The following is a 132,651-nucleotide window of genomic DNA, read 5'->3' as shown; positions in this document are numbered from 1 at the left end:
TGCAAATTAAAACCATTATGAGATATCACCTCACACCAGTAAAGATCGCCACCATTCAAAAGACAAACAACAACACATGTTGGCGAGGTTGTGGAGAAAGGGGAACCCTCCTACACTGCTGGTGGGAATGTAAATTAGTTCAACCATTGTGGAAAGTAGTATGGAGGCTCCTCAAAATGCTCAAAATAGAAATACCATTTGACCCAGGAAGTCTACTTCTAGGAATTTACCTAAGAATGCAGCAGCCCAGTTTGAAAAAGACAGATGCACTGCTATGTTTATCACAGCACTATTTACAATAGCCAAGAAATGGAAGCAACCTAAGTATCCATCAGTAGATGAATGGATAAAGAAGAGATGGTACATATACACAATAGAATATTATTCAGCCATAAGAAGAAAACAAATCCTACCATTTGCAGCAACATGGATGGAGCTAGAGAGTATTATGCTCAGTGAAATAAGCCCAGCAGAGAAAGACAAGTACCAAATGATTTCACTCATCTGTGGAGTATAAGAACAAAGGAAAAACTGATGGAACAAAACAGCAATAGAATCACAGAACCCAAGAAAGGACTAAGTGACCAAAGATAAAGGGACTTGGGAAGATGGGTGAGAAGGGAGGGAGAATGAGATGAAGAAGAAAGGGGGCCTTACGATTAGCATGTATAATGTGGGGGGGAGCACAGGGAGGGCTGTGCAACACAAAGAAGACAAGTAGTGATTTTACAGCATCTCACTACACTGATGGACAGTGACTAATAGGGCATGTGGGGGGGACTTGGTGAAGGGGGGAGGCTAGTAAACGTAATGTTCCTCATGTAATTGTAGATTAATGATACCAAAATAAAAAATAAATAAAATATATGAAATAAAATAATAACCAATAATAAACCTGCAACATGTAAACAACATATATTTTATGAAAAAAACTCTATTGTCAAAAAATGAATAGCCTTGTTTTATACTTTTGTAAATCTCTTTAATGACTCGCTGAATAAAAGTTGGATTTTCACACACACACACACACACACAAAAATTAGGATGGAAATATAAATTGGCATAGCCACTGTGCAAAGCAGCATGAAGTTACTAAAAAAATTAAAAATAGAATGACCTATCAATCCCAGTTCTGGATATTTACTGAAGAAAACAAAATTGCTAACATGTAAAGATATATGCACCCCCATGTTTACTCCAGCATAAGTAATGCTGGAGACAAGACATAGAAACAACCTAAGTGCCCATCATTGGTTGAATTGATAAAGAAAATGTGGTGTGTGTGTGTGTGTGTGTGTGTGTGTGTGTGTGTGTGTGTGTGTGTGTGTGTGTGTGGACCTTAATGGTATTATGCTAAGTGAAATAAGTCAGAAAAAGACAACATATGACTTCACTTATATGGGGAACCCAAAAATATAACAAACTCATAGATAGTTTGCCAGAGGCATGGGAATGTAATGTATAGCATGGTGACAATAGTTAATGATACTATATTGTATATTTGAAAGTTACTAAGAACGTAAGTCTTAAAAGTTCTCATTACAAGAAAAAAAATTGTAACTGTGTAGTGATGGATGTTAACTAGACTTATGGTGGTAATCATTTGGCAATATATACATATATTGAATCACTGTGGTGCACCCCTGAAACTAATATATGTTATATGTCAATTATTTATCAAGGAAAGAAAGAAAGAGAAGATTCTGATACTGAGGACCCCAACATGAGGTTCTGTTTCAGTTGGTCTGAGATGTCCCTCTACCACCACCAACATAGCTTCTAAATCTCCCCAGGTGGTTCCAATGTATAGCCAGAGTTAAAAGCCACTAATGTCAGAATCATTTTCTGTTCTTGTAGGCTAAATCAGATTTTATAACCTCATGAAATTAACAAACTTTCAAGTAATTATATCTCAAATATTTCAGGATTCTAGTCTTATAAAAGTAAAATGCTTATTTAGAATGATAGAATAAAAGAATTAAAAGAAAAAAATGAAATCAAGAAAACAATTCCACTTATCAAAATGAATAAAATACTTAGGGATAAATTTAACAAAAGAAAGGCAAAACGTATACTCTGAAAACTATAAAACTTTGTTAAAAGAAATTAAAGGTGTAAATAAATGGAAAGATATCTTGTATTCATGGATCCAGTGACTATATATACTGTTGATATGACTATACAAACACTAATCTGCAGATTCAATGCAATCCCTATCAAAATCCAAGCTGGCTAGTTTGAAGAAACTGACAAATTGATCCTAAAATGTAAGTGACAATGTAAGGGACCCAGAAAAGTCAAAGCAATTTTGAAAAAAACAAAGGTGTAAGACTCAAGCTTTGATTCTTTAAGTTATTACGAAACTTCAGAAATGAAAACACTGTGATTCTTGCATAAGGATAGATATACAAGTTAATGAAATAGAACTCAGTTCAGGACTAAACCCTTACATTTTAGTTAATTGATTTTTGACAAGGGTGAAAGACAAATGGGGGAAAGAATAGGCCTTTCAACAAATGGTGCTGGCACACCTGCATATCCACATGCAAAGAAATGAATTTGGATGACTTATAGTACACACACAAAAATTAACTCAGTATGGATTATAGACCTAAATGTCAGAGTTTAAGCTATAAAACTCTAAGAAGAAAGCATAGTTGTAAATCTTCATGACCTTGGGTTAGGCAAAACCTTCTTAGACATGACATCAAAACCATAAGAAACAAAACAAAATACATAAATTTGACATCATGAAAATCAAAAACTTTTGTGCTGCAAATGATATCACCAAGGAAGTGAAATGATGATGCACAGGAGAAAATATGTGCAATGATCTAATAACGGACTTGTTTCTATAATATATAAACAACTCTTACAACTAAATGAAAAGAGACAGATCATCAAAATGGACAAAGAATTTAAATAGACATTTCTCCAAAAGATATATAAATGCACTATAAAATGAAAAGATGCTGAGTATCTTTAATCGTTAGGGAAATGTAATTCAAAACCATAATGAGATACAACTTTCACAACCACTAGGATGGTTATAATGAAGAAGACAGACAATAACAAGTGTGGGCGAGGATGTAAAGAAATTGGGACCCTCATACACAGTTGGTACAGATGTAAAATTGTGCAACCACTTTGGAAAACTGTTTGGTATACCCTTAAGACATTAAACATGGAATTAGCATATAATGGCTAAGACAGTTAAAAACCCATACAATGAAATATTATTCAGCCATATATAGAAATGAATACATGGATGACCATTGAAAACATTACACTGAGTGAAAGAAGCTAGACACGGAAGGCCACGTATTTGATGATTCCATTTATATGAAATACCCGGAATAGGAAAATCCATAGTGACAGAAAATACACTAGTGATTGCCAGAGGCTTAGGAGAATGGGAAATTACTGAAAATGCATGTACAGTTTCTTTGGGGTGAGGATGAAAATGTTCTGGAAATAGATAGCGGTGATGATTGCATAGCTTTGTGACTATAGTGAAAACTAGTGAATTGTACATTTTAAATGAATTAATTATATGGTGTGGGGAAGTTGGAGTTCCTATGGTCAGGATCCTCACTGAACTTAAATCACCTGATGATGTAACTGGCCTGTTGCTAGGCTACCACTTCCACACCTTTAGGCAATAAGCTATTACTGAACTCTATAGAGAGTTCAGGCCCAGTGCTCTGGGTGGAGGCAGAGACACTAATGCTCAACCTACTGCCAGGAGAACAAGACGGGTAATAAACGCTTTCACCCCAAAGAACATTTTGATGTCAATTTCTTTAGTCACACTGAATCCACAGCAAACTTGTATGGGGCTGAAACCCATTGGCAAGACAATTGGTGAAGTCTGCAGGGTTCACTGTTGATCAAGGAAAAAGACAGGCTCCCCTTATGGGAGGGGTGCTTCAGCGGGCTGCCCCTCTGAATGGGGAGATAGTGGATTGTCCCCCAATGGGTATGTGGTCTGAGGTGGCTTGCCCCCTAGAGGACTGGGCCCCATTCCAGAACTGGAGGCAAGTGGAGGTGATACCTGAGGCAGTAGGGATAGTGTACTTGGTACACTAAGTAGGTCTTTTAAGAGACAGAGTGGCAGTGAGGCAGTGGGGACTGTGGGTTGGCTGCGAATTAAAAATGTCTAAAGAAGAGAAGGACATGCTCCTGAAAAAGACCCAAGAAATGGCAGCACAGGAATGCGAGCTGCAAACTTCTGTGGATTTCCTGAAGAAGGAAATGGCATTGATGAGGGAGGAGGCAGCACAAGAATGCCAGCAGCAAGGTGCCATTGAAGAGGTAAAAGATTCCTAACAGAATGACATGGCAGCACTGACAGGTGCTCTGAAGAAGGAAAAGGCCATCAAGGAAAAAGATGAACTCCTGAGGGAAGCACAGGTGGAGGTGGCATGAGAACACCAGTTGTGAAGCATTGAGGTGAAGGTAAGAGAGCTTTTGAAGACTGAGCTAGCATTGCTGCGAGGCACAGTAGAAAAGGTAAAGGTTGTAGCAGAGGAGGCACTCGGGGGATGGGAGAGAAAGGTGCTATCAGCCCTGGAAATGCAGGAGCTGGGGAAGGATGAAGGGGTGGTGCCAGAGGCACTGTCTCCTCCTGTATTGAAAGCACACCCAGTGGTTATAAAGAAAATAAAGACCCAGAAGCTGAAAGTTCCCCAGGGAGAGGAGAAGCACCCCCACCTCCCCAGGTTGTGGAGCACTCTATGCTCCACCCCTATACTCAGGCTGAGCTGGTGGATTTGGGCTCCCAGTTTAGGCAGAAGCCCTCTGAGTCAATATCAGCTTGGCTCCTGTGTCTGTGGGACTTAGGAGTGGATGGAATTGTTCTGTCGGGATCAGAGATAGGAAAGCTGTCTTCCCTGATAGTGCAGCCAGCCTTGAGGCAGCGATTACAAAATGCATATCAGACCCCAGTTAGTCACTCCCTCCTCAATTGACTTATGGCTGCACTTTGTGCTGTGTGACCCAATCAGGGTGATCCACCATCCTCTCCTCTTAGATGGCAGACATATGCTGAGCTCCAACAGGTGTTATGAGAGCTAGGCATAAGAAAAGCCATCTACAGTCCAGAGAATGTTGGCCCAGATGAAGAGATTTTCACTACTGGGATGAGAAATACTGTGCTTCAAATGGCTCCCACATCCCTCTTTGTGTCTCTAGTGGCCATTCTTTCCCATCACTCAGGGCATCCCATAAGTGAGGTGACACGTACAGTAGCAGACTTAGGAGAGGCTGAAGCAATGAGAACATGAGAAGAAATAAGGTGTGCGACTCACAAGAAGAATTTAAAGGGCCCCATGAAGGTTATGAGGACCCAGATGTGGGTTGATTTAATATGGGCAGGAGCAGATGGAAGGAAATTATATGGGAAGTCAAATAAGATCTTCCTACAGCTATGGCAACAACTGAAACCAGAGCAGCAGTTCCAGACATTAAGACCAAAGAGGCAGAGGTCAGAGACAAGGCCCCAAGACTAGCCTGTGTGATTTCAAGACTTCCTGCTGGAGAGCGAACCAACCTCACTCAAGCCCCCACAGGAAGATGATTGGGAAACACAGTTTGACAGAGAGGAAGGTCGAGGTATCTGCCCTGAGGGACCAGGACGGGACTGGAGGCCACATGTTGAAATAGCTATCCATTAGTCCCAAGTAAACATACAACATGTCCTGGCTCTGGTGGACACAGGAGTTGAATGTTCACTGATTCATGGTAACCCTGAGTGGTTACCCAGGACCCCCACTATCATAGACGGATAGAGGGGTAAGGCTATCAGAATAAAACAAGGCAAAATCCCTTTGGGAATACGGTGTATATCCCCAAAGTAGTATATTGTATATATATCTCCTATCCCTGAATATATTTGGGGGATTGATATCCTGCAGGGCCTATGGTTGCAGATCATTGCAGGTGAGTTCAGACTGAGAGTATGTGTGATGAAGGAAGTTCTGAGGGGACATGTTAGGCACCTGCCCATAGCTTTGCCTGTGCCTCAGCAGGTGACTAATACCAAACAATACAAACTGCCTGGAGGGCATAAAGAGATTGGAGAAACTCTCCAGGAGCTGGAAAAGGTAGGTATTATGAAGCCCACCCATAGTCTTTTCAATTCCCCAGTGTGGCCAGTAAAAAAGCTGAATGGCTCCTGGCATATGACTGCGGATTACAGAGAACTGAATAAAGTCATACCCCCTATGCATGCTGCTGCCCCCTCTATTGCAGGCCTGATGGATACCCTCAGACATGAACTAGGAACATACCATTATGTGATAGATCTTGCTGATGCCTTCTTTTCCATGTACTTTGAGCAGGAAAGTCAGGAACAGTTTGCCTTCACGTGGGAAGGACAGTAATGGACTTTCACCATCCTTCCACAGGAATGCCTCAACAGCCCCACCATCTGTCATGCACTTATAGCCCAGGACTTGGCCACATGGGAGAACTGCCAACAGTGCAGCTGTACCATTATACTGATGATGTCATACTCACTTCTGATTCTCTTTCAGATCTAGACGGTGCAGCACCAAGACTGCTGCAACATTTACAGGAGAAAGGATGGGCTGTGAATAGCACCAAGGTTCAGGGATCTAGTTTGTCTGTCAAATTCTTGGACGTTGTCTTGTTGGGTAAGACCAAAGTTATACCAGAAGCAGTTACAGATAAAGTCCAGGCCTTTCCTACCCTTACAACTGTAGCATTGCTACAGGAGTTTCTGGGTTTTCTAGGTTACTGGAGAGTACTTATTCTGTACTTGGCACAAATTCTGAAGTCCTTATACCAGTTGGTATGAAAGGGCGTCGGGGTGGGACTGGGATGAGACATGTGCACCTGCCTTTACTACTATGGGAAGTCAAGGCTGTGCATGCCTTGAGTGTGATAGACCCATCAATGTCCTGAGAGCTGGACGTTCATGTGACTGAAGATGGCTATGGCTGGGGTCTCTGGCAGCGGCTTGAATGATCTCGCCAACCTATTGGATTCTGATCACAACTCTGGAAAGGGGCAGAGATATGTACACTTTGATAGAAAAACAATGTGCTGCCATGTGTTGTGCCTTGCTGGCTACAGAATCCATTGCTAGAATGGCCCCAATAAAGGTAATAACCACCTATCCCATCTTGGGATGGGTACAAGACTGGACCCAAAACCCAAGGAGTGGTGTGACACAAATGCTCACTCTGGCCAAATGGGGCGCTTACCTACAGGAGCATAGTGCCCTCTCTAGTAGCCCCTTGAGTGAAGAACTCCAACGCTTATTGGGGCCAGTGACATATACTAGTGAAAATCAGGAAGAACTTGCTTTTGAATCATTAGTAGCAGAGAGTTCCTATCAAGAGGGAAGAGCCCCTATACCCAAAGACGCATGGTACACAGCTCCAGCCATGGGCAGCCCCAAAAATGGAGGGCCATAACTTTCCATCCTAAGTCTGAGACAATAAGGATGGAAGATAGTGAGGGGAAGAGCAGTCAGTGGGCAGAGTTGCAGGCTGTGTGGCTTGTGATCACCCAGGAACCCTCCCCTATAGTTGTCTGCACTGACAGCTGGGCCTTCTATTGGGGCTTGACCCTGTGGCTACCAACCTGGTACCATACCAACTGGCTGGTTGGTCACCAACTCCTTTGGGGGCAAGAATTGTGGCAAGACTTATGGGCCTGTGGTCAGACTAAAATAATTATACCATGTGACAGGTCATTTGCTACTGGCATCCCCAGGAAATGATGAAGCAGATGAATTGGCCCAGATATGTTGGTTAGAAGGAAAGCCTGCCTCTGATGTATCTCAATGGTTACATTAGCGTTTCTTGCATGTGGGGCAAAAGACAATGTGGGCTGTAGCCCGTTGGTGGGGCTTGCCTTTGACCTTTGAAGTAGTTAGTAAAGCCTGGCAGAGTTTCGTGTGCAACATGGGACAATAGCTAAGGGGCCCATACTCCTCGTCAGGTGGCAGATAGACTATATTGGGCCTCTACCTGTGTCAGAAGGATATCGGTATGCTATGACTTTTGTGGACACAGCTACTGGACTTCTGGTTGTTTTCCTACCTGTTGTGAAGACCAGCAGATGACCAAAAGAGGTCTGGAGTGTCTCTTTGTTGCCTATGGCTGACCACAGGTAATTTAGAGTAAACAGGGCACCCATTTTACTGGACATACACTGCAAGAATGGGTACAACAGCTGGGAATCAAATGGAAGTTTCCTGGATCATACAATCCTACTGCAGTAGGCATGATAGAGAGGCACAGTGGCTTGTTAAAATCCAGACTAAAATCAGATATCAATTGTCTGCAGGGATGGTCAGTCCCATTATGGACCGTGCTATGGTGTTTGAATGAGAGACCCCAAAAGGGAGCTCTGAACCCTATAGACATGTTAACACATATGGCTGCCTCCCCTATATAACTGCAAGTACAAACCAAGGAAGAATCACTGAAGCCAAGGTTTGGCCACCAGAACATCTTGCTGCAAGCACCAACTGCACTAAACCCTGGAGACTCCATTGAGTGAACATGGCCTTGGACCTTTCGACACATGGACCAACGATGGCTGGCTTTCCTGGCATGTTGGGGACAAGGCCTGGAAGCTGGTCTCCTGTATATTCCTGGAATAACAGCAGAGTGGCCACCAAAGGTCGCAGTAGTATATCCTGAACAGCTATTAGGTAGGAGCATCTTATTGGGGAATTTTGTTTTATCATCATGGCCAGTACATGCACCTCCAGTAGCACTATATATATAGACTCTTCAGTAACCCCCATGGGGAAAGGAGTAAAAGTTTAATATACTAGACCTGGAAAGGACCCCTTCCTGCTACAGTCCTATCACAGGACCACTCTCTTGCATGCATCCTACTTGATGGACAAGATTTGCCTATGTTGGTGTCATTAAAACATGTGTCTTATTGCCCCTAAGGTCTTTGTGGATTGGTAACTTCCTCTGGATTGAGGGTTATTATAATTTTTGTTATTAGGAATCTCCTCTGGCTTGAGGATTATTATAATTTCTGTTACCAGTATCAAAATCTTGTTCTATCTTAATTTTTGTTATTATCTCTAAGTTGTTGTTATCCTCTGTTGCTGTTGTGGAATCTGGTTATCGTACCCCAGCTTTCTCACACAGGGACCATTGCAGAAGATTGAGAGCACGTAGATTGTAAGGCCAGAATTCTGAATGGGTGGAGTGTAGGGAAGTTGGGGTTCCTATGGCTAGGATCCTCAATGAACTTAAACCACCTGGCCTGTTGCTATGCTACTGCTTCCTCACCTTTAGGCAATAAGCTATTACTGCACTGTTTAGAGAACTCACGCCCAGTGCTCTGGGTGGAGGCAGAGATGCTAGTGCTTGACCTACTGCTGGGAGAACAAGCTGGGTAATATACCCTTTCACCCCAAAGAACATTTTGCTGTCAATTTCTTTGGTCACATTAAATCCATAGCAAACTTGTCCAGGGCTGAAACCCATTGGCAATACATATGGTATGTGAATTATGTCAATAATGCTGTTAAAAAATAAAGGTCATGTTTTCCCTGATAATCACAACTAAAAGCTTTCATCATTCAATAAAGGAAACATTTATATGGCAGGATTGATGCAAATTATCAATATTTACAGATTTTTGTTGATGACAGTGTAAGCAATAACTCTGTTCTGAAAAAATGGCCAAAGCATGCTATGAGGCCAATGGCAAAGGAGCTTTCAAACTTCTAAGAAATAGGGATCCAAAGTAAAAAGTTTTCCATGTCTTACCTTTCTAAATTCTCACTTCCCCTTTAACATAAATTTTCTTCTCTAGAGCATTATATAATCTTTCAAATATGTCACAAGCATACTAAATTTTCTATTAATCCAATTAAAATTTCACAATTTCACTTTAAAAAATTATTTATATTCCATAGTTGATTGGTATTTATCATTCTGTTGAAGATCCCCAATAACCCCAAATCTTGATACCCAGTCTTTCAAAGAGAATTTTTAAGAATATTTAATCCAAATTTGTAGCCATTGAAGGACATCATACCAAACTAAGTGTCACACAAAACTATGACTTCATAAGCCTGTTTTGCCATAGTAAAGAGGTATTTTCTTTTAGCATGCATTGCTATTAGGATTAATGAAGTGGCTGGATTCATGCTACCTGTAATTGCAGTATGTGACAGAGCCATGACCAGTGGAGTGCCAGAAACTAAGCTAGAAGGATAGATTCTTCATATTCTTTAGTTATTTGTTTAAAAAATATTTTTTTTTTTTGCTTAGGAATGATTGGATGGATGATGGATGGCTGGATCAATATTCCTCGTGTACGTGTCCTATGCAATGGCAATATACAAACGCCTGGATCTGGGGGCCGCGAGGGAAGAAAAATCAGTCTTCTATCGTATCTTTTAGATGAGTTTTCCTTTATTTCATTCATTATTACATGTATTATTAAATTCTTCCATTAAAGAAGCTATGCTAAGCAGGTAACCAAATTCTTATTCCCAAAAAAGCCACTGTATAATTGAGATGATTTATGCAACTGGAAGGGATAATTCATCAGAGAACAAAATCTACATATCCTGTCGAAACCCACTCATTTCCAGTGATCTCAGATGCTCAAGCAAGATAGAGAATTTCCACGCCCACGGCTCCCGAGACGCCAGCAGGAGACAGACTCCACCAGCTAGAAGGCGGGGAGCTCCACACGTACGGAACCTGAAGTCCCAGAATCCCCCGGGAACTCCAAATCCCAGAAAGCCGCAGGGCGAATCCATCCCGAGTCCCAAGTCGGCTGACTACGGACGCGACCAAGTTAGGAAAGTGGGTGGGATGCTGCTGCAGCATTTGTCCCTTGCTGTTTTCCCTGTAGGGAAAGGGCTTTTTACGGAATTTAGTTACCTGAAGTTTGGCATTCTCTCAATCAAAGCTTCAACGAAAGTCTCCTTCAGGGCCATTTGCTGTGGTGGCCAGCATCTCCCATCCGCCCTCCCTGCCTTTTCCTTACCCCCCGTAAGAGTGGTTCAGCCGGGCACCGAGGCTCCTGGAGCTGGATCGATGGTCGCACCCGCCCTCACCCGGAATGTGGGCCTTTGGAACGAGTGAGGTGGGAGGGACCAAGGTGGAGAGGCGTGCTGCGCCCCGCAGCGGGAGGAGCCGCGCTGTTCCGGCTGTCCGTGGGGGCGACCCTCTGGTCCGCGCCGCGGGCGGGAAGGGCAGGTAGGCGAGCAGGCACCGCGGCTCTGGGCGTGACTCGGGCAGCGGAGCCCCTTGCGAGCCTGGCGCGCCCCCCGCACTCGCGGCCTCCGGCTCTGCGACGGGGGAGTAAGGAGATGCCGACCCAGAGGGACAGCAGTACCATGTCTCATCCAGTCGCAGGCGGCTGCAGCGGGGACCATGCTCACCAGGTCCGGGTGAAAGCCTACTACCGCGGGTGAGTTTCCCGGTGTAGCGGTGGAGGTGGAAGGGCAGGCGAAAGGCCAGCCGACTTGGCCTGGAGGAGGGGAGGGCGAGGGGCTGAAGATGTGGACGGGTTGGTCTGGGCTGGAGACTGGGGGCTCCGATGGGTGACCCAGTGGTCGGAGGGAGGTGCGTGGGGTGTGGGGCTGGGGCGTCCCCAAGATGTGGTGCCGGGTGCCCTGGAGTCGCGCGGCTTGGAGTCCAGCGGAGGATCCGAGGGAGGAGCCTGGGAGTAGAGTAGGTCCACCTGGTGGGTTCGAGAGACTCGCCTGCTAAGACATTTATAAGGTCTTTACGTCGTTAAGTCTGGATGTATTTGTGATGAGAGTTGATTCCGAGTGATACGTCCGTTACTACGTAAGTTTGCCACAGGCTTTAAAGACAGGACTGTGAATTTGCTGGTCCTTTTGACTACCAGAAGGCCGAAAGTCGCAGGTTCTCTTAAGTCAGGTTTAACTACATCGCCTAGAGGAGTTCACAAAGTGTTATCTGGGCTATAGTCAGGCTGCCAGTATATTAGACATGTTATTTAACTTGATGGGTTTTCAGGGATGTGCATTCGGGACTTAACGTTTCGCCAAGATTAGGTTATGTATGTGTCAATTAAAATGTTGTGAACGATTTTCCTATCAGTTGCTTCAAGGATCCTCAGATAGGGTGAAATATGGTAAGGTGAGAAGAGGAGGAGCCTAGGCACAGTTTTATAATCTGTGATCTTTACTCTTATTACCTAAATTATAACTCTGGAAATACCAGAAATAATCTAGTCCTAAGACTGTTGTATTAAGTCATATTTTACAGTCAGTGACCTTAAGTATCCCCCTTCCCTTGAATTCAGTTGTGGTTTAAAATTTCTTTGAGATGGCTATATTTTGAAGCATTAGAAATTTGACAGGTTAGTGTGAACAGAAAAATTTGAAAGGTAACAGAAAACCTGGCTGTTTTGGTCTGTCTTAGAGCTGGTCCAAGCAGAAGTAAATTGCTTTAGAAAACTCAAGCACTAGGAGGTTGAAATTGCAGTGCATACTTTTACATTCCTGAGAGGATCAGTGAAGATAGCAGACTTTCAAAATGCCACTCTTGTTTTGCTTTCAAAGAAAATATAAGCCGCTAAATATCTTACCGATTTGATGTAAGGACTTACTAGTTTGCTCTCAGAAAGTCGCTGACATCTTATTAGCTTGACTGTATTCAGAAGCAGTTTGCAGGAGTTATTTTGGACAATGTCAGTGTTTTTGCTTAAATTGATCAAGGAGGTCTTGGTTTTAAAATACCAAGAAGTGTGTATATGCTTTTTTAAAAGACCGTAGTTGTTTCAGGAGCTGTTTTGATTTGAGGATGGTCAGCTGGAAACTGCACTTGTGGGAAAAAACTTTGCTTCCTTTACCTTACCTTTAATATGATTGATGAGTTATTTCACTTTAGAATGTGTTCTATTTTATAAAGTTGATAGTTCCATGAGTTGTTAGATGCAGAGAAATCAGTGCTTCTTCCTTTTTTTGTTAGTTTGACAAATGTAAAGAGGCCAGTTAGGAAATTAAAACCATTATAAGCTCCTTTTAAAAGAAATCAAAGTTGACTGTCCTTTAGGAGGGGAGGTTTTATTTTTTCTTGGCTTATTGCTCCAATTACTTTTAAAAAAGAAAATAAGTACATAAAACTCTTTTAGTGCTTGACTAAAGCCCCCAAAACATTGAAGTTAGCATTTTCATTGTTTTTTAAAACCTAGGAAGTTTTGCTAAGGAATGAAAGAATCAACCCTTGCCCTTTAGTGCTTTTTTTTCAATGAAAGCTTTCGAATAATGTCTTCATTTCAAGCCTCATTTAGAGACATCAGTGCTCTCTAAATTATGCCAATTTTTGTCCTCTGAAATTAGATCTGTTAAGATATATTAACACTAGTCCAAACTGATGGTTATATTAGTCAGCTGCTCATTACTAACGATGAAACTAATGAGTCACCAGTGAGCGTAGTTAATAAACAAGTTGCTAACTAGAACACCTGATTTTTTAAATTAAGGTGTCATTGATATACAATCTTATGAAGGTTTCACATGAGCAACATTGTAGTTACAACATTCACCCTTATTATAAAGTACCCCCCAACCCCACTGCAGTCAGTCATCAGCGTACCAAGATGCTATAGAGTCACTACTTGTCTTCTCCATAGACCACCTGATTCTAAAATAGAAGATCTTTTATATTAAGAAATGTAAAGATAACCTACATTTGAAAAAGCTTCTTTTTCCTCAGATTTTCTGAATGGTCATTATCAGAGAGCTTCCCCTTAAGACCTTCTAACAATATTTCTTTCCAGTGAATGTTGAATCTTGGAATAGCCAAAACTTTTTATGTGAATAGATTGCCTTCTTTCAAAGAGTGTAATATTCTCATTCTGTTAAATTTGTTCTTAGTGCAAATCTGATGTCTCTCTGATAGACTCTTAGGTTTTTTCTAGTTTTTAAGCAGAACCTTAACTGCTCTGAGAATCTGATTTTATTGGAGACCACCTAAGAGTCCCTGTCTCACAGCCTATACCCCTCTTTCCTCACGAGAGCTCGTCAGTGACTGGCCTTCCTTCTCCAGTCATTACCTAGTGGTGTCAGTTTTGAGGAAGACAAACAGGTTTTGTTAGTAATAGATTGCCGTTGTGTGTGCTTATACTTATATAAAGTTACCTGATATTATGGGATAGAATTTAACAAGGAAATATCTGGACTGCTTATTTCTTTATATTGAAATCTATGGGAAATTATGCAAAAAGCTCTTAAAAATACTTTTTAAACCACTATTCTTGAGCAGTTATAACAATCCAGATGATTCTTTCTGTGCACATCTACAAATAAAAAGAAATTGTTAACTTCTTGTGTATTTGGAGTGTGTAGCTGGTTCAGTGAAGAAGTAAGTATGCAGCATTTTTCTCACTGTGAACAAGTCTTGGCAAGACTTGTTTTTTAAAGTATTGCAAAATAATTTTAGCAATATACTCTAGTAATTGTTCTAAGGAAATAAAAACAGTGATTTGAGAGTTGGGGGAATGTTTATTGGTCCTGGAGCTTCGGCATAGCACCCTAACCATTGGGCAATGGATCCATAGCTTTACTAGAGAGAAAGGACATGGTGGCCTGGTGCCAAAAACCAAAACTACCCTCTCAGAAATTTGAATTAGATAATAGGAGATAAATTGTTTGTTAGCAGTGAGGTCTGAAGCATAAGAGTTGAGGGAGAGGCTGAGGAGGCCAGGACCATGTGCAAACTGAAGGTTTGAGGAAGCAGAGGAGAAAGAAGCAGCTCTACAGAAAAATTCTCCTTGGAGGTGCCAGCTTTCTAATACAACTCCCAACCCTCTGTTTATGGTAACTTCAGTGTTTGTTTCTTTTATGGTTGAATTTAGCCTAATTAAAACCTGAATTTTAAAAATCCCAATCTTGCTTAGGATTTCACATACTACCAAAGTTTGTTTAAACACAATTTAATAAATACTGTTGAACACCTACTCTAAGCTAGGCACGTGGTGCTAGGATGGACCCAGAGTGTATAGCGGTGGATAGGACAAGGTTTTGCCCTGTGGAGGAGCTAAGAGACTAGGAGGAGGAAAGACATAGTTAATAAAAGGGTGTGTGTTTATGTGTAAGGTACTTGCAGGGATGGATACTGGAGAGGAATTTGGGGTGAGGGGAGCCTCCCCAGAGGATGAAATGTCTGAGGCTTTTAAAGGATGAACAGGTTCTCTTGGTGGATGGTGATGGGGTCAGGGGAGGGTTATTCCAGGCATGGCACAACTGCATGATGTTTGGGGAATTAGTCAGTTTAGTTGTTATTATATTCATTCCTTATATGAAATGTCTGAGGCTTTTAAAGGATGAACAGGTTCTCTTGGTGGATGGTGATGGGGTTCAGGGGAGGGTTATTCCAGGCATGGCACAACTGCATGATGTTTGGGGAATTAGTCAGTTTAGTTGTTATTATATTCATTCCTTATTAGAATATAAAGTGTGAAATGGAGCTAATAAGGTTCACAGGCAGTAGGTGGTAAAGATTGTTGAATATCATACTGGGGGCATCAGATTTTTTCTCACTGGTGAAGGTTTTAAGTAAGAGAGATACATGGTAAGATTTTCATTTTAGAAAGATCATTGTTGGAGCCAGTATGGGAAATGAGTTGGTGAAGGATGAAACTAATTTGGAGGCTTTGCAGGTAGTCCAGGTGAGAGAGTCTGAGGAGAAGGAAAAGAAGACATGGACTCAGTGGCAATTGTAGGGGGCAGAATCAGTATGAATTAAAGATTGCCTGTCTGGAAGAGAGAGACAGTGCCTGACAACTCATAGGTTTCTTATTTGGGAGAGACTAGGGAATATAGAAGGAAGAGATTTGTGAGAGAAGGGAATTCATTACCTGGAACAAATAACCTAATTTGGAGCTCAGGCTGCTCTGGGGGCATCCAAGTGAAATATCTGGAATTAACTAAACAAATCATTTGTTGTGTGCTTTGCTCTATGTCCTAAGCACTAGGCATGACAGCTCACCTATGTAGAAATGTGTCTGAGAATGATGATAAAAATGCCACCAGTGGCCAAATACAGATCACAAAGTCAAGGCATTAAAGCTAAATTTTAAAAATACAGAAATACGTAAAGTAGAAAGTTCTCCCTGTAGCCTCTTACACATCCTAGGGGTAGCCATTGTTAACAGTTTGGGATATGCTACATCATATCAGTGTGTATAGATATGTGTACACATACACACACACCCTTTTCTTTTTCCAATAAATAGATATTTCCACACGTTTCTTCAACTTTATTTCATTTATGGTTATCTTTCCATGTCAGAATAGACAGATAAATAGATACGTATATGCAGATAGGTAGAGAAGACAGTTACAGTAATGCACCTCTTCTTTATAATTAGTACCTAGAGTTCCATATTATTGTAATACCATACTTTAATCTTTTTTTTAATCGAACATACACAGTTGCTTTCATGAAATCACTATTTCAAATCATCCTTGTATTTAATATATATTTTGCAAACATGGTCAAAGCTCTGCCTATTTTAAAGCCTGATATTTGTTCTCCAAAAACATCAGTTTACATTCCCTGTAACAGTGTACATACAAATGAAACATTTTCCCTATGCTCCCATTGCATGTTAATGATCTTTTAAATTTTTGCCAGTAGGATTGGCAAAAAAATGCTAATTTTTTTTGCAACTATCTTTTTATACATTATTGATTTGAATTTCCTCTGTGGATTGTTCATGTCCTTTGCTCATTTTTTCTCTTGGATTCTTTTTCCTTTTTTAATTAATTTGTCTGAAGGGACCCTGACATTTTATCTGTTAAAAAAAGGTGCCAGTCAGTGTTTCTCTAACTTGTTGCTTGTCTGGAGTCTTTAATTTTTATGTAATTCTCTCCTTTTTTTCTTTATGGTTTCTGGGTTTCCTTTCTTCTGTAGATGTGTGTCTCATCTAAAAATATTCATTTTTTCTGCTGTTATGCAACTCTTAAGTGATTATCTTTTCAATGAATCTGGTATTTGGGGGTTTAGTTATTTTTGGTGTACCGATACAACTAAAATTTTTTCAAAATGTATTCTAATACCATTATTGAATAGGTTGTTCTTTTACCACTGATTTGAAATGACAACTTTGTTATGTTCTAAATATCTTAGATATGCATAAGTACCTTGTTTCATTGATTTTGGGGGAGAAGTCTAATTTGCACATGCCACCATTGGTTTAATTATTACAATAGAGGTAATTTTAATATATGTTATGAAAAGGCCCATTTTATTAGCTTTCTCTTTCTGAGTTTTCTTAGCCATCTTCTGCATTTTTTCTTACAGGTGAATTTTTGAAAGTTTTTTTGGTTCCAGAAAATAAATCTTACTGGCATTTTGATTTGGAATTATACTGAATTTACAGATTAGTTTGAGAACTGCTAGTTTTATAATATTGAGGCTTGCTTTGCAAGTATGTGGAATTTCTTCCTTGTTTTTCAGTAGGATTCCTGTGTCATACATCTTCCACAGTTCCTGGGGAGTTTATTCTTAGATACTTTATAATTTTGCTGTTTATATGAATGGGATTTTTTATTCTCAGATGCTTATTATATACCATCTATTTTTGTATGTTTAAGTTGAACTGGCCACCTTATTCTAGTAATATCTTAGTTTACTGACTTAGAACTTAGAGGTACGTAGTATCATCTGCGAATAACAGTTTTACTTTTTTTAGGTTTTCCAGACAGTGCTCAATTTTGGCAGTGATCTTTTATCTTAATGAAATATGATCAGTAGAAAAATTTCATCAATTATCTTTAGAGACATCTAGCCTCCTTTTTTCCCTTTGAAGTACGTTGAAGAGCATAGAAACTTTTAATTTTTTAATTTTTTAATTTATTAAGGTATTATTGGTATACATTCTTATGAATGTTTCACATAAAAAACAGTGTGGTTACTACATTCATCCATATTATTAAGTTCCCACCATACCCCATTGCAGTCACTCTCCATCAGTGTAGTAAGATGCCACAGATTCGCTATTTGCCTTCTATGTGCTACACTGTCTTCCCTGTGACCCCCCCCCCCCCCCCGCCCCACTGTGTGTACTAATAACCCTCAGTCCCCTTCTCCCTCTCTCCCCACGCGCCCTCCCACACCTCTCTCCTTTGGTAACTGCTAGTCCCTTCTTGGAGTCTGAGCATAGAAACTTTTATAACATACTTACATGTTCGAAGAATTGTGTTTTGAACTTATTTTTATTTAATCTTTACAACATTCATAGGTAAATATCATTATCTCCATTTTATAGATGAAAACATTGAAGCTTAGTAAGCTACAATACAAAGCTAAGTCTTACCCTTCAACGAACTTTCTTTTCCCTTTTACTGTATTGGTGGTGCTTTTTAAGATTACTTTTTTGCTTTATTGTCAAATTCCTATTTCATAGTTCTTTTTGAGTTAATTTGCTCTCTTTCATTATTAAAAATGTAAGTTGCATTATAGCCTTTTTTTTGTAAATTAACAATTAAGGAATGATATTTTGAAATTATACAAATGTACTATTTCCCCCAAACATTTCTCATCCACTGGTTTTACCATACATGGATGATCCCATCTAAAACCAGTATCATGGTGATTACAAATAAACCTTTTTTCCTGATTATGCTACATTTAATTTAGGAGAAAAGCTCATACTGAGTTAGGGGAAGGGCTGAATATGGCTCTTTTCAGGTTTATTTTTAAAGCAGTTATTCCTAAGGAAAAACTTTAGATTCTCTATTTTAGAACATAGTAACATAGTGAATGCTTAAAGCAGTTTATCTTCTGTAGCCCAATAGCAAAATTAAAAGCACTGTTTTCCCTTTTAAAAAAAAAAATCAACCAAAATTTGCCATTTGGGGAATTTTTGTGGTGAAGCAGTCTATATTCTATTGAAGGCCAGTGGTAACATAATTTATGCTAACACTGAAGTTAAACCCAGAAAAAAAAATATGTCATGCATAATTTGTTTATACCTTTAGAATGTAGTATCTTTATTTCACAGCTCATTTTTAGCTTTGGCACTAAAATAAGGATCTGGTGATTGTGGAGTGGATGAACATGGTGCTTTCTCAATTACTTAGTGAAGTGTTTATGTAAAACTCCCTTAAATGTTTTAAGTTCCTGGAACTTAAGGAGTGGCAGTTGATAAAGCATGACTGCTTCATTGACTCTCCTTAGAATGTGTGTACTTAAGTTTTTAAGGATTATGCAGATGTTTTAAAAACATTTGTGTCTTCTGATATTTTAGCTCTTGAAAAATAAGATTTCTGAAAAATGCTTATTGTTTACAAGCATGCTTATTTACATATGTGGTAATTTTAACTCCATGTAGACCTTAATAAGGGACTCATGTTTTGATGATGTCTAATCATACTAATTTTTTCCCCTTGCATTCAAAAAAGATAATGTCACTCTTGTTCTTTGCCTGAGAAATTCCACTGGAGACTTCTCTTCTAATTTAATTCTCAGATACATTCTCTCAATCCTTACTTACCTCCTTATACTACTAACTTTGAGGGTATTTTGAAAGAAAAATTGCTTTAAGATAACAGGTTCTCTTTTAACATTATTAGAAGGAACTATTTTGTTTTTAAAAAATTTTTTTAATATTTAAAGCAATACATTTATAAAAGTCATTTTAAGTGTTTTATATTTTATTTATTTTTATTTTACTAGAAGGTAAATTTTATAATAAAACCACACCTTTACATGGTAGAAAAATTAATAATCTATACCATTCAGAAGGTTTTAAGTTAAGAAGTACATTTTCTTTTCATTGTAACCTCTCTCCAGTCCCCAGTTTCACCACCCACAGTTAACTACTTTTAAAATTTTGTTCTGTTTTAGTATGGGTATTCATCAGTATGAAAGATGCAGAATTTAGCAGTTGTTCATTGCCTCCTCTCCTATTTTTACTTCCTCTTGTGGTTACATTTATAACTTAAATAATACATCTCCAACTTTTCTTTTTTCTTTTTAATTGGGATAAAACAATTAAATTTACCATGTTAACCATTTTCAAGTGTACATTTCAGAAGTATTAATTATATTCATATTGTGCAGCAAACTCCAGAACTTTTTCCTTTTGCAAAACTGAAACGCTATACCTATTGAACAGTTACTTTCCATTGCCCCTCCCAACCCTTGGCAACCACCATTCTACTTTCTGTGAATTTGGCTACTTTAGATGCCTCATATAAATGGAATCACTTATATGACTGGCCTGTTTCACCTGCTTAGTGTCTTTAAGGATCATCCATGTTGTAACGTGTGTCAGAATTTCCTTCCTTTTAAAGGCTGAATAGTATTCCTTTGTGTATATGTATGTGTGTGTGTGCACACAGACACACTCCCCACATTTTGTTTATCCATTCGTCTGTTGAAGGCCACTTGGATTGCTTCCACCTTTTGGCTATTGTGAATAATGCTGCTGTAAACATGGGTGTACAGCCTGCTTTCAGTTCTTTTAGGTGTATACCCAGAAGTGAAATTGCTGGATCATATGGAAATTTTATTTTAGATTTTTTGAGGAACCTCCATACTGTTTTCTATAGCTGCTGCACCATTTTACTTTTCCACCAGCAGTGCACATGACTCCTGTTTCTCCACCTCCCTGTCAGTACTTGTTATTCTCTGTGTTTTTGATAGTAGCCATCCTCATGTGTGTGAGGTAATCTTTCATTATGGTTTTGATGTGCATTTCCCTAATGATTAGTGATGCTGAACACCTTTTTATAAGCTTGTTTGCCATTTGTATATCTTCTTTGAAGAAATATCTGTTCGATTCATTTGCCTGTTTTTTTATTCAGGTTTTTCCCTCATTCCCTGTTTTTATTTTTAAATTACTAGTTTTAGATAGAGTATTGACTCTGCACTAGGAAAGAGACTTTTTAAAATTTATTTCTTTCCCTTATCTCCACATGTTGATTTTTCTTAGTAGTTTTTACATTGTAAAAGTTCATAACATTCTGTTTTTTAACTCATAAATTTTTCTTTAAAGTAATTTTAAAAAGCATTTGTAATGAGTGCTTATGTAAGTGTTATGTACTTGAAGAGCCAAGTAGATGCTTAGAGAAGGAAAAGTAATCTTTCTTTTTTGGTATCATTAATATACAATTACATGAGTAACAGTATGGTTACTAGACTCCCCAATTATCAAGTCCTCACCACATACCCCATTACAGTCACTGTCCATCAGCATAGTAAGATGCTATAGAGTCACTACTTGTGTTCTCTGTGTTATACTGCCTTCCCGGTGCCCTACCCGCCCCCCGCCCCCGCTACAGGAAAAGTAATCTTGTGTCAATAAAATGTCTCTCTTTTAAAGGTTCCTCTTAACTTTGTTGTTTGGTGCTGGGATTTTTTTTTTTTTTGGTCAGTTTTAATCCATCTGGTTTAAATACAAAGGATTTTCTCATACTTTCTGGTCTTCTAGTGACTTTTTTGTTTTCTGAGACTGATAATTTGTCATTTCAGTTTTCTGTCATTTCCTTGGGCCTTTAGGATATATAGATGTGTGTTCCCTCTGCCATATTAAACAGAAAGCATATATATGTATTACTTTTAGAAGGCTGGATTATTTTTATCTCTGTAATGAGATTTCACGAATATATAAAGTTTTTTAAATTTACTAAACATATAGAGTGCTCTATGCTAGGCATTATTTGAAGTATAAATTTTAACTCAATCTATTAAATCCTTATAATGCTGTGTGAGAAATTAATATTCCCATTATACAGATGAGGAAATTGAGCCACATAGAAGTTAAGTAACTCACCTAAGGTTATATAGCTGGTAAGTGATAGAGTCTGGATTCAAACCTAAGCATCCTATCTTTACCTCTCTGGTCTTGACCATTATTACTGTGACTTCCTAATATATACCATTCCTGCATCCTGGAGTGTTGTTTATTTTTACATTTCTCCATCCTTTCTTTAGAGTCCAACATGTAACACCTACATTTACTCAACATATATTAATTGAATGTCCACTCTGGGCCAACACTGCTTTGGGTACTGGTGATACAACAATAGCAAAACAAAGTGTCTACCGTCATAGATTTTACATTTACAGGGGAGGGGAGGGCAGGGGAGGCATTTATCATACATGGTATACACAAAATCTGTATAATATATGTGATGGCAATGTATTTTCTCTGAAAATTAAAAAAAAAATAGCTTCATGTACTAAAGTAGACTTATCTCCAAAACAAGTATTACATATTTCATTAGCCAATCTCTTAAAAGTGATATTGACTGCTTGTATCCACTATGTTTTTGTCAAAAATATCATCTGGTAACAGCTATGCATTGGGTGGATACTGCTGTGGAAAGTGGTGTCTCAGATTAGCACGTAGGAGGTTTATTCAGGAGTGCTCTTGGGATTGACAGCTAAGGAAGAGAAAGGAAGGGAGGGCAGCAAGTTTAGGAAAAAATCAAGATACCCTGGAGTCTCAACAGAAACCTCCGTTGACCCTCTGGGAAGTTCTAAAGATGAATTGACACTTCAGCTTTCCTCAGCCACGTTTTGGACATTTCTTCCCCCACATTGGGTCAGTCATTGGTTGTGGGATGTGGTGTGCCCCTAGGGGAGCAGTCAGATCTCTGAAGGAGCCTGACAGCGTGGTTGTCTACTGGTAGCACCCCCAGCAGCTGGTATAATAAATGCTCTATTGTTAAGGAGGGGTTGCCTGGGTTGGGGGAGGTCAGTCACAGCAGCCACAGTGAGTGTCGTTAGGAGAATTGGATTTGAATTCATATTCTATGTCCTAACCATGAGATTGGCAAATATTTCTTTGTGCTTTGCTTTTTAAATCTGTAAAGTCAGATTAGTATGGCTAATTTGATGGTTATTGTGAAGATTAAATAAGATAAAGTTTGTTTAAACACCGGGAGCCTACTAAGTTTTCTATAAATGTTTATAGACTAAGAAAGCATAAACAGTGATACTTCCTTGTCAGAAGTGCATTTTGTGGAATCTGGGTTTCTCCTAGAAAATATTTTCCTTCATTCAGTTAACAAATATTTAGTTCCTATTATGTTAATAGTTGAGTGAAAATATTTAAAAATCCCCCCAAAGTTTTGTCCTCCAGTTGAGTATAATTTAGTTGAAGAGGTGTTGTCACTATATAATGAGCCAAATAACAAAATGTAACATAAAGATAGACGTTGGACAGGCTTAGAAGTTCAGACCACTGGGCTTATGTGGTTGAAAAAGGTTTAATAGAAGTTGATGTTGAATTGGCTGGTAAAGATTGATACCCCACCTCCCTCCAAAAAATGGGCCTTAAACTGAGAAAACATCAAGATCAAAACTTGTATCATCAAGGTCTTATGTATGGGGCTTATAAGCAAATGACATGTCTGTAGTAGAGTATTTGTGTTGGGAATGGTGGGATAGAAATTAGGACCAGATTATTACAAGTCTTAAAGTAGCACAGAGAACTGGAAATACAGATTTAGGAAACCCCTATATGAAGATAATAGTTAAAACATTGAATGTGGGTTAGGTTTCAGAGAGAGAGATGAAGAATGAATATGAGGGAGGGTGTAAAAGAATGTGTGATTGAAGACAAAAGGAGACTTAAGTGTTCAGCAGGGTAGAAAGAGCTAGGGGAGCATACTGTTCTGGGAGCCCAGGCAGAAGGGTTCTAAGAGGCAGGGGCAGAAAACTCTGAGACACTTAGAGAACGATTTTCAAGAAAAGGCCATTCAATTTCCATGCTTGGCTCTCTGCTTACCTTCTATAGCCCACTGCAGTCTTAAATTTTTTTGCAGATGACTAAAATTTTTAATTCCTGTTTCCGACTCTGTGTTCTAACTACCCATGTCTGTTCACGTTCCTAACACAGTGTCATTTCCTTCCTTTCTTCAACAAATATTTATCAAGCACCCATTTTTTGCTAGGCACTGTGTTGATCTCTAGGAATATAATGAACAAAACAAAATCCCTCCTTTCGCCAAGCCTGTATTTTAGCTGGGGTAGATGGTGGACTAATGAACATTGTTTTATCTGTTGAGTGATAGAAGAGGTAGGTCCAGGAGATAGCCAGGACCACTTCACACAAGACATTGTAGGCCCAGTTAGGTAGGGACTTTTCATTTTATTCTGCATGAGGGGGGAAAGGTATTTGAAGGGTTTAAAACAGAAAAAAGACATGAACTACATTAATTTTGTGTAACTTTCTTAGAGCTGAGCCTGACACATACAGAGATAACTATATTGTTTGTTAAACTGTAGTTATTCAGTCTAGTCATCTTATTTTTGGAAGGATGACTGTGGCTAGCTACTGTGTGGTAATTAGACCATAGGGAGCCTTCTCATGGCTCCTTGGAGGAAAATCCCATGCCTCTGCTCTGAAACGTTGCAGTTTATAGTGAAGAGCTGCTAGGTAGATGTATTTAAATATTATTGCTTCTCAAACGCTAATACAAAAAGTAAATACACATTTATGTTTATTCCTATGCTTTTTGCTATCTACCTGATGAATCATAAAAATATGAATCACGTTTTAAAACCAGTTTTGGCAAATGGGATTTTCTTTGGAAAAAGGTGAAAATGAAGTTTGGGATCTAAAATTATGCCATACAAAGAGTGGTTGACAGTCTCATGTGTGGTTAATCTGGGGAAGTCAGGGCTGAGGAAGGAGATTGGGCAGCTCTGTGTCAAATTATTAAAGGACCATCTTTTGGATGACAAGTAGACTTTTTGGGGTGGGGAGATCTGGGACTAGTGATGGGAATAGATTTCAGCTAAATATAAGGTAGAAATTTATCAATAATAGAACTATTCATCAGTGGAGTACAGTGCCTCATGAAAGAGTGAGCTTTTGATGACTAACATTGAAACAAAAGCAGGACTGCCATGTGTCTGGGCTTCCTGAATGAGGAAGGGAGATTGAACTAAGATTTCCCGCAAATCCACTATTTTTATTTTTAAGTATCTCTTAACACTGATACTTTCTTTTTTTACTTTACAAAGATAGTTTACTGAAAGCAACCCATGTTGACACAGACACAAAACAGCAGAAGTCCATCAAATTGTCAGATGGGCAATTATTAATATATAGAGAGCAGTGTTATTTTTAATCATTGTCAAACTTAAAAATCCTTTTCTTTTTCAGGGATATCATGATAACCCATTTTGAACCTTCAATCTCCTTTGAGGGCCTTTGTAATGAGGTTCGAGACATGTGTTCTTTTGACAATGAGCAGCTTTTCACCATGAAATGGATCGATGAGGAAGGTGAGTAGTAAAGAGGGGACTGCCTGTATAAGCATTTGATTTAAGATACTATTCTGTCATTTGTTTTTAAAATACAATAAAAGTCCTAATTAAGGGGGAAGGAATATTAGAAATTTGATGTTATTCTTATTTTTCTTTCGGTATTTAAGTTAAAAGAGTAGCAAAGAATACAATCTTTGTTTTACCCTTTTTATCCCCAAATCAAGTGAAATTAATGTGACTTCCCCCCCACAACAAGGTAAACATCTCATTAAATAATGTTGTTTTACTTTAATTTTGAATATAAGTGGTCTTATATTTTAAGAGATTGCCTTCAATAATTTGACAGTATTTTTTACTCAATATTCCTTTTAAATATAATGTTATGGAATAAAAATAACTGTGACAACCATTACTTCATAGGTGGTTGCAGAAATTCAATATTAGTAACTTGTACTCAGAATACATTTATTAAATATCTGTGTGCTGGGGATAGATATTTTCTATCCTCAAACTCATAGTCTCATAGGGAGATGGATACGTGAATAACAAATGTGGAAGTTGAATGTAAAATGCATATGGACCTTGGAATGTGTAAGAAGCAGCATATACATATGCCTGAAATATCTGTGATGTTTAAACTAAACCTATAACAAAGAGTAAAAGTTTTTGAGTGGAGAAGGTGATGGGAAAACCTTCATTTACAGTAAAGAATAAGATATAAAAAGGCATGGAGGTATGAAGAATGTGGTGTGTGAGGAAGAGCTGTAATTCACTAAATCCAAAGTGTGGGGCATGGTGAAGTATGAACTTGGATGTGATCCTTGCTGCTCAAAGTATGGTCTGTGGAACTTACTAGGAAAGGGCACACCCAGGCCCCATCACAGACTACTGAACCAGAATCTATATTTTATTAGGGTCTACAGGTGAGATGCATGAATATTAAAGTTTGAGAAACATAATACTAGATCCTGGAAGGCTTTGCAACCCACATTAGACTTTATTTTACATGATGGAATGTCATTCAAGAATAGTTAAAAGAAGCCCTAAATCTGCTAATTTTGTATAATGGTTTTCCATTAATTGTAATATGGTCATTCCATTAATTGTAATGGTTTTCCATTAGTTGTAAAATGTAATAAAATGTAAACAGAATTTCATTATAAGGAATGTCATTATATGTAGCTCAATATTTGGGGCCATTTCTGTGTTCCATGATGTGAAGAGCCCTGGAAAGATGCTATCCCAGCACTAAGCTATAGTAAATTCAAATCCAGTTTCAACTTTAAAAGACACTTGAAAATTTTCTCTAAGATAACCCATGTTCACTGTTTGGGGGGAAAAAAAGAGTACTGCAGATGTTTAGGAAATTTGAAAAGAGGTCTTGCATTTGCACTTTCTCTCCTTTTCTCCTTCACTAATCCCTGTCCTAAGAGAAGAAACCACTGGTAACAAGTATATATCCTTCTAGAGTCTATGTATGTATTAACATTCTTTTCTATACATTATTTATAAGCACACTTTTCTTACATGAAAAGAATTAATTACAAAGCAATATTTCCCTTTTACATTGTGTATTGGATATTTCTTCATTTCAGTGTGTATCAGATTGCATTACCTTTTTGTTAACACTGCATAGTATTCCATATTGTAGATCTTCATGATTTATTTAATCCCTTGCTGATGGACATTTGGACTCCTTCCAGTTATTTGCTATTGTAAGGAATATATAATGAACATTTTTTTTTTTACTGAATAATTTTTCAGTGTTTATTTTCTTAAATCAAGGGTATTCTCTTATATAGCTAAATTACAACATAAGGAAACAATATTTATGTAATACTTTGTTAGCCATTATAATGAACATTTTTATGTGTAATTTTGTGCTATTGTACAGGATTTGCAGAATTGTAAATTTCGGTAGCTAGTGACAATTTGCTATCAGAAAAAATTAAACCAATATATGGCATGACTACACTGAATGAGAACATCCCTTTACACTTGCCTTCACCAACCTCACATATGAATATTTAACATCTTTTTTTTAACCAAAGTGAAATGCTAGGTTGGTATTTTGAATTTTATGTTATTTAAGACTGAGTATCATCATCTATTCAACCACTTTTTTGATTTCTATCACAAGGTTTGTTTAAATATTATTAATAGTAAATGATGTGGCTATCTCACATGTATCTTCATCCTGAAAATGAGACTATAAAATTTAGCACAGTGCATAGACTATAGTTAGCATCAGTAAACTGATCCTTATCATGAAACAATGTTATTCTCGTTTTAATCCTGTCATTTCATGCCATTTATTTGTTTTTCTTTTTTTTTACATTTTACATCTCTGTATTTTTTTTTTTTTACAGTTTGACTCTTTTTTAAATTTTGGTATCATTAATATACAATTACATGAGCAACATTGTGGTTACTAGATTCCCCCCATTATCATGTCCCTACCACATACACCATTACAGTCGCTGTCCATCAGCAGAGTAAGATGCTAAGGAATCACTACTTGTCTTCTCTGTGCTATACTGCCTTCCTCGTGCCACCCCACTACATTATGTGTGCTAATCGTAATGCCCCTTTTCTCCCTTATCCCTCCCTTCCCACTCACCCTCCCTAGTCCCTTTCCCTTTGGTAACTCTTAGTCCATTCTTCGGTTCTGTGAGTCTGCTGCTGTTTTGTTCCTTCAGTTTTTGCTTTGTTCTTATACTCCACAGATGAGTGAAATCACTTGATACCTGCCTGGCTATTTCACTGAGCATAATACCCTCTAGCTCCATCCATGTTGTTGCAAATGGTAGGATTTGTTTTCTTCTTATGGCTAAATAATATTCCATTGTGTATATGTACCACATCTTCTTTATCCATTCATCTACTGATGGACACTTAGGTTGCTTCCATTTCTTGGCTATTGTAAATAGTGCTGCAATAAACATAGGGGTGTATATGTCTTTTTAAAACTGGGCACCTGCATTCTTAGGGTAAATTCCTAGGAGTGGAATTCCAGGGTCAAATGGTATTTCTATTTTTAGTTTTTTGAGGAACCTCTATATGCATTCCACAATGGTTGAACTAATTTACCTTCCCACCAGCAGTGTAGGAGGGTTCCCCTTTCTCCACATCCTCACCAACATTCGTTGTTTGTCTTTTGGATGGTGGCCATCCTAACTGGTGTGAGGTGATATCCCAATGTGGTTTTATTTTGCATTTCTCTTATGATTAGCTATGTGGAGCATCTTTTCATATGTCTGTTGGCCATCTGAACTTCTTTCGAGAACTGTCTGTTTAGCTCCTCTGCCCATTTTTTAATTGGATTATTTGCTTTTTATTTGTTGAGGTGTGTGAGCTCTTTGTATATTTTGGATGTCAACCCCTTATTGGATATGTCATTTGTGAATATATTCTCCCATACAGTAGGATGCCTTTTTGTTCTACTGATGGTGTCCTTTGCTGTACAGAAGCTTTTCAGCTTGATATAGTCCCACTTGTTCATTTTTGCTTCTGTTTCCCTTGCCCATGGAGATATGTTCATGAGAAAGCTGCTCATGTTTATATTCAACAGAGTTTTGCCTATGTTTTCTTCTAAGAGTTTTATGGTTTCATGACTTGTATTCAGGTCTTTGGTCCATTTTGAGTTTACTTTTGTGTACAGAGTTAGACGTGATCCAGTTTCATTCTCTTACATGTAGCTTTCCCGTTTTGCCAACACCAGCTGTTGAAGAGGCTGTCATTTCCCCACTGTATATTCATGGCTCCTTTATCATATATTAATTGACCATATATGCTTGGGTTTATATCTGGACTCTATTCTGTTTCACTGGTCTGTGGGTCTGTCTTGTGCCAGTACCAAATTGTCTTGATTACTGTGGCTTTGTAGTAGAGCTTGAAGTTGGGAAACGAGATAACCTCGCTTGATTCTTCCTTCTCAGGATTGCTTTGGCTATTCGGGGTCTTTGGTAGTTCCATATGAATTTTAGAACTATTTGTTCCTGTTCGTTGAAGAATGCTGTTGGTATTTTGATAGGAATTGCATTGAATCTGTAGATTGCTTTAGGCAGGATGGCCATTTTGGCCATATTAATTCTTCCTGCCCAAGAGCATGGGATGAATTTCCATTTATTGGTATCCTCTTTAATTTCTCTTAAGAGTGCCTTATAGTTTTCAGAGTATAGGTCTTTCACTTCCTTGGTTAAGTTTATTCCTAAGTATTTTGTTCTTTCTGATGCAATTGTGAATGGAATTGTTTTCCTGATTTCTCTTTCTGATGGTTCATCATTAGAATATAGGAACTCAACAGATTTCTGTGTATTTTGTATCCTGCAACTTTGCTGAATTCACATATTAATTCTAGTAGTTTTGTAGTGGATTCTTCAGGGTTTTTCATGTACAATTTAATGTCATCTGCAATCAGTGAAAGTTCAACCTCTTCCTTACCAATCTGGATGCCTTTTGTTTCTTTGTGTTGTCTGATTGCCATGGTTAGAACTTCCAGTACTATGTTGAATGAAAGTGGGGATAGTGGGCATCCTTGTCTTGTTCCCGTTCTTAGGGGAAAAGCTTTCAGCCTCTCGCTGTTAAGTATAATGTTGGCTGTGGGTTTGTCGTATATGGCATTTATTATGTTGAGGTACTTGCCCTCTATACCCATTTTGTTGAGAGTTTTTATCATGAATGGATGTTGAATTTTGTCAAATGCTTTTTCAGCATCTGTAGTGATGATCATGTGGTTTTTGTCCTTTTTGTTGATGTGGTGGATGATGATGATGGATTTTCGAATGTTGTACCATCCTTGCATCCCCGGGATGAATCCCACTTGATCATGGTGTATGACCTTCTTGATGTTCTTGATGTAGTTTTGCATTCAGTTTGTTAATATTTTGTTGAGTATTTTTGCATCTATGTTCATCAGGGATATTGGTCTGTAATTTTCTTTTTTTGTGGTATCTTTGCCTGGTTTTAGAGTGATGCTGGCTTATAGAATGAATCTGGAAGTATTCCCTTCTCTTCTGTATTTTGGAAAACTTTAAGGATAAATGGGTATTATGTCTTCTCTAAATGTCTGATAAAATTCAGTGGTGAATCCAGCCAGTTTGGAGGATTTGTTCTTGGGTAGTTTTTTGATTACCAATTCAATTTCATTGCTGGGAATTAGTCTGTTTAGATTTTCTGTTTCTTTTTGGGTCATTCTTGGAAGGTTGTATTTTTCTAGAAAGTTGTCCATTTCTTCTAGGTTATCCAGTTTGCTAGCATGTAGATTTTCATAGTATTCTCTAATAATCATTTGTATTTCAGTGGTGTCCATCATGATTTTTCCTTTCTCATTTCTGATTATGTTTATACGTACAGATTTTCTTTTTCCCTTAATAAGTCTGGCTAGGGGTTTGTCTATTTTGTTTATTTTCTCAAAGAACCAGCTTTTGGTTTCATTAATTTTTTCTATTGTTTTATTCTTCTCAATTTTATTTATTTCTTCTCTGATCTTTAGTATTTCCCTCCTTCTACTGACTTTGGGCCTCATTTGTTCTTTCTTTTTCAGTTTCAATAATTGTCAATTTAGACTATTCATTTGGGATTGTTCTTCCTTCTTCAGATAGGCCTGAATTCCTATATACTTTCCTCTTAGAACTGCCTTCGCTGCGTCCCACAGAAGTTGGGGCTTTGTGCTGTTGTTGTCATTTGTCTCCATATATTGCTTGATCTCTGTTTTAATTTGGTCATTGGCCCGTTGATTATTTAGGAGCATGTTGTTAAGCCTCCTTGTATTTCTGAGCCTTTTTGTTTTCTTTGTACAGTTTATTTGTAGTTTTATACCTTTGTGATCTGAGAAGTTGGTTGGTACAATTTCAGTGTTTTGTAAATGACTGAGGCTCTTTTTGTGGCCTAGTATGTAGTCTATTCTGGAAACTGTTCCATGTGCACTTGAGAAGAATGTGTATCCTGTTTCTTTTGGGTGTAGAGTTCTGTAGATGTATGTTAGGTCCTTCTGTTCTAATGTGTGTTCAGTGCCTCTGTGTCCTTACTTATTTTCCATTTGGTGGATCTGTCCTTTGGAGTGAGTGGTGTGTTGAAGTCTCCTAAAATGAATGCATTGCATTCTATTTCCTCCTTTAATTCTGTTAGTATTTGTTTCACTTATGTAGGTGCTCCTGTGTTGGGTGCATAGATATTTATAATGGTTATGTCCTCTTGTTGGACTGACCCCTTTATCATTATGTAATGTCCTTCTTTGTCTCTTGTTACTTTCTTTGTTTTGAAGTCTATTTTGTCTGATTACAAGTACTATTATAACACCTGCTTTTTTGTCCCTATTGTTTGCATGAAATATCTTTTTTCATCCCTTTACTTTCAGTCTGTGTGTATCTTTGGGTTTGAAGTGAGTCTCTTTAGGCTGCATTTAGATGAGTCTTGCCTTTTTATCCATTCTATTACTCTGTGTCTTTTGATTGGTGCATTCAGTCCATTTACATTTTGGGTGATTATCAGTAGATTGTACCTACTACCATTGCAGGCTTTGGATTCATGGTTACCAAATGTTCAAGGGCAGCTTCTTTACTATCTAACTGCCTAACTTAACTCACTTATTACGCTATTATAAACACAGCCTGATGATTCTTTATTTCTCTCCCTTCTTTTTCTTCCTCCTCCACTCTTTATATGTTAGGTGTTTTATTCTGTACTTTTAGTGTTTCCCTTAGAAGTCTGATGATTGCCTGATATGTTTTCCTTTGTAGGTGATCTTTTTTCTCTCTCTGGCTGCTTTTAATACTCTGTCCTTGTCTTTGATCTTTGCCATTTTAATTATTATATGTCTTGGTGTTGTCCTTCTTGGGTCCCTTGTGTTCATGGTCTGAGGGACTATTTCCTTCCCTATATTGGGGAAGTTTTCAGCAATTATTTCTTCAAAGATACTTTATGTCCCTTTTTCTCTCTCCCCTTCTTCTGGTATAATTCGCATTATAGAGATAATGCGAATATTGTTTGGTTTGGATTGGTCACACAGTTCTCTTAATATTCTTTCATTCCTGGAGATCCTTTTATCTCTCTCTGCCTCAGCTTCTCTGTATTTCTGTTCTCTGATTTCTATTCCATTAACAGTCTCTTCCTCCTCATCCAGTCTGCTCATAAACTCTTCCATTGTTTGTTTCATTTCTGTTATCTCCCTCCTGAATTCATCCCTTAGCTCTTGAATATTTCTCTGTGGCTCCATCAGCATGCTTATGATGTTTATATTGAATTCTTTTTCAGGAAGATTGGTGATTTAAGTCTCACCAAGCTCTCTCTCTGGTGTTTGAGGGATTTTGGTCTGAACAAGTTTCTTCTGCCTTTTCATGGCAATGGGAGTGGTCACCCTCCAGTGGCATGTGTGTCAGCTGAGAGAACAAAGTGCCTTCCTGCTTGCTGGTTGCCTTGCCTCTCTCCTCTGTCTGTGCCAGTTAACAGCACACAGGGAGCAGCCTCTGGGTTAATCCCCTAAGCTGCTGTGGGTGGCGCAGCCCTCGAGATGGCCTAGGGCAATGGCAGGTGTTGCAGACCAGCAGCGCATGTTCTGATGTAAGAGCAAAGCCCCTTTGTCCCTTCTGATCTCTGTGCCCATCTCCGCTGTCTATACCAGTCAACCACGTGCAGGGAGCAGGCTCTGGGTTAATCCTCTCAGCTGCCATGGGCGGGGCGGCCCTTGGGATGGCCTAGGGCACTGGCAGGGGTCACAGGCCAGTGGTGTGTGTTCTGCAGTGAGAACAGAGCCCCTTCGTGCTTCCCAGACTCTTCGCCCGTCTCCGCTGTCTATGCCGTCAACCAAGCACAGGAAGCAACCTCTGGGTTAATCCCCTGAGCTGCCGTGGGCAGGGCGGCCCTCGGGATGTCCTGGGGCACTTGCAGGGGTCACAGGCAAGCAGCACATGTTCTGCCGTGAGAACAAAGCCCCTTTGTCCCTCCTAGACTCTGTGCTGGTCTCTGCTGTCTGTGCTGGTCAACCATGAGCAGGCAGCAGCCTCTCAGCCTGGGCTGGTTAGCCATGTGCAGGGAAAAATCTCTGTGCTAAGCTGTGTAATTGTTTTAGGTGGGGCTGCTCACTGGTTTTCTGCAGCAATGGCAAGTCAGCCATTTTGCTTGCAGTGTTGGAGGGGGAAGTAACAGCAGGCTGCTTATCACTGGGATGGGGTTCAGAGCTGCATTGCCACCCAGGGGGTTAGGGCTCCTGAAGTTCCTTAAAGCCTCCTGGGCTGAGTGTGCCAGGACGATTTTGTCCACCTGTTAAGCCCTTGCCCCTTTAAGACTTTTAAAGTGCCCGCTTTCTTTTGTCCCAGGGCAGCCAGCTGTGGGAACCTGTTTGCAGTCTCAATCTCGGACCTTTCTTTTTCACTCCTCCAATATCCAGTGCACCATGCAATGTGTGTGTGTGCTTCAGGGGTAGACCACCAGGGATGGTTATTTAGCAGTCCTGTGCTTCCACTCCCTCCCCACTCTGACTCCCTTCCTCCCACCGGTGAGCTGGGATGGGGGGAATGTTTGGATCCTGCCAGGTCACAGCTTTGTATCCTACCCTTTTCTGTGAGATGTTGGGCTCTTGCAGATGTAGCCTGGCTTGTGTACTGTATCTTCCAGTCACTCTTTTAGCAGTAGTTGTATTCACTGTATTTTCAAAATATATATGGTTTTGGGGGTAGATTTCTGCCACTCTACTCATGCTGTCATCTTGAGAAATGCTCCAAAATAAATTCTTCGCATTTTTTTTGTTATTTGGGTTTTTTCCCTAATCAGTGCTTTTCAAACCATACTGTACATAAGAATCACTAGATAATGCATTTTATTAAAACAAATTGTTTTAGATATAATCCATTAAAAATTTGTGTAATATCTTTTGTACTTTTTATGGGCATTGCCTGGAGGAGTCTGTTCCCAGATTGTCACATGGTTCCCTCATACTTGTCATTCAGGGCTTAACTAAAATGTCATTTTCCAAGAAACCTCTTACCCCTATTCACTTTGTATCTTAATCTTATGGTAGAATGTAAGCTTTATGAGAACAGAGTTCTTGGCTTTCATCATGGAGTACCAGTACCTAGCACAGTACTCAATGATAGTATGCTTAGAAATATTTGTGAATTGTACGAAAGGCTAGTAGTAGCTAGCCTTTCCACAATATAGTGTTATGTCACTTTTTGGAGATTTAAGCTTTGGGAGTTGTGGTTTATTCTATTTTTTAAGACAATAGAATATTTTAATTAACTGATTTGCATAGAAAATTAAATTATCCGATGAAACTGTCTTATCTTTTTTTTTTTAAAAGAGAAAAATACGTTTTATCATGTATTTAAGACCTAAATATGAAATGCAAAATATACTTTTAAGGGAAACTATGGAATTGTTTATGATGAGGATTGAAGGAATTTTGTTTTTTTAAAAAGATCTAAGAGGCAAATACTCTAAAAATATAAATCTTAATACTTTACAATTAAAATTTCTCAATGACAAAATAACCCATAATTAAATTAATTAAATAGATTAATCACATATTTTGAAAAGCATAATTGCAGAACATATAGTGAACAAAAGATTTTCACCCAGAAGATGTGTGAAGAACTCCCACAACTCTTAAAGATAAAGCAATTCATGGAAGAAGAAAACAGAGGGGTCTATGAACATATGAAAAGATGCACAACATCAGTGCTAGTTAAAATAATGCAAATTCAAACAGCAAAAATGAGATTTTGTTTCAGAAACATTGGGTTACAAAGAATCATAAGCCTGTTTCAGGTTTGGGACATGCTGCAGGAAAACAAGAATTCATATACTGCTGGTAAAAATGTACAATTTGTACAGCCTCTGCAGAAAGCATTTTGGCATTATCCTGCAATCTAGCTATTCCATTACCAAATGTGCTGTAGAAACTGTCCATCATGTGCAAATAGAGACGTGTATAAGGATGTAGAGCCCTTTCTGAAATTAAGGAACATTGGAAACATAAATGTTCATCAAGCTTGAACTGGTTAAAATATTTATACACACTCATCAAAATATCATAAATCTGAATATTTGGAGAGAATTCTGACATACGACTGCCTGAGCAGAGGTTCTGTCAACTTGCTGAAACTGATCCTACAGTAGTGGGAACAAAAAAAGCCTGAGTTCAGATTGCCAGAAATATGAGAGTTCCTAGCATTTTGAGGTAACCAAGCAAATTTTATTAAAGAGAATTACAAACACTGATATAAATTATTTTTCAAATAATGTAAAATAACTTCATGTGTTACCACACCATTAGGCTCTGAAATGGTTGAAGAAATGAAATTTCCTCCCATATAACTGAGTCTTCTGTCTCAAAGTTGTTATGTGCTTCTGCTGACATAATCCTTTTATGTTCAAAATATACTTTTAATTGTATTCTACCTATCTGCCTGTTAGTTTATTCTTTGAATGCTTGTTCAAGAAGTTGCTTGTTTTGATCATATTCTGTAAGAAGGGTGAGAGGTATCAAGAAACAGCTTAAAGTCAGTTTGTGCTTCTTTATAAGAATTTGGAACAGAATGGTCAATAGAAGTTTTCCAAAAGGTTAAACAAATAAAAAAATCTCATTTTTCTCTCTCTCTGTCCCTCATTACTCCCTCTTTTCTCCCTCACCCTTCTGGATCTGAAAGATTCTGTCTTGATTCAGGGTTTCTTACTTTCTCAAATTGTTGTTGATTATATTTTCTTATCAATCAGATCATCTCTTCTCTTTGAGAAGTAATACTATTATATAGGTTTCTGTTCATTGAGATTAATATATCCAATTAGGAAAAGGCTTCATTAATTTGTGTGTTATGATATATTGATATCATTTTACTCCCTTGAAAATATATCTAAAAAACTTGATAGAGTTTCAGTGTCCTTAAATCTCTTTGCTTATTCATTTACTGCTTATATTTTAGGGCATGTTATTTCAACAAAAAACTGATATTATCAAGTATTTTTTTTTTTTGAGAGGGCATCTCTCATATTTATTGATCAAATGGTTGTTAACAACAATAAAATTCAGTATAGGGGGGTCAACGCTCAATGTACAATCATTAATCCATCTCAAGTCTAATTCTCGTCAGTCTCCAATCTTCTGAAGCATAACGAACAAGTTCTTACATGGTGAATGAATTCTTACATAGTGAACAAATTCTTACATGTTGAACAGTACAAGGGCATTCATCACAGAAACTTTCGGTTTTGATCACGCATTATGACCTATAAACAATCAGGTCAAATATGAATATTCGTTTGATTTTTGTACTTGATTTATATGTTGATCCCACATTTCTCCCTTTATTATTATTTTTATTTTTATTTTTAATAAAATGCTGAAGTGGTAGGTAGATGCAAGATAAAGGTAGAAAACATAGTTTAGTGCTGTAAGAGGGCAAATGTAGATGATCAGATGATCAGGTGTGTGCCTATGGACTAAGTATTAATCCAGGCTAGACAGGGGCAGCAAAACATCCACGGATGCAGAAGATTTCTCTCAAAGCAGGGGGGGTGAGGTTCTGAGCCTCACCTCTGTTGATCTGTCTTATATTTTTATAATGCAGTTCAATTCATAGTTCTTTCTAAATAGCTATAAAGTATCCTAATTTTGGGGGGAAAACTACAAAACTGTAGTCTTTGCATCATTCAAGTGAAAGGTTTGAAGTTGACATTAGGGTCTGTTGATTCCCATGTGATCCTTTCCCTGGTTAATTCTAATACCAGTCTTTTCTTAATTTTAGATATACAGAGCCAGTAGTAATTATTTTTAAATTCCTTGCAATTAGTTGTCAGTTGTAATTTTGTCACCTTTATTTTTAGCCATGTAGGCATTCGGGTATGCTTCTCAGAAGAGAAAAGTTTCTCTAGGATCAGTGAAAGACAGGACTATAATTTGATTTCTCTGGCTTTTGACAAACTCTGGTCTAGAAGCTAAACATTTAATTATGGGACTTTATATTACAGCAAGTAAAGATGATAAGCTTATTTCACTTCTTTAAACAGATGTATGACAACCACCCTTTTTCTTTGTGTTCAAAACCAGTTTTACTGATTTGTTTTGATGTGCTTGTGGAAAAACTGGCTTGCTTAATCTAACTAAACATTTCGGAATGAATAGTAATTTTGTAGCAGTCACATCCCTCTCTTTCTCATGTGCTGTGAGAGAGAGTGTTGGGCATAGAATGATAAATGTGACCTTTTAATTAATTGTGTTTTAATTGTGACTTTCTTTAAAGGTGTACTTTTTATTCATTTGTTTTGTTGTTTAGATTCCACATATAAGGGAAATCACATGGTATTTGTCTGGCTTCACTTAACATAATAATGTTCTAGGCCCATCCATATTGTTGAAAATGGCAACATTTCATTTTTTTAATGGCTAAGTAATATTCCATTGTACATATATACTACATCTTCTTTATCCATTAATTTATTGATAGATACTTAGGTTACTTTCATATCTAGACTGTTGTAAACAATGTTGCGGTAAACATAAGGGTGCATATATCTTTTTGAATTAGTGTTTTCATTTTCTTTGGGTAACTACCCAGAAGTAGAATTACTGGATTGTATGGTATTTCTATTTTTAATTTTTTTAGGAACCTCCATAGTGGCTGCACCAGTTTGCATTCTCACCAACAGTGTATGAGGATTCGCTTTCCACATCCTTTCCAACATTTCTTATTTCTTGTCTTTTTTATACTACCCATTCTGACTTGTGTGAGGTGATATATTTGCATTTTCTTGGTGATTAGTGATATGGAGTGCCTTTTCATGTGTCTTTTGCCATCTGTATGCCTTCTCTGGAAAAATATTTACTCAGTTCCTCTGCCCATTTTTTAATCAGATTACTCGTGTCTTTGGTGTTGAGTTATATGAGTTCCTTATACATTTTGGATATTAGCCCCTTATCAGATACATCATTAGCAAATAACTATCTTCTCTATCCAGTAGAGTGCATTGTTTTGTTAATGGTTTCTGTCACTGTACAAAAGCTTTTTAGTTTGATTCAGTTTCAGTTGTTTATTTTTGCTTTTGTTTCCCTTGCCTGGGGAGACATATCCAGAAAAAAATTGCTGAAGCTGATGTCCAAGAGCTTATTGCAAGATTTTTATGTTTTTAGGCCTTACATTTAGGCCTTTAATCCATTCTGAGTTTATTTTTGTGTATGGAGTAAGAAATCCATCCAGTTTCATTCTTTCTCATATAGCTGTCTAGTTTCTACACCACCATTTATCAAAGAAATCATCCCTTTCCTGTTGTACATTCTTTCCGCCTTTGTCATAAATTAATTGACCATATAAGCATAGATTTATTTCTGTGCTCTCTTTTCTGTCCCATTGATCTATGTGTTAACTTTTTGCTGGTACCATATTGTTTTGATTATCGTGGCTTTGTAGTATACTTTGAAATCAGGGAGCATGATACTTTTAGCTTTGTTCTTCTTTCTCAAGATTGCTTTGGTTATTCAGGGTGTTTTGTGTCCATAAAAATTTTAGGATTATTTGTTCTAGTTCTATGATAAATGCCATTGGCATTTTGATAAGGATTTCATTGAATCGATAGATTGCTCTGGGAGGTATGGACACATTAACATATTAAGGATTAACAATATTATTTTACAATCCATGAGCATGGTATATCTTTTAATTTATTTGTGTCATCTTCAGTTTCTTTCATCAGTGTCATACAATTTTCAGAGTTCAGGTTTTAACCTTCTTGGTTAGATTTTTTCCCCAGATATTTTATTCTTTTTAATGCAATTATAAATGGGATTGTTTTCTTAATCTTTCTGCTAGTTCATTGTTTGTATATCAATTTTGTATCCTGTGACTTTACTGAATTCATTTATTCTAATAGTTTTTTGGTGGGATCTTAAGGGTTTTCTATATATAGTATTGCATCATCTGTAAATAGTGACAGTTTTATTTTTTCATTAAATTTGGATGCCTTTTATTTCTTTTTCTTGTCTGCTGTGGCTAGGACTTCCAGTACTATGTTGAATAAAAGTGGTGAGAGTGGATATCGTTGTCTTATTCCTGACCCTAGAGGAAAAGCATTTAGTTTTTCACTGTTGTGTATGATGTTAGGTGTTTGTCATGTATGACCTTTATTATATTGATGTATGTTTCCTCTCTACACACTTTGTTGAGAGTTTTTAGCATGAATGGATGTTGAATTTTGTCACTTGCTTTTTCTGCATGTATTGAGATAACTGTATGGTTATCCTTCCTTTTGTTAATCCTTCCTTTTGTTAATGTGATGTTTATATTGATCAATTTACAGATGTTGAACTATCTTTGCATCCCTGAACTAAATCCCACTTGATCATGGTGAATGATCCTTTTAATGTGTTTTTGAATTTGGTCTCCTAATATTTTGTTGAGATTTTTACACATGTTCATCAAGGACATTGGTCTGTAATTTTCTTTTTTTGTAGTGTCTTTGGTTTTGGTATCAGGGTAATGCTGGCCTTGTAAAAAGAGTTTGGAAGCATTCCTTCCTCTTCTGTGTTTTGGGATAGTTTGAGAAGGGTAGGTATTAACTCTTCTTTAAAGGTTTGGTAGAATTCACCATCTGGTAAAGCCATCTGGTCCTAGACTTTTATTTGTTGGGAATTTTTTTATTACATATTTAATTTTCTTATAGTAATTGGTGTGTTCAGATTTTTATGAAGATATCCTAGCCTATCATAGGTAGTATTCAATCAACATTTAATCAGTTTTTATTTCATCTCCTTTTTTTCTGCAGTGAAGGTAATCAAGGGCCATCTTAAGGGAATGGTTTACCTGAGGGTGCTCAGGAAGTGAGGTGGATAGGGTCTGCATTTTTTGATTCATAGACTACTGCAGTAAAATCATCCTAACCACAGAAGTCACTTGAATTGTGGAAATCACAGTTTGTGGGTTCAGTCCTTTTAGGTTTTTTGGATAAATTTGTAGAAGTACCCAATTAGGACATCAAAGTCAGCCAGTGAGGCTAGGGAGAATTGGTTTAAATTTTTTTAAAAGTATGATTTATCCATTGGTATGTGTAAATAGGTATATATATAGACAGGTAGATATAAATACACACACACACACACACACACACACACACACATATGAATGATATATATTTTTCATTGTCTCAGAAAAAGTCTGAGTCATGCTTAAATCTGTTTGCCAGCATGGACTCAGTTTCCTCACCTGGAAAATTGGAAATGAAGTGTTAATTATATTTAATATTCACTCTATATCTAGAATTCTTTGAATATTTCATTATTTAGAATTGATGTAATCACCTGTCTTGTTTTTCCAACTGGAAAAATAATTTGCATACTTCAGTAAGTGTGAAATTTTCATTATTCTTTTTTATGTTACTTTTCTGTTTTTTAACCTTGGCTTACACTTAAATATACTATGTAGAAGCAAAAGTTCTTTATATCTGTGTCAGAAATGAAATATGATTATACCGACTTTCACTTTCACATGTGTGGCAAAGTGGGAGAAATTTGCATAACTGGAAAAGTGAGTCTGTGTAAATGAATTACTTTATTTCCTTGAGGCAAGGTAAAACAGACTGCTTTTTGACTCGAATGTCACTTGGTTACCATATTTACTTAAAAAATGCTACAGTAAATTTTTTTAAACAGCTTTCTTTATAATTTTCTATTTAAAGTGAACAATTCAGTGATTTTTAGTATATTCAGAGTTGTGTAATCATCACCACAGTCAATGTTAGAACATTTCCATCACCCAAAAAAGAAACACCACACTCATTAGCATTCACTACTTACTTCCCTATAAACATTTTTCTCCCACAGACCCCAGATCTAGGTAACCACTAATTTGCTTTCTGTTCCTATAGACTTGCCTAATCTATAAATGGCATATAAAATGTATCAGTACTTAATTCCTTTTTTAACTGGCTGAATATTATTCCGTTGCATGGATATACTACATTTTAGTTATCCATTCATTGACTGATGGACATTTTAGTTATTTCCACTTCTTGGCTATTGTGAATAATGCTGCTATGAACATTTGGTTACAACATTTTCTGTGCAAATGTGTCTTCATTTCTTATGGATCTAGGAGTGGAAATGCTGCATCATATGGAAACCATGTTTTTTTAGGAACTACTAGACTGTTCTTCAAAGCAGCAGCATCATTTTATATTCCTATCTGCCATATATGAGGGTTCTAGGTTTTCTACGTCCTCACCAGTACTTGTTATCAGTGGTACTGAGAGTTGGAAAAATAATTTGCATACTTCAGTAAGTGTGAAATTTTCATTATTCTTTTTTATGTTACTTTTCTGTTTTTTAACCTTGGCTTACACTTAAATATACTATGTAGAAGCAAAAGTTCTTTATATCTGTGTCAGAAATGAAATATGATTATACCGACTTTCACATGTGTGGCAAAGTGGGAGATATACCAGAAATGGTATACCAGAAATGGTATATCTATATAATCTGGTTAAATCATACTGACCTCAGTGTTTTTTCCTCTAGCTTCTTGAGTTATCAACAATAGGCAGCTATAAAGTGAGTATATGAGAGAACCAATAGCTTTCCTTATTTATATAAATAATACAGTTGGAAAGTGTATTAGAAGAAAAGAGTTCATCCATAGTAACATAAAAATTGTTTTTTTTAATCTAAGAATATTTAAAGACATGTGTAGAACCATATAAAGAAAACTTTTAAAAAGTTGGTTGCCATAAACAAGCAACATGTAAAATGTGGACATCCCACAGATCAATCTATAAAGAGTACAATCCCCCCAAGAAAAATTCTAATAGGATTTTTTTTAACCGATAATTTCATCTGGAAAAATAACTGCTCCTGAATAAACAGGAAAATTCTGAAAAAAAGAAATGTAAAAAGACTAATTCTGTATCTCAGAAAACAGCATAATCACAGATATAAGAATAATAGCAACTGAGAGAAAATATTCTTAACATTTACAAATGATTGCTGTCTTTAATGTAAAATAGCTAACTCAAAAAAAATGATGAAAAATCTACTTAAAGAGGTGCAAATACCTAATACATAAATGACAAAAAAACTCAAGGATCACTAATAATTAAAGATTTAAAATACGACATCAGTTTTCACCTATCAGATTTAAAATATTTAAAATTTAATAACTTTCTCTAGAGAGTTAGGAAAGATACACTGTTGGCTGAGTGTATATGTCATAACCTTTTTGGAGTTATGGTCATCCCAAATTTTGGAGTAATTGTCAAAATTCTAAATGTGCATACTTTTAAACAATCAATTCTAATCCTAGGAAATTATCCTAAGAATTTAATCAAACACACAAGTATTCTAGTTCAAGAATCTTTACTATATTCACTAATAAGTAGGACATGATACATGTTACAACATGGATGAACCTTAAAACATTCTAAGTGGAAATAGCCAGACAAAAGACAACACACATTTTGTGACTCCATTTATACAAAATGTTCAGAAAAGTCAAATCCATAGATACTGAAAGTAGATTAGTGGTTGCCAAAGTCTGGTAGTGGGGAGAGAGTATGGGGAGAAAGGGGGAGTGAGTGCTGATGGACAAGGGAGTTTTTTTTGAAGGGGAGGTGATCAAAATGTTGATCATGGTGATAGTTGCACAGCTGTATGAACATACCAACAACCATTGAACTGTACACCTCAAATAGGCAAATTGAATGCAATGTGAATTATATCTGAATAAATCTGTTATCAAAAAATTAGTAGATTGTACTTAGCACTCTTTTTAATTATGAAATATTACCTCTGTAGGTAAGGCTTTTCAAAAGTGATGGTATTTGTTCTGGATCTTATACAATTCACAGAATTTCAGGATTTAGCTTGAAAGATTTAGGAAGGAAATTTTTCATAACACATCACGTCACAGTTTACTGGTCTTTTAAAAAACCCACCATTCTATTGTATAATCTCTCACACTTCTGTAAATTGGCTCTGCTGGTCTCACTTGATGTCTCTCATGTAGTGGCAGTCAGACGGCAGCTCCATCTGGAGGCATGTGGAGGACCACCTGGGGTGCTGGCATGGTTGGTTCTCTGTCTACGTAGTCTCAGGACTTCTGCTCTCTTTGCCGTTCTCTGTAACTGAACTTCTTACAGTTCCTAAAAGCACAAAAAGCAAAAGGTGCCAGACCTTTTTAAAGTGGAAGCTTAGAACTAGGATAGCACCACTTTGTGGCTTTTTCTTAGTTCATACAATAAGACTTGTCCTTTTGTGACTGGCTTATTTCACTTACCATAAATGTCCTCAGGGTTCAACCATGTTGTAGCATGTGTCAGATTTTCCTTACCTTTTAAGGCTAAATAGTATTCTTTTGTAAATACCACATTTTATTTATTTATTTTTTATTAAGGTATCATTGATATACACTCTTATGAAGGTTTCACAAGAAAAACAATGTGGTTATTATATTCACCCTTATTATCGAGTCCACCCCCATACCCCATTATAGTCACTGTTCATCACTGTAGTAAGATGCCACAAAGACCCTATTTGTCTTCTCCGAGCTACACTGTCTTCCCTGTGACTCCACACACACGTGTACCAATCATGATACCTCACAATCCCCTTCTTCCTCCCTCCCCACCCACCCTTCCCCATCCCTTCCCCATCCCTTCCCTTTGATAACCACTAGTCCCTTGGAGTCTGTAAGTCTGCTGCTATTTTGTCCTTCAGTTTTGCTTCATTGTTATACTCCACAAATGAGGGAAATCATTTGGTATTTGTCTTTCTCTGCCTGACTTATTTCACTGAGCATAATACCCTCTAGCTCCATCCATGTTGTTGCAAATGGTAGGATTTGTTTCTTTCTTATGGTTGAATACTATTCTGTTGTGTATATGTACCACATCTTCTTTATTCATTCATCTACTGATGGACACTTAGGTTGTTTCCATTTCCTTGCTATTATAAATTGTGCTGTAATAAACATATGGGTGCATATGTCTTTTTAAATCTGAGAAGTTGTTTTCTTTGGGTGAATTCCTAGGAGTGAAATTCCTGGGTCAAATGGTATTTCTATTTTTAGGTTTTTGAGGAACCTCCAAACTGCTTCCCACAATGGTTGAACTATTTTACATTCCCACCAGCGGTGTAGGAGAGTTCCCCTTTTTCCGCATCCTCGCCAGCATTTGTTGTTCCTAGTCTTTTCTATGTTCGCCACCCTAAATGGTATGAGGTGATATCTCATTGTGGTTTTAATTTGCGTTTACCTGATAATTAGTGATGTGGAGCATCTTTTCATGTGCCTGTTGGCCATCTGAATTTCTTCTTTGGAGAGGTGTCTGTTCATATCCTCCACCCATTTTTTAATAGGGTTATTTGCTTTTTGAGTGTTGAGGCATGTTAGTTCTCTGTATATTTTGGATGTTAACCCCTTGTCAGATATGTTGTTTATGAATATATTCTCCCATACTGTAGGATGCTTTTTTGTTCTGTTGCTGTTATCCTTTGCTGTACAGAAGGTTTTTAGCATGATGTAGTCCCATGTGTTCATTTTTGCTTTTGTTTCCCTTGCCTGAGGAGATGCATTCAGGAAAAAGATGTTCATGTTTATATTCAGGAGATTTTTGCCTATGTTTTCTTCTAAGAGTTTTATGGTTTCATGACTTACATTCAGGTCTTTGATCCATTTTGAGTTTACTTTTGTGTATGGGGTTAGACAGTAATCCAGTTTCATTCTCTTGCGTGTAGCTGTCCAGTTTAGCCAACATCAGTTGTTGAAGAGGCTCTCATTTCCCCCATGGCTTCTTTATCATATGTTAATGACCATATGTGCTTGGGTTTATATCCAGCCTCTCTAGTCTTTTCCACTGGTCTATGGGTCTGTTCATGTGCCAGTACCAAATTGTCTTCATTACTGTGACTTTGTAGTAAAGTTTGAAATCGGAGAGCATAATCCCCTCTGCTTTATTCTTCCTTCTCAGGATTGCGTTGGCTACGTGGGGTCTTTTGTGGTTCCATATGAATTTTAGAAATATTTGCTCTTGTTTGTTGAAGAATACTGTTGGTATTTTGATAGGGATTGCATTGAATCTGTAGATTGCTTTAGGCAGGGTGGCCATTTTGACAATATTCTTCCTATCCATGAGCACGGGATGTATTTCCATTTATTGGTATCTTTAATTTCTCTCAGGAGTGTCTTCTAGTTTTCAGAGTATAGGTCTTTCACTTCTTTGTTAGGTTAATTCCTATGTATTTTATTCTTTTTGATGCAATTGTGAATGGAATTGTTTTCCTGATTTCTCTTTCTGCTAGTTCATTGTTAGTGTATGGGAATGCAATAGATTTCTGTATATTAATTTTGTATCCTGCAACTTTACTGAATTCAGATATTAGATCTAGTAGTTTTGTAGTGGATTCTTTAGGGTTTTTAATGTACAATATCATGTCATCTGCAATCAGAGACAGTTTGACTTTTTCCTTGCCAATCTGGATGCCTTTTATTTCTTTGTGTTGTCTGATTGCTGTGACTAGGACCTTCAGAACTATGTTGAATAAATGTGGGGATAGTGGGCGCCCTTGTCTTGTTCCCAATCCTTTTTTTTTTTTTTCTGATGAAATCATTTTTTTTCTTTTTGAGAGGGCATCTCTCATATTTATTGATCAAATGGTTGTTAACAACAATAAAATTCAGTATAGGGGGGTCAGTGCTCAATGTACAATCATTAATCCATCTCAAGCCTAATTCTCGTCAGTCTCCAATCTTCTGAAGCATAACGATCTTGTTCCCAATCTTAAAGGAAAAGTTTTCAGCTTCTTGCTGTTAAGTATGCTGTTGCCTGTAGGTTTGTCATATATGGCCTGTGTTATGTTCAGGTACTTGCCCTCTATTCCCTATTTTGTTGAGAGTTTTTATCATGAATGGATGTTGAATTTTGTCAAATGCTTTTTCAACATCTGTGGTGATGATCATGTGGTTTTTGTCTTTTTTGTTGATGTGGTGGATAATGTTGATGGATTTTCTAATGTACCATCCTTGCATCCCTGGAATAAATCGTACTCGATCATGATGGATGACCTTTTTGATGTATTTCTGAATTTGGTTTGCTAATATTCTGATGAGTATTTTTGCATCTATGTTTATCAGGGATATTGGTCTGTAATTTTCTTTTTTTGTGGTGTCTTTACCTGGTTTTGCTATTAGAGTGATGCTGGCCTTGTTAAATGAGTTTGGGAGTATTCCCTCCTCTACCACTTTTTGGAAAACTGTAAGGGTGGGCATTTGGTCTTCACTAAATGTTTGATAAAATTTAGTAGTAAAACCATCTGCTCCAGGGATTTTGTTCTTAGGTAGTTTTTTGATTACCAATTCAATTTCCTTGCTGGTAATTGGTCTATTCAGAATTTCTGTTTCTTCCTGTGTCAGCCTTTGAAGATTGTATTTTTCTAGAAAGTTGTCTGTTTCTTCTAGGTTATCCAGTTTGTTAGCATATAGTTTTTCATAGTACTCTCTCATAGTTCTTTGTATTTTTGTGGTATCCATAGTGATTTTTCCTTTCTCATTTCTAATTCTGCTTATGTGTGTAGACCATTTTATCTTGATTAGTCTGGCTAGGGGTTTATCCATTTTGTTTATTTTCTTGAAGAACCAGCTCCTGCTTTCATTGATTCTTCCTATTGTTTTAGTCTTCTAAACTTCATATATTTTTGCTCTTATCTTTATTATATCCCTCCTTCTACTGACTTTGGGCCTCATTTGTTCTTCTTTTTCTAGTTTCATTAATTGTGAGTTTAGAGTGTTCATATGGGATTTATTCTTTCCTGAGGTAGGCCTTGTATTGCAATATACTTCCCTCTTAGCATGACCTTTGCTATGTTCCACAGATTTTGTGGTGTTGAATAATTGTTGTCATTTATCTCCATATATTGCCTGATCTCTGTTTTTATTTGGTCATTGATTTAGGAGCATGTTATTAAGACCTCCGTGTGTTTTTGGGCTTTTTTGTTTTGTTTGTGTAATTTATTTCTAGTTTCATACCTTTGTTGTCTGAGAAGGTGGTTGGTACAATTTCAATGTTTTTGCATTTACTGAGGCTCTTTTTGTGGCCTAGTGTATGATCTATTCTTGAAATGTTCCATGTGCTCTTGAGAAGAATGTGCATCCTGCTCCTTTTGGATGGAGTGTTCTGTAGATACCTGTTAGGTCCATCTTTTCTAATGTGTTGCTAAATGCCTCTGTCTCCTTACTAATTTTCTGTCTGGTTGATCTGTCCTTTGGAGTGAGTGGTGTGTTGAAGTCTCCTAAAATGAATGCATTGCATTGTCTTTCCACTTTTAATTCTGTTAGTATTTATTTCGCATATGTAGGTACTCCTATTTTGGGTGAGTAGATGTTTATAATGGTTATGTCCTCTTGTTGGACTGACCTCTTTATCATTATGTAATATCCTTCTTTGTCCCTTGTTACTTTCTTTGTTTTGAAGTCTATTTTGTCTGATACAAGTACTGCAACTCCTGCTTTTTTCTCCCTATTAGTTTCATGAAATATTTTTTCCATCCCTTTACTTTCAGTCTGTGTATGTCTTGGGTTTGAAGTGAGTCTCTTGTAAGCAGTGTATAAACGGCTCTTGTTTTTTTAATATATTCAGTGACTCTGTATCTTTTGATTGGTGCATTCAGTACATTTACACTTAGGGTGATTATCAATAGGTATGTACTTATTGCCATTGCAGATTTTAGATTCGTGGTTACCAGAGGTCTAAGGTAACTAACTCCCTTACTATCTTACAGTCTAATTTAACGACTTAGTATGCTATTACAAACACAACCTAATCATTCTTTTTTTTCCCCTCCTTTTTCTTCCTCCTCCATTCTTTATATATTAGGTATCATATTCTGTACTCTTTGTTTATCCCTTGATTGTCTTTTGGGAGTAGTTTATTCGATTTTGCATGTGCTTAGTAATTAATTATTCTTCTTTCTTTACTGTGTTTTTATTTCCCCTGGTGATAGCTATTTAGCCTTAGGAACACTTTATGGAAGTCCCTCCAAAATACACTGTAGAGGTGGTTTGTGGGATGTAAATTCTCTCAGCTTTTGCTTATCTGAAAATTGTTTACTCCCTCCTTCAAATTTAAATGATAATCTTGCCAGATAGAGTATTCTTGGCTCGAGTCCCTTCTGTTTCATTGCATTAAATATATCATGCCACTCCCTTCTGGCTTGTAATGTTTCTGTTGAGAAGTCTAATGATAGCCTGATGGGTTTTCCTCTGTATGTGATGTTTTTTCTCCCTCTAGCTGGTTTTAAAAGTCTGTCCTTATCCTTGATCTTTGCCATTTAAATTATTATATGTCTTGCTGTTGTCTTCCTTGGGTCCCTTGTGTTGGGAGATCTTTGCACCTCCATGGCCTGAGAGAATATCTCCTTCCCCAGACTGGTTAAGTTTCAGCAATTACCTCCTCAAAGGCCCTTTCTATCCTTTCTCTCTCTCTCTTCTTCTTCTTCTAATAGCTCTATAATGCAAATATTGTTCCGTTGGATTGGTCACACAGTTCTCTCGATATTCTTTTATTCCTAGAGATCCCTTTTTCTCTCTGTGCCTCAGCTTCTTTGTATTCCTCTTCTCTAATTTCTATTCCATTTACTGTCACTTCTACTACATCCAATCTTCTTTTCAATCCCTCCATTGTATGTTTCATTTCTGATAGGGGATTTCAATCTCTATCCTAAATTCATCCCTGGATTCTTGAATATTTTTGTATACCTCCATGAGAATGTTTATGATTTTTTTTTTAACTCTCTTTCAGGAAGATTGGTGAGTTCAGTTTCAGTTGGGCCCGTGTTTGTGAGATTTTGGGTTGACCCAGGTTCCTTTGACATTTCATATTTGTGTGTGGCCTCCTCTAGTGACTAGAAGCTCTAGTCTCTGGAGCTGCTCAGCCCCTGGAGTGATGTTGGGGGTCACAGGGAAGCAGTGCTGGTGCCTGGGGTGGGGGGAAAGAGCTGTTACCTGATTCCCGGCTGCAGTGCCCATCTCCACTGTCAGAACCAGTGGACTGAGCACACAGGTGTAAGCCTCTGTGCTTCTCGTTTGTAGCTACCATAGACGGTGCCTCCCACTGGCTGGCCTGATGCCAGAGCAGCAACTGCCAATTTTTGAGCCAGTGCTTTTAGGCCAGGAGGAAGGCACAGCAGGCTTCTTATCACAGTGGGGGGGCCTCAGAGCTGAGTAGCCAGCCAGGGGGATTGAGTGCCTGAAGCTCCTGGAAGTTCCCAACCTGCTGGGCAGAGTGCTCCCTGACAACTTTGTCCACCTATGTCTTCTCCATTGCAGCAAGCTCTGTACAGTCCCCACCCCTTCAGCAGCCCTCTCACTGCTAGGAAGCCTGTCAGACTGCCTGCCTTTCCTTTGTCCCACAGCAGCTGGATGTCGATCCCTGTCCTCCAGAAATGGCTGGAATCTCAGTCTCTCCAAGTATTCCACCTGTCTTAGCTTTCCAGCCCCGCTAATCTCCAGATCACCATGCAGTGTAGGTTTGTGCTCCCAAAGCAGATCTCCAGGGCTGGGTGTTCAAGCAGTCCTAGGCTTCCACCCCCTCCCCACTCCGTTTCTCTTCCTCTTGCTGGTGATCAGGGTGGGGGAAGAGCTTGGGTCCTCCCAGATCAAGACTTTGGTATGTTACCCTGTTTTGTGAAGTCTGCTCTGTTCTCCAGGTGTATGCAGTCTGGCACAGCCTTCTTTCCTTTTGCTCTTTTAGGATTAGTTGTATTAACTATATTTTCCTATTGTATGTGGTTTTGGGAGGAGTTCTCTGTCTCACCTCTCATGCCGCCATCTTTATAATCTTGGAGTCCCTGTATATACCACATTTTGTGGATATTAATCCTTTATCAGATATGTGATTTCCAAATATTTTCTCCCATGGATTTTCTTTTCACTGTGTTGATAGTGACCTTTGATACACAAACATTTTAAATTTTTATGTAGACCAATTTTTTTTCTTGCCTCTGCTTTTGGTGTCATATCCAAGAAATCATTGCCAAACCCAGTGTCATGAAGCTTTCTCTTTCTACTTTCTTCCAAGAATTTTGTAGTTTTACCTGTTATGTTTAAGACTTTGATCCTTTTGGAGGAATTTTTATTTGTAGTGTTAAGGTAAAGGTTTAACTTCATTCTTTTGCAAATGCTTATGTTTGGGTACATTAGAGTGAATTTTTGTTCAATTTTATAGGTTTATAATGGCATTGTGAGTATACTAAGGATTTTTTTTTTTATCTAGGGGTGTAGGGATTTATTCAAGATGGTACAGTGGAGAAGGGATAAGTGAGGGGCTGTGCAGTAAAACAGGATTTTGTAATATACTTGAAATTTTCTAAAGTAAGTTAATAGTTGATAAATGAGGAGATTTCTGTAAATAGTCAGTGGGCAACTTTGTTAGGTTATAAAGAGGTTAACTAGAATGAAGACAGAAATACCATTGATTTCTTCAGCTGTTTTTATGACCTTAGATACAGTTGAAGAGGATTGTTTGGACTAAAACTGATAGCAGAATTTTGAGAAATGCACGGAAATGGGAACATGGTGAGAGGTTGGGATCACTCTTGATGCTAAGACAAGTTGTTTCTAATAAATCTAAAAGACGATAAACCTATGATTTAAAAATGCAAAAGAAAAGTATAAAGTAAAAAATCCAAGACCCTTTTTTTCTTCCCCTTCTTCTTGCCCATCCACCTTCAATTTCAGTCTAGTTTACTCTTGAGACATGTGGCTTTTGAGTGAGTGGAATGGAAACCTGAGTGAGAGACTTTTGAGAGAGAGATTCAACATGCTTGTGTCTGAGAAGAACTAGTGGAAGAAAAGTAAAAATGAAAGTGGAACTGAGGTGGGGTAAATGGAATAAGGGCCCAGAGAAGACGAAAGGAAGAAGGGATTCAATGGCTAAGTTGGAGGAAAACACAGAGACACTCACTACTTTGAAGCAGCAGGAAGGGGTTGGCTTCATTTTTCTCTCAAGCAGTAGACCAAGTTCTCTGCTGAGAGTGACTGAGGTTTGGATAGGGTTGGCATCTTGTATGTGGTAACGTTTGGTGTAACCACAGGAATGAGCAAAGGAATGCCATTGTACAGGGAGATGTGCCATCTCGTTGCTTGCTAGGGATGACTCGATTCTTTGGCTGGTTGACTAACGGAGGTATTTCTTTCTTCTTCTCTGTGTGTGTAAGTTTACTAAAACTGTGCATTTACATTTAAAAGCATCTCAAGTAGGATGGCTTTTCAGTCCAGAGTACTTCAGGAGCTGGGCTCCTTTCTAGAGGTCAGCTAGAATGAAGCAATGTACCTCTTGAGCAAGCTTTTAGATGAAAGAAAAATTTGATGAAATAATTACATGGTGACCTGTAACCAAACATTGTGGCAGTGGAACCACTTTTACTTCCTCTCTTAAAGAAATAGGTAACAGAAAGCTTGCCCCTGGCCATTAATCATATTGCAGTGACAGTCCAAAATGTGGTCAGGATAGAAATGTTTGCTATATTTTGAATATATATATATTACTGAGAATTACAGTTTTATGTATAATATTTGGTATCTATGAACCTTATGTAATGTTTTATGGAAATAAAAAATGGGAGTTATGTTCCCAAAAGAGAAGAGACTTGTCTAAGTATCTGAAAATTTGTCCTTGACAAATATTTCTCTGTATATATATGTACTTGTTTTCTTTTAAGATTTTAAATAATGGAAATTGTTTACTAATTATCACATTTACAGGATTTGAAAAGTGAGCTTTACCTTATCTTTTGTATTTTTTAGGAGACCCATGTACAGTGTCATCTCAGTTGGAGTTAGAAGAAGCCTTTAGGCTTTATGAACTAAACAAGGATTCTGAACTCTTGATTCATGGTAAAGAGTAGTCATTTCTTACTCTTTTAGAACTATACATTTTTTTTTCAAAAAGCCCTATATTCTTGACCATTTTAAAACATAATCCTGATGTCATTTTCTTAAGCTCTATCCCTCATCACTATGTAACTGTCCTTACACAGTAGTTTCTTAAATGCTAGAGAAGATCAAATCAATCAGCTTCTTACAGTCTTGAGGATTTTGTTATGGGTATGCCTTCTAGGGTATTTAACTGATTATCTCTCTGTTTCACAGCAAAGTTTAGGATAGAATTTAAGAATTGAGAGTCTAGTAGAGCATAAATCATCTCTCTGCAGTTTTGTATTGTATGCAGATAATGATCTCCAAAGGTAAGGTATCTTAAATGTCCTTTCTTTTCTTTAAGGGTTAACAGTGAAACCACTTACATAGTTATGATAGACATGCATTAAAAATCAGCAAGCCTAAGAGTAGTGGGTAGTGGTAAAGAGACCTAAACTCAGTCATCATTGACTGGTACATTGTACACCTGGCTTGTGAATCTAGGTATTCTGATTCCAAATGGATGTTCTTTTCATTCTACCATGATACCCCCTAAAACTGCATCATGTAGAACCCACTTGCAATATTTCATGTAACATTTTTGAGAGCTTTGAGAAATCTTACCCTAAGTATAATGAGCCCTTTCAATACCTTGTTGTTATTCCTTTTTATTTTCTTTACCTTGTTTATTTTAAAAAACAGTAGATTTTTTCAAAGAATTTGACATAGTGACTCCCAAAGGATCCATAACTTAATTTGTTGAGATCCTGGTAGAACTTTAGAAGTAATCCACTTTTTTGCTCATCTTTTTCTAGAATAAATCTACAATGAATGTTTAAAGAAATGATTGATCAGTACTATTAGTTTGTTTTAAGTTTTTTTGCCTTCTATACTATATCACAGATATGTTTTCCAAGGTTGCCTTATATTTCAACTTTTAAAAATATATTAGGAATTGTACTTTCCATACTCTGTGCTCTTTATTAAACCATGTCCTTTGTACATCAGACTATAGATAGTTGATTAGATGTCCATAAAATTACTGTTTCTTTATATTCTATCTCTTTATAAAAATGGTCTGAATTAGCATGTTTATAAATTGATAGTTCCTAAGATAAAACTTATACTTTTAGATTTGGTACTGTTTCTGGTGTAATTTCTTCGTAAATTTAGTATACATCTTTTAAGAACTGTAATGATTTATAGTCATAAAAGTGGTTTGTGTGTACATTTTTGTAATTTAATTGTAATTCTTCATTGAAGTAAACTTGTCACCACAACAAGGACTTAAAAAATAGTAGTTAATGATTTTTCTAAGGCCAAAAATATAGTGACATATCAAGGACTAGAATGAGTAATTTAAGCTTCTAATGCATTGCTTATGGATGTTTATTTTCATAAAAAGTTTTTTCATATACCCTTCGTAGAATGGATCTCTTCAAAAAATGATTCTGACCACATACCAATTACCTTATGTCAAGAGAGGGTCAGATTGAAATTTGGGTCAGTTTTTGATGTTTGAATTTAAAATTCTAATTAATTTGTATGTCTTAAATATGCTATATTAATTTAATTTTATTTATTTTTTCAGTATTCCCTTGTGTACCAGAACGTCCTGGAATGCCCTGTCCAGGAGAAGATAGTGAGTGTTTATACTTCATAATTTGAGTAGAGTTATTTTTCATACAATAGCACAAGTGAAAATAAATCAGAAATACAACCTTTAATTAATTTGATTTCTTTTCCATTCTTCAATAATTTGAAGCATATTTGCAACTGCCTGAACTCTCTACTTTTACAGAATCAAAGTCAGGTAGTTCTTAGTTAAATTTACTGATATAATTGTCTATTGCACATTTGAAAGGATTCAGTAAATTTTAAGTCATATTTCTTCCTGGTTTTAATTCTGAAAATTTTCAAACCTATGGAAAAGTTGAAAGAACATTGAGAACAAAAATACTCATATATCCTTTGCCTACATTCACCAAATATTATCATTTTCTGTGATGGCTGTATCTCTGCCTCTATGTGTGCACACATAACACATATGTGCATATACATAATAAATACACTTATTTATTTTTTATTAAGGTATCATTGATATACATTCTTATGAAGGTTTCACATGATCAACATTGTAGTTACTACATTCACCCATATTATCAAGTCCCCCCACACCCCACTGCAGTCACTGTCCATCAGTGTAGTAAGATGCCACAGAGTCACTACTTGTCTTCTCTGTGCACTTTGGTAACAGCTAGTCCCTTCTTGGAGTTTTTGAGTCTGCTGCTGTTTTGCTCCATTTTGCTTTGTTGTTATACTCCATAAATGAGTGAAATCATTGATACTTGTCCTTCTCCACCTGGCTTATTTCACTGAGCATAATACCCTCCAGCTCCATCCATGTTGTTGCAAATAGGAGGATTTGTATTTTTATGCCTGAATAATAATCTGTTGTATGTATGTACCACCTCTTCTTTATCCGTTCATCTACTGATGGACATTTAGATTGCTTCCATGTCTTGGCTGTTGTAAATACTGTTGTGATAAACATAGGGGAGCATATGTCTTTTTAATTTGTGATCTTATTTTCTTTGGGTAAATTCCTAGGAGTGGAATTTCTGGGTCAAATGGTATTTCTATTTTTAGGTTTTTGAGGAACGTCCATATTACTTTATACTATGGTTGAACTAATTTATATTCCCACTAGCAGTGTAGGAGGGTTCCCCTTTCTCTGCATCCTCGCCAGCATTTGTTATTCCTAGTCTTTTCTGTGTTGGCCATCCTTACTTGTGTGAGGTGATATCTCATTGTGGTTTTAATTTGCATTTCCCTGATAATTAGCTGTGCAGAGTATCTTTTCATGTGCCTATTGGCCATCTGAATTTCTACTTTGGAGAATTGTCTGTTCATATCCTCTACCCATTTTTTAATATGATTATTTGCTCTTTGGGTCTTGAGGTGTGAGTTCTTTATATATTTTGGATGTTAACCCCTTGTTGGATAAGTCACTTACAAATATATTCTCCCATACTGTAAATGCCCTTTTATTCTGCTGATGGTGTCCTTTGCTATTCAGAAGCTTTTTGAGCTTGATGTAGTCCCATTTGTTCATTTTTGCTTTTGTTCCCTTGCCTGAGGAGATGCATTCAGAAAAAAGTTGCTCATGTTTATATTCAGGAGATGTTTGCCTATGTTTTCTCCTGAGAGGTTTATGGTTTCATGACTTATGTTCAGGTCTTAGATCCATTTTGAGTTTACTTTTGTGTATGGGGTTAGACAATAATCCAGTTTCAATCTCCTGCAGGTAGCTGTCCAGTTTTGCCAACACCAGTTGAAGAGACTGTCATTTCCCTATTGGATAATCCATGGCTCCTTTAGTGTATATTAATTGGCCATATATGCTTGGGTTTCTATCTGGGCTGTCTGTTCCATTGACCTATGGGTCTGTTCTTGTGCCAGTACCAGATTGACTTGAACACTGGCTTTCTAGTAGAGCTTGAGGTCAGGGAGTGTATACCCCCAGCTTTATTCTTCCTTCTAGGATTGCTTTGGCTATTTGGGGTTTTTTGTAATTCCATATGAATTTTAGAAGTATTTGCTCTAGTTCGTTGAAGAATGCTATTGGTATTTTTATAGGGATTGCATTGAATCTGTAGATGGCTTTAGGCAGGATGGCCATTTTGACAATATTAATTCTTCCTATCCATGAGCATTGGATGTATTTCCATTTATTGGTGTCTTCTTTAATTTCTCTCATGAGTGTCTTGTAGTTTTCAGGGTATAGGTCTTTCACCTCCTTGGTTAGGTTTATTCCTAGGTATTTTATTCTTTTTGATGCAATTGTGAATGGAATTGTTTTCCTGATTTCTCTTTCTGATGGTTCATCGTTAGTATATGGGAAAGCAACAGATTTCTGCATATTAATTTTGTACCGGCAGCTTTGCTGAATTCAGATATTCTAGTAGTTTTGGGATGGATTCTTTAGGGTTTTTTATATACAATATCATGTCATCTGCAGGCAAGGACAACTTCACATCTTTACCAATCTGGATGCCTTTTGTTTCTTTATGTTGTCTGATTGCCGTGGCGAGGACCTCCAGTACTATGTTGAATAAAAGTTGGAAGAGAGAGCATCCTTGTCTTGTTCCTATCTTAAAGGAAAAGCTTTCCGCTTTTTGCTGTTAAGTATGCTGTTGGCTGTGGGTTTGTAATATACGGCCTTTATTATGTTGAGGTGCTTGCCATCTATACCCATTTTGTTGAGAGTGTTTTTATCATGGTTGGATGTTGAATTTTGACAAATGCTCTTTCAGCATCTATGGAGATGATCACGTATTTTTTTTCCTTTTTGTTGATGTGGTGTATGATGATGGACTTTTGAATGTTGTACCATCCTTTGCATCCCTGGAGTAAATCCTACTTGATCATGGTAGATGATCTTTTTAATGTATTTTTGAATTCGGTTTACTAGTATTTTGTTGGGGATTTTTGCATCTGTGTTCATCAAGGATATTGGTCTATAATTTTCTTTTTTTGTGGTGTCTTTGCCTGGTTTTGGTATTAGAGTGTTACTGGCCTCATAGAATGAGTTTGGGAGTATTCCCTCCTCTTCTCTTTGGAAAACTGTAAGGAGGATGGGCATTAGGTCTTCACTAAGTATTTGATAAAATTGAGCAGTGAAACCATCTGTTCCAGGAGTTTTGTTCTTAGGTAGTTTTTTGATTACCAGTTCAATTTCCTTGCTGGTAATTGGTCTATTCAGATTTTCTGTTTTTTCCTGTGTCAGCCTTGGAAGGTTGTATTTTTCTAGAGAGTTGTTCATTTCTTCTAGGGTATCCATTCTGTTAGCATATAAGTTTTCATAGTATTCTCTCATGATTCTTTGTATTTCTGTGTTGTCTGTAGTGATTTTTCTTTTCTCATTTCTGTTTCTGTTTATGTGTAAAGACTCTTTTTTCTTGGTAAGTCTGACTAGGGGTTTTATCTATTTTGTTTATTTTCTTGAATAACCAGCTCCTGGTTTCATTCATTCTTTCTGTTGTTTTGTTCTCTCAAATTTATTTATTTATGCTCTAATGTCCCTCCTCCTACTGACTTTGGGCCTCACTTGTTCTTCTTTTTTTAGGTTCATTTATTGTGAGTTTAGACTGATCATAGTGGATTGTTCTTCTTTCCTGAGGTGTCCTGTATTGCAATATACTTCCTTCTTAGGATGGCCATCGTTGCATCCCACAGATTTTCCTGTGTTGAGTTATTGTCATTTATCTCCACATATTGCTTAATCTCTGTTTTTATTTGATCATTGATCCATTGATTATTTAGGAGCATGTTATAAGCCTACATGTGTTTGTGGGCTTGTTTGTTTTCTTTGCATAATTTATTTGTAGTTTCATACCTTTGTTGTCTGTGAAGCTGGTTGGTACAATTTCAATGTTTTTGAATTTACCGAGGCTCTTTTTGTTGCTAGTATATGATGTGTTCTTGAAAATGTTTCATGTGCACGTGAGAAGGATGTGTATCCTGCTGAATTTGGGTGGAATGTTCTGTAGATGTGTGTTGGGTCCATCTTTTCTACTGTGTTGCTCAGTGCCTCTGTTTCCTTACTTATTTTCTGTCTGGTTAATCTGTCCTTTGGAGTGAGTGGTGTGTTGAAGTCTCCTAAAATGAATGCATTGCATTATTTTTCCCCCTTTAATTCTGTTAGTATTCATTTCACATGTGTAGGGACTCCTATGTTGGGTGCATAGATATTTATAATGCTTATGTCCTCTTGTTGGATTGACCCCTTTATCATTATGTAATGTCCTTCTTTGTCTCTTGTGACTTTCTTTGTTTTGAAATCTATTTTGTCTGATACAAGTACTGCAACTCCTGTTTTTTTCTTCCTTTCAGCTTCATGAAATATCTTTTTCCATCCCTTCACTTTTAATCTGTGTGTGTCTTTGGATTTGTAGTGAATCTCTTTTAGGCAGTATATAGTCGGGTCTTGTTTTTTTAATACATTCAGTGACTCTGTATTCGTTTGATTGGTGCATTCAGTCCGGTTACATTTAGGGTGATTATCAATAGATATGTACTTAGTGCCATTATAGGCATTAGATTCATGGTTATGAAAGGTTCGAGGGTAGCTTCTTTACTATCTGATAGTCTAACTTAACTCTCTTAATACTCTATTTGAAACACAATCTAAAGGTTTTTTTTTCCTCTGTTCTTTTTCTTCCTCCTCCGTTCTTTATATATTAGGTGTCATATTCTGTACTCTTTGTGTATCCCTTGACTAACTTTTGGGGTAGTTGATACAGTTGTCCATTTTTTTTAGTAATTAATTGGTCTACTTCCTTTACTGTGGTTTTATTTTCTCTGGTGACAGCTATTTAGCCTTTGGAGCACTTCCATCTATAGCAGTCTCTCCAGAATACACTGTAGAGATGTTTTGTGGAAGGTAAATTCTCTTAGCTTTAGCTTATCTGGAAATTGTGTAATCCCCCCTTCAAATTTAAATGATAATCTTGCTGGGTAGAATATTCTTGTTTTGAGTCCCTTCTGTTTCATATATATCATGTCACTCTCTTCTGGCCTGTGTAAGGTTTCTGTTGGGAAGCCTCGTGATAGTCTGATGGGTTTTCCTTTGTATGTGATCTTTTTCTCTATCAGGCTGCTTTTGATAGTCTGTCCTTATCCTTGATCTTTGCCCTTCTAATTATTATATGTCTTGGTGTTGTCTTCCTTGGGTCCCCTGTGTTGGGAGATCTGTGCATTTCCATGGCCTGAGAGACTATCTCTTCCCCAGATTGGGGAAGTTCTCAGCAATTATTTCTTCAATGACACTTTCTGTCCCTTTTTCTTTCTCTTCTTCTTCTGTTACCCCTGTAATGCAAATATTGTTTCATTTTGATTGGTCACACAGTTCTCTTAATATTCTTTGTTTCCTAGCGGTCCTTTTTTCTCTCTGTGCCTCTGCTTCTTTGTATTCCTGTTCTCTAATTTCTATTTAATTTATCATCTCTTTCTACCTCATCTAATCTGCTTTTAAATCCCTCCATTGTATTTATCATTTCAGATACTATATTTTTCAAAGTTTCTATCTCTTGAGTTTCTCCCTGAGGTCTTCAATATTGTTCTGTACCTCCATGAGCATGTTTATGATTTTTATTTTGAAATCTTTTTTGGGGAGATTGGTGATTTTAGTTTCACCTGGCCCTCTTTCTGGTGTTTGTGGAATTTCCGTTTGTACCAGGTTCTTTGATGTTTCTTATGTGTAATGAATAATATGCAGTATAAACTTTGTGTAGGCAGTGTCCTCTAGTTCCCAGAAGCTCTGATCTGCTCTGCTCAGCACTTGGAGCAATCCTGGGGGGTCACAGGCGATTAGCACTGGTGCTTGCCAGAGGAAAAAGCCCTTTCCTGATTCCCAGCTGCAGTGCCTGGCTCCACTGCCAGGGCCAGAGGCTGAGCATGCAGGGAAAAGCCTCTATGCTATGCCCCTGTAGCTGCTGTAGGCAGGTCACCCTATAGTTGGCCTGGCGCAATTGTGGGAGCAGCAGGTTTGTGAGCCGGTGCCATCTGGGAGGTAGGCACAGCAGGCTGCATATCACAGTGGTGGGCCTCAGGGCTCTGTTGCCAGCCAGGGGATGGAGTTCCTGAAGCTCCCGAAAGTTCCTAACCTGCTGTACTGAGTGCCTGGAACAATTTTATCCACCTGTCCTTTCTGCTGAGAAGCAAGTTATATGCAACCTTTTTCCCTTTAGCCCTCTTGCTGTTGGAAAGTCTCTCAGAATTCCCGCCTTTCTTTTGTCCCGGATTGGCCAGTTGTGGGTACCTGTTTTCCACAATAGCTGGAATTTCAGTCTCTCTGAGTATTCTGCCTGTCTTAGCTTTCCAACCCCACTAATCTCCAGAGCATCATGTAATGTAGGTTCTTGCTTCTAGAGCAGCTCCACTGCTGGGTGTTCACCAGTCCTAGGCCTCCACACCCCACCCACTCTGTTTGTTTTCTTCCTTCTGTTGAGCTGGGATGGGGGAAGGGTTTGGGTCCCACGGGATCATGGCTCTGCTACTTTACCTTTTCCATGAGATCTTCTCTTTTCCCCAGATGTAGGCAGTCTGCTGTAGTCTTTCCTGTTGCTCCTTAAGGATTATTTGTATTTGCTGTATTTTCATATTATATGTGGTTTTTGAGGAAGTTTCTTTCTCACTTCTCACATCTTTAATCATCTGGTGGAGAGAATTTTCCACTTGTTTTAGGTTTATTTATTTTTTTTGCTGTTACCATTTGAGGTTAAGTCAATGACATGGTATTTCACCTGTGAATACTTCAGCATGTATCCTTAAGAATTGTTAGGGGATTTTCCTTTTAATGTCCAAGCTAGTGGTTAGAGATTGACCATTAATGTGATGAATTGAAGGAGTCAAACAACTATATGGACTGCTCTAATTCAAACATGTAAACTTATGGATGTTCATAAGTTACTACTTTTGCTATATGGTTATAATTTATTTTTTGTGGACATTAGGCAACTCATTTTCATTTTTGTGGTTACAGCATATATCCAGGACTTTAGAAGGAGAAGTGGTAAATGTTTTGCTTTGAATTAAGTGAAATAGTTCTAAACTTTTAATTCCGTGACTCTTCTTGGAACTTGGTGAGAAGAAAAAATTAATGAACTGAGGGTGTTTGTATATAGAATTGAATGGGGGCCATGAGCTACATAGGAAGATGGAGAAATAAGGCATAGGTAGAACCCTGAAGTAATAGTGATAAACAGTGACCAAATTTAGGATTCAGCTAGGAGTATTTCATTGGCATTCTCCTGGCAGGTGGATTAAAATCAGTGTAGACTGCCTTCACAGAGCTGTTTGGAGAAGCAGCTGGCCTTTCAATGTTAAAGCCAGAGTTTTGAAAGGCTTGCCATTGTAGCAGATCTTGTCCCATCTCCAAATCTATTCTGGGCCTATGGCATACTTGCCAGATAAATATCATTTCCTAACTTTTTAGTATGTTTCATGCCCACCTTCCCGCTTTAAAATTTCCTACTGGGTATTTTGATACCACTTCTCCCCCAGTATAATAAACATGACTAAACTAGAGCTTGGAGAGAAATTGATAAGTGTAAATGTGATCTCTGTCTATTTTAATTCCTAGGCCACAGTAACATGTTTAAATTTAGGATATACCAACTTGTAATTCATAAAAGCTTCTGAAATAGGTTAAGGTATTTTTAACAACCTTTTTGCTTTGGTTACTCATAACAATAAGTAATTAAAAACAAAGTATCTATGTTTCCTCTATGAATTCTAATTCAGAGCATTTCAACTGGTCTTTTCTATCTTAATTTTCAACAGTAAACCTAGTGCTACATTTGTTTTAAGTATGAGTTTAGAAACCTAGTAGAATCTTTCCACAGTATTTACTATTACTGTGGAGTATTACTATTAATGACTAACCGACAATATATATAACAGTGATTCGTGTAACCAAAATTACACAAGTAAACTAGATTTGGTTTTGTGGAAACTCTTAGTTTGTTTAGGAAAACTATTGATATGAAAGCGTTAGATAAAAGATTGTTGGGGAAGGGAATATTCTTGTGGTTGCAAAGTATCCTTTGTACAGTACAGGTATATACCTAATTTTATTGAGCTTAACCTGCATCAGTTAAGTCTATCAGCACAATTTTTCCAACATTATTTGCTCACTTCATGTGTCTGTGTCACATTTTGGTAATTGTCATATTTCAACCTTTTTCATTATTATATTTGTTATGGTTATCTGTGATAATTGATCTTTGATATTACTATTGTAATTGTGAGCCCCACAAACTGTGCCCATGTAACACATGAACTTTATTGATAAATGTTGTATGTGTTCTGACTGCTCTACCCATTGGCCATTCCCCTCTCTCCTTTTCCTCAGATCTCCCTATTCTGAGACACAGCCGTATTTAAATTAGGCCAATTAATAACCCTATACTGGTTTCTAAGTGTTCAAGTGAAAGATTTGTATGTCTCTCACTTTAAATCAAAAGCCAGAAATGATCTAACTTAGTGAAGAAGGCATGTCAGAAGCTTAGTGAGATAGGCCAAAAGCTAGGCCTCTTGCACCAATTAGCCAAGTTGTGAGTGCAAAGGAAAAGCTTTTGAAGGAAATTAAAAGTGCTATTCCAGTGAACACACAAACAGTAGGAAACCTAAACAGCCCTACTGCTGATGTGGAGAAAGCTTTAGTGGTCTGGATAGATGACCAAACCAGCTACAAGATTCCCTTAAGCCAGAGCCTAATCCAGAATGAGACCCTAAATAACTCTCTTCAATTCTTTGAAAGCTGAAAGGGGTAAGGAAGCTGAAGAAGAAAAGTTTGAAGCTAGCACAGATTGGTTCATAAGGTTTAGGAAAAGAAGCCATCTCCATAACATAAAGGTACAAGGTGAAGCAACAAGTGCTGATGTAGAAGCTGCAGCAAGTTATTGAGAAGATCTAGCTCAGATAATGAATGACTGTGGCTACACTAAAGAGTAGATTTTCAAAGTAGAAACAACCTTATGTTGGAAGCCTTATATGCCACCTAGGACTTAAATAGCTACACAGAAGTCAATGCCTGGCTTCAAAGATTCAAAGGACAGACCAACTCTCCTATTAGGGGCTAGTGCAGCTGGTGACTTTTAGTTGAAGCCAATACTCATTGACCCTGAAAATCCTAGAGACCTTTGAATTGTGCTAAACCTACTCAGCCCAAAAAGCCTGGATGACAGCACATTATTTATGACATAGTTTACTGAATATTTTAAGCCCACACTTGAGACCTACTGCTCAGAAAAAGATTTCTTTTGAAATATTACTGCTCATTGACAACACACCTGGTCACCCAAGATCTCTGATGGAGATGTACCATGAGATTAATAGGACATTTATGCTTGATAGCACACATCCATTTTGCAGCCCGTGGATCAGAGTCATTTCTACTTTCAAGTCTTATTAAGAAATACATTTGTAAGGCTGTGGCTGCCACAGATAGTGATTCCTCTGATGAACTTGGCAAAGTAAATTGAAAACCTTCTGGAAAAGATTCATCATTCTAGATGCCATTAAGAACATTCATAATTCATGGGAAGAGGTCAACATACCAACATTAACAGGAGTTTGAAAGAAGCTGATTCCAAGCCTCATGAATGACTTACAGGAGTTAGAGACTTCAGTAAAAGAAGTAACTGCAAAAATGGTAGAAATAGTACAAGAACTAGAATTAGCAGTGGAGCCTGAAGATGTGACTGAATTGTTGCAATCTTAGGCTAAAACTTCAAAGAATAAGGAGTTGCTTCTTATGGATGAGCAAAGAAAGTGGTTTATTGAGATGAATCTGCTCCTGATGAAGATGCTATGAAGATTGTTGAAATGAAAACAAATGATTTAGAATATTACATAAGTACCATTAATGTTCTTATTATTCTTAATGGCATCTAGTTGATAAAGCAGTGGCAGAGTTTGAGAAGATTGGATCCAATTTTGAAAATTTCACTCTGTGTAATTTTAAATTTCACATACTCTGGGTAATACACCATCAAATAGCACTGTAGGCTACAGAGCAAATTTCAATGTCTTATTTTAAGAAATTGCCACAGCCACCCCAGCCTTTAGCAGCCACCACCCTGATCAGTCAGCAGCCACCAACATTGAGGTAAGAGCCTCCACCAACTAAAAGGTTATTGTTGAAAGCTCAGGTGATGGTTAGTATTTTTTTAGCAATAAAATATTTTTTAATTATGATATGTACATTGATTTTTAGACATACTCTTAATGCATACTTAATGAACTACAGCATCATATAAACATAATTTCTGTATGTGTTGGAAAACCAGAAGATTCATTTGACTCATTTTATTGCAATATTCGCTTTATTGCAGTGGTCTTCAACTGAATCCAAAATAAATCCGAGGTTTATCTTGTATTTAGAAAAAATAAAGGTGCCTTACAATGAAGAGAACTAGTAGTCAGCTGCCTTTAACAGAGCACCTGTAATGGGAGTCAAGTCTGATGTTTGTGTATCTCGTGGTGTGATGCAATAAGAAATACACATCTCTTATAATTTGATTTTTGCCTAAAGTATTTAATACTGATTCTAATGAGGAAATAGACAAATCCAGAATGTGGGACATAATATAAAATAACTGCCTGGACTCTTAAAAAAATAAAAGTCAACATCATGAAAAACAACAATAAGGCAGAGTGAATGCTTAGCATACATTAAAGAGAAAAGGTATAGCTCTTGATTAGATCTTTTTGAGAAAAAGCAATGAAGACACATTGAGGACAGGGAAATTTTGAGAGCAAACAGGAAAATGGGAACTGTATATTAGGTGATCCTGAATTAGTGTTAATTTTTTAATACTAGGTAATTATATGGTTAAGTAGAATTAGGGGGAATATCCTTGATCTCAGACAATGGATTCTTGAGTACTTAAGGGTGAACTGTTAAGATGTCTACAACTTCCTTTTAAATGATACAGGTAGAAAAAAGGGTATAAAAAGGAAAGCAAATGGGGCAAGATGGTAGTAATTGTAAGCCTGTATGAAGGATCAGGTGTTTATTCTATTTTAATTTTTCCATGGGCTTGAAATTTTTTCAAAATTCAGACTTGGAAGATTTAAAAACAGAAAAGCAATAATAGTTATTCAAATATTTATATTCCATGGGCTCTATTTTCATCTAGTCCCTTGATGAATCTATTTTATTTTTTCTGCTTTCAGGTTTTTATCAGAATTATTTTTTCTTGCAATGAAAACCATGAAAAAAATCAGACATGATTATAAAATGACTTTAATTCACACTTGCTCTTTTTTGCCTTTTTAACTTTTAATCTCGATTCAGAATCCATCTACCGCCGAGGTGCACGCCGCTGGAGAAAGCTCTATTGTGCAAATGGCCACACTTTTCAAGCCAAGCGGTTCAACAGGGTAAAATAAACCTTAGTCCGTTAAATGTTGCTAATTTAAGACATCTCTTTTTGCCCTCTCTACGATGAAGGAAATGTCATCTTGTTATTCCCTTAAAGAATTAAGTAGGGTGACCTAACTTTCCCAGTTTGCCTGGGCAGTACATGTGTTATCTTGGGGTAATTTTTTTTAATTAAAGTATCATTGATATACAATCTTATGAAGGTTTCACATGAGCAACACTGTGGCTACTACATTCACCCATATTATCAAATCTCCCACCCCCACCATACTCTACTGCAGTCACTGTCCATCCGTGTAATAAGGTGCTATGGAGTCGCTACTTGTCTTCTCTTTGCTGTACTGCCTTCCCCGTGCCTGCTCTACATTATGTGTGCTAATCATAATGCCCCTTAATCCCCTTCTTCCTCCTTCCCCACCTGCCCTCCCTATCCCCTTTCCATTTGGTAACCACTAGTATCTTGGGGTAATTTTTAATAGCATCTCCTTTCACTCTTAAAAATGTTCCAGGTGGGATGATTAATTCAATGCTTACTCTAAGAAAATTGGATTTTTTAAAATATAAATCCAGACAGCCAGAAAATAAGCAAGGTTTTTTTTTTTGCAAGCCATTTAACGTTGTAATTTTAATTTTCACTGTTTAGAAAAAAATCATTGCAAATAACATCTAGCTTTTACTATGTACCAGGCACTTTTCCAATGCTTGACATATATTGACTTATTTAGTTCGTGCAACAATCTTAGATAGTACATGTTGACATTTTTTAGATGAAAAACTGATGTGTAGGGCAGTTAAATAACTGGTCCAAGATGACACACTGAGTAAGTCACAGCCAAGGTTTGAAAGCAGTCTGTTTCCAGAAGTCCATGTTTATAACTACTTTCAATAACTACAAATTTATAGAGTCCATTTCCATTCTAAATCTAGTGCCATATTCTGAATTCATTAATGTAAATAAAAGCTGCCACCTGAGTTTCCCAACCTCTTATTCCCAGTAGCACTGAAATTTAAAAAGCTTTGAAATGGAAAGTCACTTTGGGCCTTGCTTCGTAAGAAAGCAGGGCTTTGGTTTGACCTCTGAACAGTCTTGAAGGTTTATGCTTGCTTAGGAGTCCTTTTACAGCTTTTTCTGCCATGTTTTTCAAGTTTAATTCAGTTTTCCTATTTTCATTATTCTGAACTTAATTATGTGAAGACTGAAAATTCTTGGACTTTTAACAGAAAACAACATGGTTGCAAATTTCACTGTTACTTTAAAACAAGCTCTCTTCCTTTTTATTTTTCCGTGACCATCATAGCTTTGGAAAAGTTATGTATGATGAAGGGAATTGAATTAGAGAAAAAAGCTACTTATTTTCATTATTTTATGAGCAAATTTGGGAAATGAGTATAACCTTACCTTTGTTAATTAAATACTGTTTAATTACTGTTTCAGCGTGCCCACTGTGCCATCTGCACTGACCGAATATGGGGACTTGGACGCCAGGGATATAAGTGCATCAACTGCAAACTACTGGTTCATAAGAAGTGCCACAAACTTGTCACAATTGAGTGTGGGCGGCATTCTTTGCCACCGGTAAGATATACTTGTTTGTTTTTCTTTTTTTCAATAGAGCTTTTCAAATTAAACTACTAGAACCAAGGGCTAAAATAAGGAGGTGTTAAGAAATCATATCTCAACAGTGTTGTTATAGAATGTGGGTAGGAATACTTTATATAGTCCACTTAACATACTGTGAATTTTGGAATTGTTATTACAAATTTGTAGGATATAGTTAACTTCTTTGTTACAAAATGCTTCAAAATGCTTCAGTCCAAATTAGGAAGATGATGTAGGGAGAACCTTTTAAGAGATTTTTTTTTTCTCCTCTTTAAGCTAAACTCAGTTTACAGCTCACATTATTCAAGCATCTACACTAAGCAGAGATCAGGTAAGAAAAGTCAGAGGCTTCATGTTTGCTGTTTACAGTGTGAGATTACTGATGGTTTTTGCATTTTAAAACTTTTCACTTTTTATTTAAAATATTTAATTAAAACATGTTCATTATAGAGAAAATAGAGAATACAGATGAATAAAGAAAAATTAAATAAAAATCCTCCATGAAATCTACAATGTAAGGTAATTGTCATTTTGTGTCAATCCTTTGAGGTCTTCTTCTTTGCAAATTTATATGCATAAAACATTTAAGATTTTTCTAAATGCAAAATTTTAAAACATACATATATATAACAGCGGATGAAACAGTATAATGACCTTCCATATACCAGTTACCCAGCTCCAGTAGTTATCAACTCATGCCCCTATTGTTTCATTATACCCCTATCCATTTAACCTACCCTCACCCTATATTATTTTGAAACAAATCCCAAACATATTTCAGTATGTACCTCTAAAAGATAACACCTCTTAAAAAAAATAAAAATCAAATTCCTCATATCAGATATCCATCCAAGCAATGTTCAAAATTTCACTTGTCTCATAAATTATATAATTTTATTTTTAAAATTTGCCTTATGCATCAGGATCGAAATGAAATCCTATTTGTAACTGATTGATATGTATCAGAGAAATATTTTAATTTACTGATTCCTCCATACAGCTCTTTTCCCTTACAATTTAATTGTAGAAGAGGCATATTGTCATATTGTCATTTGAAATGTTGCAGAAAATTTCTCTTTGCTTCTCTATAGTTATTCTTAAAATGTTCCCATGTCTTTATTTTCTCTATATTATAGCTGGATCTAGAGGTTTGATTAGATTCTAGTTTTTGGGTTTTTTGTGGGTAATTTTTGAGACTCCTTCATAGCTCATGGACTGTTTATCCATCAGAAGGCACATACTGTTTGGCTGTGTTTTATATTTAACAAAGGTGAGATCATATATACTGTTTTCTAACTCATTTTTCTCTCTGAACAATATATTTTGGTCATCTTTCTCTATTTATAGCCTCATCATTTTTAGGATAATATTTTGTTATATATTTGTATTATAATTACTTAACCTGTTCCCCATGATTGAACATTTGGGTTGTTTTCAGAATTTTCCTATAAAGACAATCATAATGAACTTTCCAGTAAATAAACCTTATTATTTCCTTAGGATCCCAGAGTAGAATTACTGGGTCAAAGGATAAGAATTTTAAAAAGATCTGGATGCATCTTTCCAAATTGTCTTCTAGAATGATTATGCCATCATTTTTTTTTTTTTTTGAGAGGGCATCTCTCATATTTATTGATCAAATGGTTGTTAACAACAATAAAATTCTGTATAGGGGGGGTCAATGCTCAATGCACAATCATTAATCCATCTCAAGCCTAATTCTCGTCAGTCTCCAATCTTCTGAAGCATAATGAACAAGTTCTTACATGGTGAACGAATTCTTACATAGTGAATAAATTCTTACATGGTGAACAGTGCAAGGGCATTCATCACAGAAACTTTTGGTTTTGATCACGCATTATGAACTATAAACAATCAGGTCAAATATGAATATTCGTTTGATTTTTATACTTGATTTATATGTTGATCCCACATTTCTCCCTTTATTATTATTATTATTTTTATTTTTAATAAAATGCTGAAGTGGTAGGTAGATGCAAGATAAAGGTAGAAAACATAGTTTAGTGCTGTAAGAGGGCAAATGTAGATGATCAGATGATCAGGTGTGTGCCTATGGACTAAGTATTAATCCAGGCTAGACAAGGGCAGCAAAACATCCACGGATGCAGAAGCTTTCTCTCAAAGCAGGGGGGGTGAGGTTCTGAGCCTCACCTCTGTTGATCCCCAAATTCTCACCTGATGGCCCCCCTGCGACTGTGCCTGTCTTAGGTTGTTCCTCCCTTGAGGAATCTTACCTGTCTCTGTATGCCATCATTTTTTATAGTGCGTTCTTTGGACATTGTGAAAATAGGTTATTACTGGTGACTCTTTGCTATTAGACTTACTTAGCTAGTTCATATTAAGCTTAGGTATGGATTTGTGGTTAAGGTGAAAATCCAATCTTAAGGAAAAATAGAAGGCCAAAAATTGTAAACATAATTTATCCAGATTACTGTTGATACTACTGACTATTCTTAGGAGATAGAAAGACTGTGTAAGTTCATAAATATAGAAGGAAAGAGAGACAGGCTTAATAATTGTGTTGATATTTAATGCTAAATACATTGAAATATTCCCCGTAAGCCTATCTTTTACCGTAGCCTTAAAATTATAACTGTATAACCAAGGCTCCTTCTCAAGTTTACTCTTGCTGGTATTAAACTTGGGCCCAAGGTTAATGAATTAGTAACATTTTTGTTTGAATTAGCATTGTTCCTGATATTAAGTCAGTTTCTAGGAGGTATTTCTTTTCCTTTTTTGGGTCACTGCCGCCTTTGAGAATCATCAGAAATATGGGAAACCCACAAAATTTTAGGTTTATAGACTTAAAATCTAATTTGAAGTCTATCTCAGGACCTTAGCCAAAGAACTCAGATTCCAGAGACTCTTTTTGCCAAAGATTTACAGGGATTAAACAGAGCTCAAAGGAAGATAGGTTATATAGAAGAGAAACAAACCATAGTGTATAGGAGTTTAATTGGATTTCTGTTGGTGATGTGAAATTAGTTATGTTTCTTCTTTTATCTGTAAAATGTGATTAACATTACTGCAGTCACAGGCATATATAATAATGTTAAAAGTAAGTTAAATATATAATAATATATTCTCACATGATTTCACATTTAAATTTTAGTTTGCTGTGTCTCATCGAAATAATGTTGTTTCTGGATTTATAGAGGTATTGGGATTTAAAAAGAATCAACTAAGATAACTGTATCTTTGAAAATATTTGTAGGAACCAATGATGCCCATAGATCAGTCATCCATGCATTCAGAGCATGCACAGACAGGTAAGAATGATACCAGCACTAACCATTGTCAATTAACAGAGTATCATTTAAAGACTTCTTTAGGTGACTCTCTCACCCAAGTTTAAAAACATTTATGCTCTTCCCAGATAAAAGTTAGGTAACCATATTTTGTTGTAATAATACCAGTCACAGTGTTTAACATGTACATTTGGCATTTTAAAATAAGTCAGCTGTGTAAACCACAATGACTATTTTCTCTAATTAAGATGAATTTCTTTTGAGACCTCTTTAAATTTAACAAAGCTAGTTTTTTTCAATAATGAAAAATATACTGACTTTGTGGGCCATGTTGACTGTGTTCAAATGACTTTTTTTTAATTAAAAGCTTTATTATCAGCAATAGTTGTAGGAAAGAAACAGCTGCATATAGAAAATTCAGAAAAGATCATATGAGTTCAAATGTCAGGTAGATACAGAGCCTTAAATATGTATCTGAGAAATATGGAGAGCAATTAAATGGGGTAAGAGCAACCTTATCTGGGATGAATTAAAAAAGGAAAGGCAGTGGAGTTTTTCTGGAAGGACAGAATGCAGTCTTTTGTTCATGAAGAAGCTGGTTATATGAATGCAGGCTTTTATTCCCCCCGGTAGCTTCAAGGAATAGAAGCCCAGAGTCCAGTCTTTGCCAGTTCTTTACTTGACCTATGTGGTATGGTGGTCAGGAACATTTTGTTTGAAGGAAGTGAGGAGTGAAAACCAGGACCGCTCTATCTCTATGCCTCACTCAGACTAAAATAATTAAATAGAGTTTATGGAGTCACCCTTTTATAAGGAATTGATTAATTTGTGAAAGAAGAGCAATATTTTTAAAACAAAAATGTTAGAATCAGTGCATAGCTACTGATTGTTTCTTGTTGTGTTTACTCATATTAAATAAAAATTAGGATTTAATCATTTTCATAGTTTGTTATTAGTAGGATAGGTATTCAGTTTTAAATGATGTAGATTTATTCAGAAATAAAAAAAAGAAATTTTTCAGTCAAACTCAAGTTAATGTATGCTATGTTTCTCTCTCTCTCTTTTTTTTAACATTTGGGTTTGGTTTTCAGTAATTCCATATAATCCTTCAAGTCATGAGAGTTTAGACCAAGTTGGTGAAGAAAAGGAGGTAAGATAATTAGTTTTATTGTATATTACGCTGTCAGCTTTTTAATAAGACTTGACAGCTTAAAAAATATGTCAAATTGACTTGCTTAGATTTTAGATCATAATGGTAAAATGCAGGACTGATTTTTAATGATTCTAGGGTTTTTTTATTTGATCTAGTAAATTACTGATTTCATTTAAATTAATGGGATAACTTATTTTCATTTTAAGACAGCATAATCCAAAAATTCTAATCTATTTAAGAATAGTATTTAGACTGGTAGTGTTTAAAATATATTAGGGATGCTGCTTCCATTTTATGGGCTAATTTTTAATATAAAGTATAAATGAACTATCTTTTAACTGCCACTATTTTGTTCTGTTAAACATTTTATATATTTTTAAAATAAGTTTTTAATTGAAATAACCAATTTTTTAAAAGCTTATAATGAAAAAGCTTTATCATGCCTCAAACCCTCCACCCTGCTTTGACTTCTGAGAGGTAACCCTTTCCAATAATTTCTACTTGTGTTCATAATGTTCATACCTTTGCTTTTCAGTTTACCAACTTTATTTCTGGCCATGAAAGGTTTAGTTCACACTACCTCCTCCCTTTCCCTTCTTTTTCCAGTGTTTGATAGGTGTATTATGTTTTACTTTTGGTTACCTTTTAAAAAATCTTTTTATTATGGAATATTTCAAGCATAATAAAAGTAAGTAAAAGTGAACAGACTAGTATAACTGTGTACATAACCCAGTTAAAACAATTATCAATACATGGCAAGTGTTGTTTTGTGTATCCACTTCCCCCAACTTCCCTCACTCCTGTATTATCCGTTTAATCTTAGATTCCTGTTCTATTTCATTCAATACCTTTACTTGCCACTGTTTTGACACCGCAGGTTATTTTGCTTTTTTCCCCCCTTACTTTATATAAATGTATTCACATAGTATCTATTCTTTTGTATCTGGCTTCTTTTGCTCAATATCATGTTTATGAGATTCAGCCATGTTTCATATAGTAGTATTGTACTTATTTTCACTGTTGTTTCAATTTATACTGTTGATTTTTCCCTTCTATATTGGGATTATTATGATATACTGCTATGAACATTCTTGTAACTGTTGTTTGGTGAACATATTTCTGAGTCATGTGTACATTGATCATTAGGAGATAATGCCAGATGGTTTTCCAAAGTTTCTTGTATCAAATTATACTTTAACCAACAATGTATGAGAGTTCAATTTGCTCTACATCCTTGGCAACACTTTGTATAGTCTGTCTTTAATTTTAGCCTGTCTGTTGAATTTATAGTGGTAGCTTATTATAGTTTTTTATGTGCATTTCCTTTCTACACACCTTTTCATATATTTATTGGCTGTTGGGTATCATCTTTAGTACAGTGCCTGTTTGTCTCTCTAAAACAAATAGGAGTGGTTTGCCTTTGTTGTATTGGTTTGTAGGAATTTTTGTATATTCCTACATTATTAGCCTTTTATCAATTATATATGCCAAATATATTTTCTCACTCAGTACTGATATTTTAATTCTGTTAATGGTATCTCTTGATGAACAGATGTTCTTGATTTTTAAGATAGTGAAATCCATCCATCTTTCCCTTTTTGGGTAGTACTTTTGGAACCTGTTGAAGAAATCTGTCTTTCCCAAGGCTAATGAAAATATTGAAAAGACAGTACTTTCCCTCATTACTCTGTAGAGCTATCTTTTAATCAATTATATGACCATTACATGGTCTGATTGTTATTCCTTTTTCACCTCTTTTAGCTTTCTTGAAATTTTTGCTATTCTGTTACTGATTATTCTAGAGATTTTATCTTATATCCTTAACTTAGTTAAATTCAATACAAATTATTAGTAATACTTTTACTATTTGAACATTGTAAATTCACTTACTCTCTGTTCCTGCCTTTTGTGCTATTTTTGTCATATTTTAAAGTTCTGTGTGTATGTATGCATATTAGTGTTTTTAAACAGTTCTTACTTAGGCTTATCCAAATTTTATTGTTTTTCTACATTCCTTCCTGTGTCTGCCCTTCCAGATGAGATCATCTTTTTTCTTGAAGAATTCAGTATTTCTTTTAGTGAGAGCCTACTAGTGATGGATTTCCTTAGTTTTGGTTTGTCTGAAAATGTTTTTATTTCACTTTGATTTTGAAGGCTATTTTTGCAGGATATAGAATTGTAGGTCAGCAGGATTTCTTTTTTAGGCCCTTTGAAAGTGACAGTCCACTATTTCCTGGCTTCTGTTGTTTCATTCAGTCTTATTGATTATGTGAAGGTACTGTGCTTTTGTTCTAGCTGATTCTCTTTTATAGGTTCCAGTTAACTATATATCAAGTCTGTACATGGACTTATTTCTTACCAGTCTTTGCTTTCTTAACCTGACTTATTCTGGTTTCTTCTCACTCCTATTTATACTTGTTACCAAATCAGTTTGTTATTTCTAAATATTCGTGTATGATTCTTCTTTTGAATTATTGTTTTCATTAAAGTTTCATACCTTTTTCTGTTTTGTGGTTACTAGTTTCTTAAAATTTTGTCTTTGCTTTTCTTGATATCCTTCACTTCAGAAAATTCACTCTTAATTCTCATGGGTACATCTGTTACTTGTATGCAGAAGATTTTGCAGATATCTAATAAAAGATTATCTTCCCTTTTCTCTATAAATTACCTGAAGCCTAAGTTTTTAATTTTGAATGAATTACAAGGCTGGCTGTCATTCCAAAGGAAGCTGGTGTTGTATAGAAAAGAATGTTTTCCATTACCTGAACAGCCTCATGCTTGTTTTCTGCCTTAGCTTCCAAAAATGTCTCTGAATGTGTCTTCCCTTTAGCCAGGATTTCATGTATCAGATTTCTAGCACTCTTTTATCCTAGCATCCGTTGTAACTTCTAACTTCAGTTGAAAAACCAAGCTCATTATCTCGACAACTCTTATCAATTTTATCCTATGCTCACACTGTATTTTCCTATTAGTGGTACCTCCAATGTCCCAGTCACTAAAGTTAGTGTCATTTTTAAAAATTCATGTGTCTCCATTGCCTCCATACCCAAAAGCTGTCAGATCCTCTTTAACACATCCTTTAACATTTCTCAGATTTCAGTTGCCTCTTCATTCCTATCTGACATCAACTCGTATATTCATCTTACTTCTTGAGTGGTTAGATTATATCATATGGAATGCTGTAAGAAAACAATTGATAAATACTTAAATCAGAAAGCATTAAAAAACAGGTATAACTAGGTGTTAGAAATATAATGTTTTATGCAGAATACTTCCAGGAATAACTCTTTGATGTAAATCTTCTCTGTAGGCAATGAACACCAGGGAAAGTGGCAAAGCTTCATCCAGTTTAGGTCTTCAGGATTTTGATTTGCTCCGGGTTATAGGAAGAGGAAGTTATGCCAAAGTACTACTGGTGCGATTAAAAAAGACAGATCGTATTTATGCAATGAAAGTTGTGAAGAAAGAGCTTGTCAATGATGATGAGGTAAGCACAATGATATTTTATTACTTCTAAACTGTTAAATTAGCTTTAGTGTACTATTTTTAGAGAAAACCTTGTGTATGCCATATTTCATTCTACTTTTCTAAATATGCTTCAAACAGATTTTATAAGGTACATTTAATATAATCTGATGATTATTAGTTTTTTTTATAAAAATCAAATCAGTTTTGACTTTGAAGTTTTCTAGACTGTTTCATAATATTGAAGGATTTACTGGTGGTTTTTTTTCTCTTTATAACTTGTTTCAGATTATCAATGCTTTTTATACTTAATGTTTGCGTTTGTAATAATTGAATTGCTAAAAACAAACCATAGTTTTGATGTTATTTCAATATGACATTTATTTCTTTCATATTTTAAAATAGGATATTGATTGGGTACAAACAGAGAAGCATGTTTTTGAGCAGGCATCCAATCATCCTTTTCTTGTTGGGCTACATTCTTGCTTTCAGACAGAAAGCAGGTAAGATTGGAAGATAATGGAATGATTACTGGGCTTTATACATTTTGGCACATTACACAATGAAAACCCTTTCTACTATAATTTCTGAAGTTGAAGTCATGGAGATGGGTACAGCAGTATTATGCTTATAATTTCCTGTTACTCATACTCTGTTCAGTCATATCAATTTGACATTGGATCAGACTTAGGAAATTACCAACTGTAGGCAAAATAAAAAGAAGAAAATAGCCAGGTTATAATTATGGCAGTAGAAATCCCACCTTTTAATATCCCCAAGATTCTAACTTTAGAACTTAAAGTTTCCTAGAGTTCAACTAGGGAGAGAAATCCTAGCTTCTTTTTACCTTAGCTGACAGTTGAAAATGACTTATCTTGCAAATACTAAAATTGGGGTGGGAGTGAGATGCTCTGGATTGCAAGTGGTATCACTTCAGAAGTAGCAGGTTACAGATTGCTATCATGCTGGTTTATTATCTTTGTAAATCCTGTGATAAAACAGATTTTTACTCCAACTCCCCATTGTTTCCACCAAATTCCTAGAATCTTTGTTAAGGGTGAATCATACAGAATGCTCTATGCTGTGACTGGTCTCTATAGTGTTTAAAACACAAAGCTATACTGCCTTACTTTGGATCTTGGTTTCAAGTGTCTCTCCTCTGTTTTAGATTGTTCTTTGTCATAGAGTATGTAAATGGAGGAGATCTAATGTTTCATATGCAGCGACAAAGAAAACTTCCTGAAGAACATGCCAGGTAAGTTTTTATTGTTTGCTGATATTGGAACTGGCGGGGTGGGACCCTTTGTGGGACTTCCCATGTGCCAATGGTTGAACACTGTACGTATATCAATTATTCTGATCCTGGTTAGTCTTTGTAAGTCATGTAGAAGATAAGCTAAAAGTTAGTTTACATCATAATATATAACATATACACAAATTATATATTACATACGTAGTAATATAAGCAATTAAATTCTTTAAAAATAAGCAATTAAATAGTACTAAAGAAGAAATATTTAGTCTATTGAAATTAATTATTTTCAGATATTTTATCTATTCAGCATCAGCCACCTAAATAATTGACGGATTTACAAACACTTAGTAATCTTATCAGGTTTGTAGTGATTTCTGACAGTTTTTCATTAGAAGATCATTACACATATATACTTGAAAGTAATAAAAACAATTCTTCTTAAGCTATTACATGATTCAGACTGTTCTTCCTATAATTATAATTTCCGAATTGTTCTGCCTTTAGCTTCCCCCCCGATACTGTACATGTTGATGAGTAAGGGAAAAGAGTATTAAATATTGTTTATTTATTTTATTCCCTTAATTTGATATTAGTAGACAAGGTTGTAAATTGTTTATATGTTGGAGGAACTAGGTGGGAAAGGATTGTGCCATGGGTAATTAATCCATCAGTGCTGTGTTTTGTTTTTTACTCATAAGTAGCAGTAATTCTCACCCTTTTGTACCTCACAAGAGTAATATGAGTTTGTATATGTATGTGAGAAAGGTTAGAGATTTCATTTTTAAAAATAACTTATTTAGTGGAAATCTTGCTAGTTCATTGATTATTTCTTGTCAAAAAGAGATAGTATCCTTGTCAAAAAGATAATTTCATAAGAAGGTATAAATGTTGTTAACCTTAGGGCAAAACTGTTGTTTTTTAAAATTGACTGTATGTTCATTGTTTATTTAGGTTTTATCAAATGGTCATTCTTCATAGCAATGCCACAGACGATTTTTGAATTGTGAACATATTATTTGTTCCTTGTTTATTCATTTGGGCTTTGGGGAACTTGCTTAGTTTTTACTGTATTAAATCGCCTGTTCTGGTTTTAGACCATCTTTGCTTTTTCAGGAACCAAATTATAGAATCAGGGCTCAAATTCCCTGTTTATAGAATTAAGTAGCTAGAAGGTATGTATTATGTACCTCTAAACATGATTGTGATAACACTCACCAAAGTAGCCATAAACCAGCTTGCATGTCTCATTTTCATTATTCAGGTCAAAGTTCTGGGTATCACCAATGAGTTGGTGGCAGTTTTTAAAAGTTCTTTCTTTAGTATTAAATGGTATGGTTATAGAATAAATTCTTTAATTTCTTTTCCAGAATTTTGGTACACACTTTATAGTTTGAGTAGTTAACTTGTAGTATTCCTCCTGTTTTTGACCAATCAGTGGTTTCTTAGCATTTTTTGAGAGTTCTGTAGTCCCTTAGAGAAATGAGGAATTGATAGAAACTCTATAGAAGATGTACATGTACATATGTACATACATTTTGCCTCCTGTTGTAGGAATATGGACTGCCAAAGTCATACAAGGCCCACATTAAGAACCCTTGTTCAAGAATTTCGATTTAATAAACTATGATAAGTAAGAGTTTTCACTTAGACTGAAACTTTTATAATTGTATTTTGGGCTCAGATATTTTAAAGTGGTACTTTATGTTTTGGTATTCCTAAAAACACTGAGAGGAAAAATCTTTCAATATGATTTTAATGTTTTCTTTTGCAGATGGGAATAGGACTTAAATACCTTCCTATAGAAACCATAATTTAAAAATTTGAATCAAATCAGTTATTTTTCATTTTATTATTTTAGATTTTACTCTGCAGAAATCAGTCTAGCATTAAATTATCTTCATGAACGAGGAATAATTTATAGAGATTTGAAATTGGACAATGTATTGCTGGATTCTGAAGGACACATTAAACTCACTGACTACGGCATGTGTAAGGTGAGGGAAATTTCTGGTTATTCATGTCTCTGCAGTTCATAAAATTGGGTAAAATAACTTCATACATAAAGATGGGGAAGTGATTGTTACTGTGGGTTGCTTTCTTGGAATTCTAGCACAACGACAAATATTTCCCAGCCATTTATGAAATTTCATATTTTCTGTGTTATATAAGCTATAATAAGAGTTAATTTCCTTTTATGGTCATACATTTTTGTCATGAAAGTCATGACACGATTGAAGAAAATTTGGAAATAAAAATTGTCTAAATCCCATGACCTTAGCACAACTACTTACTTATCACCTAGTTTTTGCCATTTAATTGTAATTCTTAATAATGTGTTCCAAGATTTTCCTAGAAAATCTAATCATTCCTTACATATAAAATTTAAATATCTGATATAAAGTACAATAGAATGAGGAGGAGTTTTAGTCTCAGGACATCTCCTTTATTTCTTGGTGTGTTATTCCTTTTTGTGACAGTGTTTCATTTATGGGCCCTTCTTTTTCTACAAGTAGGGAGCTACTCTCCTTGTTAAAGTAGCCAGGACAGAATTATCCTCACACAGCAGTATGGCAGCAAGCATGTAAATGTGTGAACTGCATTCACTTGAGGAAAGTGTCTCCAGAGCTTGGAGATTATTAAATGCTAACATTAAATAAGCAGTCTAACAGATTGAAAATTTATACTTATTATCCGTTCAGCAGCATTAGAAAAGAAAATCTTCACCTAAATAATTTTTGCTTTTAACTACATAATTCAGACATTTATCTTTCTTGTATTAAATTTCTATTTCTTTAAGTTTTTCAGTTATGTAAATTTTTAATCATAAACAGATTTAGTAATTGAACCTGTGTACCTTTCACTCAGATTTGTGATAACTGTTTGATCTCTATGTCAATTTTTTCCTCTGAATTTTTTCTCATTTCAAAAAGACAATAAAAATAAAAGACAATAATAAAGGAGTCTTACATTTGTCAAGGGAAAAAATAAAGCTGAGCAAAAAAATTTGAAGAATATTAATTTGTTACAAAGTATACAAATTAAAACAATAGGGGACTTTCTCTGCATGCCTGATACTGGTTTTAAAATTATACTTGTCTGTTACTAGAGTTTAATGAAATGGGCATTGTCATGTCACTGGTAAGTGTATTATTTTATTATAATCTTTTGTAAAGCAGTTTGGTGGGGATGTATCAGGCATCTTAAAGATGGCTGGTCATATTCTTTGATCCAGTAATTTTTCCTCTGGGATATTCTGATGAAATATTTCAGTCTCTGAAGAAGGGATTATAAACAAAAAAAAATTTTTTTTTAAATTTTGGTATCATTAATATACAATCACATGAGCAACATTGTGGTTACTAGATTCCCCCATTATCAAGTCCCCAACACATACCCCATTACCGTCACTGACGATCAGCGTAGTAAGATGCTATAGAATCACTACTTGTCTTCTCTGTGCTAAACTACCTTCCCCGTGCCCCTCCCTGCATTATGTCTGCTAATCGTAATGCCCATTTTTCCCCTTATCCCTCCTGTCCCACCCATCCTCCCCAGTCCTTTTCCCTTTAGTAACTGTTAGTCCATTTTTGGGTTCTGTGATTCTGTAGCTGTTTTGTTCCTTCAGTTCTTTCTTTGTTCTTATACTCCACATATGAGTGAAATCATTTGATACTTGTCTTTCTCCGCCTGGCTTATTTCACTGAGCGTAATACCCTCTAGCTCCATCCATGTTGTTGCAAATGGTAGGATTTGTTTTCTTCTTATGGCTAAATAATATTCCATTGTGTATATGTACCACATCTTCTTTATCCATTCATCTACTGATGGACACTTAGGTTGCTTCCATTTCTTGGCTATTGTAAATAGTGCTGCAATAAACATAGGGGTGCATATGTCTTTTTGAAACTGGGATCCTGCATTGTTAGGGTAAATTCCTAGGAGTGGAAATCCCAGTTCAAATGATATTTCTATTTTTAGTTTTTTGAGGAACCTCTGTATGCCTTCCACAATGGTTGAACTATTTTACATTCCCACCAGCTGTATAGGAAGGTTCCGCTTTCTCTGCACCCTCGCCAGCATTTGTTGTTCCTAGTCTTTTCTATGTTGGCCATCCTAACTGGTGTGAAGTGATATCTCATTGTGGTTTTAATTTGCATTTCCCTGATAATTAACCATGTGGAGCATCTTTTCATGTGCCTGTTGGCCATCTGAATTTCTTCTTTGGAGAATTGTCTGTTCATATCCTCTGCCAATTTTTCAATAGGGTTATTTGCTTTTTGGGTGTTGAAGTGTGTGAGTTCTTTATATATTTTGGATGTTAACCTCTTGTCAGATATGTCATGACAAATATATTCTCCCATACTGTAGGATGCCTTTTTGTTCTGCTGATGGTGTCCTTTGCTGTACAGAGCTTTTTAGCATTATGTAGTCCCATTTGTTCATTTTTGCTTATGTATCCCTTGCCTGAGGAGATGTGTTCAGGAAAAAGTTGCTCATGTTTATATTCAGGAGGTTTTTTGCCTATCTTGTCTTCTAAGAGTTTTATGGTTTCATGACTTACATTCATGTCTTTGATCCATTTTGAGTTTACTTTTGTGTATGGAGTTAGACAATAATCCAGTTTCATTTACTTGCATGTAGCTGTCCAGTTTTGCCAATACCAGCTCTTGAAGAGGCTGTCATTTCTCCATTATATATCCATGTCTCCTTTATTGTATATTAATTGACCATATGTATTTGAGTTTATATATGGGCTCTCTAGTCTGTTCCATTGGTCTGTGGGTCTGTTCTTGTGCCAATATCAAATTGTCTTGATTACTGTGGCTTTGTAGTAGAGCTTGAAGTCAGGGATTGTAATCCCACCCGCTTTATTCTTCCTTCTCAGGATTGCTTTCGCTATTTGGGATCTTTTCTGGTTCCATATGAATTTTAGAACTATTTGCTCTAGTTCCTTGAAGAATGCTGAAGATATTTTGATAGGGAATACATTGAATCTGTAGACTGCTTTAGGTAGGATGGCCATTTTGACAATACTCTTCCTATCCGTGAGCATGGGATGTGTTTCCATTTATTGGTATCTTCTTTAATTTCTCTCATGTGTGTCTTGTAGTTTTCAGAGTATAGGTCTTTCACTTCCTTGGTTAGGTTTATTCCTAGGTATTTTATTCTTTCTGATGCAATTGTGAATGGAATTGTTTTCCTGATTTCTCTTTCTGATGGTTCATCATTAAAATATAGGACTGCAACAGATTTCTGTGTATTAATTTTGTATCCTGCAACTTTGCTGAATTCAGATATTAGTTCTAGTAGTTTTGGGGTGGATTCTTTAGCATTTTTTAGGTACAGTATCATGTCATCTGCAAACAGGGACAGTTTAACTTCTTCCTTGCCAATCTGGATGCCTTTTATTTCTTTGTGTTGTCTGATTGCTGAGGCAAGACCTCCAGAAGTATATTGAATAAAAATGGGGAGAGTGGGCTTCCTTGTCTTGTTCCCAATCTTAAAGGAAAAGCTTTCAGCTTCTTGCTGTTAAGTATAATGTTGACTGTGGGTTTGTCATATATGGCCTTTATTATGTTGAGGTACTTGCCCTCAATAACCATTTTGTTGAGAGTTTTTATCATGAATGGATGTTGAATTTTGTCAAATGCTTTTTCAGCATCTATGGAAATAATCATGTGGTTTTTGTCCTTTTTGTTGATGTGGTGGATGATGTTGATGGATTTTCTAATGTTGTATCATCCTCGCATCCCTGCAATAAATCCTACTTGATCATAATGTATGATCTTTTTGATGTATTTTTGAATTTGGTTTGCTAATAATTTGTTGAGTATTTTTGCATCTGTGTTCAGGGATATTGGTCTGTAATTTTCTTTTTTTGTGGTGTCTTTGCCTGGTTTTGGTATTAGAGTTCTGCTGGCCTCGTTAAATGAGTTTGGGATATTGCCTCCTCTTCTGCTCTTTGGAAAACTGTAAGGAGGGATGGGCATTAGGTCTTCACTAAATGTTTGATAAAGTTCAGCAGTGAAACCAGCTGGTACAGGGGTTTTGTTCTTAGGTAGTTTTTTGATTACCAATTCACTTTCCTTGCTGGTAATTGGTCTATTCAGATTTTCTGTTTCTTCCTGGGTCTGCCTTGGAAGGTTGTATTTTTGTCAAAAGTTGTCCATTTCTTCTAGGTTAGCATATAATTTTTCATAGTATTGTCTAATAATTCTTTGTATTTCTGTGTTGTCCATAGTGATTTTTCCTTTATTTATGATTCTGTTTATCTGTGTAGACTCTTTTTTTCTTGATAAGTCTGGCTATAGGCTTATCTATTTTGTTGATTTTCTTGAAGAACCAGCTCCTGCTTCCATTGATTCTTACTATTGTTTTAGTCTTCTTGATTTTATTTATTTCTGCTCTAATGTTTATTATGTCCCTCCTTCTCCTGACTTTTGGCCTCATTTGTTCTTCTTTTTCTAGTTTTGTTAAGTGTGAATTTAGACTGTTCATATGGAATTGTTCTTCTTTGCTGAGGTAGGTCTGTATTGCAGTATACTTCCTTCTTAGCACAGCCTTTGCTGCTTCCCACAGATTTTTGTGGTGTTGAATAATTGTTGTCATTTATCTCCATATATTGCCTGATCTCTGTTTTTATTTGGTCATTGATCTGTTGATTATTTAGGGGCATGTTATTAAGCCTGCATGCGTTTGTGGACCTTTTCATCTTTTTTGTGTAATGTATTTCTAGGTTCATATCTTTGTTGTCTGAGAAGCTAGTTGGTACAATTTCAATCTTTTTTAATTTACTGAGGCTCTTTCTCTGGCCTAGTATGTAATCTATTCTTGAAAATGTTCCATGTGCACTTAAGAAGAATGTGTATCCTGTTGCTTTTGGATGGAGTGTTCTGTAGATGTCCGTTAAGTCTATCTGTTCTAATAAGTTGTTCAGTGCCTCTGTCTCCTTACTTATTTTCTGTCTAACTGATCTGTCTTTTAGAGTGAGTAGTGTGTTGAAGTCTCCTAAAATGAATGCATTGCATTCTATTTCCTCTTTTAATTCTGTTAGTATTTGTTTTACATATGCAACTGATCCTGTGTTGGGTGCATAGATATTTATAATATATCCAAAATGATTTATTGTGGTTTATGATGAATGTTATGAATATAAATGTTAATCTACATTTACAACAATGTAAAATGCTCCTAATACATTGTTAAAGTTTGAAGGTGTAAAATTGTGTAATTCTGTATGTTTTATTATGTATCCTGTTATGTATTACATAGCATCACGCATTCTGTTCATTTTTATAATTTTTTTAAGTTATAATGGTTATGCATTACTTAAACAATGGAAGTCACAAAAAGGACATGTCTATTTCTTTCTGTCTCTTTTTATTAAAAGATAGTGGGGAATCCTGTTTTTCTTGCAGGTTGTTAGAGAAAAAATACATAACCTTTTGTTATTCTCAGTGAAAAATAACATTGGTTTTTATGCATTCTCATTCTTTCTGGAGATCCTCAATTAATCAGGATCTGTGATAAATCTTAGAAGTCTTACTTAATAGTTCTTTAAATTGGTGGTTCTGCCAACCTCTGTTTCTGCCTTTCTTCCTCCAGGACCTGGTTGGTTTGATTAGTAGGGAAATTATGAGGATTGGAACTTATGTTCAAATACTTTGCTGGCAGTACTTTACCTTTTCTCTCACTAACAAATTTACACCCTTCTGATTTGAAAGCTGAGTGAGTCCTCTGGAAAAGTTCTTATGACTTAGAGTCAGTTTTTAAACTTACCTAAAGTCTGACCTGGTAGGAATACTGGATGAATTTCTTTTCCTTTAACAATTCCTTGGAAATTTAAAACACTGAAAAATTTTTTCATAGTTCCTCCAGAAATTCTTCTTTTAGATTTAATTAATTTCTTTAGTTTCTCAGTAGATGATTTTACATAAAGAGTACAGAGGATAGTGATAACTGGCGGCACATGAAAACTTGAATTAATATTTTCAGACTTATGTTTGATATATTATATGAGCATTGATTTTTGTTGACTGAAATAAATTACTTATAAATAAATTATAAATACAAATTATTTATAGCCATTTTATAAATTGATTTGTCTTTAACTCTATTTTTTCATTACCAGGAAATTTTCATAATAACATCTTATGTTATGTTATAGATAATTTAGCTGATGGGCCTATGTTTAGATATTCAGTCAACAAGTGAATGATTTAGCATAGCTCTGTTACAGGTTAACAGACTGCATTCCTTGCTTCTAACTTTTGCCCTGAAAGTGCATGTCATTTATCATGAGACTATGTCAAACCATAGCTAATCATATAAAACAACTTACATCCCATTCGTATTTTTCTGGATACAAAAATTGCATATCCTTATTAGGTATCATAAAAATGCTTGGAATCACAAGATATTACTTAGTATTTCTTCTAGATGTTTATAGCAGTGTTATCTATAACATAGTAAAAAGGGAAAGAAAAATGCATGCACCATGCCCAGAATATCTCTAGGGGCACATAAAATCTTTTTAATGGTGGTTCCCGCTAGGGAGCTGGAACTGGGTGTGTCAGGACAGGAGTGGGAAGAAGCCTTTGTTTTCAATGTACAGTTGGCCCTTGAACAGTGTGGTTTGAACTGCGTAGGTTCATTTACAACATAGATTTTTTTTTCAGTAAGTACAGTACAGCACTATAAAATGTATTTTTTCTTTCTTAGGATTTTCTTAACATTTCTTCAGCTTCATTGTAAGAATATAGATATATATACCATACAGAGTATGTTAATTGACTGTGTTATCAGTATGGCTTCTAGTCAACAGAAGGCTTTAAGTTTTTGGGGAGTCATACTTACATGTGGGTTTTCAACTGTGTCAGGGAACCAGTGGCCCATAACCCCCATTCTGTTCAAGGGTCAATTCTATATCTCCCCTCCTTTTTTTCTTTGGAAATTTATATAATATGTAATGATAAGGAAATGATTAAATTCTAGACACATGCATTCAACTGAATTCTATATAGTCATTAATAAGAGGAAGTCTGTAACCACATAGGGAATTACATGCTCATAAAGTAAAAAAAAGCAGGTGTTTAATTATATATTTAATATTCCTCTGTTTTTAGGCTATCTTTTTATTGTTGACTTCTTATTTAATTGCCTTGTGGACAGGATGCTATTGGTTCATTGAAATATATTAAGATTTCCTTTATTTGTATAGTATTTGGTTAGTTTCCCACAAGTTCTTAAAAAAGGACTTATAACCCCTGGTTTTTCATGCAAGGAATCTCTCTTTGACACATTCTGCCTCCTCCCTTTCTCCACACAAGAACGTAGATTATATATATTCTCTATGTGTATATATTATATATTTTTTTAGTTCTAGCTTTTGTCTGTATCTTTTTCTGCTTACTAATTTTTTTGTCAGTATGATCTATCATTTTCTGATATAGATATATTAATATCACCTGTTATCATTATCAGTTCAGGCTTTTATAACAAGATACTGTAGACTAGCTGATTTAAAACATTTCTCATGATTCTGGAGGCTGGAAGAAGTCCACAATTAAAGTGTCAGCGGTTCCCATGTCTGGTGAAGGTACTCTTTGATTTGCAAATGTCTGACTTCTCGTTGTATGGCTCAGCAGATGTAAACATGGCTCTCTTCACATGGGGGCCAGCTTCTTTCTCTTCTTAGAAGGACACTAATCCCACCATTGGGGCTCCAACCTCATGACCTGATTACCTCCCAAAGGCCCCATCTCCAAATACTATTAAGTTAGGGCTTCAACATAAGAATTTGGGAGGCACACAAATGTTCAGTCCATAGTGGGGATTGTTCTTCCCATTCAGGGAAGTTCTCCTAAAAATTGTCTGTTTTTATTCTTTATAATTTGATGCTGTATTGTTTGGTGCGTAAAGTTTGTTATAACTTCTTTGTGATTGCTCCATTTGTTATTATGTAGTTTCTCTACACATATTAGGGCATTTTGCCTTAATTTCTCCATCCTATAGCTATTAAAATACAAAACCAAACTTGAACCTTAGGAAGAACAACCAGAAGGGAAACATCATTGCTGAGCAGTGGCTGCCTTAGGAGGTGGTATTTAAAGTGCTCTTTTTTCATAAATTACTCATTTACTCATGTAATTTAAATTTTTGTATAAAATTTTGTATCAAAACATAAAGATGTTCCTTCAGACTGTGTATCACAGAGATTAGAGGAAGGAATCATGTCACTAGAAAGGAATCATGTGATTAGAGGAAGGAATCATGTGACTAGAAAGTCTTTTCACATAGACCCCAAGGCTGAGTTCCTAAGTCCAAGAACAATACGGGGAAAACAATTTCCTTAATTGACATGATTCTTTACCAACATCCCATAAGGACAGATCTTTAAGCTATTTAGTGATAATCCATAATTTTAATAATAAAGGCAGCTGTGCTAGTAATATTTTATTTCAGCTTAATATATTACCTACAGACGCTGAATTTATATGATGGATGAAACAAAAGATATGAATTTGAAACAATTTTGGATCTTAGTATTTCTCTCTTTTTTTTTTTTTTTTTTCAATAAAAGGAAGGATTACGACCAGGAGATACAACCAGCACTTTCTGTGGTACTCCCAATTACATCGCTCCTGAAATTTTAAGAGGAGAAGATTATGGTAATAAATAGATGGTATTTTAGCTATGTGCCAGAAGGGTGGTTAAATGTATTACCAGTTGGATTACAGGACACTATAGCGTTTCAGTACTAGTCTTATTAATATAAACATTCTTGGTCCCCTTAAAACCCATATGAAAACCCCAGACTCAGAAATCAGAGACATTATAACCTTGGCAGGATTTGGGAGTACAGATTTGAATAGTGTCTTATTAGTGGTAAGCACTAAAGATTACTAGGCACTATTCTAAGTAGCTTTCATATATTAACTAAATAAATCCTCTCAATCCTAGGGGGTAAGCATTGTTAATTCGCATTTGACAGATGAGGAAACTGATGTACAGAAAGTTTACATAACTTGCCGCAAGGTCATACAGCTAGAAAGTGTCAGATTAGGGAATTAAACCTCAGCCATGTGCCTTGAGTCATGAACCTCTGGAAGATTATTCAGATGTCCTTGGATATTTCCCCCAGGAAATACTGCCTTTCAGGAACCAGGGGTTCCTTATTTATCCTAAGAAAACATTTGACTCCTTGGGTTCTGGCCCTTTGAGTTCAGCAAATGTAAAGGAGGGTGGCTACTTCTGACAGCTGCTCATAATCTGATTCCAAAGTCCTTCAAGAATCTTTAGTCAGGTAGCAGAAGATCAGGTTTCAGACCAAGGAAGTTTATTCTCAAATACAATTTAAGCATTTCCTCAAAACAAAATATTAGATACAGGCCAGTGGTCTGAAATTATAGACATATTTTGGAAAAGAAACTTATGTTTCATTTCCTTTATTTTGAAAGTTGTATTTTAGGTATCTCACCTTGTTGATAAGTGAAATATTCCTGTAGTCCTCAGTACCACCCATGATAGTTATAATGCATTTAGAGTTTACTTTTTCATTATATTTACTTTTCCATTCTGTAATAAAATGAATCTCAAACTACTGACTTAAGAATGCAGAATGGGTAACATATGGCTTTAAAATTTCTTTTTCAAAGGTTTCAGTGTTGACTGGTGGGCTCTTGGAGTGCTGATGTTTGAGATGATGGCAGGAAGGTCTCCATTTGATATTGTTGGGAGCTCTGATAACCCTGATCAAAACACAGAGGACTATCTCTTCCAAGGTAATTTGCAATATCTGACAGAGATTCTCTGAATAACCTATTCTAGGTCGTGAATGAAGACAGCTCAAATTACTACTTTGAGTAAGAAAGAGAAGCATAATCTGGACAATATACTCCCTAATATGTAGAGCTTTGATTTTTTTTTTTTTTGCTATGTCCTTCCTACCTCTCTAATCTTCAGTCCCATTTGCCAGGTACCTTCTCCAACTCTAAACATGAAGATGTTCCTTCAGACTGTGTATCACAGAGATTAGAGGAAGGAATCATGTGACTAGAAAGGAATCATTTGATTAGAGGAAGGAATCATGTGACTAGAAAGTCTTTTCACATAGATCCCAAGGCTGAGTTCGTAAGTCCAAGAACAATACGGGGGAAAAGTAGAGTACCAAGAAAATAAGGGGGATAAAAAGGTGAGAATAAAAAATACCCACAATTGGGAATACAAAAAATTGAATAGAAACAGGAGAGAAGCACAGGCACCTCCCCCCCAACCCCCACACACTGTCCAAAGAAGTCTGAAGGCTGACATAGAATTCTACATTTACTAATTAAGGTCATTACAAGAAATGAATAAACAGTTCCTGTGCTGGAAATCCAATTGACTGTGAAATATATGGAAAGAGTTCAGCTGCACTGAGTTCAACTGCACTATCTCTATTATTTAGTGGTATGCACTTTAAAACATTAATGGACTAATACTTCATACCTATACATTTGGTAGAAATTTTAAAGTCTGAAAATACCCAGTGCTGGTGAGGATACAGAGCAACTGGAACTCTCATATAGACTGTTGTGGGAGTGAAAAATTGACATAACAGCTTGGAGAATAATTTGGCGATGTTCACTAAAAGTGAATACAGTGAATGTGCCATGCATTTTACAGATATTAACTCATTTAATCCTCATAGCAACCCTGTGAAGCAGGTATTTTTATTCCAATTTTATAGATAAGGAAACTAAGGTACAATAGGGTAGCCAAAGAAAAATAAAAATATGCTTGTAAATTAATTATGACTGTACAGATTAGACACTATCTGAGAGAAGGAAGGAGAGAAATAGGATGGGGAAAGGACATGAGATGTTTAAATAGTATAAGTAATGTCTTATTTTTTTCTGCTAGAATGTCTTAAATATCTCATAATAAGAACTTAAAGATTAAAGCTATGTGAAAGTTAAATGTAATCCCATAAATTTTATTTTTCTAGTTATTTTGGAAAAACAAATTCGCATACCACGTTCTCTGTCTGTAAAAGCTGCAAGTGTCCTGAAGAGTTTTCTCAACAAGGTATAAATTGTGTATAAAAGCCTTTATTATTTTATCTCTATTTAAATTAAACTGGTAAGTAAAGGTTCAGATAACATAAAATTGCAAAACATCAGAGTACATAATTTTTTCTTTTAGGTCCAGAATTTGTCTCTTCACCAAAAACTAATGTGACAGCATTAAATTCTAACAGGAGTTGTCCTTTCTGTTTTGCCAATATAATTTACCCCTTAGCTATTTATTACATATGGTGTTTTTCTAAATTATGATAACACCGTGTACTCAATTAGGGGAAAATTACATCTATGAGGATAGCCTCAATTGTACTTTTAGCTTTATTTTTCAGTTTTCCTTGGGTTATTATTCACAGTATCTCTTTACTTAGTGCTTGGGGCCATAATGTTCCCTACAAATTTTCATGTCAGAAAGCCTGAATTAGAAAAAATTTAGAAGAAATTAAATGCTGTCAATGTCTCTTAAAAAATCTGAACTCCATTTGATTGTTGTCATTGGTATGCTAGAAGAGTTTTAGAATCTAAGATTATGATCCTGAACTATTTTTACTCATAATACTTTCAACGCCAAAGGTATAGGCTTTTTCCACACCAACAACCATTCTCCCAGCTCCTTAGACACCAACAGGGTGTCGTACAATACACTTCATTTCTGACACTACGTGGAGTTATTATCAGACTCCACAGGTTTAAGGGCCCAGTCCCCCAAGTCTGCCCTCACTTCACATACCAGGCACAATATTGAGTACCCACACTTCTGTCTGACTCGGCCACAAAGTTGGGTGTTCCCACAATCCCCACTTCCTCACCCCTGGCCACTTCAGGTTCAGTAATTTGTTAGAACCACTCATAGAACTCAGGAAAACACTACTTAACTATCACAGGTTTATGATAAAGAATGCAGGTGAACATCCAGATGAAGAGGTACATAGGGTGAGATCCAGGAGGGTCCTGAGCACAGGAGCTTCTGTCCCTATGGAGTTGGGGTTTGTCACCCTCCCAGCACAGGGGGGATGTGTTCACCAACACAGTTCTCAGAACCCCATGGTTTAGAGATTTTTATGTAGGTTCCATACATAGGCACAATTGATTAAGTCATTGGCCAGTGGTGATTGAACTCAATTTCTAGCCCCTGTGGAAATGGGGCTGAAAGTTCCATCACTTTAATCGTATAATTGGTTCCTTTGGCAGCCAGACACCATCCTGAAGGTATCTTGAGCTTCACCCAGAGTCACCTTATTAGCATAAACTGAGGTATGATTGAAAGGGACTTGTTATGAATAACAAAAGACACTTCTCCTAGGACATTACAGGGTTTTAGAAGCTGTATGTTAGGAAGCTGGAACAAAGACCAAATATATACTTCTTATTGTATCACAATAATCATGGCAATCATAAATCTTATTTTAAATTAACAGTAAGTTAGAAAGTAGGTTGATGTACATTATTTGCCTTCTAAGGTAAATCAGAAGATAATGATTAATTTTAACAAAATAAGAAATTGAAGCATGCTTTAAAGGAATACTTTATGTGAGGAAAGATTTAAACTAGAAACTAAGTTTTAACACAGTAAAAAATGAAGTTGAGGTGCTAATATGTAAAATAAAGTGCCTTCTATTGGGAATATGTCTCATTCATAGTAATAAATAAGCGAAGACTCTTGTAAGATGCAGGCACCTCAGTCCACTGATTGAGACAACAGCAGGATTGTGGCTGCACACAGGTTATGGTTTGTCACTGTAATGGAGCATAGGGCTTTTAAATTGAGCTGGGGACAAACTTCTGAAGTTTGGAATTGGCTGTCACTCTAACCCATTCCAAAGGAATAAGTGGATGGTACTCAAATGACTCTCCTGTTCTCTTTTTTCTATTTTTTTTTAGCAAAGAGTAATGACACACAACCACTGTAACAGAATAGCTGCAGAGAAAGCCATGAGGAAATCTTGTCACACCTTCAGATACTCATTTGAGTCTAGTGTACTTTTTAGAAACAAAAGGTAGACTGTTCTGATTTCAGATATAGAGTTATATAATAGACATGAAACACAGGTCACAAAGATGACTTATTCTAAAGCATGATGTTTACCCAGTTCTTAAAACATTTCTTTCCACCATAGGACCCAAAGGAACGATTGGGTTGTCATCCTCAAACAGGATTTGCTGATATTCAGGGACACCCATTCTTCCGAAATGTTGATTGGGATATGGTATGTAGATTTTGATTGTTTTCTATATTAGATTTCATTACTATCTTGAGCCAAATTTCACTATCTTAAAAGAATGTTGAAAAACTAATATATCACAGCTTAAATAACTTAAACCACTCTCTAAACTGTCTTTTTAAAAAGCTTTTAAAATAAAAGCTTAGAATATTAATTTAATGGAATAGTTACTAACTCCTGCATCAACATTCAGTGTTTTAAATACTTCCATCATTGTGAATATTATCGAGCCATGCCTAAGACTCATCTTAATAAGACTGGGATACATCTGAGGGCAGAGGAGAAAAGGAGGGTGGAATTTTTCTGAGGATGCAGGCTTGAGCTGTCATCAAATATGTCTTCCTAGATGGAGCAAAAGCAGGTGGTGCCTCCCTTTAAACCAAATATTTCTGGGGAATTTGGTTTGGACAACTTTGATTCTCAGTTTACTAATGAACCTGTCCAGCTCACTCCAGACGATGAGTAAGTAATTCTATAGACTGAAATATTTATAAAGTTCTTTGAAAATTCCATTTTTAGTGGCTCCACAATGTTTCATTATCAAATTATAATTTGTCTAACCATTCAGTTATGGGATATTTGAATCTGTTATACTAATAACTGCCTTTTCTACTTTGCTTTACGTGCATTATCTCTAGTTCTCAAAACAACTGCTTAATCTAGTTACTGACATCTTCATTTTACAGATGAGGAAACCAAGCCTCAGTGAAGTTAAGCACAGGTGCACAGCTATCAGGTGGCAGAGCCAGCATTCACACCCAAATCTGACTAAGGCCTGTGCTGTTTCCACTGCACTGTAGTGTTTTCTCGTTGTGACAATAACCATCTTTGTCAGAGTTCTTGAGTGTTAGTTACCTTAAGGTAGATACCTAGGAAGGGAATGAGGTCAAATGGCATGACATTTTTAGACCTCTTGATATGTATTGCCAAATTGCTTTTTAAAAAGATTCCATCAATTTAGCAAGTCTAGCCAGCAGTGATCTGCCACATTTTTTGTGTTTATGCTAGGTCTTTTAGAAATATGGTTTAGAGTAATTTGGGAATAGTTCATCATTTACCTGTCAGTACACATTCACTCTTTCGTCTCCAGGAAGCCCTCACTGTTTGGCATTTTACTTACATCTTGCTGATTCTTACCACATTCCTCACAGCAGATGCTCCAGACTCTACATTTTAGAAGCCTCCCATCCTACCCCTGCCTCCGTCACTCCTAGTGGATTAACCTTGCCTTAACTTGACTACAAGGACTGAGCCTCCCTGGTGTGAGCTTGCTACTTTCCAGCTCTCACTGGACCAGCTTGAGTCTCAGAATTGCTCTCTGATACTTCTCAACTCTCTTCTTCTGCCCTATTCTTGGAAGCCTATCCCTCTTTTGCAAGGGATGCCCTCCTATTTTCCTAGACCGGCTTCCTTAGTTTCTACCAGGTTTCATTTTACTGGTTATCTCCACTACTCCACCTTCTTCAATTTCTCTTCCAGCTTCTTTCCCTGTTTATAAATATGTTCAGATACCCTATTTTTTTCCTCTGAGTCTTAGCACTTCTTTGAACCACCACATTTTTTTCTCACTTTCTTTTCATCTACATGTTTTTTCAAAAGCAGTTAATAGATTCTCCTAAAAGGAAATATAAATAAGCAGTATTTCTATCAAATTCCTTCAGAGTCATCAACATTGATTGTCATGCACTTTCTTGATACCAACACTTTAACTGCTTGTAATTTGCCTGCTTCTTCAGCTTTTAAAAGTTGAATTAGCTTCTTAATTTCTAAATTTTAAAGCATTTTTGACCAGTCCCCATGTTCCTTCATGTCGGCATGCCCATCCTATTCTACTTCATCTCTGTGACAACTTGTCATCTTTTTTTCACTGTCCCCTTGAGATTAGGATGCCCCACAGTCCTGTTTGTGGCAGCCTTCTCTTTGCTATGCAGTTTTGGAGATTGCAGCCAGCCCCATAGCGTGGATACAAGCTATTTAAATGACTCCCTGCTAAACTGGCAAACAATTAGCAAAAAGCACTATGCTAAGTACTGGACTTCAAAGACAATCAAGATACAGGCCAATCTCACAAGAAGCCTACTGTCTACTAGAGGGGAGAGAGGTGTACCAAAATCATTCTGACTGCATCGTGTATTAGAAAGAACACTGGATTTAATCAAAAGATAAGAATTTGAATCCCAACACCACCTCTTATCAGCTGGGTAACCTGGATGTGAACTGCATGATGTCTCTGAACCTGTTTCTCCTTGTGTTGCCTGCCTCACAAGGCTGCTGTGAAGAACAAATGAGCCATGGTTTCCAGGACACGTGGCTCCCTCGCTGATCTCTTTCCTGAGCTGCCTGCTTCTTTAAACACATCCCTAGTTTGTCATACAAGTACCTTGAGGATACGAAGTGTGAAATCAAAGAAGTGCCCTTTATGGTCTCTTTTTCTGTTGTTCTCAGTCAGTTCCTTGTTTTTATTTACCTTCTCTGTTCATTGTACCACCATGCATTCCTGCATTCAGATTGAAAATGTCAGTGATTGTTGACTCCTCCTTTTCCATAACAAACTAATATATTCAGTAACAAACAAAATAATATTCAGCTGCCAAGTCTGTTTTCCCTTCACTTCATCACTTGTGTCAGCTCCTTTGTTTCCATCCCCATTCCCATCAGCGCAGTTCAGATCTCTTTCAAATCATAGCTAGACTATCACACCACCCTCCTAATCGGGCTCCTTCTTTACTCTGTAACGCATTCTGTACAGCTCATCAAGATTCCTTAACTCACATAATTAGAAACCTTCGCAACTCCTACACTGCCAAGCAGATAAAATCTATATCCTCTTGGCTGACAGTTAAGGCCTCATGGCGTCTGGTCCAGCCTGGCTTTCTAGCCATCTCTCTCCCTATCCTCTAACACAAACGCTGTGTTCTGATTGATCTCAGTATTCCCTCATAGTGCTGCTACTTCACGCATGCCGTTTCCTCTATATTCCTCCTTCGTTTTTATCTATTGAAATCTTCCCCAACTTTCAATGCAACCAGACCTTTACTCCATAGTGTAAACATCACAGGCTTCTTTTGAGTTAGCCATTACCTTCCTTCTAGCATCTTCTTCCACTTAACACGCTTCTATTCCTGTGCTTCAACTCCATTATGAACTTACATTTTGCCAGACCTACCATAATCTTTCATAATTTCATTCAGTCAGTGTTTGCAGACTGAATGCTGCCTTTCTTGATTTCTCCAACTAGAAATCACCCTTTTCTTTAAAACTGGTTAGCGCAGTACTGAGCTGGTCCCATATGAAATCTAGCAGGTAATGCTCTATATAGCTTTCAGTTAAACGAGGTACCTCTCTCCTTGAGAAGGGACTATATCCTGTGTAACTTTGTGCTCTGCATTATGGTGCGTACATTTTAAGTGTTAGAATATTCAATAGTACTACTCCCTCTTACTGTATATTACACACTGGAAGCCCAGCGTAGCAGAATGCCAGCCTCCACACTTCCTGTGACCCGTTGCCTCCCGGTGGTGGTATTCCCTTACTCCAGCCCCCTCAGTGTGCTTGGCCTTACTGCTTTCCCTTTTGGTTAACGTCCTCTGGGCTTTCTCTTCACCATCTTCTATTTGGCTGCTGAGGTGACCACTAAATTGAATGCTAATTCAGACCTGGATATTTACCTACAAATATAAATATTGTTCAGGTCAAAGTTAAGATTAACTAGAATTGTGACAACTTGTGCCTTTTTTATTTCCAGTCTTCAATTTTGGACTACTTTTTGGTTCTAAACTTGCTTTGTGGGGTTGTTAGTCTTTTTTTATTTTCAGTACTCTTGATTCTTCTAGAAAATGTTTTTGGATTAATTAAAAACTTATCAGTTTTTCCCTATGATTTATGTAAATTAGGCTTGCTTTTTGTTTTTAATCTTTTACCACTTAAATAAAAACATGAAGAAATCTTATGAAAATTAATCTTTTTCTTCTAACAGTGACATTGTGAGGAAGATCGATCAGTCTGAATTTGAAGGTTTTGAGTATATCAATCCTCTTTTGATGTCTGCAGAAGAATGTGTCTGAGCCCATTTCTCAACTCTGCAGTTTGCTTGTGTTGCCATCTAATGCATGAATAAACATGTTATTAGCCTGGATGCAACGAACCATTTTGTATTTTTCACCTACATAAAAGCACTCAATATCTGCTATTCTTAGCTATAAGAGTCAATTATTACATTTAACTATGAAAAAAATGAAATTAGTGTCCAGTCATGTCAAAATTTAGTTGTACTGGTAATCCAACAGTTTACTGATGAATAATGAGGTTGTCTGTTTTGTTTAAAGGAAATACTTAGCACTGCTTTTAAACAGAGTATCTGTTGCATTAAGGCACATTGTGGAATTACATCATAAGCCTCCTGTGATTGTTGTCACTCCTCTTTAAGTCATTTAAGTGATAATTTTGGAATAAAAGAGTAATTCAAAATATAGCAACCTTTTATATTTCCTATTGCTTTCTGACTTCTTTGTGTTTAAGATTCAGCTATTTAGCTATAAATTTTATAATTGCCCTGGATAATTAAATTATTGATTTTTAAGACAACAGTTATTAAATTGGTAATAAAAAATATTACTTGCTTAGAATTTGGGAATACAGATTCTCCTTGAGGAAAAAAGTAGGCACATTTTATTAAGAATCAGATTCCAAATCATTAGCTGATACAAGTGATTTCTTTAGCATTATTAAGGGTTAGCATCTAAGCTTGTCTTTTTAGCTAACACTTTAACTGTGCTGGTAGTAGGTGTAGTTCAAAGGACCCAGGCTACAGTTGAATAGAACATTTCTCAGTATATTGGAAGGTAAAAAGAGAAATTTAAAATAGGTATAAAAAAAGCAATGATATCATTTATTTCTTATTGGAGAGTAAATCCTACTGTTGCTTTTGGTGGTTTGATTTAAATAATAAGGAAGTGTTCACTTGCTACCAAACTTGTAAAAGCATTCCATTATCCAGTGAAGAGAGAATGTATACTAATTTTTCCTTATAATTTAGTGTCTTGATTTTACTCGTTTCTTCCCCAGAACCACATTATCCATACTTTTCTGGACCTTGTTTCTGTAGTCTTCAGTGAAATCCAAGAAAAATAATAAACATGAATAAATGTTCAGGACAAGCACATTCAATCCCATACTTCACAATTCCAGCTCCTTATATTAGCTTTTGTTAAGAAGGTAACAATCAGGGGCAGAGTTCTTCGGATTATTTTTTATTATTAAAGGATGCCACCAGTAACATCTTCGGTTGCTTATTTTAGTTTTTTTTTTATGAAAAGAGACTTTAAGAGTAACTATAACATGATCATCTAAATTATAATTGTCCTATCTTAGAAAATTTATTTCAGGGAAGCTATCTAGCCTTAAATTTAGAATGATTTATAATTTGTAAGCATTTAATAAATTATCTCTTTTTTTTTGGATGCTACATTTCTCTAGAAATGTAGTTTTTCCAAAGTTTCTGGCCATGTACTCTCTTTTCTTCAAATAACTAAGTCTAGAAGCATGAAAACCTCAAAGGAAAATGTTTATATACATTCACATGTTTATGTAAGAACTGTATATCTTTCTCTTAATATCTGAAACTTGTTTTAAAAGCAGTATTCATTTCAACTCATAAACTTAGAGAAAATTCTGACATTTCAGAAATGTTTGTGTTCTTGCTTTTAAGTGGTGCTGTTTTCCCCAGGGCATTTAGTTCTGAAATTTTAGAGTGCGGAATAACCACCTAGGAAGTTTGTTTAAAAGGTACATAACCTGGGTTAGAATTCTGTGGGGTCTTTGAACCTCACTGAGAAACACTTTCTTTGAGTTACTCCTTTATTTTGTCCTATAGTTATATATTAGAAAGAATATTCAGGATAAAACATTTTGAGAAGGGATAGGCAATGAGTTACTATCTTATCTACAATTTTAAGTAAATTTCGAATGAATAACTTGTTAAAGCTAGGTATCTTCTCCGAAAAAAAAAAGACCCACCAGCTCTTTATCAATGTTACAAACGACAAACATTTTTCTGTGACAAGCTTTTAAGCATTTTTCAGAGTTGTCTTCTGTTTTTAAATCTTTCTTTTAAACAATTAAGTTTCACTGTGTATATTTTATACAGAATTGCATTACAAATATGTTTTTAATTGTGTTCTGTTTTTGTAGTCTTTAAGTGCCACGCCAATTGTTTTTATATTATACAGAAGTTCTCTCAAAATACCAGGGGAATAAGGCAGTTGACAGAATGGTTGGAATTTTGGTGTTCTAAGAGAAAATTTATTTTGTACAAATGTGTATGTGTTCAGACCATTTTATATGTATGCCACCTGAATTGGATATCAGGTATTATGCTTGGTTAGTACCTCTACATTTACTTTTTAAATTTTGTTTTGTTCTGTGTAATGTAATCTGTATTTGTATACCTGTTTTTTTACTTTAAAATCTTGAAATAAAATGTTTAATGCTCATCAAGATTGTAACACTTTAAGTATGTGGTATATAAGAAATTTGTGTAAGAAAACAGGTGTATCAAAGTTTGTTCAAGAAGAAAAATGAAAATTTTTGAGTTTGGGATTCTGCTGTACTTAGGGTAGTACTGATACCGTATTGTAGACATTTACTAATGAAGTATTGTTCAGTGTACTTTAAAACTCACCCTTCTTTGTATCTCTTCTCTTGGAAAACAAGTTTAGTATAAAAGTCAGCTGAACATAGAATAGTTTAACTGGTTTTAAAAATTGAAGCAGTTTAAATAGATTTAGAACAGATTATTCCCAGATTATGTTCTACAGTGATCGTTTCTAAAGTTCCAGAACTTCTTTCTTAATCATAGCTGGTGTCAGTATATAAACAAGTGTGAGTCTGGTATCCTCACACTTACAAACCTCTTTACTATATAACTTAATATGTCCTTTTCTTCACAAGGAGAATGAAATCTTAAGTAAAATCTTAGAGTTGTCAGAGAGTTAGACCCTGTATATTAAAACCACCAGAGACTGATCTCCTGTGTCTTCTCTTATTATTTTATCCTAATTTCAACTCTTTCTTAAAATGGAATTACAGGTAGTATTAACGAAATACTGTTCAAATATCCCCTGTACCAAATCATAAATTTGGTGGTTTTCTTCTGAGTTAGTAAAACCCCAAAATAAAGTCCAGAGAAGTTTGAAGGTGTAGGGACATTCCACATTAAGGAATTTAGTCATGGTTTCTTCTTGAAAGATAAAACTAATCTCCATTCTTAAAAATCCAACAGGTTGGTTTCTAGACAACACCCGTTTGGTATATTTGATGATCTCCCTTAGTAGATTTACTCTTCTCTGCTCTAGGACTTACAGGATCATTTAAAACCCAGATAGTCTGAGTAGTTTATGTCTATGTTTATTCCAGATGATACCGGAATTTACTGCATGGTGCTAAGGCTAATCAAAAGAATCTCTGCCCTTGACAGTCAAGGTAGAGAACAGACATACTGAGAAAGATATTTGGCTCCACAACAAATAGACAGTAATAAAAGCCAGAAAAATTCAGTGAAATGCACATTGTGTGGTCATGATAGTTTATCAACTTAACCAATGAAACTTGTATGAGTTTTACTTACATTCGTATGTAATTGATCCATGCTAGACATTTTTCAGATTATGATGAATTCTACAAGGTTTTCAAAATTCATTTATACACAAAAAAATCTTAGATTCCTCCCTACATATACTATATATATAGTGTGTTTACATATAAAATTGTTCTTTGCTCCTGTGTTCAGAAATATGAATTGAATATTACATAAGAATGGGATGGGAAAATGTTAGATTCTTCAGCTTACATTAGATTTTGTACAATTCATCTCTTAATTGGTAATTTAAATGAATCCAGATCAATTTAGGAGTAAGTAATTTTTGGATGTGAAATGTGGCAATGCAGTTCACCTTCATGTAGTAATTTATGCCTTACTGGCATTAACACTTTTTATTCTGATTACTATTTTAAATGTTTTTATTGAAGAAAATGAAATTATAATTTTTCTAAGAATTAAGTGGCTCTTTATCACAATCCTTTATAGGATATCTCGAAGGTAAAACCCATGCCAGATAGATTCACTAGACTTGAGGGAGCTTTAGTTCAAGTTTTCATTGATAGGTTTGCTGGTCAGAAGCGAATTCTAATTGTGTAAGAAAGAGCCCATTGAAGGGAGGAGGGAATAGAAAAGAAAGAGCCCTATGAAAGGCTGTAGCAAAATCCTTAAAAAATTAGATGCTTTGTTTTTTCCATAAAAGGGAAGGACTGGATTTCTAGAAGGAGTGCTTCTTAACCAGATTTAAAACTCCCATGATATAAACTCTGCAATATGGGTGTTTATACTTGCTGACTTTTTACATTATCCAAACTATATTTAGGAAAAAATAATGTAAAGGTAGATAAACACAGGAATTCTAACAATTTATGAGCTTTTACAGAACATTTATAAATTAAAGTGTTTTTTTCTGGGAACTTTATAGATATTTATTTAAAAGTCAGATTTTTAAATTTAAAGATTGTGGATATGCCTTTGTGAGCAGTTTGAAAGTTTATCCAGTTTGAAACAATATTTGAATGAGGAATCTGAATCATTGTGCTGAAGACTTGATATTTTACTAAGCTATTCTTTCTTTGTTTAAGTTTAAATTTTGAATCCGTGTATTTGTGGCTTTACAATGTGTCTTGCACTATGCTGATTCTGCAAGAATAAGTTTTATCAGAATTTTTTTGTGAAATGAGTAAATTCATTGCAGACAAGTTGGCTTAAGTTTTTAAAAATCTGTGTGTATGTTATGCCTCTAGGTATGGGATATTTCCTATGATTAAAATAAAACTTAACATTTTCCCCCAAGTAGTGAGGTCTGAAAAATATGGAAGCGGGAAGAGACAGCAATAAGTCTTGTTCTCAGAATGGTGAGTCTGTCTGCTTCACCACCACCAGAGGCCAGTGTCTTGCTGTAACGAAGGTCAGAGTTACCAGCACTCTAGACCGCGGGGGAGGCAGGATGTTCAGTGTGTGCAGGCTACCCAGAGGTTCCAAGATTTCACCAAGGCTGATGATGTGTATTTTGATTTTACATAACTGTTAACATTTTACAGAAAAACTGAATTGCTGTTCTGAAGGAAATCTCAAATATATTATCTGAGAGTCTGGCAAGTTTTCATAGAACTGCTTGGCCTTTTAACCATTCTGAGTGTTAGACCTTCCATATTTAGTCAACACAAATGAGGACTTACTATGTGGCAGGCCCTGGGTATTACATAAGCAATTATATGTATTACATAATACATAAACAAGAATTTAGTCATGTCACATTTCATGCTTTCTGGGCATTTTTTTTCTTCTAGAAAGTATATCTTCAGCTGAAAATAAGACCAGTGCTGAGTTTTGTCATTTAAATACAGAGGAATTCAATTAAAACAAAAATCCAAAAAATTGTCCACATCCTTTCATTGTGGAACTTTACCAAACATTGTGTGGCATCACAGATTTAACCTATGAATGTTTGTAGACAGATTGTCCATTAAAAATATGATTTCAGAAGAGTTTTGACTATTTTGCTAGTTCACAAATTCTAAACACTTTTGTATGGGAGGTAAATAGTTGAAAGGTTTGCCAAGAAAAGAAAAAAACACTTTCCTGCTAGTCCCGTTGAAAATCAGTTTCCACCAGGCCTCAATTCCAGGGGGTTATTCACTTCATTGCCCAGAATAGCTGACTGTACAATGTGCTGTAAGTTGCATTAAACAACCTCACACCTTCTCCTTCACAGGTTTTTCATCAACTTTTTCTAGATTTGTTGTGCTGTTGACATGACATTATAATCTCCACATTGAAACTTGGTAGAGTAATTGGGAAGTATGAAATCTGTCTACTTATGAAATATTCTTAAAAGTATAAGAGTTCCTTTTTGTATTTCAAAATAGAAGGGCAAGCTTGTACGTTATAATGCGGCCTGGTGTCTTTTTTTACTTCTGCGTCGTTTTCAGTGATGCGATAAGAAGTTTCTCAAGGAAAGTCACCTCTATGTTGAGCCCACCTAAATAAAAATGTTTCTTATGGGTTTTTAATAGCTGACATGGGCCAGGCATATTCTAGACATTTTGCATGTATCATTTAATTCTCATAATCCTCTAACAGTGTTTCCCACCTAGAGCTGCTGACCTGAAATCTTTGTAGGGGGGACCTGAGACTAGCATCTCATGCTGGTCTCAAGTTAAATTCTGAGAACCGCTAGCCTGTATTAATATGTACTATTATCACCATTCAAAAGATGGGGGAAAAAAAGGATTTAGGGAGGTTAAGTAATTTGTTCAAGGTCTGTATGGCTCCCAGGCCTGTTGCCTCTCAAGATACTTTATATAAAGTTGGCTCTAAAATCTCAGTCTCCTGAGAAATTACACACAGATGCACCATTGTCCCAAACTGTCTTGCTGACTCCTTGATGGCTACTTATGTGGGTCTGTGTACAGCCTGAGTCTGGTCTCTGATTGCATTGGCTTATCCCTGCCAGCCTTTTCCCATGATACTGTGTTATCTTTCCACGGTATGAGCCTCCCACTGCAAAGACATATGAAATACACTTTGTATTTGGGCCCCTTTCTTTTGAGCACACAGAACCATGTGGTAGCACATCAGAAACTATTCCTATGTTCGACATTTGGTGTGAGCCTGCCCAGGGGCATAATCCTGTGCCTGGGCTCCTCACCTAACTGTAACTCCCTTAGATCAAGAAATCCAGGATGCTGATGATTTCTGGGAAACCAGGATCCCCACACGAACAGCAGATACCCATCTAATCTACTAGTGACTGGGGTTAGTTCATTTAGACATCTTGGAGTTAGTTGTACGCATTTCCTGGTTATTTGTGGTGATCACCCAAGATGTGACGCAAGTAGCTTGCCCTGTACTCCCGTTCCTATTCTCTCCCCGAACTCAACCCTCCCTCTTCAAATCCCTCCTAACATTTCTCCTGTGCCCACTGGGACCGTCCTTCCTGGGTAAATGAATATAAGCGTTCTGAATCTATTTGCTTCGCCTTCCTCCCCCTTCTGACTGTCCCCGGAGGACATAGCTTTCCCTGCCACCCTCTCATGTGTAGGTTGTGTTTTCTCCTGATGGTTCCCAGGGTTTGGCATTCTCCTGGTCCCCTAATGCGCCCGCATGCTATTACCCCTCCACCTCTGTGTGGAAACTACTTCTCCGGGTTTCAGGTTAGGAGGCTCAGCCTCTGTCATCTAGCAGCCTCCTGCTTACTCCATTTCATTTGAGGAAGATTCAGCAGCTGGCTCACTGTTCTACCTGAAGTCAGTCATCCAAGAAAACTTAAGCGTCTCAATGAACAGGGATCCAACATCCAAATGCCAAATCCCATTCTTTCCTTTATATTGGTCTTTTTCCTACCACACTTAGTTACACCAAAGGTCTTAATACATGCTGTCCACATGCCTGTAACACTCTCCTCCCCCTTCACCCTTTCTCAGGATGAGCATTTCATAGCCTTCAAGCATGTGTGCCATTCCCACATTATGTAGTGGGTCCCTCCACTGTTCTCATTCCATTTCACGTTCTTCACAGCATCTCTGGGTAGATGCTGGTGTAATTACATATTTGCCAGTTTCTTTTATTAACTGTCACCACCAATCTGTATGTTGCATGAGGACAAGGGCCACGTCAACTTCATTTATAGTCCCAGCACCTAGGACAGTGCTTGGCATATCGAACGTCCAATTATACTCATTAAATGAATAAACAAATGAGAACATGAACAATTGTCAGCTTTGTACTTCTTAAAGAGAGCTCCTCCCAGCTTGTGGTTTCACCCTGAGCAGAGATTGGCAGGGAAAGTTTCATTTGCTCTAGCAGGGTTGATGCTAAGGGACCAGTATTTTTAACAGACCACACAGATGACTTTTATACTTTAATAAAGTTTGGAAAACTGAACTAGGGAAAGGCCTTCACCCACACACTAAGCACTGACAGCCTGGAGAAACCTTTTGCTACAGTTGGGAAGGTGAATCATTCCAGGTTTTGTGGGATTCCCCAGCACTGACGTAAATGGGAGCTTTTAAAGAAGGCCCCAAGTTACTCGGTAATAAATGGAAATAAAGGGAAAGAGGATCCTTGAAATATTGTAAAGACTGAAAAGCATAGATTAATTTTAGTTTACTATTAGTTTTCTGTTTTGAAAGAAGAATTTAAGAGAGGAGAATTTCAGTGTATAGATTGTCTCTGCCAGGTGAATCCTATTGAAAATCCTCTGTGGTGCATATTTCATACTTTGAAGATGGATTCAGTTCTCAGAAATATTCAAAATCCTCTTGGAGCCAAGTTTCATGTGGGTGGCAAATCCACGAAATATTGTTCTGGAAATTTGGACTTTAGTCCCCACGCCTCCACTCCCTGGTGCTGAAGAGCCTCTAATGGGATGATTTCTGAAGATAAACAGGAAGTTTGCTTCTTGTTTTTGGAAGAGGAAGACTTTATTTCTCAGGGAAGAAGAGATGATGACCCAGAGAACATACCTTTTCTCCACCACAATGATTCCCCAACGTTGTGCCCTCTACCTGTGCTTGGAGCCCGAGCCCGCTGGAGGTATCTCAGTTGCTGGGAAGCGTCTGAGTTGAGGTAGAGAGGATGGAAGGCCTTGCATCTCTAGTTCAGAACCCTTGCTAGAAGCTCACACGACTGAAGGGTCTCACCTGCAGGCCTCTGGTAGCCCTCACATGGGCGCTTTCTGAGGTAGAGAGTATCCCACCCAGAACCCCCACCCCCACCCCTTTACCATGGGAGTAACGCTCTTCCCCGCGGCCCAGCTCTGCTGGTAACGGTGCAGTGCACAGGCGTCCTGGGGGTGGAAGGAATTACAGTGGTTACGCTTCTGCGTTGGTTGCTTTTTTTGCTTTTGATTTGGTCACTTCTAAATTTCTTATTAAAAAATAAGACCTCTTGTACTGTGAGGATTAATATCCTATGGCTACATCACTAGGTCTATATCTAAGACTCACATTCTCTCTGCAAGCATGATCCCTTGTGCCTTTGGGACTCAAAAAACATCTGCCTTCCTTTAAAACCTGGGTTAACATTACCAAATCCCTTTTATTAATGTAGACTTGACAAAAGCGGTGTCTGATTTCCCCTTCTCAATTTCTTGTTTTCTCACCCTCTGCCATCAGGCAGAGAGATATAAATGATGGTGGGCTGCACTGAACAATTGCTTTGTTACTGTAGGCCAAGCAGGTGTAGGCATGAGGTGCCAGCTGTCATCTGGAACACCATCTATATGGGGAAAGGTCTACATTCCAAACAAAGCACAGACAAGCAAACTAGTGGACCTAGTGTTACCATGGAAACAGTCTCTGCTTATGCACGGGTGGTCATACACAGAACCCACATGAACATGGTGCTCTGGGGCAGGCTGTCTGTGACAATCCTTTCAGGCCTTGGTGACCCCCTGGCCTCACTGAATATCATTTAGGGTAGCCTACATTGCACTAACAAGACCTGTAAGGTGATAAGAATTCAATTCTTTTTCTCCTAACAATCCAGAGCAGATGTTCTGGGTCTGGAGCTGGAAGGACGGGGCTCTGTTTCCCGTTGACATTCAGGAACTCAGGGTGATGGTGGCTCTACCATCTTCAGATCACAGGAAGAAGAAAGTCTGGGAGGCATATTCCTGGGAGGTGTTACAGCCCAGCCTAGAAGTGACTTGCCTCAAGTAGGCTCACATTATTTCAGCTAGAACTCAGTCCTATGGATTTTCCTACAGCAAGGGAAGCTGAGGAATGTCAGCCAACTGTGTGCCTAGGAAGAAATGGCAAATAGATTTTGATGGCCTGCCATTGTCTTCTACCATGCTGCTAGACCTGCTTCAGACCAGGTTGCCTCAGATGAGAAGCCCTGAATTAACCCTTGCAGGCGCATCAGCATGTTTCAGACTGAGAAGGATCAGCTCAGAAGTCCTGAATTGACACCCAGGGTCATCAGCACAATTCCCAATTGGTTCCCGATCACTGCAGCTTCTATATCCTGTTTTGATTCCTTCTTCCATCCCTGGCTTATCTGGACTTCCAGCTCCTTCCTTTGCTGTCCTCCCATGCCCTGCTCCCAGTCAGCATGCCCTCAGCCTCATGCACTCTCCTTGTTCTCCAGAATCAGCCAACTGAGTTCCCTGGTCACTTATTCAGCTGGATTACTTGGTTTTTGGCTCACGTGTCTTGTACATCCTCTTCTGTTCTTCCTAATGTGGACACCAGCACTGGGGTTCTGAGCCCTTCTTCTGATGCCCCATGCCCAGGCCACTGCCCTTTATGGCCTCCCCTTGACTTGGGAATTTTATTTTCTCTTTTGTTTTCCTCACCTCCATCTGACCTCCCTCCTGCAGATTTGGCTTTTTTTCTTTTCTTTTTTTATTAAGGTATTATTGATACACACTCTTATGAAGGTTTCACATGAAAAACATTGTGGTTACTACATTCACCCATATTATCAAGTCCCCCCATACGCCATTGCAGTCACTGTCCATCAGTGTAGTAAGATGCTAGAGAGTCACTTCTGGTCTTCTCTGTGCTACACTGTCTTCCCCATGACCCACACACAAACCATGTATGCCAATCATAATAGCCCTCAATCCCCTTCTCCCTCCATCCCTTCTCCACCCCTTCCCTTTGGTAACTGCTAGACCCTTCTTGGAGTCTGTGAGTGTGCTGCTGTTTTGTTCCTTCAGTTTTGCTTAGTTGTTACACTCCGTAAATGAGGGAAATCATTTGGTACTTATCTTTCTCTGCCTGGCTTATTTCACATAATACCCTCTAGCTCCATACATGTTGTTGCAAATGGTAGGATTTGTTTTCTTCTTATGGCTGAATAGTATTCCATTGTGTATATGTACCACCTCTTCTTTATCCATTCATCTACTGATGGACAGTTAGGTTGCTTCCATTTCTTGGTTATTGTAAATAGTGCTGCAATAAACATAGGGGTGCATATGTCTTTTTGAATCTGTGATACTATTTTCTTTGGGTAAATTCCTAGGAGTGGAATTTCCAGGTCAAATGGTATTTCTATTTTTAGTTTTTTGAGGAACTTCCATATTGCTTTCCACAATAGTTGAACTAGTTTACATTCCCACCAGCAGTGTAGGAGGGTTCCCCTTTCTTCACATCCTTGCCAGCATTTGTTGTTCCTAGTCTTTTTGATGTTCACCATCCTAACTGGTGTGAGGTGACATCTCATTGTGGTTTTAATTTGCGTTTCCCTGATAGTCATGTGGAGCATCTTTTCATGTGCCTGTTGGCCATCTAAATTTCTTCTTTGGAGAACTGTCTGTTCATATCCTCTGCCCATTTTTTTAATATGGTTATTTGCTTTTGGGGTGTTGAGGCATGTGAGTTCTTAATATATTTTGGATGTTAACCCCTTGTCGGATATGTTGCTTACGAAAATATTGTCCCATACAGTAGGATGCCTTTTTGTTCTACTGATGATGTCTTTTGCTGTACAGACTTTTAGCATGATGTAGTCCCATGTGTTCATTTTTTATTTTGTTTCCTTTGCCCAAGGAGATGCATTCAGGAAAAAGTTGCTCATATTTATATTCAGGAGATTTTTGCCTATGTTGTCTTCTAAGAGTTTTATGGTTTCATGACTTACATTCAGGTCTTTGATCCACTTCAAGTTTACTTTTGTATATGGAGTTAGACAATAATCTAGTTTCATTCTCTTGCATGTAGCTGTCCAGTTTTGCCAACACCAGTTGTTGAAGAGGCTGTCTTTTCCCCATTTTATATCCATGCCTTCTTTACCGTATATTAATTGACCGTATATGCTTGGATTTATATCTGGGCTCATTATTCTGTTCCATTGTTCTATGGGTCTGTTCTTGTGCCAGTATCAAATTGTCTTGATTACTGAGACTATGTAGTAGAGCTTGAAGTTGGGGAGTATAATCCCCCCAGCTTTATTCTTCCTTCTCAGGATTGCTTTGGCTTATTGGGGTCTTCTGTGGTTCCATATGAATTTTAGAACTATTTGCCCTAGTTGAAGAATGCTGTTAGTATTTTGATAGGGATTGCATTGAATCTGTAGATTGCTTTAGGCAGGATGGCCATTTTGACAATATTAATTCTTCCTATCTATGAGCATGGGATGTATTTCCATTTATTGGTATCCTCTCTAATTTCTCTCATGAATGTCTTATAGTTTTCAGGGTATAGGTCTCTCACTTCCTTGGTTAGGTTTATTCCTAGGTATTTTATTCTTTTTGATACAATAGGTTTGGCTTTCTTGAAGCTGCCCCATTCACACTTGAACACACTCATCTTTTTGTTCTCCCAAACTCCAGTCTGCATCCCTGTTAGGGGACTGGTACCTCACTTTCTCCTTCCTGTGAGGAGCTCCTTGCAGAGTCAGCTGGCACAGGCAATTCAGAAGACATCTAGACATAAAATACACTAGTAAGCATTCTTCACTTGTCTCTTAACATATGCAATGGCGTTGTAATAGTGGAACTTTTTATGTAGGCAATCTGCCACTCCATTCCCTATCAAAGTTGGAAACACTTCATGTATATTTAATTTATTGTGCCCTAAATATTGTGTCACATGTATACTTCTTTGTTAACCCCATAGCTCCTAGAACACACAAAACACTCACTAAATACTATCAATACTAGCTTTCCCCTCCTCCATTTATTATTTTAAGGCAAATTCTTTTTATAGTGAAGGCTTAGATGATTTAAAACATTGCTACCCAGTCCTTAAAATAAATATTACAAATGAAGCAATAATAGGATAGGTGATAGAAAAGGCTGAATACATAGTACTACTGATGAAGATTATATCAAATACTAAAGGAAAAGTTAGCTTAAAGACTATAAATACATATATATATCAGAAAGATGCAAAGCTAGATATTTATTTTGCTATTCTGAAGATAGCTTTTTCATTGTACTTACATTGTGGCTTGGCTATGTTTATAACAGCATTATAACTATACTTTGAAATGAGACTCTGTCTTGATAAAAACATGGCAGCTATAAAAAGAAATATAATGTATGCAGACTTAAAATTAGCCTGACCAAGAAATCATTTCAAGACTCACATCTTTGGCTAGGTGGACTTGGAAAAGGAATTGTAAGTTATGGAATAATAGTCAAATTTGAAAAGGGAAATTGGCGGGATAGGACAAAAGTTCTTCTTTGAAGAACCCAACTCATTTGAAATGAGGGAGAAGACTGATGGATGGTTTAAAAGGAAATGTTTGTCTGAAGCCTGCCTGCTGTACCCATAACTACTTGTTCACAAGAATGTGGCTTGCTGGTGACAACTGTACTAATGATAGAAAAACAAGGTGAGTGGAAGAAGATGAATTACGTAAATTTACATTGACCGAGGATCTTGTTGGAGCATTTAGGAATTTAGGTTATTAAAAATAAACCTAGGATTTTCTTACATTGAAAAGCAATTAAAAGATGAAGGATACTTTTCTTTGATCTTTGAATGAAATCCAGATTGGCCATAATAATGTTTATTAACATTACTTGCAGGTAGGTAGGTAGTAACAGTTATTTCATGATTTGAGAGGAAGTATAAAGTATGTTCTAAGTGTAAGTTAATATTTTATTTTTTGTTTATAAAAAAAAGAAAGTTACCAAAAATGTCACATAAATTGGTTGTCAAATTAGAAGCCTGCAACTTTCTGTGTTCCATTTCAAGCAGTTGTCTTATTTTAAAATATAAACTTAGCTTAAAAGTTGAGGATTAGAAAACAATAAAGATGAGAAGCCATTCAATCTTTTAAAAGACACATTTTTTGCTTTTGTTCAAAGCCCAGCCATTAAATCAATACCTTAATAAGGATACTTACTATGATTCTTTACACATTTAGAAATTTGATAAACTCAGGTTTAGTGAATATTTTAACAAAAGCAAATGAAACTGGTACTTAAATTTTTTTCTTGGTGAAACATTACTCAACACTTAATTTAACATGCTGTAATTTTAAACGAATCTTTTTTCCTACTGAGACACATTGGAAATGCAGCTAAATTGTTTCAGTCGCCCACTCACTGAACAAAAAAAAAAAAGGAAAAAGGCTTATTACTTGCTGCGTAACAGGAAGCTGAAGGGTCTACCACCGAGGCAGCACAATTGACGAGGAAGGCTCCTTTCTCGTTCCCCATCATCACAGAGCTTTGATTAAGTGGAGAAAGCACTGTTCCTGGGGGCCAGAAGACCGTGTGGATGAAGAATGCTCTGTGCCTATCGCCACTCTTAATTCTCAAGTATGTATATTTTAATAATCTACAGTTCAGGGAAGTATACCCAAGCCGTGTCTCAAATGTAGATCTCTCACGGTTTGCGTTTTACTGAGAACCCGTGTGCAAAGGACAGCGTGAGGATACCCAGGTGCCCAGATTTAGCACTGACCCAGCACTTTCATCTGTAATGTGCCTTACAAACCTTAACTAATTAAGAGGAGCAACACCCTGCAAGGTATTTAGCAGGATGCAAAAATGAAAATCTACAAGGAAAACAGCCAGGATGCATAAATCATGAAGTGTTAAATCAACATGACCTGAAAACCAGCAAGTCTCTTTCCCCCTCTTCTTGCCATGACCCTCTTTTGGGAAAGGGAAGAAGTTAAGGTTTTATGCCAAGTGATGATGGGGGTGGGGGCAGGAATGCTGAATGGGTGGGGCTGGGTAGGAGGGCTATTATAAAGTGTGAAGTATCACATTTGCAAAGGGGAATGTTCCGCTAACTCAGAGAAGGGGCTGCAAGAATATAACCCTTTTAGAAGTACCTCAGAGAATAGAAAATCAATACAGTGTTTAAATAATCTACTGCAGATTGACTTCACATAAAGGAGACCCAGCTAGGAAGCTACCACACTGGGAAATCTGACACTGAGCAGTTGGAGAGACTAAGAGGGCAGGAGAGTGGTCTGTGGCATAATCTGCATTTTTTTGTTGTTGTTCTTCCAGGGGCTGGAGGAGGGCATCGCGACTGCCCTGTGGGCCGACTGCAGACTTTGCTCACTCGCTTTATGAAAGCAGCCTCAGCAGGCAACAGCATTACGCAAAGGTGAGTGTAATAACTTTGGCAGCTTTCAGAGGAGAGACAGGAGTGTTTGGAAGAATCTGCTGTTCACCGTCTGGATGAAGAAAACTGGGATTCTAACCAGTTCTGTGACCTGAGTTTGTTTCTTCAGCTTTATATGGTTTAATCATCTCTATCTCAAAGGGAGTGCTAGAAAATGAAATGAGATGGATGTAAAAGTGCTTACGTGCAGAGGAGATACTCCATGGATTGTAGTTCTCTCCCCCTTACCTACCTCTTTAGTGTGCCACAGACATGAGGCAGATACAGTTCTGTCAACCTCAGGAAGTCTGCCATCTACATTCAGGATTCACCTCAGATGCCCTCTTAAACCCTTGAAGTTGCACTGTCCACCGTGGTGGCATGAGTCACCTACAACCCTGAGCACTTGCAAAATGATGAGTCAAAATTGAGAGGAGCTGTCATTGTAGACTAATGCCAAATGTTGAACGCTTAGTTTTAAAAAAAGTAAAATATTTAATTAATAACTTTTATATTTATTACATATTGAAATGAGAATAATTTGGACATATAAGGTTAAATGTCATGTTAAAATTCATTACACCTCTTTTTACTTTTTAAATTTGTGGCTATGGAAGACTTAGTTACACATGGAGCTCACATTTGTGATTCACATTATGTTTCTATTGGTAGTGTTATCCTAGAACATAACTTTCAAATATCTTAGATCACATACTTCATCAGTGAAAAAAATGTTTGAGAACGCATCCCCCTAATTATGTACATTTTTGTTTATAAGTATACTTAATATATATATTAGAAAACATACAAAAATAGAAAGCAAATGCAAATTAAAGTCCTCATATCTTCTTCCCACACTCCAATGATTATCTTGTGTACCCCTGGGGTGGGTACGTGCCCCTTTGGAAGCTGGTAACTTAGAACTGACTCCATGAGACAAAGGATGCATTTGTCACACTCCTATGGGGAGTAGGAAAACTGGGTGATTATAATTGGAGAGAAACAAAATCACAATAAAAATTGTAACCATGCACAGATTCTACAAGTACAACCAAAGAAAAACATTACACATGAGTAAGACAAAAAGGCTAAGGGGTTCCCCTCAGTTACTGCTGCAGAATTTTGTTGCAAGTGAGCAGGTGGAGATGAGGCCAAGTGACAGGCCATGAGACCTGGCCAGGAAGCTCTCCCTACATAGAACTTTACATAAGGTTGAGAAGTCAACTGAACGAAGATGGTAGGGAGGGGCTGAGGCATGCCCTAGGTGCTGTTTGGTACCTTCTCTTAGCACTGCCCCATAGGAAAGACAGGCAGGCCCTAGGTTTCCAGAAGCTCATTAAGAGAAGGGGAAAGGAAAGTATCATGAAGGAAGGAAATGGGGATGGAGCCGCTGCCAGTGTTCTCAGGTTCCGTGAGCAGAGGCAACAGAGTCCCATTTCACGTAGGGCCCCGAGAGGCGACAAGACCTTTTGAGGAGAAGTATTGGGAGATACTATGATTTGAGGGCAGCAGTGAAAGACTCCTCTGCCCGAGTCTGGCCCCAGAACCGAAAAGATTATGGACTTGGTCAAGGCGTGGCTCTAGAGACCAGAGGGCCAGCCCCACATATTCCGGAATGCATGAGACCATCTGGGGCTCTTGCTTGACTTCAGGGAGGGGAGAACCCTAAATCGTGACTGAAATTAGTTGTCTGACAGCAGAATTATTTGAATTAGAGATATATGGAGATGTGACAAGTTTTTAACAGAAAATAGCTCAATTAAAAAATGTACCCCGTTGCTGGGGAGGCAGGGTGGCGGGACCGGTGAGGAGGTGCCTGGGAACGGCGCCGGAGGACAAAGAATATCCCGCGTTTCTCCCTGCGAGACCTGGGGGCGGGTGCCTGAGACCGGTGCCTGAGGACGGAGGAGGTCGCGCGTTTTTCCCCTTTTTTTTTTTTCTCTTTTTGGCAAGCGCTTTTTGGAAGCCTTGAAGGGACGGGGACCCCAGTGCTAGGGAGGCATGGTGGCGGGACTGGTGAGCGGGTGGCTGGGACCGGAGCCTGAGGACAAAGAATATCCCCCATTTTTCCCTGCGGGACCGGTGGGCGGGTGCCTGAGACCGGCACTTGAGGACAGAGGAAATCGCGCGTTTTTCCCCTTTTTTTTTCTCTTTTCTGCGAGTGCTTTTTGGAAGCCTAAAAGGGACAGGGACCCCGGTGCTAGGGAGGCAGGGCGGCGGGACTGGTGAGCGGGTGCCTGGGACCGGCACCTGAGGACAAAGAATATCCCGCATTTTTCCCTGTGGGACCGGTGGGTGGGTGCCTGAGACCAGCACCTGAGGACAGAAGAAATCGCGCGTTTTTCCCCTTTTTTTTCTCTCTTTTGCCAAGTGCTTTTTGGAAGCCTTGAAGGAACAGGGACCCCGATGCTAGGGAGGCAGGGCGGCGGGACTGGTGAGCGGGTGCGTGGGACCAGTGCCTGAGGACCAAGAATATTGAGCGTTCCTTCCCTGCGGGACCGGTGGGTGGGTGCTTTTTGGAAGCCTTGAAAGGACAGGGACCCTGGTGCTAGGGAGACAGGGCAGCAGGACCAGTGCGCGGGTGCCTGGGACCGGCACCTGAGGAAAAAAAAAAAAATCGCGTGTTTTTTCTTTTTTTTTTCCTTTCTGTTCCCTCTCTCATTGTTGCTGTTGTTGTTTTGGTTTGGAGAGTGCTTTTTGGAAATCTTAAAGGGGCAGGACAGGTCACTTAGACCAGAAGCAGGGAATCTGGGGATCTCTGGGCACTCTAACCCCCTGGGCAGCAGGGAGCACAGAGGCCCCTTACGGAGATAAATAGTCTCCTGGCTGCTCCCCCTCCAATGGGGCTCCACCATTTTGGAGGAACAGCCCCAGCCAGGCCAAGCCCACAGCAACAGTGGAGATAAACCCCAAAGCAACTGGGCAGGAAGCAGAAGCCCTGTCTGCGCACAGCTGCCCAGCACAAGCCACTAGAGGTCGCTATTCTCCCAGGAAAAGGCTACAAACCAACAAGAAGGGAAGCTCTTCCAGCGGTCACTTGTACCAGCTCTGCAGACTATCTCTATCACCATGAAAAGGCAAAACTACAGGCAGACAAAGATCACAGAGACAACACCTGAGAAGGAGACAGACCTAACTAGTCCTCCTGAAAAAGAATTCAAAATAAAAATCATGAACATGCTGACAGAGATGCAGAAAAAAATGCAAGAGCAATGGGATGAGATGCAGAGAAAAATGCAAGAGCAGTGGGATGAGATGCAGAGAAAAATGCAAGAGCAGTGGGATGAAGTCCGGAAGGAGATCACAGATGTCAGGAAAGAGATCACAGAAGTGAAACAATCCCTGGAAGGATTTATAAGCAGAATGGATAAGATGCAAGAGGCCATTGAAGGAATAGAAGCCAGAGAACAGGAACGTATAGAAGCTGACATAGAGAGAGATAAAAGGATCTCCAGGAATGAAACAACACTAAGAGAAATATGTGACCAATACAAAAGGAAAAACATTCGTATTATAGGGATACCAGAAGAGGAAGAAAGAGGAAAAGGGATAGAAAGTGTCTTTGAAGAAATAATTGCTGAAAACTTCCCCAAACTGGGGGAGGAAATAATCGAACAGACCATGGAATTATACAGAACCCCCAACAGAAAGGATCCAAGGAGGACAACACCAAGACACATAATAATTAAAATGGCAAGGATCAAGGACAAGGAAAGAGTTTTAAAGGCAGCTAGAGAGAAAAAGGTCACCTATAAAGGAAAACCAATCAGGCTAACATCAGACTTCTCAACAGAAACCCTACAGGCCAGAAGAGAATGGCATGATATACTTAATGCAATGAAACAGAAGGGCCTTGAACCAAGGATACTGTATCCAGCACGACTATCATTTAAATATGATGGTGGGATCAAACAATTCCCAGACAAGCAAAAGCTGAGGGAATTTGCTTCCCACAAACCACCTCTACAGGGCATCCTACAGGGACTGCTCTAGATGGGAGCACCCCTAAAAAGAGCACAGAACAAAACACACAACATATGAAGAATGGAGGAGGAGGAATAAGAAGGGAGAGAAGAAAAGACTCTCCAGACAGTGTATATAACAGCTCAATAAGCGAGCTAAGTTAGGCAGTAAGATACTAAAGAAGCTAACCTTGAACCTTTGGTAACCACGAATCTAAAGCCTGCAATGGCAATAAGTACATATCTTTCAATAGTCACCCTAAATGTAAATGGACTTAATGCACCAATCAAAAGACATAGAGTAATAGAATGGATAAAAAAGCAAGACCCATCTATATGCTGCTTACAAGAAACTCACCTTAAACCCAAAGATAAGCATAGACTAAAAGTCAAGGGATGGAAAAACATATTTCAGGCAAACAACAGTGAGAAGAAAGCAGGGGTTGCAGTACTAATATCAGACAAAATAGACTTCAAAACAAAGAAAGTAACAAGAGATAAAGAAGGCCACTACATAATGATAAAGGGCTTAGTCCAACAAGAGGATATAACCATTCTAAATATATATGCACCCAATACAGGAGCACCAGCATATGTGAAGCAAATACTAACAGAACTAAAGAGGGAAATAGACTGCAATGCATTCATTGTAGGAGACTTCAACACACCACTCACCCCAAAGGATAGATCCACCGGGCAGAAAATAAGTAAAGACACACAGGCACTGAACAACACACTAGAACAGATGGACCTAATAGACATCTATAGAACTTTACATCCAAAAGCAACAGGATATACATTCTTCTCAAGTGCACATGGAACATTCTCCAGAATAGACCACATACTAGCTCACAAAAAGAGCCTCAGTAAATTCCACAATATTGAAATTCTACCAACCAATTTTTCAGACCACAAAGGTATGAAAGTAGAAATAAATTCTACAAAGAAAACAAAAAGGCTCACAAACACATGGAGGCTTAACAACATGCTACTAAATAATCAATGGATCAATGAACAAATCAAAATAGAGATCAAGGAATATATAGAAACAAATGACAACAACAACACTAAGCCCCAACTTCTGTGGGATGCAGCGAAAGCAGTCTTAAGAGGAAAGTATATAGCAATCCAGGCACACTTGAAGAAGGAAGAACAATCCCAAATGAATAGTCTAACATCACAATTATTAAAACTGGAAAAAGAAGAACAAATGAGGCCTAAAGTCAGCAGAAGGAGGGACATAATAAAGATCAGAGAAGAAATAAACAAAATTGAGAAGAATAAAACAATAGCAAAAATCAACGAAACCAAGAGCTGGTTCTTTGAGAAAATAAACAAAATAGATAAGCCTCTAGCCCAACTTATTAAGAGAAAAAGAGAGTCAACACAAATCAACATAATCAGAAATGAGAATGGAAAAATCACGACAGACTCCACAGAAATACAAAGAATTATTAAAGACTACTATGAAAACCTATATGCCAACAAGCTGGAAAACCTAGAAGAAATGGACAACTTCCTAGAAAAATACAACCTCCCAAGACTGACCAAGGAAGAAACACAAAAGTTAAACAAACCAATTACAAGCAAAGAAATTGAAACAGTAATCAAAAAACTACCCAAGAACAAAACCCCGGGGCCGGACGGATTTACCTCGGAATTTTATCAGACACACAGAGAAGACATAATACCCATTCTCCTTAAAGTGTTCCACAAAATAGAAGAAGAGGGAATACTCCCAAACTCATTCTATGAAGCCAACATCACCCTAATACCAAAACCAGGCAAAGACCCCACCAAAAAAGAAAATTACAGACCAATATCCCTGATGAACGTAGATGCAAAAATACTCAATAAAATATTAGCAAACAGAATTCAACAGTATATCAAAAGGATCATACACCATGACCAAGTGGGGTTCATCCCAGGGATGCAAGGATGGTACAACATTCGAAAATCCATCAACATCATCCACCACATCAACAAAAAGAAAGACAAAAACCACATGATCATCTCCATAGATGCTGAAAAAGCATTTGACAAAATTCAACATCCATTCATGATAAAAACTCTCAGCAAAATGGGAATAGAGGGCAAGTACCTCAACATAATAAAGGCCATATATGATAAACCCACAGCCAGCATTATACTGAACAGCGAGAAGCTGAAAGCATTTCCACTGAGATCGGGAACCAGACAGGGATGCCCACTCTCCCCACTGTTATTTAACATAGTACTGGAGGTCCTAGCCACGGCAATCAGACAAAACAAAGAAATACAAGGAATCCAGATTGGTAAAGAAGTTAAACTGTCACTATTTGCAGATGATATGATACTGTACATAAAAAACCCTAAAGACTCCACTCCAAAACTACTAGAACTGATATCGGAATACAGCAAAGTTGCAGGATACAAAATCAACACACAGAAATCTGTAGCTTTCCTATACACTAACAACGAATCAATAGAAAGAGAAATCAGGAAAACAATTCCATTCACCATTGCATCAAAAAGAATAAAATACCTAGGAATAAACCTAACCAAGGAAGTGAAAGACTTATACTCTGAAAACTACAAGTCACTCTTAAGAGAAATTAAAGGGGACACTAATAAATGGAAACTCATCCCATGCTCATGGCTAGGAAGAATTAATATCGTCAAAATGGCCATCCTGCCGAAAGCAATATACAAATTTGATGCAATCCCTCTCAAATTACCAGCAACATTCTTCAATGAATTGGAACAAATAATTCAAAAATTCATATGGAAACACCAAAGACCCCGAATAGCCAAAGCAATCCTGAAAAAGAAGAATAAAGTAGGGGGGATCTCACTCCCCAACTTCAAGCTCTACTACAAAGCCATAGTAATCAAGACAATTTGGTACTGGCACAAGAACAGAGCCACAGACCAGTGGAACAGATTAGAGACCCCAGAAATTAACCCAAACATATATGGTCAATTAATATTTGATAAAGGAGCCATGGACATACAATGGCAAAATGACAGTCTCTTCAACAGATGGTGCTGGCAAAACTGGACAGCTACATGTAGGAGAATGAAACTGGACCATTGTCTAACCCCATATACAAAGGTAAACTCAAAATGGATCAAAGACCTGAATGTAAGTCACGAAACCATTAAACTCTTGGAAAAAAACATAGGCAAAAACCTCTTAGACATAAACATGAGTGATCTCTTCTTGAACATATCTCCCCGGGCAAGGAAAACAACAGCAAAAATGAGCAAGTGGGACTACATTAAGCTGAAAAGCTTCTGTACAGCGAAAGACACCATCAATAGAACAAAAAGGAACCCTACAGTATGGGAGAATATATTTGAAAATGACAGATCCGATAAAGGCTTGACGTCCAGAATATATAAAGAGCTCACACACCTCAACAAACAAAAAACAAATAACCCAATTAAAAAATGGGCAGAGGAACTGAACAGACAGTTCTCCAAAAAAGAAATACAGATGGCCAAGAGACACATGAAAAGATGCTCCACATCGCTAATTATCAGAGAAATGCAAATTAAAACTACAATGAGGTATCACCTCACACCAGTAAGGATAGCTGCCATCCAAAAGACAAACAACAACAAATGTTGGCGAGGCTGTGGAGAAAGGGGAACCCTCCTACACTGCTGGTGGGAATGTAAATTAGTTCAACCATTGTGGAAAGCAGTATGGAGGTGCATCAAAATGCTCAAAACAGACCTACCATTTGACCCAGGAATTCCACTCCTAGGAATTTACCCTAAGAACGCAGCAATCAAGTTTGAGAAAGACAGATGCACTCCTATGTTTATCGCAGCACTATTTACAATAGCCAAGAATTGGAAGCAACCTAAATGTCCATCGGTAGATGAATGGATAAAGAAGATGTGGTACATATACACAATGGAATACTACTCAGCCATAAGAAGTGGAAAAATCCAACCATTTGTAGCAACATGGATGGAGCTGGAGAGTATTATGCTCAGTGAAATAAGCCAAGCGGAGAAAGAGAAATACCAAATGATTTCACTCATCTGAGGAGTATAGGAACAAAGGGAAAACTGAAGGAACAAAACAGCAGCGGAATTACAGAACCCAAAAATGGACTAACAGGTACCAAAGGGAAAGGAACTGGGGAGGATGGGTGGGCAGGGAGGGATAAGGGGGGGGAAGAAGAAGGGGGGTATTAAGATTAGCATGCATGGGGGGGAGGGAGATAGGGGAGGGTGGGCTGCACAACACAGAGAGGACAAGTAGTGACTCTACAACATTTTGCTAAGCTGATGGACAGTAACCGTAATGTGGTTGTTAGGGGGGACCTGATATAGGGGAGAGCATAGTAAACATAGTATTCTTCAGGTAAGTGTAGATTAAAAATTTAAAAAAAAAAAAAGAAAGAAAGAAAGAAAAGGGGGATTACTCCTTAACAGGATAAAACTATTGGTAAATCAAAGATCAACGCATGCTTTAAATATCCTTAATGTTGATCACTTAAAGGGTGTCAGATGATCAGCTATGGAGGTACTCTTTTCTGATAATATTCCTTTCTCTTAATTAAAAAAAAAAAAAAAAAAGCAGTTACTGTGTGCTGACCTCCAATGAGTTCTGCACAGTGGTATAGAGGGCATGTCAAAGTGTGGGCAAAGGGTCTGTTTGTTTCTACGCAGAAGATCAAGGCCTAGCTTGGATACCCAGAAAATGAACTAAGATACGATATGAGGAGGAGCTTCCGGCATCAGCACTCTCTGGAGGACTCGTGCCGGGGGATGATCATCAAAAAGCCTCCACAGGGATCCGGACGATGCTGCGGTTGTGGCTGCATCCAGCCCACCATCTCCTGGACTTGCCATAAGAAGGAGGAGGGAGATGTCTAGGCTGGCATGTGCATACAGTGAGACAACGAATTTGACTGGATCTGTACTGTTGGAACTCAACCAGGAGTTGGGAGGGGTGCAAGTTGTAGCACCCCAAAATCTCATGACTATAGACTATCTATGGTTAAAAGAACATATGGGATGTGAACAGATCCCAGAAATGGGCTGCTTTAATTTGTCTGATGGTTCAAGTACTGTTGGAAAATATCCATCATATCATAGATAAATTTTCACAAATGCCTAGGGTGCCTAAATGGTTTTCTTGGCTTCACTGGAGATGGCTGGTAATTATAGATTTGCTTTGTTTATGTCACCGTATTCCTATTATGTTAATATGTGTGTGCAAATTAGTTAGTAGTTTAAAACCTATACATACTTAAGGTACTATACAAGAAGATATGTCAAAGAAATAATCAATCCTCCCAAGTTTCCTTCATATGCTACATCTATAGCTTTTCTTCTTCCTTCCTAATTACAAACTTTAAATAGAATTCGTGCCTCATATCGAATTTACCGAGTATCATAATTCCTCCAGGTGGTAAAGATACCTCGAGACAAGTGCTGGGCATAGAAGCCACAGGGCATAAATCTGCAAAGAAGTAAAAAGCTAACCTTTGCAAACAATATGGCTTCTCTCTCACTTACCAACTTTACATTTCCCTGTATGGCCCCGGAAGATGACTGGTTAGCCAGAGACGGGTAAGATTCCTCAAGGGAGGAACAACCTAAGACAGGCACAGTCGCAGGGGGGCCATCAGGTGAGAATTTGGGGATCAACAGAGGTGAGGCTCAGAACCTTACCCCCCCTGCTTTGAGAGAAATCTTCTGCATCCGTGGATGTCTTGCTGCCCTTGTCTAGCCTGGATTAATACTTAGTCCATAGGCACACACCTGATCATCTGATCATCTACATTTGCCTTCTTACAGCACTAAACTATGTTTTCTACCTTTATCTTGCATCTACCTACCACTTCAGCATTTTATTAAAAATAAAAATAATAATAATAATAGGAGAAATGTGGGATCAACATATAAATCAAGTACAAAAATCAAATGAATATTCATATTTGACCTGATGGTTTATAGGTCATATTGCATGATCAAAACCGAAAGTTTCTGTGATGACTGCCCTTGTACTGTTCACCATGTAAGAATTTATTCACTCTGTAAGAATTCGTTCACCATGTAAGAACTTGTTCGTTATGCTTCAGAAGATTGGAGACTGACGAGAATTAGGCTTGAGATGGATTAATGATTGTACATTGAGCATTGACCCCCACAGAGTGACATAATTAAAATGTCAAATAGAATGAAAATAAAATCCCTTTGTCCCATCTTCATCCTCTAGATTCCTACTTCCCAGGAATAACCACCTTTGACTTTTTAAATTGTTTTTTTTCACGTTTACCTCCATAATTCTAAATAAGGTATTCTTATTATTTCTGAAGTTTTTGAGTTTTTTATGTTATCTAAGGTCTTCCTACCAAGGAAGATGAAAGTTCAACTCTCTTACACACACACACACAAACTTTACATCCTCTTCTTCCTATCAATATAGTTATATCACAATTTCACAATTTTGGTTATTAATAGAGGATTTACATTACTGGGACTCTGCCAATTTTATTTATTCATAGCAGAGCCAGGTAGTATATTATGATTTTCCTTTCTTGAATAACTTTTTGTTTTTCCTAGAGTTAATAAGTACCTGTAAAAAAACCTTTGCTTAATTTTCTATTTACCTGTTTATCACTCATTCATCTTCAAACTCTCACTACACCATCAGTCTCTCTCTATGTTCAAACACTGGGAAGTATGTTGTTTTTCTGTCACTTCTCATCCTCCTGCATTAATCTGGCCTGGAACATGCTCAACATCCTGGACTTCCCTTCACCTTCACTGTCACATTTCTCTTGTCCTCATCTTCTGCATTTTGTCATTGCTGTTCTTATGGGTTGACACGTACTTTATTCATTCAATTCCCTTTTAATGACTATTCAGGAAGATGCATACTTTATTTTTTCCGGAGCGCTGTTTATTGGGTCGTAAGAATGTGATACTTCCCAGCCTCTGTCTTGTAGAGTAAAAGTCACAGCAGCTCCGCAGGAGTAGCAACACCAGTGACGGATGGAAGTGAAGTTCCTTCTCCCAATCAGAGCTGATGCCCACCATGTGCATGACAATCAGATTTGATAGTAGAATGTAGAGTCCACCAAAATCTAGTAGCACCTAATTTTGTTCCAAAAATACCAGATTTAAACATCTCATAACAAATTGTTTTATAAGTTCTGGAAAGTAGCTCTCGGTCATATGGGGAAGTAAACACTTAGGTGATTGTGGGTCATTCATCTCTAAGAACCAAAGCAGCAACTATGGCCCAAAGTGGGACACTTTGAGCAAAAACAAACTTTAATGGATTGGGATACATAAAATATGCTAAAATCCATGAGTTCGTAAGACACAAAATACTAAAACCCAAAAAACTCCTTGGTCATCTGTGAAGGATGCTCATTATTCTGAAAACTGGTAAATAAAAGGAAAGAATCAGACTTCTTCCCTTTACCAGAAAAAGTAAACAAAACAAAACAACAATAACAAAAAATATATATGCCCGAAGGTAACAAGTAGATAAGGGAGAATTCTTTTTTTAAAAAAAATGCCATCTAATAAATGAGGAAGAAATAAATGATATTGCAGCACCTAATGAAATAATGGATCTAGGCAATGATCACCAATGGCTACTGAAACCATTTGCTAAACACCTATGGGGAGCCCAACAGTGCCGATAAAATATTCTTGCCAATAAATCACACATAATCTGACCTGCCTTCCTTGCCCCACAGACTGTTACCCCACCGGCTTGGCTCTCTCTCTAGCAGACTTAGAAAGCCGCTGTGGATGCCAGGCGCCCTCTGGCTTGTCACAGAGCCTGCTCTGCTTGGGCCTCTGGAGTCAGTCTAGGTCTTCAGAGCCAAAGAAGATCCAGGGTAGCTGGCCACTGTGAACCGCAGTAATTGCTGAGTGTGAATGTGCCAAGGCCAGTGACAGGGAGTAGTGGGGCCGTGGTAAACTGGAGGGCATGTGCTCTCTGATTAAATGAACTGATGGGGAGTTGGGAAGCATATAGGTTGGGGCAGGAACATCAGAGACCAATGAGGGCAGGTCTAGGAATCCTTCAGCTTTCATGATCGCTGCAGTAGATCTAGACCTGTACTTGAGCTGCACCTCTACTTTTCTTGGAAGTACGAGTCCTGGACATAGCGATTTCTTTGACAGCAGAGAACTCTAGTGCCTAGTCAAAGTGGATTGAAAAACATAATGCTTATTACACTGACAAAGCAGGAATGGGTAGGAAATGTACTACCAGGAAAAAGGCAGTCCCTTGGGGAGCCTGAATGTGTTGACTGAATGATAAGAATCTGTACACCAAGGGTGTTAGCCAGACAGGAAATCCATCCTGGTGGAGAATCTGAAGTGCCTGAGTCAGGACTGGCAGGCTGTGGCCACATTGATTGACTCCAAAGGGCATTCTTTATACACACAGGCAAAGGGCATATCTAAACTTTGCAGTCATGAGAGACTTTCCTGGGCACTGTGAGGAAGTAAAAGGTGATGGAGAGGGGGATTAAGAGCCTGAGAGAGAGGTAGGAAATCTACTTCTTCTTTCTTCCCAGTGATTAATTTTTATTCAATTTAAAAATAATTCTAAGATTCTTCCTAAATACTAGAAAAATACCAGAATGTAGTAAACTGTTATAAAGAACAGGATTTTTGGTGAGTTTCAGAATCTTGCTGATAGGATTACTAATTTATTTGGTGGGTTAGCACGACTGATCGCATCAGCTGCTGCATGGTCAAAAGTGAATACTCACTGAGAGTACCATGTAAAGGAACATACCAAATCTGGTGGGGGACACAGACAGCCATAAGACACAGTTCTTGCTTTGCCAGATCTCTTCCAATGCAGATGAAGATCTAATATCAAAAAATTATGTTCTAAAACATAATTGTGGTAAATATAAATGATTGGTGGAATGAGGAAAGGCTGAGATGGACAGGCAAAGCTTCACAAAAGATCTGGGAATTGACTCTGTCTTTGAAGGGAGGCCCAAATTTCAGTAGCTGTTAAGGGGAAAGGGAGTCTTCTTCTCATCTAATTCTTTCATGGTATACCAGATGTTTCTGGTGCCTGCTTGTCTGCATTCCCTCCAAAGAAGCTGCCTTGCCCAAAGGCTCTTCTAGACAGTCATGTTTTAATGCCCACTACCCCTGTTCCAGCAGGTTAGGCAAGAGCTGTTACCTGACCCAAGACTGCCATTCCCAGGTGTGGCTTTACCAGCATAGCTCGTCTTAGAAAGACATTCTGAGCTCACGAGAGTCTCCTTCTTGACAATTTAAATGTAGAAACATGAAAAAAGAACTCAGGTGAAAGGATACCACATGTGTAAGTCAAAGTTATGAAGAAAAGAAGGTGGTGCCAGGCTACCTGTGAGTCTGAAGACATTCTGGTTCCAGTTACAGGTCTTCTATTCCTCTACCTCTAAGTGACTTGAAATAAATGGAATGGATATCTGTTCCTTAACCAAATTATCTGATTAAATTATATGGACATGGTGAATGGAGATAGTAGCAGTTTTTCCCCCCTCTGTTAACTCTGTGACTGTGTTGGTACAAATACCTTGAAAGTTATCTAAGTACTTATAAAGTGGACATTGCCTTTACATTTGTATGCAACAGGAACCAACAAATGACATTAATTAACCAGAACTTCCAGTTTCTCTTCCTCTTACTTCCAACTTCTCTTCCTCCTTCCCTCCTTCCTTGTCTCATGGATGAAATGAAATGGGAGCAAGAGAAATTATAGGTGGAAAATAAAATCAAACTAGGTGTAGAGTCAACACACAACTGTAATTGGGCATAATTTACAAATTTGATTCTGAGCTTCTAAGGAACTGGGGGACAATATGGTTAATACCAACCTTTTTTAGTATTTGTAGAACAGATGCAAAGCAATTGAGGCCCAACAGAAATTTGTCTCATGGGTCCTCATAAAAGGAACACCTTGCCATCTTCAACCAAAAAATGATAGGTTTTTTTAGAAAATCCATTATACAGATGGAGAGCATAATGCCCAAATCCTGCTAAGGAAGGGAACACTCCTTGATTTGAGTATGAACATTTCGGGTGCTTTGATGTGATCCAAAGAAAAAAATCTAAGGGGGAGAAAAGCGTAAAGTGCCTAGAAGAGTGGATGATGGCCTTCCAGTAGTACTCTTCGCCTTCTTTGATGAATAGCATTCCTCACAACTGATAAGAATTAAAGAGGAGAGAGGTTATATCCTGAAGGGCAGAAATTGGATACAGCTGATTAACAACAGATGCATATTTCTGAACATTTTGACATATGGATGGTCAATGGGGCTGGCCTTATGGTTGGCATAATTTTCTGGAAGCAAGGAGAAAAGTCTGGGGAGGTGATACCAGAAGATTTTCCAGTTTAGGTAGAGGTGCCAGTTGAATGAGCAGGTGTGGGGCTGCTGGTGGGCCATAGAGGCCTGTGGGAGACTGGACTCATTTCCTATTTATTTTTGTCTGTCGTGATCTCTGCAGCATATTTTTCATGGAGAGTTTTAGGAGTCTACTTCAGTGTGGATGATTGTTTACAACTAAATAATTTTGTAACATTCATTGGCAAGTTGTTCTCCATTTTTCTAAAATTATGGTAATGTAGTATTTATTTTATCTATTTTTAAATGTGTAAAACATACTGAATGCCTGGCACTTGTTCATCCAGGAGAAAGTGACTAGTACATGAGGAAAATATATAGAGCTTTATCTGACAAGCTGATTTATTTAAAAATCAACAAAGTGGCTAATGGAACTTAAGGGTAATAATTTCACATTTATACTAACTTTTAATGAGCCCATATGGTTTCTTTAAAATCTATATTACCTGTGTAAAGAAAACAAATTCATTAGAAATACAGTCTGTAATTTTGGTAACAGAGCCAATATGCACAGCCAATAGAGGCCAATTCTAGTGAGTTTTAAAATCTGAGATATTTAACTTTGTGAATATAAGACTTTATTATCAACACTTATTTCCCATGCTGTCAGTTAAAAATAATATGTTGACCACCTACTGTAACTAATTTAACAGATCAATGGTTGAGACATTAATGGATAAAACAACAGTGTTATTAGTATTTTTCTTCAGGAAATAACTTTTATATTTGCATATTTGCAAAATTATTAAATTAAAATTATTAAAAATATTAAGGCATATTTGCAAATAATCATTTTACTGCCTGAGGTTTTAACATGTAACTTTTAAATTTATTTATAAGGAAAAATCTGTATGTCAAATCTAGTTGGCTAATTCTATATTTTTCTGTTAAATAGTAAAAGGAGAAAGTCTAATGGTCTAACTAATCAACCCCTCTGGACCAGGCTTTTTGGTTCAGGCTGTGTCTAGGCTGTTGGCCAGCCTATGGTTGAGGTCCCCACTCCTGATCTATTCCGTGACCAGCCTTTGTTCAAGGAATAGTCTAGAGTCCATGGCAAGGGACTGTGAGCAAAATGGGTTCTGTCAGAAGAGGATAGAGGCGTTGCATGCATCATGATTGATGTATTTCATACTAGAGGTTTTCAGCCTTACTGTATTGTAAACGACACTGATGTAAATCCTTGTAGATCTTTTTGCATTTGTTCAAAACTTCATTAGGATGAATATCTAGAAAAGTAACTGTTGAGTTGAAGGGTTTGAAAAATTTTAATTTTGCTACCTATCTTGTCATATTTTTATCATTCTATTTCTCTTGGTCTCTTAATATTTCACCTGCCGAACACCAAGAATATATACTCCCTCTTTCCATGTGTGTAAACATAAAGAAATAAAAAGTTTCAGTTCTCTGATTAGTTCACAAAAATGGTTGAAACTTATAACCTGTTCTTTTCCTTGTTTTTCTGCGAAACTGTTTATAAAAAAGACTTCATTTTATTTTGGGAAATAATTCATATATCCAGAATGGTTTTACTGCAGAACAAGGTTAGGGCAGCTTGACTGGCTAGGGAGGCTAGCATCCAAGGGAGAGAGAAAGATAAAATTCCAGGTGCTCTTTTATGCTTAACTTGGCAAATTTTGTAAAAGTTTTAAAGAAAACACTCTGCCCTCAGGGTAGTGAAACAGCTGGCAGGGTTTGGAAAGCAGGCGGCTCTTCTCTCAGGAAAGTCTGCAAGGCTGATCCTGCTGCCCTGGCTGTCCCCAGTCACACTAAAGGTAGAATTCTTCTCCCTACTTTTTCCTCATACTTCCCTTGGTGTAGAGCTTCTCAGACGTGAGATGACAGAGAAGAACTAGAGAGTTTATTCAAAATGCAGCTTTCTTTAATTTGGTAGTTCTGGGACCCAAGAATCTTTATTTTTAACAAGCTCCTCAGATAACAATGGTGCAGGTGCTTTGGTAAGCCCCTCTTGGAGAAAAATTGCTTTGGAGGCTTAATGGGTACTTTTAGAGTAGGAGGATGTCAAAATTAAAAGTTTTCTATTTTAAAGTTTTCCTGTGAAAAAAATTAGTTATGCTATTCTTTGTTTCAAGTCAGTTCTGGGTCTCAAGAAACAGACTTTCTTAAAGAGAATATTGAACTCTGCCTCCCCAATACTTCCCGAACAAGAACACTGCTGGCCTTAGATTTTTCCTTCATACTTCTTAATTAAGTTTTCTGTCTCATCACCTTCCATTCCTAACGTATCTGGATCTCCTGTTCTTATTGGGCCATGCCAGAATCCACTGAGGATTTCTAAAATTTCTCCTGATTCTATATTAGGAATTAATATTTTGAAGTCAAATCCCTGGGAAGGTCAGGGAGTGTGTGGGGAGGTCATTTGGCTGTCTGCCAGAGACAGACCTGGCTGATGTTATCTGGGTTAATTAGAACCTGGCTTTTTGCCTTGAAGGTTCAGACACTTGATTTTGTCAACAAACAAGATGGGATCTGGTCTGTGAGCAGGTTCACTTTACCCAAATTTACAGCACCTGGCGCTCACAGCCAGCATGCCAGGCCTTTGTTTACAGTCAGAAAGGAACCGGAACATTTGCATTGGCCTGGACCTTCTCACATGCAAGTGGGGAAGCTCAATTATAATCAGAAGACTGCTTCACCGGTAAGGAATCAGAATAAGGGAAGTTAAATACATAATTTGCTTTTGAATACCTTGAGACTGATGCATTCATCTCCAAAACTATTTTGCTGACTAGTTATATATCCCTTCTGAGGGATACATTTATTTTACAGATTTGTTAATACAATCAGGGAAATTTTACTATGACTAGAGAACCATTTTATTTTTTCAGAGTAACTTGCCTCTCTCAGCTTCCCTCTTTCCTTCTTTCCCTCTTTTGTCCCTTTCTTTCTTTTTGTTTGTTTTAAAAGTAAGACTTATTATCTTGTATCCATCTTAACATCCTTTTCCCAAGTTATTGCACGAAGCTGGGGGTGGGGCAGGGAGAAGTAGTTTATAATTCCTGGAATGGACACTTCGTAGTTGTTCCCTAGTGTTTCTGCACTACTCTCAGTTTTCTTTTGATTTTCATCTTGGCACTGCAAACCAACTTTACTATTGAACCTTGTCACAGAAGAAAACCTGTTTTCAATTATTAGAAAGCTGTGCTGTCCAACATGATAGCCACTAGCCACGTGTGGTGGCTATTTAAATTTACATTTATTACAATAAAAAATGGATTTCTTCATTGCACTAACCACATTTCAAGTGCTCAACAGTCACGTGTGGCGAAGGGCTCCCTTTTGGACAATGTATATATAGAACATATTCATCATTTCAGGAAGTTCTATGGTACAGCACTGGCCTAGAGACTCCTACATTTAAAATAAGTGAGAAGATCCTTAAATATTTTATATGTCAAAGGCACAAAAGGGTGTTCTGTTCGATTCTTTTTTTTATCTTCGGTTGAGGAATATAATGCTACTGAGATTTGACAGTTAAAACCAAGTTCCGTAATACGTGAAACTGAAGTGAGGAGGTCTTTCTGCCACTACCCCATCCTTCCACTTCTTGCAGACTCTTTTGATTGCCAGTAATAGAAACCCACTCTGATTAGCTAAAGCAAAAAAGGGGATTCAGTTCAAGGGTGCAGGAGTATCCAAGGACAGAATACCCTTCAGCCTGGGAACAAATTGGAACGTAAGACTTGTGTTTTATCAGTACTCTATCTGCTCCTCTCATTTCATCTGCCTCATTTGGGTTTTTCTGCAGTCCTGCTTACACAACTTTTCCACTCCACAATACAGAGAGTATGACCATCAGTAGCTCTTGAGATTATATTTCCTCCATTTAATACATCAGCCACGTTCAGGCTAGGCTCTTTCAGCATTCATTCCAAACATCTCTGAGAAGGTGCTCATTGGCCTACCTTGGCTCAGGTGTCTATTTCTGGTCCAACTGGCTGTGACTGGGGGCAAGGTCAGCCATAGCTGCATGAAGCCATGTTGCTGTGGCCATGTGGTTCAGAGGGCGAGACAGGAGGCAGGAAAAGATACAGAGCTGGACAGCCAATCCCATGGGAGGCCATTATAATTCTCTTTACCATTTGGTGATCCTGGACACCCCATTTTGGTCCTTTATCTGAGCTTTCCCTCCCTGAGCTATACCATGGATACATTCTATTTCTATACCTTCCTCGAATCAAAGTTGCTTTATCTTAAGTACCATCATAATAGGATTCTGCTAGATGACCAATTAATCTGATATAGAAAACAAACTGTAACAAAGTTCTCATATGAACCCAGAATATCAGTTTTCTCACTTGATACTTGATAAGTGGAGATAATATTGCCTTTCTTGAGACATCGTTGTGAAATTTAGAGAATAATAATAGTGATAGTAGTGGTATTAATGATCATAATAATGCTTTTTTCCCCTGTAATACATTTTCAGTTTAACCTCGATATTAATGGAAATAAAGTATTTTATGGAGATTTCAAACACTAAGTCAGAAAGATGGGGGAAATATAATCTTCAGTGACCCCTTAAATCATATAATGTAAATTTTAATCCTATTTTTTTTTACATCCAGATTAATCCTCCATAGAACTCTGATTTGAAAATCATGTGTAATCTTTTTCACAATCTGAAAGATTTTAGCTAGCCATGTGACCTTGAGCACAACTCTGTGCCAGATTCTTCATCTGTAAAGTGGAGTAATAATAGCCACTGCCAAATAGGGTTGTTGTGAGAATTAAATGAGTTATTATGTGTTAAGTGCTTAGCACAGAGCGTAGAAATAGTGAACACTATATAAATGTTAACACTGGTTATTCTTCTTTAATGCACTGTTTCTTAAACTGTGTTAATGTTTCAATGCATTAGTAGTGAATTGAAGTACCGAAAAAAACAGAAAAGAGCAGAATATCAGAAAATACTGCACATAGTAAGGGTAAATATTACTGAGGGTTGTGATAAATACATCACAATGCTTGGCATGATGCTAACTACACTGCAAATTTCAGTATTTGCTCTTTTTTGGCTAATTTGAATTAATCCTTACAGTTTATTTGAATGAGCACCAAAAAAATGGAAGCGTTCACTGATGTGCCTCAACTACCTTTGGCTCTGATGCCTGTTCTGCCACTGAGCAGCAAAGTGGTTTGGCTCATGACCTAAACTCTGCCTCAACTTCTCTTGTTAAAAAGGAATTTCTTGTATAAATCTCATAGGAAAGTGTGAAGCACTTTGAGCTGCTTATAGTCAAGCACTACATTATTAGACACCACTTCTCCACTTTCAGGTTTCAAATCATAGCTTGGCAACATCATAAGGCTAATTATGATTCCTCCCATTTTTTTTTCCCAGAAGAAAACAGCACAGAGAAAAAGTGACTCGTTTGCAGTAAGTCAAACTTTGCAAGACTTTCTAAACATTATGGAAATTCTTAGAATTGACAATGAAATACAGTTAATGCATCTGTTACACTGATTTTAGAGTTTTGCAATTTACCCATTGAAAACTCAGATATTTCCAGGATGATTTTTCTTTATTTTACCCTTTCTGGCTACTCCTCTTTGATTTCTTCCTCTTTCTTCCCTTCCAATTCCATAAAGCCCATGTTAAAACCTGAAAAAAAGAAGTGCTAGGTAACACTATTCAGGAAGAGGAGTTAATAGTTTTTAAGTATCTGATTCCCATCTTGTTAAAGGCATGAAAATGAGAATTGGGATCTTGTAGTTACAGTATTGACTTGGCAGATAAGAGGAGAAAGAAGCCCGGAGAAGAAAGCCTAGTTAATGTGAGATAGGAACTTTGCACTGGCAGGGACAGTAGCATTCAACTAATAGGAGGAGTAAAGTGCATGGGAAAGAGGATAACTAGGAAAAAAAGATTAGATTGCTGTGAGGAGGTTAGAGTATCATCATCATCATTCTGACGAGTAGAAATAAATGAAAAGCTACAGAAAAAATGAGAAGGAAAAGCAAATGGCTGAGATTCTTTTGTGAAATTGAAGGACCATGTAGCCATGTAGCATCTGACTTCCTGTTAAAAGAACATTTTAAAAAGTTTTTTTGTTGAGGATCCAGGAAGAGGGGAGAGGAGGCACTGGAACTATCAAGTTATAACTGGTTTCCTTTCCTTGGAAAAAAGAAGGTATAAATGAAAACACAAGCCAGTGTTTGTGTGCTGGATTAATGTTTATTTGACTTTTCTTCTTCCTTCATAAAAATAAAATTAATTTACGTTGACTATTTGCACTTTACCCTATCCTTTTCATTTTCATAGTCTTCATAATATTAGTAGGTCATTATCAATAGATCAATAAATGGAAACAAGAGGAAAACATCTGCCCCAAACCATTTATCAAGTCACAGGGCAGAAGTGGTCTTTGCATTTATAACCTCTAAATTCTTGGTTTCTATTATTGCCAGATGGCCATAACTACTGAAGAAGTAATTCCAGACCACCACCTTGTTAGTACCAGTTAGTCTGGATCTTTTATCAGTACTGCTTAATAGAAGATGAGACAATGGTTAGGAACCCAATCTCCCCAGGCCCCCAGAACATTTGAAATTCTTACAAGCTCACAGGTACACATGCTCACAGTGGCCTTGCTCAGCTCCTGCTGGCAGCCAAGAAGGTGAGATAGGAGGCCATGAGAAACCCATCTAGTAGCTATTTACTAACCAATACTTAAGTTGACTTCAGCACTGATGAAGACCATCAGTATGTGGGAATTACAATATTCATTACCTCACAGTGCTTATTTTTCCTAAGGCCTGTATTCTCTGTGTCCCTTCAGTTCTGTTTTGGAGATAAAGAACATTATCATTTGTTTCAGGGTTTTTTCAAATCATACCATCAATTTTACTGACAATTTCTGAAAATCCTTCAGTAGGCCTGTAAAAATATGGCTTAGTGTGAGCCTCCCCATCTGCCTCAGACCTATGTAAATACACCCTGTTTAGTTTCACTTGTGTTCAAACCTTTGCCTTTGAGGCCAAGACCTTGGGAATTCAAGGGTAAAGTGAATTTTAATTTGGTACATTCTGTGCTTTGATGAATAATGAAAAAAAAAGTCTTCAAAGCCTGATTGGTTCTAGCCACATTTGCCTGTCACAATTTCTCAAGCCACAATTTCTCAATTTATAAAGTCACAGGCACAAAAGATCATTCCCTCAAAAAAAAGATTCCTGGGGAAAGCAAGTCAAAAACACAGAGGAGAAGATAAGGTGTTTTATTTCTTCAGTCTTTTTACCGTCCAATTTTTATATTGGTCCTTAGGCCTTTGGACATGCTAGCAAATAATTATTTTTATGGCTGATAAAACGAGTACTTAACATTTTTCATTAATTGCAGTTTGGAGTAACTGTTTTTGTTTTTAAATCTGTCATTTGGTTTCTCAAAATTGTTTCTTCTCGCTAGACTACGTCAGGTGCCGAGAGCTGAACGGATGCCAAGACTCAGGAGTGCCCAGTCTTCCACATCAGCTCTGCTGCCAGACCTTCTGAATCTTCTCACCATTAGAAAAATCTACCCCCCAGAATCGCAGATGCTCTTCTCCCCCCACTGGCTCTGCACAGAACATCATTATCTTCGCCGAGCTTCTGTCTCTATGGCAATAACAGATGGGAAGTGCTTCAGAATTATTCATGTTCTGGAAAGGAGGCATCAAGGAAGGGAAGGTGGGGGCTGGAGGGAGCACGACCCGGGAGCAGGGCAATGGGGGCTTAAGGAAGGGAACGTAGGAGTCGGGGGAATGGTGGACTTGTGAGCCTGTGGTAGGCCGCTGGGAGGAAAATAGGAAAAAAAAATCTAGGAGCACAACAGTATTCTCAGTCGGTCGCTCCGAATATGGACCCCATTTGAGAGACTCGAAGCAGTAAAACCAGGAGAAACTGGATGAAAATGGGCATAGAAGGAAAAAAAAGGGACAAAGCTCGAGTCTTCTGAATTCCGTGCACTGACACTCGGTGGACTATTTCAGTTCCTGATCTTGGGGCTGGGTGGAGAAAAGGGGAATTTTTTTTTTTTTTTTTTTTTGGTGTTTCAAAATATGACGGAGCAGCTTGCCGGAGTTCAACATGCTAACAGTCTCT

The 132,651-nt window shown here is 37.2% G+C and overlaps 1 protein-coding gene across 2 annotated transcripts; it reads left to right on the top strand.

Annotated features, from left to right (window-relative positions):
* Nucleotides 1-11,129: 11,129 nt before the first annotated feature.
* On the top strand, nucleotides 11,130-97,583 carry PRKCI (protein kinase C iota). 2 transcript variants are annotated; one of them, XM_017654615.3, is made up of 18 exons: nucleotides 11,130-11,433; nucleotides 25,126-25,247; nucleotides 52,001-52,090; nucleotides 53,703-53,753; nucleotides 64,977-65,062; nucleotides 66,499-66,639; nucleotides 69,899-69,953; nucleotides 71,024-71,082; nucleotides 74,396-74,572; nucleotides 74,956-75,053; nucleotides 75,719-75,805; nucleotides 77,664-77,799; nucleotides 86,388-86,475; nucleotides 87,463-87,588; nucleotides 88,794-88,873; nucleotides 90,984-91,073; nucleotides 91,435-91,550; nucleotides 95,065-97,583. In XM_017654615.3, the coding sequence occupies exons 1-18, from the start codon at nucleotides 11,333-11,335 to the stop codon at nucleotides 95,150-95,152; spliced, it is 1,791 nt and encodes a 596-aa protein (XP_017510104.1). In that variant the 5' UTR covers nucleotides 11,130-11,332; the 3' UTR covers nucleotides 95,153-97,583. The 2 variants fall into 2 exon arrangements, with proteins under 2 accessions (XP_017510104.1, XP_073088197.1); XM_073232096.1 differs by lacking the exons at nucleotides 11,130-11,433; nucleotides 25,126-25,247; nucleotides 52,001-52,090 and adding an exon at nucleotides 53,379-53,614.
* Nucleotides 97,584-132,651: the final 35,068 nt, after the last annotated feature.

This window comes from Manis javanica, chromosome 3 (genome assembly GCF_040802235.1).
Source record: "Manis javanica isolate MJ-LG chromosome 3, MJ_LKY, whole genome shotgun sequence".
Classification (NCBI taxonomy): domain Eukaryota; kingdom Metazoa; phylum Chordata; class Mammalia; order Pholidota; family Manidae; genus Manis; species Manis javanica.
The sequence above is the reverse complement of the archived record's forward strand: the minus strand, read 5'-3'. Positions and strand labels throughout refer to the sequence as shown.

Bases quoted from the DNA above. Each gene is read 5' to 3' on its own strand.
- PRKCI (XM_017654615.3), top strand. From the start codon at position 11,333: ATGCCGACCCAGAGGGACAGCAGTACCATGTCTCATCCAGTCGCAGGC. The intron at 52,091-53,702 runs GTAAAGAGTAGT...TTATTTTTTCAG, and splicing joins TTCTGAACTCTTGATTCATG to TATTCCCTTGTGTACCAGAA. The intron at 86,476-87,462 runs GTAATAAATAGA...TCTTTTTCAAAG, and splicing joins TTTAAGAGGAGAAGATTATG to GTTTCAGTGTTGACTGGTGG.